Genomic DNA, 144,179 nt, shown 5'->3' on the forward strand with positions numbered 1-144,179 from the left:
GTCTCTTTTAACTAGATCTATTTTTACTTTGGTTTTGTCAGATATCATGATGGTGAGTAACTCCTGCCTTCTTTTTCTCAGTTGATGCCCAATAGATTTTGCTCCAGCCTTTTACCTTTATCTTGTGTGTGTCTACTTGTTTCAAGTGTGTTTCTTATAGACAATGTTTGGTAGGATTTGGGTTTCTAATCCACGCTGCTACTTGCTTCTGTTTTATGGGTGAGTTCATCCCATTCACATTCAGAGTTATGATTACCACCTGTGTATTCCCCAACATTTTTATTTCCTCTCCTAATCCTACCCTTTCTACTTTCATTATTTCCTTCTATACCAGTGTTTTGTTTTTAATCAGTCCCCCTAATTCCTAACCTTAGTTTACTTCCCTTTCTCCCTGCTTCCTTCTTATTCCCCTCTCATTTTCTTTAGGGTCTTTTTAAACTACCTCACACACTCTCTTTCTCGTATTGTTTCCTTCTCCACCAGTCCATTTGTTACCATTCTACTTCTCTATAGGGCACAAATCAATTCTCTACCCCAGTGGATCTGATTGTTCTTTTCTCTTTGAGTCAATTTCAATGCCCATAAGAATTAAGTATTTCCTGTCTCCAATCTCTTTACCCTTCCAGTGTATTGAAGTTCTCCCCTGCTCCTGCCATGTGCTTCTTTATGAAATATAAATTTACCCCATTTTGTCTCTTTTTCCATTTCTCTTAGTATTAACCTCTTTTTAAATCTCTCTCTCTCTATATTTATGCATACATATATATGCATATATGTATCTTGACATTTTATCCTATACCAGTGATGGGCAAACTAAGGCCTGCGGGCCAGATGAGGTCCCCTGAAATGTTCTATCTGGCCATGTGACATTATTCCTAATCTGATGAATATAATGAGTAGGATACAATACAATGAAACTTCAAAAGAATTTCCTTAGAAAAAGACTGACAGATGAGCATTTCCTTTCCTTTGGCCCCCTTTTCAAAAAGTTTGCCCATCACTATCCTATACAGTTTGTCACTATTCCTTCTAAGTACAATTCTTTTAGCTACCCAGGTGATAATAACAATTTTTAAGAGTTACTAATATCATCTTTTCTTATAGGAATACAAATCATTTGAGTTTATCGGGTCCCTTAAAAAAGTTTTTTCCCCCTTTCTTAATTACCTTTTGGTGATTCCCTTGAGTTCTGTGTTTGGACATCAAAATTTCTGTTTAGGTCCGGTTTTTTCTTTATGAATGCTTGGAAGTCTTCTATTTTGTTAAATGACCATACTTTCCCCTGCAAGAATATAGTAAATTTTGCTGGGTAGCTGATTCTTGGTTGTAGAACCAGTTCCCTTGCTTTCTTGAATATTATATTCTATACTTTCCAGTCCTTCAGTGTTGATGTAGCCAGATCTTGTGTTTTCCTAAGTGTGGTTCCAAGGTATCTGAATGACTTCTTAGCAGCTTGTAATATTTTTAACTTGGTCTGGTAGTTCTTGAATTTGGCTATAACATTCCTGGGTGTTGTCAATTGGGAATTAAATACAGGAGGTGATCTGTGGATTCTTTCAATCTCCACTTTTCCTCTTGCTTGAGAATGTTGGGGCAGTTTTCTTGGATAATTTCCTGTAGAATGATGTCCAGGCTTTTTCTTTTGTCATGATCTTCCAATAGTCCAATAATTCTTAAATTGTCTCTCCTGGATCTGTTTTCAAGGTCTGACATTTTGTCAATGAGGTGTCTCATATTTTCCTCAATTTTTTCATTCTTTTGATTTTGTTTTATAGATTCTTGCTGCCTTGTGAAGTCATTTGCTTCTAGTTGTTGGATTCTAATTTTTAAAGATTGAATTTCATCCCTGGCTTTTTGGTCATCCTTCTCCTTCTGGTCTGATTTTCTTTGTTGATCATCTTTCATCTTCTTTGCCTCATTTTCAAGCTGGTTAATTTTGTCTTTCAAGACACTATTTTCTGTTTCCAGATGACTCATTTTGCTTTTTAAGTTCTTTTCCTCATTGTCTTCAGCCTCTCTTAATTGTTTTTTGAATTGTGTTTTGAATTCTTCCAAAACCTGTGTCCAATTCACTGGAGTTTCTGTGTTTTTTCTTGGTGTTCCTTGGTCCTTCTCTGTTCCATTTGCTCTTTGTTCTTTACCTAGATAGAAGCTGTCGATTGTAATTTCTTTTTTCTTTTTCTGTTGTTTACTCATATTTTTTCCTTCTCTCCCACCTTCCCCCCCAACATCATTGACTATAATCTTGCTCCTTTGATTATTTGTTGGCTCTGTGGGTTTGGGCTTTTCTGCCTGAAGGGGCTTCTTCACTGTTTTGCTGACTGACTAGGTTAGGCTGATGGTATTGATGAGCCCTGAGGTCAGATCTTCCCCAGATGGCAGCAGAAGCCTCCAGCCCTGTTACAAAATGGTTACAGCCTTTGTCCTGGGATCAGAATCAGTTGGATTCTTACAGCTACTCTCAGTGTAGTCTATGGGGGAGGGGTGTTGGAGTTTTGAGACCTAGAGTCTTGAAGGCTATCCAATGGATAGCTCTAGAGCAGTGGTTCCCAAACTTTTTGGCCTACTGCCCCCTTTCCAGAAAAAATGTTACTTAGCCCCCTGGAAATTAATTAAAAAAATTTTTAATAGCAATTAATAGGAAAGATAAATTCACCTGTGGCCATCACTGTCCCACTGGATCGCTGCAGCACCCACCAGGAGGCGGTAGCACCCACTTTGGGAATCACTGCTCTAGAAGGTCCTACAAGTTAGAAAGACTTCAAGTTGAAGATTGATGATGTATTGTGTGTCTATTATTCAAAGATCAATCTAATTCGGTAGATGGTCATTATTGGGTCTATCAGAGGGGATTAATGTTTTAGCCATAGCAACTGCTGAAGACTATCTCCCAAGGCACAGAAAAGTTGAAATCTGTATTATTCTAGGGCATGGGTAGGCAACGTATGGCTCTCGAGCCATATCTGGCTCTTTTGAGGGCCAGATATGGCTCTTTCTGCAGGTGCCATAAAATTAATTTTTTTTCAGGTGCTGTTACAGGAGCATGCACTGTGAACACTGTTCGGATCTCATGAAATTACATTTTAAAAAATGTGGCGTCTATGGCTCTCATGGCCAAAAAGGTTGCCGGCCCTTGTTCTAGGGTCTCCTAGAGCAAGTAAAAATCACATACCCTGAAGTAATTAAAATGTGTTATAAACAAAAGGGGCCTAAGGAGATATAGATATACAGTGATGTGAATGTGTCTATCTATATTTTTCCTAGCTGCAGATGATGGAGGAACACCAACCCCGATCACCCTTGATAGTTGTTATAATTTCCCCTTTTCTCTAACAGTTGCCCAGGGAGGACCCCTGAGAGGTTAGATGGATGGGTAACCTTTTCAGGTCCAACCCAGGGTTGGATAGATTAATATAGGGCTTTGATTTGCCTTGGATTACATTTGGTATCTGACTGTGTTGACTCCCTCCCCAAGGGTCATGATATAAAGACCACTCAGGAAGGTACTTGTTAAACTCTCTTTATCTACAATCAGGGAAAGGGTAAACAGAAGGAGGAATAGGGATTGGAGACCCTATCAATCTATTATCTATAACTAGTTGACAATCAGGACTGGAGGCTATTGATCAAGTGGAAGCTGGAGATTTATTCTTTCCACTACCTCTGGCCCAGCCTGGCCACAGCCAAGCCAGAGAATAGGGAATGCTATTGATGCAGCTGTGTTGGTGATCTTATTCTCTCAGCTTTCTCACTACCAGTGCTTGGTGATGCACTAGCTCTCACAGTCTTTCAGGAAATATTCAGATCTATTCCTACCCTCTTCTTCATAGACCTCCCTGCCTCCCTTCACCACCCACTCCGAGATTTCTCAGTCCAGAGACTCCTGTCCAGAGACCTCCAGAGCCCAGAGAGACCTCAAGGGATGCCCTCCAAGTTGCTGTCAGGGGTATTTATACTGTCAGGCCAACTGACATTTGCCCCTGGCTCACGGCACCTGGGAACATTCCGTGTCTTCCAACTGCCTTTCCTGTCATTCAAGGTGGCATCCATCACTTCCCAGATTATGAATATAACAAATACTAGGTAAGTAGTAGGCAGGCATCTGAGGATAAAGAGTTGTAGTTGGAATCAGGAAGACCTAGGTTTCAAATCCTACCTCTGATACATATTGACTTTGTTATCCTGGAAAGGTCATCTAAACTTTTAGTGCCCCAGGTAGACTAGAAATTTCAGAATGATTAGCATTGGTAGAGGAAGTTCCTTAGACCAAAGAAATTACAGGGCAGTCCAATTCTCATTTACTGGATGACAAAATTTGGTATTTAGAACATCATATAAATAGTTGATTTTATATAGTACTTAAAATTTTACCAAATGTTACATGAATATTTGTCTTATTTGATTCTCATAATAACTCTATATTACACCATATCATAAGCATCATTACTCCCACGGGGAGGTTCAGAGTCTTTGTCAGTGGTATAATAGTTGATAAACACTGGAGTCCAGATTCAAACTGACTTCTTTTGAGTCTAAGACCAGTTTTCTTTCCCCTGCATTGTAGCATCTTTTTGGATCCCTGTAGGGTCTTTAATCATAAGAGAAAGTCAATTATGTCCATTATACTCTACTTAATAAGGCAGGAAAATGGAAGAGTACATTTTATAAATGTTTTTTAACATGTGTTCAATTGATTGCACAAGCATTAAATGAATACGTACTATGTGCTGGCCTACTATAGTGGCAACAAAATGGAAAACTGAGACAGTCCCTGCCTTTAAGGAGTTTACAGGGAAACAACATATATGTAGACATCTAAGTAAATACAAAATATATCCAAAATAAATATGAAGAAATTTCAAGATGGTGAGGAGGGAACCATACTGGTCTGAGGTATCAAATAAGACCTCTTAGCACTTAAGTCTTAAAGGAGGAGAGGGATTCTAAGAGGTGGAAGTGAGGAGGGAATGCCCTGTAAGCATGAGTGGCAGCCTGGACAAAGGCATGGAAATAGAAAATGGAAAGTAATGTCTGAGGAAAAGTTAGAATATAAGATGCAAGAAAGAGGAGAAACGTACAAAATGGGCATAATAATAGCCGCTACATTCCACGGTTGTGAGAATCAATTGAGATATTTTTTTTAACAGTGCTTAGCACAGTGCTTGGCATATAGTAAGTGTTTAATAAATACTTATTTTCTTCTTCATGATAAAAAAAGAAAAGGAGGAAAATATGAAGAGTCTGGGAAGGTATTCTTGGAGTCAGATTGGGAGAGGGCTTTAAATGCTAAAATGAGGATTTTTTTTGTTTTATTGTAGAGGCAATAGGGAACCACTGAAGCTTTTTGAGTAGGGCAGGGATGTTGTTAAACCTATGCTTTGGAACTATTACTTTGACTAGGGTTTTCTAGGTAACTTTCAATAACCCAGAAGACTCAGTGAACCAGAACACTTCACTCCCTATGGGTCTTTATTATTATGACAAATATAAAAAAATACAATGCCTGTTACCCTTTGCTTTGAACAATGCTCATGTAACTTATAAGCATAAGTTCTAATTTCCCCCTCTTACAAAGCTAAATAGGAACAAATAGAAAAATTTACCTTGGCAATATTCTTAGTTCCACCCCAAAACTAATTTTAATGTTAAAATTGATCACAATCTAATGACTGAGGTAGATAGGTGTTGCAGTGGATAGTGTGTTGGATCTAGAGTCAGAAAGACCTGAATTTGAATCCTGCCCCAGGAATTTATCTGTGTGAACTTAGACATGTCTCTTAACCTCTGTCTACTTCAGGTTCCTCATCTGTAAAATGGGAATAATAATAGCATCTGCCTTCCAGGGTGACTGTGAAGATTAAATGTGATATATATCTATATGTGATATATGTAAAATGCTTTGCAGACCTTAAAGTGCAATATAAATACTATTTGATAATTTAGTTAATAGCTAAATGCTATTATTATTATATTACATTATATGATGTTAAATAATGTTATATGATATTATATTAATATTGCTAATTCTATTAATGGCTAAATGCTATTATTAGTTGTTCATAGGCTATTTTCCTTGTATATTTAGAAATGATTATGAAAATAGAAAAATACCAAAGAAAGAACATTTTAAGGAATGGAGAGAAAGTTATTAATAAACATAAAAGCTAAAGTCTTCTTCTGGACATGTGCCAACTTACCAATGTTCTTGCTAATATATAGCCTTCAAAATTGAATTTGGTACTCCAGATGTGATGTGACCTTGGTCGAAAACAGCAGAATTCTCACTTTCCCTTCTACATATATCATGCATCTGCTCATACCACCCAAGCTTAAATTAGTTTCTTTGGCTGCTAAATTACGCTGCTGACTCCCTATGGGTCTTTATTGTGTTTACAGTCCACTGATCTATGCTACCTCCCAAACTATCATAACCTCCAGGGATGCTTGTGATGATATTGCATTCAATGGAGATGGCAGGCTTCCTGGGGAAAGCTGAGAAACAGGACAGCTGTTATATTTGGAACTGGAGAAGGCAAAGTGACCTTTCAGGCTTCTAATAGTGACCTTGTTGTCAGAGAGGATGCCTGCTGTTGGTCAGAGGGAGGCAGGTGGTCTCTTGACTTAATAGATATGGGTAATTCTGGGAAACTCTTTCACAGGACGGGATGGTCACAAATGAAATCAGACTTCCGACCCCCATGATTATTACTCTCTACCAAAAGGTTTATGTTATGATTAGGCTCTGATTTGAGTTGAATTAATGGAGTAGGACCTATCAATTAGAAACAAAGAATATCACCTGAGCCATGGGCAAAGATATTTCAGAAGTAATGGGGAATGAAATTCAGAAATAGGAGTTCTTTAAGTATCCCAGAGAACAATCAAAGGACTTTTATATTTTATATTCTTCAAAATGAAAATAGAGATATTTGGGATTTATTTATAAAAGGATGGGAAGAATAAGGCAGTTTCCCCCTTCCTTCCTTCCTTCCTTCCTTCCTTCCTTCCCTCCTTCCTTCCTTCCCTCCTTCCTTCCTTCCTTCCTTCCTTCCTTCCTTCCTTCTTTCCTTCCTTCCTTCCTTCTTTCCTTCCTTCCTTCCTTCTTTCCTACTTCCCTCTCTCCCTTCTTCCTTCCTCCTTCCCTCCTTCCCTTCTTCCCTCCTTCTTTCCTTCATCCTTCCCTCCCTCCTTCCCTTCTTCCTGCCTTCCTGCCTTCCCTTTCCTCCCTTTCCTCCTTTCCTTATTCCTTCTCATCAGATGTATGCTGGATCCAGTTCATATTGGCTCACAAGAATCCATTGTTAAATTTTTAGTGTGAGCATTTATAACTCAGAAATTATGAAATGCTACAAATCAGGGTTTGATTTATTGTTTTGTTAATTGTCTAGCCATAGCAAAGAGATGGAGAAAATGTTTGTAATGCAGATTAATTTAAAAATGTGTCATGTATAAGTTTTCCACCTCTAGAAAGCCAGTTAAGTATTTACCAGCATACCCCTTTCTCTATTTAAGAAGATATGAGTACAACAAAGTACAAGTACATTGTTATATTATATTATGTCACATTATGTTATATGATGTTAAATCATATTATATCATAATATATTAATATTATTAATTACATTTAATAGCTAAATGGGATTATTATTTGTTCATGGGCAGTACTACAAAGTTGCAAGTACTGCTTGGAACTGCACTCATGCTCAATCAGAGATGGCCAATGGGCCCGACTCAGATTTTCTACATGGTTGTCTCAATACACATATAAGTGAGAATCAGAGGAGATGATGTATATGAAAGTGTTTTATAATTGAAAAAGCTGATGTATAGATCCTCAGGGACCAAGAGTCCTCACATTAATGATCAAATCTGTGATTATTGTCTGATTACCTTGGCCAAGGTACTTTATCTCTCTGTTTTTCAGTTTTCATATATATGTGAATATATATGTATTTGAATATATGCATATGTATATGTGCATATACATGTACCTATATAAACACATATGATAGAGTTATGCTAGATTACAGGTTCTTTTTTTTAAACCTTTCTTATCTTCTATTTTAGAAGTGGTACTGGATATTGATATCAAGGCAAAAGAGCAGTGATGGGCAAACTACAGCCAGTGGGCCAGATGTGGCCCCCTGAAATGTTCTATCCAGCCACGGGACATTATTCCTAATCTGATAAATACAATGAGTAGGATACAATACAATGAAACTTTGAAAGAGTTGCCTTAGAAACAGACTGACAAATGAGCATTTCCTTTCCTTTGGCCCCATCTTTAAAAAGTTTGCCCATCACTGGGCTAGGCAATGGGGGTTAAGTGACTTGCCCAGATTTATACAGTTAGGAAGTATTTGAGGCCAGATTTGAATCCAGGACCTTCCATCTCCAGGCCTGGCTTTCTATTTACTGAACCACTAGCTGTCCCTAGATTACAGGTTCTTAACCGTTGGTTTTTTTTTTTTTTTTTTTTTTTTTGTTTTGGTGGCATGGATGCTTTTGGCAGTCTGGTGAAGCCTATGGATCCCTTCTCAGAATAATGCATTTAAATGTAAAAAATAAAGTGTATACATTACAAAGGATTATATTGAAATACAATAATCAAAATATCAAAGAGAAGTTGACATTTACTAGATTAACAGATCTTGGATTAGATCATCTCTAAGATCCCTTTGAAGCCTCGATACACATTTATTAAGCACTTACTAGATGCCTGGTACTATGCTAGGTGTTGAAGATACAAAGATAAAAATGAAATAATCCCTGCTCTCAAGGAGCTTATGTTATTCTTTTCTGGGCAGAAACACACCCACAGATGTTTCTGCATAAACATAAAATAACTTTAGGTTGAAGAGCAAACACTCACAAAGGTGGAAATCAGTAAATAGAAATATATAACTCTGTGGAGGAGTAATCTGGCTCATTAAGTTTTGAGAACTGACAATAAAAATAATGGCAGAATACAGCTGCAAATCTTTGATTTGAGGTCTAGCAACCCAGGCTGAGTAGAGGACATGTCTGCACATTCTGAGTAGCTGCTTTGATGACTTACGGTGCCATGGGTTTTTATCATTGCACCTCTGGGATTGTGTGGATCTTGGTTTCCTCATCTGTAAAAATATAAATGGTACTTACTACTCAATACTTAGTAAGGGCTTTGAAATCTTTTGGTGAGAGGTCTTGGATACATTTCAAGATTCTATCTTTTAGTTCTTTTTCTTCCTCAAGAGAAAGTTACACTATGTAGGGACTCCTGAATATCTTGGAGCAAGATAGGAGGGGGATCCCTAAGGATTCCCCTAAATCCTCTACATAATAGTTTGCTAACCCTATTTTGTGCCTAATGTGTTTTGTTACTAGCTCCTTTTTCCCGGTGTGCATTTTAATGGCTCCTTTAGAGGCATTACTGTATATTTTGAGACTCCATAATGGACCATATTCCACTTTCAGCCATGCCTGAGCAATTCCCACTGGCTCTTAAGTAATGAGGGGCTAGGATTGAACTCATTAATAGTAGGATTATGGTAGGATATGTGGAACCCACTCTAGTGCATGCATCTAAAATACAGCCAAAAAGTGTTTACATTCCAGACTGTCTTCCAGTGTCTATTAGGAAGATCTGAAAGACTCTCTCAGGTTATTCTTTAAAAAACATTTTTAAAATTCTTATTGTCATGCAAAACACACTTCCATATTGGCCATTGTTGTAAGAGCACACTCATACAAAATCAAACCCCCAAAATAAAACTGTAAATACCCTTATGTGAAAGATAGTATGCTTTGATCTGCCTCCATCTGACTCAACAGTTCTTTCTCTAGAGGTGAATAGCATTCACCATCGTAAGCCTTTCAGAATTGTCCCAGCTCATTGCATTGTGCTCTTAGATTATTCTAAGGCAGTAGTTCCCAAACTTTTTTGGCCTGCCACCCCCTTTCCAGAAAAAAATCTTACTTAGCTCCCTGGAAATTAATTTAAAAAAATTTTAATAGCAATTAATAGGAAAGATAAATGCACCTGTGGCCATCACTGCCTCCCTGGATTGCTGCAGCACCCACCAGGTGGTGGTGGCACCCACTTTGGGAATCACTGTTCTAAAGGCATCAAAACATCTCATAGGTTGCTAGTTCCTAACCCACGAATAAGAGTTAGCACTTTCTTATGTGACTTAATACTCCCCTTTCTCTCCTCCTTTCCCAACCTCCCCTCCAAAAAAAAAAGAAAATATGAGGGCCATGATGATCTCCCAGGTATGTTCTAGCTCTAACATTTTATGATTCTTTGATTGCTACTAACAATACACAACAGAAAACTGCCACTGAAATCTGCTAAAAAGGCTACAGGCTGTCTGATGATGTACCTACTGCAAAAAAATGAAAACTGGTAAAACCAATACATTCTTTAGGAGGGTGATTGGTTGTGGGACCCACTTGACATGAAGCTTTAGGTCAAGCCTAAACCCTAGCATCTTCTCAGAGCCAGTACTCAGAGCTTATAGGAACAAGTTTATCAGCAGCATCTTTGACCTACGGACATGAAATAATAAGATAAAGTCAACAGAGGTAGGGTTTGGAGATTCTACAAGTTGGGAAGTTATAGTCAATGGACTACACACATACACATACCCACATGTTGTATTTAGAGACAAAGAGAAAGATGTCAGAGAAATGTATAAGGGTTTGTCTCAAAATAATTATAACTCTAATATTTATAAAATGATTTTCCATTATTATTTAAGTATTGAGTTAAAATAGGGCAATGACAACTGGGATGGGGGAGTGAGTTATATATGAATATTTCTTTAATAATGTTTTGAAACTGGGGAATCACTAAATAAAATGTGGTATCATATATGAATGTAGTGAAGTATTATTGTGCTGCAATTAGTGATAAAAATGAAGAATACAGAAAAAACAAGGGAAGACCTTTGAATGGATTCAGTGAGGTAAGCTGAACAATGAAAACAATATACACAGTGACTAAAATAATGCAAATGGAAACCACCCCAAACAACTGAATTCTGGGTAATAATAAGGATCAAATTTGGTTCCAAAGAAGAAAAGAAAATATACTCCACCTTTCTTTGCAGAGGTGGGAGTTAATGAATGTAAAACATTGCATATACTGTTAGGCTCAGGTGATTTGCTGCTTAGTAGTTTTTTTGAACTATTTCTTTCCCCTTCTTTCTTATTCTTTATTATAAGGAATGGCTTGCCAGCTAGGAGAATAGGCAAAATACATTTGAAAATATGTATCTGCATCAGCTCTAGATCATTGAGTGCCTTTGCCTTGTCACCCCTTAGCTCCAGAGACTTTCCAGAGATTTCTGTTTCAGCCACACATTTGTAGCCTCTGTCTTGCCCCAGATCCTTCTCCAGTGCTCTGGAGGTCTTTCTCAGATCAGATACACTCCCAATTGCTAGCTCTTGCTTCCTGTGGGGTATCCCCCAGGTCATATCATCACTAGCTCTTTCATGTTGTGTCTGGCCTTCAATGCCTCTCAGAACTCAACATCTCCACCTGCTATAAGGTTGGATCTTGAGAGATAATGGTTTTGAATAGACTAATCACTTGCTTCCCTCATTAGGACTTTATTCCATCCCCTAATATGCTGATTGAACTCCTTCCTTAATGGCAGTTAACATACTACCATCCTATTATACTGTCTCCATTACAATTATTCTAAAACCCAGGTTGCCATTCTACAAACTAAATTCCTCATCCCTTATTGCCTGTTTACTTACTCCCATCTGCCTCAGTCCTCTCCTTCCCACTAGTTTTCCCTCCCCAACTTTGCCTTCTTCTTCCACTGTGCTCTCTGGAATGACTTGCTCCATAGAGAACAAATTTACTTTTATCTTAATCCTTTTCTTTTCTATGCCCACCACTTCTGTCTCACACTAAGACCATCCAGGATATCTCAGTGATTTCAAGTGCCTCGTTACCAGTCTTCCTCTTCATCCCAACTCTTGCCCTCAAATTTGGAGACTTCAATATTCATACTAATACTTCTTCCAACACCGTAACTCCCCATTTCTTGGTATACTGAATTCCTTCTTCTTCTATTCCACTTTAGCTACATAGATAGATGGTCATACCATTGGTCTTGCCTAACCCATGGGTTCTGCTTCTATAGTTGTGACTTCTGAAATTTTTTTATCTGATCATAATCTTTTATCATTCCATCTTTCCTTTACAACTTTCTTGCTTTTTATCCACAAGATGACTTTTGATTCCTTCACTACTTTGTTGTTTCCCAGACCATCACCCCATATACTGGCCATACTCTTCTTTCTTCCCTGTCTTGACCCCATGTTGAACCAGTTTAACTCCTTTGGAGTCCCTTGACCCCTTATCCTTACACTGATAGTGCCTTTCTAAGCCCCCCCCAATAGATTATTCCCATTATCCCTTGAATTATGTTATAATCATATGCTGGTGAATGGAACTGGAAAAAATAATAAAACATAACTGGGTCCACTACAAATTTCCATTACGTAAAATTTAATCGGACTCTTCACTGTATATCAAAGCAATCTCTTTACATCTCCCTACTAGATGCAGTATCACAACAGAGACTATGCTAAACCTTTTTTCCCCTCCTCAAGTTTCTGATGGTATTCTCATTCCTACCTTCTATAAGAAGTACATGAATTTCTGGGCCATCATTCTGAGCTGAAGATCCAAACTTTAATTGTGGTAAACTAAAACTAGAGATCTTATTATGCCCATTCTGGGGCAAAGACTCCCTTTAGATGTTAAACAGTGTGCTTTGTAGGTTTTTGCTTGTTAATAAAGCAGAAGGTACATAGTATGTTAAGAAACATGCTATAGCGTTTGATAATAAGAATTTGGAACATCTGATGCAAAGTCATAAATTCCAGTACAAGGTTAAGATGGAGAAAATTTAATTAATCCTCTAGAACTATCATACTGTTTCTGGGAGGGGATAGGTCAAAGTAACCTTTCTTGGGCATAATACTCTATGGACTGTATAGTTGGCATGAATCTTTACAGGATCAAACAACACTTGGACATACCAAGGTTGTTTTCATATGATCTCAATGAGCACAGCCCCTTCTGCATGGGTTTCATGCAGATAACCACACAGACCTAAAATTTGTATTCCTCCAACAGAAGCTCTTAATCTTGCTGTAATATTCTAATATAATGAAATATATATTTTCTAATACTGGAGTTAATATTCTATTATAGTTAATATACAATTAGTGTGATAACTGGTCTAACTCTTTTTAAAAATCATACTTGCAGTTATCTACCTAAAGGATTATAAGTGATCATTTGGTTGATGATCGATAATATAGTAGCTATAAAAAACAAATTTCCTTTCACTTTTCAGTCTAAAACTATGCCGCATATTTTACTAAAAATTTCAGGACATCTGTGAGGGAGTAACTCTTTCTCCCATTTTTCTTATCTCACATTACTCAGTTGTCTTCTTCCATCTTCTCCATCATCCAGGTTTCACATGAAGAGACTAGCTTTCTCCTCTTTGTGGACCCTTGATCCCATTCCATCCCATTCCATCTTCTCCAGCAGATTGTCTGCTCTCTCATTTCCACTCTTAGTAATTTTCAAGATCACCTGATTTCTTGTATACATCCTCTTCTCTCCTCTCAGACAGCAGCTGGATTTCATCACCTCACACCTCTTCTATTGCAATAGCTTGATGGTTGATCTCATGCATCAAGTCTTTCCCCTTTCTGTCCCTTCTACTCTACTCAGCTGCCAACGTGATCTCACTACAGAGCAGATCTTACCATGTCATCCTCTGTCCTCTTCTATTCATTAAACACCACTGACTGTTATCTTGAGGATTAAATATAAAATCCTCTGTTTGGCCCTTCACCACCTGGCCTTTTCCTACATTTCCAGTATTAAAACCCCCCCCAAAAAACCTTACCTTCCATCTCAGAATCAATACTTTGCATTAGTTCTAAGGCAGAAGAGTTTAGGGCTAGGCAATAGGAGTTAAGTGACTTGACCAGTGTCACACAGTTAGGCAGGATCTGAGACCATATTTGAACCCAGGACCTCCTGTTTCTAGGCCTGGCTCTTGATCCACTGAGCCACCTAGCTTCCCCTCATTTCCAGTCTTCTTAAACTATTCTCCCCTCTTTATGCTCTATGATTTAGTGACAGTGAACCTCCTGATGTTCTTTGTACATGACACTCTATCTCCTGACTCCGTGCTTTTTATTTTTATTAAAAAAAACAACAACCTTACCTTCCATCTTAGAATCAATACTATATATTGGTTCTAAAGCAGAAGAATGGGAAAAACTAGGCAATGAGGGTTAAGTGCCTTTTGCTCAGACTATCTTCCATTCACATTGTCTATATCTTATATTTACATAGTTATATGTATGCCTACTTTCATTTGAATGTGAGATCCTTGAGAGTAAGGATTGTATTTTTTGCTTTTCTTTGTAATCCAATTCAATTAGAAAAATGTCAGGTACACTGTTAGGTACATAATAACTGTTGTTGAGTAGCTGAATATAATAAAAACTATGTAAAGATGAAAGATATTGACACATTAGATTTCTTCCCCTAAAGTATAGCTTCAAATACCGTGACGTAGCTATAGATTAATGGATGAAAAATAGTAGGTGTCAGGACAACTTGGAAATTGATCAGGAATAGAATGGTTCTTTCCCAGCAAAAACATTTAAAAAGACTTCAGGTTGAGAGGGCATGGGGCTATCAGCAATGTGAAACAGCAGATGCTCAAATATTCATAACAAAAAAATCCAGTGATACTTTTTATATGTTTACTAAAAAAAGTTTATATTTAATAAATCATTTTTTATAGTTAATGCAGGAGTGCATGGGGTGTGCAGGGAGAACTAGCACCTCTGGTGTAAGGACTTATTAAGCCTTTTCAGGGCTGTTCACCTACCTTTGTGGTTTATCTTTCACCCTCCTCTCACCTGTGGCTCCAAGAAGCTGTAGTGTGTGCAGTGGCCACAATCCAGTAAAACCGTCTCAGCAGATGAGCTCAATCAGGCTGAGAGTAACAGACAGATCTCAAATTTGTCAGTGTCTTAGGAGTGGATGTCTACCCCAAACTTGGGAAGACTTACCCTGGTGGAATGGGTGGATAAGAACAATTTGTTCCAAGGGCCATGGGGGCATCTGAAGCAGACACTATGGAGCACTTAGAGCTTGGTTAGACACTGAGGATGCCAAGGTCACCATTGCATCCTGGGTCCTCGCCAGTCGTCCTGACTTTTGTCTTGCTCCTGGACTTTTGATGACTCTGGAAGACAGTGAGGCTGACAATTTCGTGCAACTCTGCTTCACTTTAAATTCTTGAACAAGTTGAGACATCACCCTGTGATATCATTGGTCCTTTTCAAAAACAAAGGACAAACAATACAGTTACTGCCATATATTTCCAGGAAATGACCATCAGCAATAATCATTTTCAAATATGAAGGACCATGATATACACAGAGCATCTCTATCCCACATGTTATAGGCACAAGACTACATATGTGGCAGAATTTTTGGTAAATATTCCTGTGGTAGTCAGTGAAGAAGCATTTGTGGCACCAATCACAATCACATAGAGAAAGGTGTGTGTGTGTGTGTGTGTGTGTGTGTGTGTGTGTGTGTGTGTGTGTGTATTACAAGGTAGAATAATACCTTTCCTGTGCTTTTGAAAAAAAACATGTCAAATTTCTCCCCATCAGCATTCCACTTAGCTTGTAAGCTTATATTGGGTTGAAAGGTTATCAAGAAGTATGTTCTAATATTTCTTCATAAATGACTAACATGCAAAATCTAATTTATTAATTAGCTCTGAGCCACCCCTAAGCTAGGATTTAATTCCAGAGAAATCTCTTTTTCCCAAAGCTTTCTCTTCTCTATCAGTCTCAAACTCTGGTCTCATAAGTTCAGATAAACATTCATGTTTCTGTCTATATAATAGTAACTTATTAAAGATAACATAATGCAAAGATATAAATGAATATTTCACCAATACATCAGCCCTGAGAAGGGTCACCAACAGTCACCTTTTGAGGGATATGTTGGTAAATATTGAACAATCTAGTTCTCTGAAAAAAAAAGTTTGCATAAGGACTTTTAAGTTTAATCTGCTTTATTGGCATTTTTCCATTACTTTCTTAAGTCTAGAAATGAACAAAACAATAAAATAAGCCCTGATTTGTGGCATTTGGTAATTTCTAGGGAGTAAATGCTTATGCTGAAAAATTTAACAAATGATTTCAGTTGGCTCTAGTACACCCCTTTCTTTAAACATTGACTGTAGTTGTTGACTTCTCCATAACACAGGCACCACAGTCCAACAATAATTCTCTCAGGATGGCAGTTAAAAGTCTTATCAAGGATGCCTTCCCCATGATCTTTTCCTTAATAAGAGCTAAATTCAGTTCTCTAAACATGTCTGTTCAATATCTCTTAAAGATGAGTGCTAATTCTCAGGAAAGTTCTCTTAGTTTTCTAACAGTCTCATTCAAATCCTTTCTCTGTCAGTTAACTTACTTGATCTCTCACAGAGATCAGTTAATTGTATATCTTTGCACTCTCTCACACTTTTGTTAAACCAGTAGTCCTCAAAATTTTATTCCCTCTCTTTTAATGGTACAGTTGTAATATTCAAAGTCTTTATTAGGGGGCCTATTTAAACTGTAATTAAAGACATTCCTTGAGTGAGACTTTCAGAGTCTTCTGACTACTCTAGTTTATGCTTGGGTTAGGGTGTCCAACTGTTCTCAGCTGTGGGCATGTAGCCCACATGTAGATTAGGAATCCAAATATGTGTGGACTGCATGATTTATTTTGGCAGTTCCATGAAGTACTACATTAAAATTTGATATAGTTTATATTATTTTCATTTGTGAATATATCTCCATTTATTCTTCTACTCAACAAGCTATTCTTGCAAAAAAATTCTAAAAGGAGAAAAAAGGCAGTTCAGTAAAACCAATGAACACATTAACTGAGCATGATTGTGTATGAAGTATTTTGTACCTATTGTCCCTTACCTCTGCAAAGAAGAGAAGGAGGTACATTTTTATCAGTTCTACTCCAGGACTAAGATTCTTGGTTATTATAATTGCATGGTGTTCAGCTTTGGATTTTTTTTTTTTGTTATTTGCATTTACACTGGTGTGGTTGTGTATATTGTTTTCTTGGTTTTACCTATTTCATTATTGCGGTAGTTCATCTAATTATTTGATGCTTTTCTGAGTGCTTCATATTTTTATCTTTTATAGGACAGAGTTGTAGGAAAATCCCTGGTAATTTAGATTTGACACTGGAAAGAAAGGAGACCTTCATTGGTCATGTAAGTAAACCTGAGGAGCTTCATTTAGCTATTACAGGAGAAGGCTACTTGGCAAGGATATTGAGTGAGCAACATCTATTGATTCAGTCATATGCAGCTCTCTTGTCCCTGTGGTGCCCACCAAGGACCTCACTCCTTCCCACTTCTCCATCCTCAATGCATGAGAATGAAACTCATGCTCCTTTTGTCTTTTTGTATTCAAGTAACAGAAAGCCCAGTCCAAAACCTGAGCCTCAGTTCCTTGAATCAGTTGAATCTTGAGGACAATTTCATTAACTTTTTTTTTTAAACCCTTGTACTTCGGTGTATTGTCTCATAGGTGGAAGATTGGTAAGGGTGGGCAATGGGGGTCAAGTGACTTGCCCAGGGTCACACAACTGGGAAGTGGCTGAGGCCGGGTTTGAACCTAGGACCTCCCGTCTCTAGGCCTGACTCTCACTCCACTGAGCTACCCAGCTGCCCCCAATTTCATTAACTTTTAAGGAAAAAACTAGCCTAACCAGCATGGAGTGAAGTCTTAGGATATTGTACCCATCGCATAAATGTTTCTGTACATTCTTGTACCACAATTTGCTTATTTATTTCCTAATTGATGAACACGTGCTTTGTTTCCAGCAAAAACTTCCACAAATTGCTCCTTTGAATTTTCTGATCTATATGGAACTATTCTTTTTGTTTTTAATTTTAATTTTAATTGTAATACAGGCTTAGCAGTAATCAGAAGTATTGACATTTTAGCTACTTTCTTAGTGTAATTCTAAATTGCTTTCTAGTGGGCCTATTCATATTGGTGCTATCATCTTGTCATTATTGCCAAAATGCTTTGCCAAGAAAAAAGTAAATTTGCTGAATGTGAGGTAAAACCCTAGAGTTATCTTGATGTTCATTTTTCTTATTATTTCTAGTAACTTGGAACAATCTTTTATATAGTTTATCAATGGTGTGGAGTTATTATTTTGAGAACCGTTTGTTCATATCATTTGATAACTTATTGATTAGGGAAATGTTTTTGGCTTTATATATTTTTATCTTGTATATCATACCCATAGCAAATGTATTTGGTGAAAATACTTATTTTCCCCATCAATTCCTCTTCTTTTCCTATGTGCAGTGATTTTGTTTGTGTAAAACCTTTTAAATTTAATATGATCAAGAAATCTATTTTATCTTTTGTGATCTATCTGGAATCAGGAAGAAGCATGTGACTTCAAATCCAGCCTCAGACAATTACTAGTTGTGTGAGCAAGTCACTTAATTCCTGTATGCCTCACTTTCTTCATATATAAAATGGTGATAATACTTCAGGATTATACCTTAGATCAGTGATGGGCAAACTACAACTAGAGGGCTAGATACTGAATGTTCTGTCCGGCCCTGCAACGTTATTCCTAATCTGACGAATACAATGAGTAGGATACAGTACAATGAAACTTTGAAAGAGTTGCTTTAGAAACAGACTGACAGATGAGCATTTCCTTTCTTTTGGTCCCCTCTTTAAAAAGTTTGCCCATCACTGCCTTAGATAACACCTCATTTACTTCAGGAGTTATCTACATCATTTGAAGCTTGGGCCATTGTCTATTTTGATCAAAGAGTTTGGTCAATAATGTGGTTAAATTGGCCCCACTAGTGATAGTCTGCAGTAAAAACTGTGGGGTTCTTGACTTGTACCCAAAGTCACCTGTGATGCTATCTGTATACCATTCCAAAGCACTTTAGAGTTGCAAGGAAGTTCAGAGATCATCTTCATTTACCACCCAGAATTGAAGTGGTGATAAAATGAGATAATATTTGCAAAGTGTTACAAACCTTAAAACACTATAGAAATGTTAATTATTATTATTTTTTGGTTAAGAACTCTTCCCCAGTCATAGTGTTAAAAGTATGGTCCTAGTCTCTTAAATTTTTTAAAGAAAACACTGTGACCTTTTATATTAATATCACATCTGGATTTTGAGATCATTATGGTGTATGGTATAAGATGCTGGTGTAAATCTAGTTACTGAAAACTTCTTTCCAGTTTTCCCAGTGTTTATTTTAACAATAGAGCATGCTTTCTTCCAATTAATTTATTTTTTCAAGTTTATTGAGTATTCGATCATTGAGTTTGATGGTTTCTGATTCTTCCTTATTTATTTTTCTAATTTTTAGTCAAGACCAAATCTCTGTCATGATTATAGCTTTATAATATAACTTGAGATCTGGAACCCTTTTCATTTCACATCTTTTTTTATTATTTTTCCTAAGATTCTTGTTCTTATGTTATTATCTTTCTTGCCTGGCTCTTTAGAACACTCATTTCATAGTTTGACTGACATGATACTCTAAATCTGAAAATTATTTTAGGAAGTAGTAATTTTTATTATATTAGCATTACTAAACCATGAGCAATGAATAACCTTCAAATTATTTAGGAGAATTTGTTCAAGAGAATACATATTCATAAAGCCAACATTATTAAAGATATTTTGAATAGACAGAACTTTAGAGACATTGTGACATAGTGAATAGAGAAGATTGCCAGTCTTGGGATCAAAAATACCTGAGTTTGAATCTTGCCTTAAGTTCTTATTAGCTATGTTATTCTAAACTCCAAGCCTTGGTTTCCTTATTTATAAAATGGGGGCAATCATAACGATTGCATTTACCCTAGGAGCTATCTACCTCATTTGAAGTTTGGGCCATTGTCCATTTATGATCAAAGAGTTTATTCAGTAATTTGGTTAAATTGGCCCCATTAGTGATAGTCTGTAGCAAAAACTGTGGGGTTCTTGACTTGTACCCAAAGTCACCTGTGATGATATCTGTGCATCATTCCAAAGCACTTTAGCATTGCAAAGAAGCTCAGAGATCATCTTCATCTCAATCTCTACTTCTCCCTTGTTAGGCTCTTCTCTAGCATTCTCTTTAACTCTTTCATTAATGAACCAATAAAGTTTAATAAGTGTCTACTATGTGCTTTTGCTTTTCTTTTTCAGTCATTTTAGTTGTGTCTGACTCTTCATGGTCCCATTGGGGTTTTCTTTTCTTTTTTAAAAAGATATTTTATTTTCCCAATTATATGTAATAACAATTTGCCACATATCTTCCCTTCTTCCTTTCCTTCTTTTCTGACTCCTGGAAATATATTTGGAATTTTCTTGGTAGATATACTGGAGTAGTTTGCCATCTTCCTATTCAATCCACTCATATACTAGGGACTTGGCTAATCACTAGGGATACAAAAGGCAAAAGAAAGTTGTTGCCCTTGAGAAGCTCACAGCCTAAGGGGGAAGTCAACACACAAATAGAAGCTGAAAAATGGAGGTGAGCGGAAGAAGGGTGATTTTGGGACATGATGAAGTCTAGAGAAGAACATCAGAATGTAGCAGGGTGAAAGTGTGAGGGGAATAAAGAGATGGCTGCCTTATGGGCCCTTCTTAAATGGAGGATCTAGGAGGAGTTCTCTGGTGTTCCACCTAGTTCTTCATCCTCTAGCCTCTCCATTAGGGGGATGAAGGTGATGAAAGGTTAGAGGTTCAGGGAGTACAGAGAGATATGAGTTTCAGGGTTGACGTGATTTTATAGGATGATGAGATTCTGATGAAGTCCAGGAGGGCAGCCTAATGGGAAATTAAGAGGAACTTAACTGGGAATGCTCTACTTTTGGAGGAGTCTATTTCATGATCAGATAGTTCTAAAAAGCTAGAAAGTCCTTAATTAATTGACTTAACTTTTGTCTTCTTGTAAACTCCATTCATTCCTTGAAGATCTCTTTAGAACCATGTCGAATCCATCCTCTTCATAGCTGCCCATCATGTATTTAAATAGAATAAAATAATTCTATTTCCCCTAAATCTTTTCCCACTTATGAGTTGACTGTTTCTTAAACCATGTGACAAGGCTTCCAATCCCTTTTCCATCTGTGAGGGATCTGGCCCTAGGACTTAAGTTTTGTTGAATAATGGCCAATTCCCTGGGTCACTAGCTCCTTTCTTGAATGGCTTTCAGGAGACTTTACCCTTTTTCACTTTAACTAATTTAGACATTTTTCAAAAGCTTGATTAATCAAAATGTAGGTCAAACTTTCAGCCCTCACCTTCTTGGTCCTTGGGCCTGCTTCACTCTCTGGGTTCAAAAATATCTGCCAGGCACAAAGCCTTACCTCCCTCAGTTGCTGCCCCCATAGCTGAGTGTCTGAACCTAGCACTTGCTCCCTTTTCCTCCTTTACACCATATATGTTTGACCAAAAGAGCATTTACAAAGGAGAAAGGGAATATATACATTAAAATAATAGAATAAGATTGGTTGCTGTTCAGTTGTTTCTGACTCTTTGTAGCCCTGTGAATCATAACATACCAATACTGTCTATGGGATTTTCTTGGCAAAGATACTGGAATGATCTGCTATTTTCTTCTCCATTGGATTAAAGCTAACAGAAGTCTAGTGACTTATCAAGAGTCACAGAGCTAGTAATTTTCTGAGCCTGGATTTGAACTTAATTCTTCCTGACCCCAGGTCCAGCAAAAGCACTCTTATCTACTGTACTACCTAACTGCCTAGAATAGGGTTCAGAAGCAGTATAAATAGTTTACAGTTGGATTTGGAGTAAGGAAGTCCTAGGTTCAAATCCTGGCTCTGACACTTGCTCAGACCTCACTAAACCTCAGTTTCCTCATCTGTAAAATGAGGATAATACCTGTAGGAAAAAATGAGAGAAAAAGAATTTTCCAATGTTAAATTGCTATTTAAATGTTAGCAATTATTATTAAGATAATCAGAGATATATATGAAAGAAAACTACCTCATTCCAAGGCAAATAGTATCTTAGTTTGTCAATTTAATCTTTAACTGTCTTTTAATCTTTAACAGTTCTCCAGATGTAGCTTGGTCATGATTCCTCCTGAGATTCACATTTGGAGTTCTTCCCCCCTCCCTCAAACCCCAAAATAAGAATATTCACTCCTCTCACACCTTGATAGTCTAGACTCCAGCTTATTTGTTGGCTTATAATTTAGATTTCTATTTTAATCAATCAGGAAATTCTTCAGCCTTTGGATGATTCACTTACATCCTAATGAAATTACTAAATCAGTTGTGATTAAATAAGTGAAGACTTTCCCTCCAAATAAGCGAAGACCCTAAATGTCCATATAGGGAATTTCCAAATTGGAGAACAGTAAGAAGAAAATCTACCAACACAAATTTGTTTATTGCCCAGAAAACAGAATAATTCAAGTAGAATCTGAAGTCACGCTTCTAAGATAAAAAAACAAAACAACACCCCCCTCAAAAAAAGCCCCACTGACAACAATCTTTTTTCATTATTCAATCCTGGTTGCTCTGCTGATAAAGCTATAGTGTGCCACTGTAGCACTCAAAATGTGGCACCTCAAACTGGACCTAGTACTCTTGATGTAATTTGGCTAAGGTAGAAAATAAAATGAGGCTATCACCTCTTGTTTTGGACTCTATATTTTTAATCCACAATAGATACTTATCAGTTTGCTTATTTCCTAACAATTGGATTTTCATGGAGTAATAAAGTGTGTCAGCCCATACTCCTTTAAATAAACTATTAAATCTAAATTTATGTTCTACATCTTTCCATCTCTCCTGTGGTCTCTTATCAAGAGTATCTTTTACTACCATCCTCCAACTCATTAAATAGATTTTTCTATCTTTTTAATTGAGGAAAAACAGCAGTGAAAAAAGTCGGCGATGTTTTCACAGAGAAATGTTCAACACCCGTGCCTCCCCCTTTCCTTTTCTCGCTTTCTCTCTCCCTCTTCTTTCTCTCCTCCTTCTTCCTCGAAGTTAATCGCCAGCTGTATTATTTAACAGGTCTGGATGAGCTGAGGGCCTGGGCTCTGCGGGGATTCTGGTCCCTTCTTTATCACTTGAGAACAGGAGAGAGAATCCGGTTGCTTCCGACCTCAGTATGCCTTGCTTGACTCCTGCAGCCAAGGGGCGGGGGGAGGGGGGAATGCTGGGGTTTTTTCTTATGTAATAGGCTCTCGGCAATTTTCATTCAGATCTGGTTGGCTGCAAGCTGGCAGGCAGCCGGAGCTACGCCTCCAACTCAGATGAGCTCATCCATCCCCAGCTCCCAGTCTATTTATTTATTTATTTATTTTAGGAAATGGGAAACTGTGGGGTGGGGGTAGGGGTGGAAATAGAAAGAAGGGGGTGCTGAAAGGGGGAGGGAAACTACCGTAGCAAAAAAACATGTGGCTTTAACATTTAAGATCAGGCTGCCAACCCCTTTCCCTTCTTAACATTTCCCCTCGTTGAATGTAGAGACCCTTCCTGTCCTCCCCCGCTTTCTCTTTCCTTCCTTTCCTCCTCTTTTCACATCCCTTCTCCCCTTTTTCATTCCCTTTGAAGAAGACGGAGGGGGCGGGGGAAGCGGGAACAGGAAGAAATTTACCGCAATGGGTTTCACAGTTGATTCTCCTCTGGTTCAGATTTTAATTGCCAGTGGGTGTCACTGGTTAGGAATCGGCCAACGAGGGAACTCCCCTTCCCCCATCTCCCTCTCCAATTAGCAAAGGCATTCACTACCAGGCTCACTTAGCCCTGTGCCTCTGCCAGCCCCCGCCAGATACATCAGTCTAGAACCGGCTGCAAGTAATGCTCTGGCTACACGCCGAGGGGACTTTCATTCGGGATGATCTGATTCAGAAATAGAGCTACCTATACTCCTTCTCCCTGCCTTGCCTTGTCCTACCCTACAAGAGAAGGCAAGGTAACCATGCTTGACATCTGCCTCTCCTCCCAGCCCGTAAACAGCAGGAGGCAGGTGTAATTAAAGGAGCGCCAGTCCGGCTCAGAGCTTCGGAAGTCTGTCCAGCTGCTCCCTTCAGCACCTTGGAGAACTCCTGCATGTGGGAGCTCTAGAGGGCGCCTTAGCCCACAGAGCGGGTGGGAGCTACCAGTGAACCCGTCTCCCTCTCTACGGCTTGCCCAGAGGATGGACCCACCCGATCCCAGCCCTATAGGGTAGAGCAGATGGAATTGAAGCACTTTGGACGGATCTTCCCATTCTACTTGGACTGAAGCTGCGGCTTCAGACCCTGAGCCTTCTCTAGCTCATACAAGAGAGGCATGGAGGACGACGAAGAGAGAGACATAGACACATGCATTTTCTCCTTTCTGTCGGTCCAGGGTGACCTTTATCAATAGGAACAGATCAACTTCAATCTCCAGGACAGTTTCCTACTGGGCAGCTGTATGTAACCTGGGGAGAGGTGGCGATCGGCAAACTCTATCCTCATGGCTCAGAATGAAATCGTTCCTCCTGAAATGCGAGCTGCTTATTTGTTTAAGTTTATTCAAATACATTTTTCTGGCTTTTTAAAGGGAAAAGACAACTGCCTCGAAATCAGAAGCGATAGAAATTTTTTAGGTACCTATGAATAAGAGGCGCCTGCCTGCAGCAAGCTGGGACTTGAAACCCTTCTGAAGACTCTCAACTCCTGTCAGGGGAACTGGTCGCTGAGTGTAGAGCCCTTTAAACTGCTTTTCATGCATCATTTTAAATGTGTACTTTGCCTAGAGTATACTCCATTTTCTTCCTATTACCATTCCTGATAGAACCTTCTCTCCTCTCTTCTCCTCTCTCGCGCCTCCACCTCCCCCATCTTTCTCCTGGGTTCTGTGGACCTACGTAGCAGAGTTAGGGTTTGGAGCTCCCTGCAATTGCCTTGACTTTTGATTTTTTTTTTTTTTTACTTCTTCCTGGATTACAAGATTGGATGGTGCACCGTTAAGCCCAGAAACCCCGATGAGCCGCAGTGTTAGGAGGAATCCTGGTGTGAGTGTGTGTTTGTACTGTTGTGTGTGGGGGAGGGGGCAAGAAAAAAAAACAACTTTGGAGCCCCAAAGCCCCCCTTTCCTCCTCATGCAAGTTTCTTTGGAAGTCATACGATGAGGAATTCTTTTGCATATAGCTGAGGGCAAAGCCCAAACAGTACCTGGGGGAGGGGGGCAACGCTGCAACGGGAAGGGGAAATAAGATTTGCCCCCAGTATTCTCTACAATCAACGATGGCAAATGAACCGGTGATTTTGAATGTCTATGACATGGTGAGTATGAAACGGTAGGAGGTTGGGTGCATTGACAACATATATGCCCCTTGTGATTGGACACAGCCGGGCTAATAAGAGGAGCCCAGTGCAGAGTCCTGGAGAGACCAGCTGTCTGTCCGGACTGACAGACACATAGACATATTGACACGGTGCTTGGCTCCTGCTGCTCCCATCACATCTCCCAAGAATGGAAGGTAAAGCGCGCTGCTTTGACTAGTTGGTGCGCTCTTGGGGAGGGGGAGATATGATTGCCTTTCTTTGCAGGCAGCTCAGGCTTCCAAGAGATGCAGGCGTCTCTGGTTCTTCAAGCTGAGCCACTTTGCCCTTGAATTTCAAGAAGAGGTAGAGCCCAGGAGGCGAGGAGAACTCAAGTTCTTGTAAGGAAGAGCAATTATTTAGGAATCTTAAAAGGAGACTTCCAGTGTGGGGTGTACTTTGACTTTGGAATGTAGAATCAAGATCTCCAGAGTCAGTTAAAGGTGCCTGCAGTGTGTCATGAATTCTTCAACCAAATGCAAAATTCTGTAAAATTCACAACTCAGAGAAAAAGTTCAATTCTCCCTTAACCTCCAACTCCTGCTCCATTTTCTCTTGACATTCAATTATAAATCATTTAAAGGACTGAGGACACTTTGCTCTTTTGCTTCAACACCTTGTCCCTAAGAGAGACAGGCAAATTGCCTGGTTTATACTGCACATTGATCCCTTAAACACACAGAGTAGATTAAGTGTAAGAGGAGGTATAGTTATGAAACAGGGAGAGTAATTCTGGGACCAACTGTTATCCCTTTGCACCTTTATACTCTGTGTAGAGGGCTTCCATTATTCATTCTGCCATTCTAGTTGAGAGGAGGAGAAGGGATTCACAAATCCTGTAGCCTTAGCTTTTTTTGGGACGTCTTTAGGAAATTCACAAGAGACACACATTTTAAGATAATCTTACATGGGGGGAAATATAATGCTAATAGCCAAAGGTGGGCCAGTAATAGCAATCTTATGCTATCATGGAGGTAAAATTGGATTAAGGATGCCAGTCAAAAATAGGATTACCTAGGAAACATACAGAAATCACATGCTGTAAAAATAATAGGTGTGTTATAATGAATATAAATCTACATAGAACATGAGACTTGAAATATCTTGCCATCTACTCAGAGCATAGAACCCTTGTGTTTCTCCATATGAGTGATATTTTTTGGGGGGTAGAGGAAAACTGGGGGTGTGCCTTAAAATAGTGGTTGTGGAAAAAACTGCCACAGTGATAGGAGCTCTAACACCTACTCCTGCTTTGATAATTATTCCTAAAATTCACCTTGACTGTAAATGGTTTTAAATAATTCTCTTCAGATATCTATTTTCACAATTTGATCAGGCCTATGTGCATTTCTAGCATAAACAGGTTTGAATTTTTGTATAAAAGTCATTATATAGGATCACGATGAAATCATTTCCCCTAAATGGCCATTTTTGGTGAATGGTCACGTCGTGGTGGTCACAGAATCTCCAACTTTGCCTCCTTTCTTTGCTGGAGGGAGCTAAGTCTATTGCTTAAGAGCTGGTTTCTCCATTTGTTCAACAAGGAGAGCTTTTTTTTTAACTATTAGGTAATTTGGGGAAGCTGTTGTCTTTAGACAAATGGAACCTTTTTCATGTTGCCAAGAGGGGTCATGTTTGCTTGGAAGTTCTGAACTGAAAACCTAGATTGGTATGTTTGTAGATTCAGAGCTAGAAGGTACTATTTAGTCCAGTCATTTCCTTTTACTGAGTGTCTTCCAAACTTCCACAGAGTCTCAGAATTGAAAGACATCTCCAACTTCAATCCGTACCTGAACAGGAACTCACTCTTCAACATCCCTAACAAGTTAAAAATTCCAGAAGAGACTGGAGTACTACCTCCCTAGACAACATGTTCCACTTTGGGATAAATTATGATAGATATTCTTTACATCAAGCCTAAATCTACCCTTGTGGTTTCAACCTGTTGCTTCTTGTTTGTACTCTGCGATGGACAGCTTTTTAAATAGTCAATAAGCAACAAACATTTATTAAGCACTTACTGTGTCAGGCACTATACCAAGTGTTGGAGGCAAAAGATAGTCCTTGTCCTAAAAGAGCTCACAGTCTAATGGGGGAGACAACAAGCATGCAAATATTGTATCTACAAACAAGCTATATACAGGATAAATAGGAAATAATTAAGAGAGAAGGCACTAGAATTAAGAGAGTAGGAAAAGGTTTTCTGTGGGAGGACTTGAAAGAAACCAAGGAAGAGAGTAGGAAGAGATGAGGAAGGACAGCATTCCAAGCATTGTGACAATCAGAGAAAATTCTAGTAGTCTTTTAGTCTAGTAGTCTAGGAGTGTCTTTTCATGGAATAGCAAGAAGTCCAGTGTCCCAGGATTGAAGAATATATGATGGGGAATAAGGTATAAGAAGACTTGAAAGGTAGGAGGGGGCTAAGCTATGAGACTTTGAATGACAAATAGAGGATTTTATATTTGATCTTAGGGCCAATAAGAAGCCACTGGAATTTACTGAGTCGGTGGTGGGCTGACATGGTTGGACTTATGCTTAAGGGAAATCACTTTAGTGTCTGGATAGGGGAAGCCTTAGAGTGGAGAGAGACTAAAGGCAGGCAGAACCACTAGCAGGCTATTGCAATATCCCAGACATGAGGTGATGAGGACCTGCACCAGAGTTGTGACAGTGTTAGAGGAGAGAAAATTGAAGACAGCTATTACAGAGGCAGCATAGTTCAATAGAGAGGCACTACATTTGGAATCAAATTTGACTTGGAACAAATTACTTAACCTTTTTAGGTCTAAGTTTCCACATCAATAGAACGCTAAACTAGAAGGCCTTTGAGGTTCCTTTTAGCTCTCAATCTATGGTCCCTAGTCTTCTTTTCTCCTGGCTAAATTTCTGAATTTCTGTTAACTAATTTTTGTGTGGCCTGAACTCCTTTCCCCTTAACATTGTGATCTTCAACTTCTAGACATTCATCAATGAATTCCTTTCCCAAAACGTGATCCCCAGAGTATGACACATTACCCCAGATGATGTCTGTGCAGGGTATAATGTAGTGGGATTTTACCTTATTTTGAACATATCCCTCTCAATGCAGCCTAGAATCGAAGTAGCATTTTTTCTTTTTATCATTTCCATATATCACTGATCAATTTGAGCTTGAAGTCTTGATCCCTCAGATTTTTTTACATAAGCTGTTGTTATGATACTTTCCCTATTTTGTATTTGTGTAGTTGGCTTTTCAAAATAAAGCCTTTATACTCATCACTATTATCATACTAGATTTGACTCAAAGTTTTCACCTTTTGTTTATCTTTTTGGATCCCAAGCATCATCTATTATGCTAGTTATGCCTTCTACTTTGTCACCAGCAATTTTATAAGTATGCCATCTCCCATTGCTATAAATGTTAAAGAATATAAGACAAAGGACAGATCTTTGGAACACTCTACTTTCAGTTGATAAGAATCCATTAATGGCGACTTTTTGGGTCTAGTTTTCTTGCCACTTGGTTAGACAACTAGCTGTACCTCATTTAATCCAGGATGTTCCTTCTTGTCCATAAAGATAATCTGAGAGACTTTGCCACATACTTTTCTGAAGTCCAGGTAAACCATATACAGAACTGTCTCCTGATCTGCCAGTCTGGTAACCATCAAAAAAAGGAGCCCTTCATGACTTGTGATTTTCCTGTTTTTCCAGTGTTCTTACACTTTCCTCTTATCAACATACTCTCTGATCCAGCATCACTGACCTAATGGTTTATCACATATACTACCCCATCTTCTGATTCTATGTTTTTTTTTACTGGCTGCCCTGAATAACTCAAATGAATGTTCTCCTACATAACTCCATCTTCTGGATCCCTTGGCTTTCTTGCTTAGATATTTCTTTCTTTTTTGCTTTTTTTTCTTTCTTTCTCTTTGTCTCTCTCTCCTTTCTTTCTTCCCGTCCCTTCTTTTTTAAAATTGATACTAAGAATCGTTTTCAAGGCAGAAAAACAGTAAGGGTTAAGCAATTGGAGTTGAGTGACTTGTCTAAGGTCACACAGCTAGGAAGTGTCTAAGGGAAAATTTGAACTAAGCCATCTAGCTGTCCCTACCCTTGACTTACTTTTCAGTTAATATCTCACTTTCTACAGGAGGTTGTTTCTGGTCAAGCCTGCTTCTAAGATCTCATTATCTCATCTTATAAATACTCTAAGTATATAGTTATAATATATATATATATACGTATATATATATAGTTGTTTGTATGTTATCTCTTCCATTACATAATGGGCTTCTAAAGGGTAAAGATTTTTCTTTTCTTTTCTTTTCCTATTTTTAAAGCTTAGTCCAGTGCCTGGAGACTTAGAAAACAAGTAAATACATGATTAGTGACTGACCGAAGCCATGTTGATTCTTAAGGTTACCTTTTCAAAGTATTCATAAAGCATCTCTTAAATAATATGTTTTGTAATTTATTTATTTTTTTCCAGAAATTGACATCAGGTTCACCTAATTATAAATGAGAGAATATAAACCCTGTCATATTTTGAAAACTTGTGCAACCTTTGCCCATTTCCAATCTTGCAAAATCTTTCCTGTTCTCCATGATTTTTAAAAGATCACCAAGAGACGCTCAACAATTATATCTGCTAGTCTTTTAAAAAAATATCTTGAAATCTTGTTCATGTTGGCCTGGTTCTTGAACTCAATGAGGACAGTTAGGTACTCTTTTAGCATCTATTTCTGAGTTTAGTTTTTAAGTTTTAGTTTTTTTTTTACTGTCCAAATGATCTTTTTTGAAGATCTCATTAGTTCCCAGGGATTTAATTATCATCTCAGTGTATATTATTGCCAAATCTATATATACAGTCCTCAGGTCCCTCCTGAATGTCCTATGTCTCCATCTGCCTGAAGGACATCACCACCATGGACATCCCAGTACCATCTCAAACTCAACATTTTCGAAATCAAACTCATTATCTTTTCTCTTAAATCCACACTTCTTTCTAATTTCTCTACTTCTGTAGAGTGCATCACAATTCTTTTAGTCACACTGGTTCTTAACTTCTAAAGTAATCTTCCACTATTCAATATTATTCATCTCCCATATCCAATCAATTGTTAATTTTAACCTCATCAGCAACTTTCAAATCCTCTCCTTCTCTCTACTAATACTGCAATCATCATGGCCCAATCTCTTGTCACCTTTTGCCTGGACTGTTGCATTAGTCTATGAGTTGGCATTCTTGGCTTCAACTTTTCCCCTTCCCAATTCATCTTCAACACAGTGGTCAAATTGATAATCCTTTAAAAATTTTAGATTATTTTATTCATTTTGTTAAATATTTCCCAATTACATGTAATTAAAAAAACCAAACATTTAAAAATTTTTGAGTTCCAGCTTTTTTTCCTCTTACCCTCTCCCCTTTCTTGAGAAGGCAAAGAATTTTATTTAGAACATACCTATGACACAAAATATATTTCCATATTCGCCATGTTACAAAAGAAAACAAATAAAATAAAAAACAACAATAAAGTATGTAAAATAGTACACTTCAGTCTGTGTTCAGAGTTAATTAGTTCTCTTTCTGGAAGTGGACAGCATTTTTCATCATGGGTCCACTGTCTTGGATCATTATCTTGATCAGAGTTGATCATCATTACAATATTACTGTTACTGTGTATAGTATTCCTTGGTTCTGCTTATTTTATATTAGTTCATAAATGTTTTCCAGGGTTTTTCAGGAAGCATCCTGCTTAGTTATTTATTTTAAAAAATATTTTATTTTTTCCAATTATATTTAAAATAATTTTTAACATTCACTTAAAATCGATTTCCAAATTCTCTCCCTTTTTCTTTCTCTTCCCCCTGCAAAGAGAAGGCAAGTCATTTGATATAGCTTCTATGTGTGTAAAAAGTAAAAAAAAATGCTTCAGTCTGCACATAGATTTTGCCAACCCTTTTTCAGGAGGTGGATAGCATTTTTCATCATAAGTCCTTTGGAATTGTCTTATATCATGATATAGCTACAAATAGCTGAGTAATTCACAGCTGATCATCCTTGCTTTATTGCTGTTACTATGTAAAATGTTCTTCTGGTTCTATTCACTTTACTTTGTATCTGTTCATGGAAGCATTTCCAGGTTTTCTTTTTTAAATCCATACCTTCCGTCTTGGAGTCAATACTGTGTATTAGCTCCAAGGCTGAAGAGTGGTAAGGGTAGGAAATGGTTGTCAAGTGACTAGCTCAGGGTCACACAGCTGGGAAGTGTATGAGGTCATATTTGAACCCAGGACCTCCTGTCTCTAGGCCTGACTCTCAATCCACTGAGCTACCCAGCTGCCCCTTTTAGGTTTTCTTGGAAGCATCCTGCTTGTCATTTCTTATAGCTAGATAGTATTCCATCACAGTCATATACTGAAATTTGCTCAGTCATTCCCCAATCAATAGGCATCCCTTTGATTTCTAATTCTTTGACACCAGAAAAAGAACTGCTAAAAATATTTTTGTGCAAATAGGTTCTTTTCCTTTTTTTGATCTCTTTGGAATATAGATCAAGTAGTGGTATTCCTGGATCAGACTATACACAGTTTCATAATTCTTTTAAGTATAATTGTTCTCTGGAATGGTTGGATCAATTCATAACTCCGGCAACAGAGCATCATTGTCCCAATTTTCACACATTCCCTCTAACATTTCTCATTTTCCTTTTCTGTCATGTTAGCCAATCTGATAGGTGTAAGGTGGTATTTCAGAGTTGTTTTAATTTGCATTTCTCTAATCAGTAGTAATTTACAACATTTTTTTCATGTAACTATTGGTAGTTTTGATTTCTTCTTCTGAAAACTGTGTATTCATATCTTTGGCCACTTATCATTTGGGGATCCTTTTTATTTTTATAAATTGGACTTCATTTCCTATATATTTGAGAACTGAGGCCTTTTTTTAGAGATACTCACTACAACATTTTTTTCTAGTTTCCTGTTTTCCTCCTAATTTTGGCTGTATTAGTTTTCTTTATGCAAACCTTTTTAATTTCATGTAATTGAAAGTGTCTATTTAGCTTCCCATAATCACCTCTATCTCTTATTTGGTCATAAACTCTTCTCTTAATCATAGACTTGACAGGCACATTTTCCCATGCTTCCCTAATTTACCTCTGATATAACTCTTTATGTCTAAATCACCCATCCATTTTGATCTTATCTTGGTTTATAGTGTGAGATGCTGGTCTATTCCTAGTTTCTGCCAAATTGCTTTCCAGTTTTCCAGCAACTTTTGTCAAATAGTGAGTTCTTTCCCCAAAAGCTTGGATCTTTGGGTTTATTAAGCACTAGGTTACTATTGTAATTTACTGCTTTGTACTGTGACTATAATCTATTCTACTGATCCATAATTATTTCTTAGTACAAGATTATTTGATGATTACCCTTTTGTAATACAATATGAAATCTGGAACTGCTAAGCCTCTTTTACTAACATTTTGTGCATTGATTCTGTTGATATTCTTGACCTTTTCTTCTTCCAGAAGAATTTTGTTACTACTATATTTTTCATGGTTTTATAAAATAATTCTTTGATAGAATGATTGTTATGGCACTGAATAAGTAAATTAACTTAGTTAGAATTATTATTTTTATCATATTGACTTGACCAATCCACAAACAATTGCTATTTCTCCAATTGTTTAGTGCTGTCTTTATTTGTGTGAAAAATATTTTATGATTGTGTTCACTCTGTTTGTTTTTTGATTTGAGGCATAATAAATTTTGCTCTAATCCCTCATTTTAAATCTGTGTGAAGCTTCATGTTTTAAGTGTTTTTTTTTTGGTTAAATAATTATTGGATTCTGCTTTCAAATCCATTATGCTACCCTCCTCCATTTTATGGGTAAGTTTATCCCATTCATATTCATAGTTATTGTTGTTAATTATATACTTCCTTACATCATATCTTTTCATTTTTCCTTCTTTTTATGCCCTCTCCCCCTCTTCACAAAAAAGATGGACCTAACCCAGACCTTAAACTCTGTTTCTTACATTTTGTCATACTTAAATTTTTTTTTTCTTTCTGATCTACTTTCTGAAATTGGAGTTTGGTTTTCTTGTATGGCATGGGTAATACCCAGAGGATTTGCCTCCTGAATGCTAGGCTAATTTTTCCTTAAAAGATACTGAGTGGGGCACTAGGCAGCTCAGTAGATTGAGAGCCAGGCCAAAGATGGGAGGTCCTAGGTTCAAATATGGCCTCAGACACTTCCTAGTTGTGTGACCCTGGGCAAGTCACTTAACTCCCATTGCCTAGCCCTTACAACTCTTCTGCCTTAGAACCAATACACAGTATTGATTCTAAGGTGGAAAGTAAGGGTTTAAAAAAAAAAAAAAGATATTGAGCTTGCCCCAAGGCCTTAATTGGCTCAGAGGAAACCTTAGGACATTCATGTAGCTTCCTGATAGTCTAGGTTCCAAAAAACCAGGGCAAATAGAGTCATCACAAAACCACCCTGAGCCTTCTATGGATGGATAACAGAGATAAGGAAGCTATATTCAGCAGAATCAATGATATATCATTGCTGAATATCTTCTCTTCCCTTTCCATTCTGTCGTACTTTGGCTACATTAACCTTCTTTTGTTAGCTGCAAGATGTCCTTTGAGTGTCTAATTTGTAATTTCGAACCTCAACTACTCATCTGAAAAAAGCCTGGCCTATCACATTTGGCATGGTAGAAGCAATATTGGCTCCATTGAAGTGGTGGAGGGGTGACATGGAGGAAGGTAAGTCCCCTTAGCCTCTGTCCTCTTACTAGTCCTTCTGATCTCTTGTGCCCTCCCCAGGCTGATTAGAGAGTACATGGTCTCTATGCAGTTAGCAAGCAGAGAGAGAAGTGAGTGTGCTCTGCATCACTATGAACTATGCCCAGAAGATGATAAATGTTGTAAATTGCTGTTGGTTGATAATTTTTGTACTTGGGTGGGGTGGGGTGGTGATGGAGATTTCCAGGCCACCTAATATGGTAGGATTTGTCCTTTTCTAAAGACTAGAACTTTTAGATAATCTAAAGGTGCTGAAGGAACTGCTTGGAAATTTTTAAATGGCATCTGGGAGGCCATTTTGTATATGGGTAAATGTGATGAATGGATTTGCAGAAGGCAGGGAGGATTGGATCAGTTTTAAAAGTTTAAAGGTAAAGACAGATTCCATTCTTGAACTAGAAAATTTCTCCGTCTATGTCTCTGTCTCTCTCCCAGTAAGACAGAAGAGAGAGATGGGTCTGTCATCTCAAAGCTCAAGCCCGTAAATGCCACATAGTAAAAACAGCCAATAGTTCATCATCTCCAGTTTGCTTATATGGTGAGCTAGCACACATGGTTGGGTAGAATCAAGAAGTATAGCTTTGGGGGCAGCTGGGTGGCTCAGTGGATTGAGAGCCAGGCCTAGAGATGGGAGGTCCTAGGTTCAAGTCTGGTCTCAGACACTTCCTGACTGGGTGACCCTGGGCAAGTCACTCATCCCCCATTGCCCAGCCCTTACCACTCTTCTGTCTTGGAGCCAATATACAGTATTGGCTCTAAGACAGAAGGTAAGAGTTTAAATAAATAAATTTAAAAAAAAAGAAATATAGTTTTGTGCATGCCCATAGTTACATTAGAAAGAGGGAATGATTGATGGCATGAAGTTCTTAGGATCTGGAACAGGATGGAATAAAAAGCACTACTAGAAGGATATCTTGTCTTTGCATCTCCAGCACCAAGTACAATTCTTTGTATAAGGGTGAGGATTGATTAAATCAATCAATCAATCAAATACTTCATCCTCACTTAAGGTAACTAAAATGATCTATACTTTGATACCTATATTAGACAATCAATCAAAAGCATTAAACTAATTGCAAACAATCTAATCAAGTTGCTTTAAGACATTGGATGAAATGAAATGATCATAGGAAGTGTACTGGGATTGGTCAGGATTTCATCCATGCTTATAGGACTTGGATAAAAGAGCCAATTTAGAACCCCGGATTCAAACCAGTAGTGTTTGGCCAGCAAAACAATTTTAATCAAGCCACTGAAAATTGTTGGGGATGAGGAGGAGTGCAATTGTATTTCTTCTCTCCACCTTGACATGAGGAGGAGCTTGTGAACTTCAGAATGCTGGAAGATTATGAATTTCCCATGAGTATCCTAGCAGTGACCCTGGAATAGCATGTGCTGATGGTGGTCTCTGTGTTGGGAGCCAAGGAAAAACTAGGTATAGCAAAGAAAGGCAGCTTCAGGACTCTATAAGGGTCCTAACAGAAAATTATGACGTGCTTAAGGGGAACACCACAAAGGGGAGAAAAACTCTCCAACCGTAGAATCTGTAAACATATTTTTTTGCTAAATTATCTTTCTAAGCTTCATCCTAATTTCCCCTGTACTTTGTATGTATTTGTGGGAGAGTGTGCCTCCAGTTTGTAGGGAATGATTTTGTACCAATTGTTCTTATTATACTTCCTGAGTAACAAGCCATTTTAAAAGCAAATTAAGTCTGGCAGGCTAGATGAAATCAAATGTTTATTAATAGAGGAACACATTGGTGGGGGCTCATAAACTATAATATAGTCTGTTTTGCTATGATACTTATTTTTAACATGTGAATTTGTCCCAACTCAATTGCTATATTAGAAAAAAATTTGTAAATAATGTGAATTTCAAGTTTTCTTATGCTTGATTTCATTCACAAGAAACAGTGCGAATGTAGAATACTACACTGCCTCAAAATAACTCATAAGGAGAAACCCTTCCACAAGCAAAATTCAAGTATTTTTCAAGTTAAAGGTATATTTATTGTATATTTTGTAGTACAGTAGAAGCTGTGGGTGGAGGAAAACTGGTTTTCCATTTTATCCTCACTCCACTTTTCCCCCATTGCTCAGATCCCTAATCTGGCCCTCTCACTTGTAGCTTTAAACTTTGTCAGCTTAGCCCCATAGAAGTTAGTATGCAAGCTAAGCAGTTGTGGATGCTGCCACTATTTATTGTAGCATTTATGGTTTTAAAAACCATTTAAAATGCTAGGCTGGTAGGTGGCACACCTAGGACAGAGTCCTGGGTCTTGAGTCTGGAAGATGATTTCAAATCTTGTCCCAGATACTTACTAGCTGTGTGGCCTTGGACAAATTGCTTAACTCTGCCTTAGTTTCCTCATCTATAGGATGATATGGAGAAGGAAAGGCAAACTACTCCAGTATCTTTGCCAAGAAAAAAAAGCCCAAAATGGCATCATGAAGAGTTAGTTGGACACAACTGAAATGAATGAATCACAAAAACCATTTAATAGTATCAAACTGTGTAACACTTTTTATTGGGTTCCAATCATTAAAAAATGTCACTCATGAAGATTTTTTTTAAATTTTTAATCATTTATTAATATTCATTTTTAACATGGTTACATGATTCATGCTCCTACTTTCCCCTTCATCCCCCGCTCTCCCCCCCACCCATGGCTGATATGCATTTCCACTGGTTTTAACATGTGTCCTTGTTCAAGACCTATTTCCAAATTGTTGATAGTTGCATTGGTGTGGTCGTTTCAAGTCCACATCTCCAATCATGTCCTCCTCAGCCCATGCGTTCAAGCAGTTGTTTTTCTTATATGTTTCCTCTCCTGTAATCCTTCCTCTGAATGTGGGTAGCATCTTTAACATAAATCCCTCAGAGCTGTCCTGGGTCATTGCTTTCTGCTGGTACAGAAGCCCATTACATTCGATTTTACCACAGTATATCAGTCTCTGTGTACAATGTTCTTCTGGCTCTGCTCCTTTCACTCTGCATCAATTCCTGGAGGTCTTTCCAGTTCGCCTGGAACTCCTCCAGTTTATTATTCCTTTTAGCACAGTAGTATTCCATCACCAGCATATTCCATAGTTTGTTCAGCCATTCCCCAATTGAAGGACATGCCCTCTTTTTCCAGTTCTTTGCCACCACAAAAAGCTCAGCTATAAATATTTTCATACAAGTCTGTTTATCTATGATCTCTTTGGGGTACAAATCCAACAATGGTATGGCTGGATCAAAGAGCAGGCATTCTTTTATAGCCCTTTGAGCATAGTTCCAAATTGCCAGCCAGAATGGTTGGATCCGTTCACAACTCCACCAGTAATGCATTAATGTCCCAATTTTGCCACATCCCCTCCAGCATTCATTACTCTCCCCTTCTTTCATTTTAGCCAATCTGCTAGGTGTGAGGTGATACCTCAGAGTTGTTTTGATTACTCATGAAGATTTTGAATGTTGTACCCTGACCCCTTTTTTTCCCATGAGCCCTGTGGCTTTATTATGTAATTTTGCATAGCTCAGTGATCTTTAGGAATGCATATTCTGCATTATAACACAACTGATTCTACTAGAAAACTACCCACAACTCCTCAGGTTAACCCTTACAGTGAGGACACATCTAAAATTAGATAGCATAAATTCATAGTAAATGGACCCAGTCAGCACAGCTTTGTGACTTGCCAGTGACCCTTAGCAGACACCTAGGAAGTCACATGAATTGGATAATGAGAGTTTTCTACCATCAGAAATTGCAAAGTAGGAATTACCAAAGGTCAAAATAATTTTTATTTTGCTTTCTATGCAGAGAAACAGGATAATATGTATAGATTTTGACTGGGACACTTGGTCACCCTCGAATGGAACTTCATAGACAATAGTTATGTAGTTTTGGTCATGGCAAGAGAGATTTCATTCTAGCAATGGGTTATCAGAAATGATTCATTTTTTAAATGTAAATTTTGATTTCTTTTCTGGGTTATGGGTTACAAACTTGTAGTTGATCAAAATTCTGTGTAAGTAAGTGGTGACTTTGGAATGGAGCTGCCAAGCCATATGGCTAGGAAGTTGATGGTATGGAACAGTCACACTGGTGAAATATTCTTCCAGCAAACACATTGACTAGGAATGGGCTCTTCATATTAAGTATGTTCTACCGAGATCTTGGCAGATGAAGCTCCTCTATTGGTGTTGGGGATTTTCTTAATCACTTTAACATCTGTGTTGGAAGGTGGCTTTCATTAGTTAGGGATATGCTAATTAAAACATCTAAGAATAGTTAACATTTACATAGAGCTTTAATTTAGGCATTCTGGGGAAGGGGATCTACCCATTTCATCTTTCTCCTCCAACCCTGGTGTAGATCCTGGAACCTCAAGCTGAAGTGTGACTAAATGTGATGACAAATCATTCTTCTCTCCTGTAGCCCTGGTCATACTCTACAGACTAGACTTTCCCACTTCTCAGAAGATGGCATTTATATGAATCTAATGAGTGTCACCTTCATAAAAAAAATGGAGATAGCTAGGTACCATAGTGGGCAGAGCACCTCAGGAAGACCCAAGTTTAAATCTTGCCTCTGATACTTTTTAGAGATGTCTCCCTGGACAAGTCATCTAACCCCTCTCAGCCTTTGATTCCTTGTTTGTAAAATGATAATAGCACCTCCAGGGGCTGTTGTGAAGACCAAATGAGATGATGATATGTATTTGGATGTGTGTGTGTTTGTCAATATGTATATGTGCGCATGGGACATCTAGGTGGTGTGGTGGATAGATAGAGTGCTGGGCTTGGAGGCAGAAGGAACCTGAGTTCAAATCTAGTCTCAGAATCTTACTAGTCATGTGAATCTGGGCAAGGCACTTAACTCTGCTAGCCCAAGTGTCCTCATCTGTCAAATGAGCTGGAGAAGGAAATGGCAAACCACTTGGGTATCTTGGCCAAGAAAACTCAAATGTGATCACAAAGAGTTGGACACAACTGAAAATGACTAAACAACAACAAAAATATATGTGTATATATTGAACTATGTAGATACATATGTGCATATATATATATATTCATGCATAGATATAGTATTTATAAATATGTATATGTCTTTGCAAATCTTAAAGCCAGCTTAAATGCTAGCTATTCTTGTCTTCCAGGATACTCTTCTTGTTTTCTTGTTGCCTGATTCACTCCCCAACTCTTGCTCTCATACTTGTAGACTTTGGCATAAGTATAAATACATTCCCACAGTGAAACCTCCTGATCCCTTACTATACCCCCTTCCTACTATGTATTTCCATAGCACCTCTATGGCACAGTTGCACATTAGAGACTATTATTTTTTTCATCTTGCCATCACCCCCAGGGGCCCTACATATGTGTTCATGAACTCTGAAATTCTTTTAATGATCAGAATGTGTTGTCTTTTCACTTCTCCCTCTGCCTTGCAATTCTAAACTGTTCTTTCTCGCTACAACCTCTGATCTCTCTACTCCCTAGTTCTTTCCCACGCCATCACCCCAGCCCTGACTACATTCTCCTCTCTTTTACAGATGTATTTCATGTCAGCTCTTTTGATCTTTGTTTACCAAATGAAGAATTTCATTATAAAGAAGTGATGTCGTTTGGGTTCAGGTCCATGGTATAATTGGGATTAGAACCCCAGTCCTCTGGATTTATCAAAGGTGTTAAACAGGTGGCCTTCTGGTTGCTTTGCAACACTGCCAGGGCAGGTTAGAGACAATTTAAAAATGGAATTAAGAAATATTCAACAAAATTTCTAAAAATGAAATTTTCCTCATTTTAAAATATTTTTTCCATGTTTACATAATTCATTTTCTTTCCCTCCCTTCTGGATCCAATAAGCACTTCCACAGGGTTATTCAAATGTTATCACTTATACCTATTTGCTCTGTTTTTTTTTTTTTAAATTTTTTGCAATTTTTCTTGTTGAGCTATTTTCTTTGTGTCCAAATCTTTGTGATTCCATTAGGGATATTTCTTGGCAAAGATAGTGGCATGGTTTGGCGTTTCCTACTCCATCCCATTTTACAGATGAGGAAATTGAGGCAAAGACAATTAAATGACTTGTCCAGGGTCACACAGTTAGTAACTATCTATGGACAGATTTGAACTCAGGTCTTCCTGACTCCAGGTCCAGCACTCTATAAAGTTAATATTTAGTTTCTAATTCAATAATCAGCCAGCAGGGATTCTCACGTAAGGATTAGTGGTCTCTTTTTCATTTGAGTTTGAAGCCACTGGTAAAAAGAAAGATAAAAGGTGAATCACTATGATTTTGGGGTGCTGAAGTCAAGCTTCATGGCAGTGTATGAGGCTGCAACCCCAACTATTCTGTATGAATTTAATATAAATTATACCCTCTTTCCTTTCGAAAACTTGTTTTGGTCAGTATCAGCTCCACCCTTTGACTAGACGCACATGCATACTATAGGAGGATGCCAGAGGTTTCACGGCTCTTGTCCAGCATTCAGAAGGCTGACCACTGACCCAAACTGAGATCAAGTCTGTCTAACTGGAGATGCAGAAGGAGTGACTTCAATGGTTTTATAAGAGACCAGACTGAGGAAGCAAGAAGGTCTTTCTGGCTCATCAGCTCTTGGCTTGCTCTTGGTCTGGAGGCTTTTCCTGCCCTGGCAGCTTTTGGCTAGGAAATGGTGCAGCAAACTCCAATCACCCTTGGCAAGGTGTTCATGTAACTATACCTCTCTCTCTTACTGCCACCATTACTATCTAAAAATAATTATGAATTCATATACAGTTTCAAGAGAATTTTGCTCATAACACTTCTACTAACTTGGCTTTAGAGGTGAGAGGTACAATTTTCTTTACTCTATCCTAATTGTCTTATTATTTTGATCTTGTTTTTATTTTCATATAAAGTATCTGTGGCTCACCTGAACACGTATATTTCCTGGTGGACATTTTGAATATTGCTAGAGAGGGCAATTGGGGAAAAAGGCTCTAGTTGCCAGCAAGTATGTGAACAGGTAGTAATTTGAAATTAGTCTTGGAAAGATAGGCTAAAGCCAAATTGTGAAGGGCTCTAAAATAGCACTGAGGAGTTTGTATTTGTTCTTAAAGGCAATGGGGAGTCACTGAAGTTTCTTGAAGAAAAGAGTGATCGGGTTAAATGTGTGCTTTAAGAACATCAATATGATGGCTATTTCGAGGAGAGACCAATTAGGAGGCTATTGTAAAACAGCCCAAGTAAGCACTAATGAAGATTTGAACAAAGGTAATGGCCTTGTGAGTGGAGAGAAGGGGAAAGATGTATAAGCTGTTTTTTAGGAAGAATCAGCAAGATCAGATAAATGATTGGATAGGAGGGAGGAATGAGATCAATGAGTTGAGAGTGACTCTGAGATTGTAAATTTGAGTGACTGGAAAAGTGATGATGCCTTTGACAGTTGTGGGGAAGTTCAGAAAAGAGATGAATTTAGAGGAAAATGTTCATTAGTTCCATTTTGAATATATTGAATCTGAGATGCTTATGAAACATTTGTTTAGAAATGTCTAATAGATATATATGATGATGTGGGTCTGGTACTCAGAAAGACAGTCTGGCTCTCTAGATTTGAAAGTCACATTCATAGAGAAAAAAATGGATGTTTGGGAGTTTGTGAGATCACTGAAAGAGATCACTATAGATTGAGAAAAGAAAAGAAGTGTGCCTAGGACAGAGCTTTGGAAAACACCCAAAGTCAAGGATGAGATGTGGATGATGATCCCATAAAGGAGACCTCTTAGTTTTATTTCGTCATTTAAAAGTATTTTTATTACTTTGTTGTTTTCTAATTACATAGTAGTTTTTAAACATTCATTTAAAAATTTGATTTCCAGATTCTCCTCCTCTCTTTCACTCCCTCCTCCTTGAGAAGTCAAGCAATTTGATGTTGATTATGTGTGTAAAGTCCTAAAAATATATATTTCCATATTAGCCATGTTGCAAAAGAAAACACAGTCCCAAGGGTAAAAAGGTAAAAAGAAAGTATGTTTTAATCTGCATTCAGGGTTCATCAGTTCTTTCTCTGGCAATGGATAACATTTTTCATCAATGGTTCTTTGGAATTATCTTGGGTCATTGTTTTGGTTAGAAAAGGTAAGTCTTTCCACAGTTGATCATTGTTATAATATTGCTGCTATTGTGTAAAATGATCTCCTATTTCCATTTCCCTTTGCATCAGTTCATAAAAGTCTTCCCAGATTTTTCTGGAGCCATCCTGCTTATCATTTCTTACAGTATTCCATCACAATAATTTATCATAATTTGTTGTCATCCCCTTAATTTCCAGCTCTTTGCCACCACAAAAAGAGATGCTATAAATATTTTTGTAGAAACAGATTTTGCTTCCTTTTCTTTGGTTTCTCAGGGATGTAGATCTAGCAGTAGTATCACTGGGTAAAGGGTATACATGGTTTTATAGCCTGTGAGCATAATTCCAACTTGCTCTCCAGAATGTCCAGACTGATTCATAGATCCACCAATAGTGCATTAGTATCCCTTTTTTTCTATGTGTCCTGCAGCACTTGTCATTTTCCTTTTATGTCATGTTAGTCAATCTGGTAAATGTGAAGTGGTATCTTAGAGCTTTCTTAATTTGCATTTCTCTAATCAGTAGGGATTTAGAACATTTTTTTCATGACTATCCATAGTTTGATTTCTTCTTCTGAAAACTGCCTGTTCATATCCTTTGTCTATTTAATAATTAATGGACAGCTCTTATTTTTATAAATATGGCTCCATTCTCTAAATATTTGAGAAATGAGGCCTTTATTAGAGAAACTTGTTATAAATTTTTTCTCAGTTTCCTGTTTTCATTCTAATTTTGGCTATATTAGTTTTGTTTGTGAGCTTTGTTTCTTCTTAATTCCACTACTTTCATCTACTTCAGCCTCTACTCTCAAATCTTGTCTGCAAGTTAGCCCTCCCCAAGGACTACTAACATTGGAGTAGTTGGATAAATTATTAGGCCAAGAATCAGGAAGATCTGAGTTCAAATTCAGCCTTAAACACTTACTAGCTATGGGCTAGTCAATCACTCTCTTCCAATCTCAGTATCCTCTTGTGTAAAATGGTGATAATAATAGCATGTACTTCTTATGGTTGTTGGGAGGATCAAAAAGGATAACTTAACAAAGTGCCTGGCACATAGTAGGTACCTAATAATAGCTTATTTTCTTCCTTTTTTCTAACCCTTAAAAAAACTCTGTTAGGGTATGTTTTCAAAAGCCTTCCTTCTTTTTCTCTCTAGTTAGTTTTACGGGTTGCATCCTGGGACCCAGCACCGGATAATTGGTGTGAATTGGAACTACCCAAGCCTGTGCAGAATTAATTTAGGTATCCAGGGAAATGCCAGACAGAGACTTCTCTGAAGTGATCTTAAATTTCTTTTCTATAGAAAATGATCTTAAGTTGCTCATTGTGTTCATATGTGTCTCAGGCAGGTCAAAAGACCTATTCAGGAGAGAAGGAAAAAGGGGTGGTATGATAGGGAAAAAGAATAGAAATGAAATGAAATTTGTTATTGGAGAAAAGAAGATGAAAGGAAAAGGAAAGAAAGAGATAAAGGGAAAAAGAAATGTTCATCAAGGGCAGGAATAGAGACTGTCTATATAGTTATCTGAAGTGCCATTCAAGAATGCCCATATTATGGATCACTTATCTCTGCCTCTGTTATAAACAAAAGGGGTCCTAAGGAGATATAGATATACAGTGATGTGAATGTATCTATATATTCTCCCTAGTTGTAGAAGATGGAGGAACACCAACCCCGATCAGCCTTGATAGTTGTTATAATTTCCCCTTTTCTCTAACAGTTGCCCAGGGAGGACCCCTAAAGGTAAGGTGGATGGGTAACCCTTTCAGGTCCCACCTGACCTGGGCCTTTGATTCGTCTTGGATCATGTTTGGTATCTGACTGCGTTAGCTCCCTCCCCAAGGGTCGTGATATAAAGACCACTCAGGAAGGTACTTGTTAAACTCTCTTTATCTATAATCTATAATCAGGGAAAGGATAAACAGGATAAGAATTGGGGATTGGAGACCCAGTCAATCTAATATCTGTAACTAATTGACAATCAGGCCTGGAGGCTATCGATCTAGTAAAAGCTGGAGCTTTGTTCTCCACTACCCCTCTGGCCCAGCCTGGCCACAGCCAAGCCAGAGAATAGGAACTGCTGTTGATACAACTGTGTTGATGATGTTATTCTCTCAGCCTTTCACTATCAGTGTTTGGTGATGTACTAGCTCTCACAGTCTTCAGGAACTATTCAGATTTTTCCTACCCTCTTCTTCATAGACCTCCCAGCCTCCCTTCACCACCCAGAGCAGAGACCTAAAAAGCTAGGAAGATTCAGAGACCTAAAGATCTAAAGGACCAAAAACCCCAAAGACCAACGACCCCTCCAAATGGCTGTCAGGGTTATTTATACTGCCAGGCCAACCAACGTTTGTCCCTGGCTCATGGCATCTGGGAACATTCTATGCCTTCTAACTGCCTCCTCTGTCATTCAAAAGTGGCTTCCATAATTTCCCAGGATGTGAATATAATACCTTATGCCCTGGAGTTGGCCCTAACATGGACCTTTGTCATGACAAAAGCATTTCTTTGTTTTTAAAGAACCTTATTTTGTTCATAGAGTCTTGTTCTTCCCAAGTACATATGGGTATGTAGAAGGGGCAGGAAAAGGATATTTTGCAATTCATATTCATCCTAAGTGATGGACATCCCCACAGTTTCTAATCCCACAATCAAGCCTCTTGATATCAAATTATCACACCATCTCAAACATTTCAACTTCTAGGATTTCTACTTCTATTCCACTCTAGTTTCCTCACATGAAACTACTCTGGCTCCAGGATTCTCCCTGCTACCATTCTCTTATCTCCCCAACTCTCCTTGTCTTTTATTCATTCTATACCTATTTGCCTTTGTCATGACTATAACTTGTGGTCCAGAATTAACATTCTGGGTTTACATGGACTATGTTCAATTCTGGTAGTTTCTCAATAATCATACTCTCATTGTCATGTCTCATCTAATATTTTCTCAGGGAATATAAAAATTTGTCTTATGTCTAGGCCTGTACTAAAAAGATGAAAAAAAGCTCTCAATTTTCATGCAAGCACTCAGGCTGACAATGCATTAAATTCAAGACATGCCCATATCTCACACAAGTAAATCAAAGAACTGACACTCAAGTCCATGAACAATCAAAACAATTATCTTTCTTTCTTGGGTGATCTCTTTCTCTCCAAGCTTTCTTCTGTCACAGAATTATTGAACCCTAGGAGCTGGATGAGATCTTAGAGACAACCTAACCCAATCCATGTTTGTTTATATTAGAACTGCCTCTATGATATCCCCAACACATGATAAGGCTTCACTTGAAGACTTCTACTAAGCAGAAACCCATTACTTTCCAAAGAAACCCATTCCACTTTTGGAAAACTATAATTGTTAAGAAGTTTTTCCATACATCAAGCTTAAATTTGCCTTGTTGCAATTTCCAATCATTATGCCTAGGTTTTCCCTCTGAAACTGAGCAAGATAATATAATCTCTCTCCAGCATGAAAGCTCTTCAGACACTCAAAGATAAAAACATCTTTGGTTCCTTCAAATGATCTTTGTATGGCATTACTTCCAGTCCCCTCACAATTCCAGCTGTGTGACTCTTGATGCTCTCATTAGTCAATGTCTTTCCTAAAGTATGGCACCTAAACCTGAACCCAGCACTCTATTTGTTTCATCCAGTGCAGCATCTAGTTAGACACTATACTATTCAATGTAGAGTAAAGTAAAATTAGCTTTTTTTTTTTAGCTCAAAATCCATCCCCAGGTATTTTTATATTTTCTTTCAAAATATTTTATTGATTTTTATATCACTAAATTTTATTTATTCATTTTGTTTAAACTGTAGTTTCTTAATATATGCCTTCCTTTACTTCTTACCAGTGAGACTTTTCTTGTAAGAAAAAAAAATCTTAGGCAAAATCAATACCTTGACCTATGCAACATTCCATACTTATAATCCACTGTCACCTCTCCAATGAGAAGAGGGAGATGTGTAACACCTTTTTTACACTAATTAGCTAATTAAAGCCTAGGAGAAATGTAATGGCTGTTAAAGGCCATGCAGTTCCTTCCTCTTTGGCTTTAAGAAATTTATTTTAGAAGAATAGTTATGAATTCAGTTGTAATTGTTCTGAGCAGTTAGGAAAATTCCTAGCATTTAGTCTGCCTAATTTTGCATTTACATTTATTTCTAGTTAACCTCTGGCTTCTTTGTGGTTTAGAAAATATTCTGTTTACTGGAATCATTTGGGTAATAACATAATAGTATAGTTTCTAATGAAAGGTAGGTACTAGGAAGAGAAATTGGGGGAAAGATTCAACCTTTTCTTGGGAGACTTCCCTCAGCCCAAGTTTTCTGCTCTGAGATGCTAATGATCTTTCTTGATGATATTCCTTCTCCACCACACCTCACTGATACCTTTGCTCCTCCTGAGTGTGTCAGAATACTACACTTTGTTCAGCCTCTAAAGTGAATCTGGTTCTATCTAGCTTTATAATTTATAGATGACCTTAGGGTTGACTAAATTTACTATTTGATTGCAATTATTGTGCAACATCTCTACATTTTGAAGGACTTTTCCATATGTAGTTTAAGGCTTACAAAATTGACCAGACATCTTATTACTTAATTTAAGTAGGATAGAATAGAATAAAATCAACCATCCCATCTTTACAAATGTAATAAGGGGATAAGAGGAGATGGTAACGAGGGGGTCACCAAGGGCCTAGGAGCCAGTAATTAAACTAGCTGGAGGTTGGAGTTGATGTTATCAGAGGGGAGCAACCTCAACTGAGCTGCCCAGTGAATCTCCACTGCTAGCTGCAGGCTCCTTTAAGATGTTGGGTTGGTGGCCCCTCCCTGCTGAGGTAACTGACTCCCTTTTGGGTGAGAGCAGAGCCCAGCTGGAAACTGTGGCTCAGCTTCCTCCCAACAATGGAGGCTTAGCTTTCACTTCCACGGTAACCTCTACTTCTTCAAATTCTGTCCTCCCCTTAGTCTCTTTAGCCTTGAAGGTGTTAGAATAATCACAGGAATTCACAGATTAAGGCTAAGGGATTTATTTGAACAGGAAAGGGAAAACTAAGGTAAAAGGGCTTGGGTTTGCTAAGCTGTTGCTAGGGGCAACTGGCAGGTGCTGGCTAAGGACCTAAAGGGTCTTGACAGGCTGAGGGCAGCCCTCGGCCAGAGATAACTAGAGTCTGGCTTGGTGTTATTTGTTCATCTAGGTACTCCAATGATGTTGTTGAGTTCCTCTAGAGATGGCCTTAACCACTAGGCTACGCTATCTAAGTTCCTACCCCCAATCCACCTGAGTCAACACCCAGGGCCCAGGGGGAAAGGTCAGGGATAGCAAGTTGTCTGGGTGAGGTCAAGAGAAAACAGAACCCCCAAGGTTGGGTTTGCATGGCCTTATATAGTCATAGCCCAACTGCCGGTTAGCACCTGGCATCTGGCACATGCCACTCCAGAATTTCATTCTGATAACTGACAGGATTGCCTAAGGTAATATTGCAATGCAAGAAACCCTGTACTACACAAAGCAAGATTGGATATTATAATTCCTTAGCATTCAGTTTCATTTATTGTTATTTTTGTTGATACAATTGGATCATGTAAGTTTTCTCTTGTTTCATGGAACTCAATTTCTCTAGGTCTTTTTCACAAACTTTTTGACTTCCCTATCTTGAATCTGTGAAGTTAAGTTTTTTCTGCTGTAGTTTTAGGATTTTACATTTATCTTTATCTTTACATTTTATCAAGTTTCATCTTATTAGATTTGATCCATGGGCCTAGCCTACTGAAATCTTTTTGGATTGTGACTGTCATTCAATGGACTATCTCTTTCTCTCAGTAGTGTATCATCTGGCAATCCAATACTTCAGAGCTATACCTAAATCATTGATAAAAGTTTTCAAAAGTGCAGGGACAATGATGGCTCCATTAGATACTGCCTTCCATATTGACCTTGACCTTTGGGTCATGAAATTTTAATAATTTATCATCAATATAACTTCATAATCATTTTGCCCACATTTCTTCATCTTGTCTATAAAAATATCACAAAGACTCTCAAATGTATGAAAGGATTTTGTGGATGACTCTCTCCTCTCATGGCTTCATCAGTTAATTATTTATTTTTGTTGTTGTTTTTTAAATTTAAATTTAATTTTTAAAAATATTTTTTCATGTTTATATATGACTCATTTTCTTTCCCTCTCCTCCTCTTCCCTCCCACCCCCGAGCCAACAAATAATTCCACTGGGTTGTACAAATGTTATCACTTGATACCTATTTCCATATTATTCATTTTTACCATAGAACTGAAAACCCCAATCATATATCCATATAAACAAGTGTTCATCACTTAATTATGAGAGCAATAATATTTCACAAATGCCATCCTGTAATCTCCTCCATCCAAAGGTAAACCTGCATCCCCAGATCTCCTACACACAACAATCACAATCTCCTCTCTCTACACTGTTGCTTTTGATGATCATTTTAGTCACATTTCACCTATATAAAGATGTTATTGTGGTTACTTATGCTGTAATTTGTTTTATAACCTTTATTAGTACCCTTCAACCACCCTCCAGAGTCATAGGAGATGAATTTGAATCCTAATTCTACTTCTCTGGACTTAACCTTTTTAAACCTCAGGTTCCTTCTCTGCAAAATAAGGGAGTTGGTCTAAATGATGCCTAAGAGCTTTTTCAGTACTAAATCTATGAATCTATGATTCTTATGTCCATCATCAGAAAATGATAATGAGGAAATTGATGAATTAGAATTTTCTGACTTTTTTATTATGAAGGACATTTATTAGTTTAAGTAATACTTAAATTTATATATATGTATGCATATACATATATATATTTTAAACCTTTGTCTTCCATCCTAGAATCAATACTGTGTAGGCAGAAGAGTGGTAAGGGCTAGGCAATGGAATGGGGGTTAAGTGACTTGCACAGGATCACACAGCTAGGAAGTATCTGATGTCAGATTTGAACCCAGGACCTCCCGTCTGTCAGTCTGGCTCTCAATTCACTGAGTCACCTAGCTGCCCCCTTAAATTTTAATTATAGAAAACAAGATATAAGAGTAATATTGAAATTTTAGCATGTTCCTAATGATGTCATGTATATGAAATCATTTTGAATGGTACAAAAATAATACAAATGTTAGGCATATTGGTGAATTTCAAGTGGAATGTCATTGACTAAATATTGACTATAAGGTAGACTTTTTCAAATTGGTAATGGTTGGAATTAAAAAGAGATGTATAAACAGGACCATTCTAGTAAATAGTATACTTATTGATTTGTTGTTGTTGTTGTTTATAAGGCAGAATGAGCTGAGTCTTATTCATATGTTTTTTTTGCCATGCATATACATTAAGCATATACATTTAATAGCTTAAGATTGCACTCAGACACTTGGGACACTTACATGTCTTTACACATAAACACATCTTAACTATTTAAGTGATAGAAGGTACTAATGACAAGCATGACACAGCTTGTTTTACTCTTGCTTATTGTTTTGCTCTTATAATTTCCAATATTTGTATTTCTTGTATGCTAAAAGGTCTGGATGGTATTGATGGAGCCCATCCATCAGCCAAAGGAATGATGCTCAATAACAATTGCCTGGTAATACAGTGGTAGTACTTTTCATCATGAAAATGGTACTATTTTTGAAAAGAAAAATAATTTTATTCTAATTTTTAAAAGTCAAAGTCAATGTCTTTTGCCCTTTTAATAACAATAACAAGAACAAAAATCTCAACCCAAGATCTGGATCCTTGTCCACTTGGAATAGGGAAATGCTGAAAAATGAGGTTTTTTTACTTCTGCCTATCTTGTCTTTAGTCCATCTGTCCTTACCGTCTCTGAATACACTGGAGAACAGAGCATCTGGCATTGGACATTTGGAGATGCATAATTGACAATATGACCTTATGTCCTATGCCAGTACGATACTAATGACCATATAACAAGAGACATCATCCCTTAGGAATTTTCTTCTTTGTCAAGTATTTCTTTTCCTTGACATCAGGGAGAAAACAGTCTCTTTGCTTTTCTCATTAAGAAAACTCAGAATATTCAAGTGGAATACATCTTGGAAGTCTCTTGGTCCAGCTGATATCTGAGCAAGGATTCTACTTTACAATATTCCAGGCGAATGAAATCTAGCCCTTGTTTGAAGACTTCCAGTAATAGGGAACTCTCTACCCAATATAGACCATTTTCTCTTGAATAACTCTAATAGGAAGTTTTCCCTTACATAAAGCTTAATTAAGTCTCTTTCTCTGCAATTTTCTTTCTTTTTTTTTAAACCCTTAACTTCTGTGTATTGTCTCATAGGTGGAAGAGTTGTAAGAGTGAGCAATGGGGGTCAAGTGACTTGCCCAGGGTCACACAGCTGGGAAGTGTCTGAGGCCGGCTTTGAACCTAGGACCTCTCGTCTCTAGGCCTGACTCTCAATCCACTGAGCCACCCAGTTGCCCCTTTCTCTGCAATTTCCACCATTGGTCCTAGTTCTATTTTCTGGGACCAGTCAGAAAAAAATTTAGTTTTTTTCCCCTCTATGACAGCTCTTCAAGACTGCTAATCTCTCCTAAACATTCTATTTTCCAACATAAAAAAAATCTGTTTTTTTAACTGAACAACATATGTCATGGTCTTTAGTCCTTTCACCATCCTGGTTGCCCTTTTCTGCTTCCTTTTCTAAACACTTGTAAGCTGTCCCTTTGATAGATCATTCTAGAAATTGGTTATGAATTGGAGTAAAGTTTATAGACTGATATTTCTTTTCTTTAAAAAAAACCTTTACCGTCTGTCTTAGTATCAGTTCTCAGATGAAAGAGTGTCAAGGGGTAGGCAATTGGGATTAAGTGACTTGCCCAGGATCAACTAGGAAGTGACTGAGAGCAGATTTGAACCCAGGTCCTCCATACTCCAGGCCTGGTGCTCTATTCACTGTTACTTATCTAACCTCTAGACTGATATTTCAAAGAATCTAACTTTTTTCTCTTTAAAAAATTGAGATGGAGGCAGCTAAGTGGTTCCATGGATTGAGAGCCAGTCCCAGAGATGGGAGGTCCTGGGTTCAATCTGGCCTCAAACATTTCCTAGTTGTGTGACCCTGGGCAAGTCACTTGACCCCCCATTGCCTAGTCTGGTGATGGCAAACCTACGACACACGTGTCAGCACTGACACAGGTAGCCATTTTCGATACAGCCGCATACAGAGAAGTATGGGGCCGCATGCAGAGGATGAAACATTTGCTGTAGAATAGTGTAGATACTGTGCACTATAGATGACAATTCTACCTATATTAATTTACCTATTTTGGTTTATTAAATACAGTTATATATTACAATTATACATTTTTGTTATTTAAACTATAAATATCATGAAATAATGTGTTTTTTCTCGAAGTGACACACCACCTGAATTATGCTCAGTTTTTGGGCAAATTTTGATACACCAAGCTCAAAAGATTGCCCATCACTGGCCTAGCCCTTACCGCTCTTCTGCCTTGGAACCAATATACAGTATTGATTCCAAGATGGAAGGTAAGGGTTTGAAAAAAAAATTTGAGACATGAGGGCAGTTGGGTAGCTCAGTGAATTGAGAACAGACCTAGAGACGGGAGGTCCTGGGTTCAAATCTGGCCTCAGACACTTCCCAGCTATGTGACCCTGGGCAAGTCACTTAACCCCCGTTGCCTAGTCCTTACCACTCTTCTGCCTTGGAACCACTACACTTCTAAGGTGGAAGGTAAGGGTTAAAAAACCAAAAAACCCCAAAAAACCCCAAAATTGAGACATTTGCTCATTTTCATTAGTGGGGTTGGGACTTGGAGACAGGTCTTTCCAGTTGCAAAGAATGTCTTTCCTGACATATCGCTGTTTCCTCTGTAGGTACACTCTCCTTTGAGTTATGGAATTCAATTCAATTCAACAAAGCCTTACTAAGCATACTTGCTACCAAGGTACTGTAGGTGTTGGGAAAACAAATATGAAAAAACAATGTTAATATGTTTTCCATGATTTCCAATGTATTCCTTGCCTTCTTGGGAGGTGGGGGAGGGAGAGAATTTGGAACACAAAATAAAAAAAATAATGGTAAAGATAAATAATAAATTTTAAAAGAACAAGAGAAAGAAAGGAAGGAAGAAAGAAAGAAAGAAAGAAAGAAAGAAAGAAAGAAAGAAAGAAAGAAAGAAAGAAAGAAAGAAAAAATATGTAACCCTTGTCCTTGAGAAGTTTACAAAGGGGGATATTACATATATGTGTAAGGGAGAATAAGATTTAGTTTTTGTCCTCCTCCCTCAGATTCAGCTGTTATGTTAATTACAAATAGTGACATGTATTAACAAATTGCTAATACCCAGTGATCCCTTTGGGAAATATGAACACCTCTCTTTCTCTGATTGTCATGTCATTAAATGAGCTCCCCTCACCCTTCCATGGTTATGTCCTTGCAGGGCTTTATTATTTCCCTTGACATTCTTGATCTTTTGTTCTTCCAAATGAACTTTGTTACAGTTTTTTCTATTTTTTTTTCCAATTTTTTCTAATTCAGTAAAAATTCAGTAAAAAAAAATAAGTAAATTAATTTGGGTAGGATTGCCATCCTTGCAGGGCTTTAAATAACTAAGCCTTGGAGACAGTTTTCAGTTAGAGTTAGCCTGGGAGAGTCAAGGCTTGAGGCAGTAATTGGGAAAGAGCCAAACTTTTCATCTTTTTAGGAGGAGGAGAAAGGGATTTTCTCTCTTCAGCACCCCCCTCAATGGTCATAGCAGCAGAGTTAGTCACCCAGAGGTAGATACCCCATCCAGAAATTAGAGTCAATTCAAAACAGTTTGAGGGAGGGAGGGAGAGAGAGAGACAGACAGACAGACAGAGAAACAGAGTCAGAGACACAGAGACAGACAGACAGACAGACAGACAGACAGACACACACACACCTAGAGACACAGAGACAGAGAGATGCAGTGAGGCAGTCTCCTGAAGCTGAAAGCAACTTCTGGAAAAGCCTCTGGCAGAAGGAAAGAGGAGGTGGTTATATATTCAAGAGAGAGAGAGAGAGAGAGCCCCAGAAATTGAGAGGAGAGCAACAAGTCAACTTCACAAAGAGAGAAAGGACCTTAAAAGCCTTGCCATGCTGGAGTTGCAAGTTGTCCTTACTACATATGTTCCCTATGTGTGTGTGTCTCACTGCCATTGTATTTTGAGTGTCCAATACCAAAGGATACTATGTGCATTTAGAGAGTATGTCCAAGATTTCAAAGTGGCATATGTTTTGTAGTTACTATTTTTACTATATTACTTTAGTAAATGCTTTTTCCAAAAAACTAGTTGTAACAATTGGCTGATTGTTAATAGAAGCACAGTAGTTAGGGTTTATGAACTATAGTGTTGAGAGTGGGACTCAAAGCCTGGAGAGATTCTCCGTCCAGAACTCTTCCTCTTGGATATCCTAGTTTATAGGGATACACTGAAGAAAAATGAGCATTTTTCCCCTGTTATTAGTAGTCTTATTCATGTTACTACTACATTATTTTGTTCTAACAATTGTATATATTTGTTTGTATGAATGTGCATGTACTATTATGACATGTGCATAATATATCCCCTCATATAATCTAGAACTGTAGTGTTATCTACATAGAGTTATGTAGAGAGTTATATAAGATTTGGAATTGTCGACAGATATTCTCCAAAGTACTCTGGTTGATTTTCTGAGAACAACAAATGTTTAACTGAGGGGGAGGATGAAAGGTTGAATCTTTTCATATTTGATCAGATCATTTTATATCTTGTAAAGGATGTAAAATTTTCAGTTACACTAAATTCATGCTCCTTTATATAAGCAAATAAACATGAAACAAGGTAGAGATAAAGATAAGGTACTTTCAGAAAATCTGAAGAAGCAGAGAACATTTTTATATTAGGGAAAGCTCATTGGAAGAATTGATACCTGAACTTAAACTTGAAGGAAGATGAATAACAATACCAACAACAATAAACTGTATTTAATAGTGTTTCAAGGTTCACAAAACATTCTACACATATTATTGCATTCAACATTCCCAAATAATTTTTATGAGATTGGTACTCAACATGCCCATTTTATAGATGAGGAAACTGAGATTCAAAGAAGTTAAGTAACTTGGCAATAATAGTTAATAATTATAATGATAGCTAGCTTTATATAATGCTTTTAAGTTTGCAAAGCTAGTAACTGAGGGAGAATTTGAACCCAGCTCTTCTTGACTCCAAGAATGGTATTCTATTCACTGTTTCAAATTGCCTAAGGAGGAATCTTCCTTCCTTCCTTCTTTCCTTCCTTGCGTGCCATTTAAAATTTTTGTAAACCCTGGGAGACTACATCTCTCAGGACTCTCTGTTACTACTTCCTCCAACACCTCCCACTTCCTTTGTGGGAAGTGTTGGAGAAAGTATAAAAGAGAAAGTTTGGTGCCTTTTCAGGTCAGCTCTCTGCTCTCTCAAGCCTGGAGACTGGCTGACTGCTATCTACCCTGATCTCTCTCTCGGTGTCTTTTCCCCTTACTATCTACCTCCTAGTTTTTCCTAGACATTCCCCTTTCTAATTAAAATTAAAACTAGCTATTCTAAACCCTAATTTTGTTCTCTGATCTTTTATTTGAGCCCCGAAGGGCTTTGGTCAATATCCCCCTGCTGGGGCTGGGGACAGCTACCTTCCACTTTCCTTTCCTCTACTTTCCTCTCTCCTTTCTCTTATATATCCTTCCTTCTACCTTCCTCATTTTTACCTCATCCATCCTTCCTTCCTTCCTTCCTTCCTTCCTTCCTTCCTTCCTTCCTTCCTTCCTTCCTTCCTTCCTTCCTTCCTTCCTTCCTTCCTTCCCTCCTAATTTGGCTAAAGTATATCAATTTTTAGTATAGTAAAATAAAATCCAGAGAAAGAAAAATCCCAACAAAGTACATTTTTAGTGGATGTTTATTGTTTCCTAGGTACTGTTTCTATTATTCAAGTAATTGTAATTAAGTGAATGGTTATAGCTACAGTAAGTTATAGTTGAGTAGACCAACAAAGCAGATTTTTCCTAGCAATGGATTTCTGAATTAAAATACATTTATCATATTTCCACTAATCTAGATATTGGGCTAAACCTATTTTACAGCAACCTACCTTTTGATTTTCTTAGTGGTTCTTGTTAAAAAAAAAAAAAAGGAGTTTCTTCCCCAGTAGTTTGTATTCTTGGATTTGTTGAATACTGGGCTATAGTTATCTGCTGCTAGATCTTGTTAGCTAGTCTATCCTATTGATCTACTCTTGTATTTTATTTTTCAGTAATAAATACATTTTTGGTATTTATTAATTTATATTATAATCTGAGATCTAATAATGATAATATTTCATTTTTCTACTTTCTAAAAATAATTTATATACTTAAATATTTATTATCTTTCCCTCCTTGCATTTATTAACAAAAATAGAAAAGGAAAACCCTCAAAAATATGTATGCTAGGGGGCAGCTAGGTAGCTCAGTAGATTGAGAGCCAGGCCTAGAGACCAGAGGCCCTAGGTTCAAATCTGGCCTCAGACACTTTCCAGCTGTGTGACACTGGGCAAGTCACTTGACCCCCATTGCCTACCCTTACCACTCTTCTGCCTTGGAGCCAATACACAGTATTGACTCCAAGATGGAAGGTAAGGATTTAAAAAAATATATATGTATGCTCACATCTGACAAATTCTCTCATTGGCTGTGTCCAAAAAATATGTCTCATTCTGCATTGCTTTTCTAGCAGGAAGTGGGTGGCATGTTTCATTTTCTAAGAACAATTTTGGGCAGGAAGGTGACACAGTAGATAAAGTGTCAGTCTTGGAGTGAGGAAGTCCTGTGTTCAAATCCAGCCATTGACACTTACTGGCTATGTGACCCTGGGTAAGTAATTTAATCCTCTTTGCCTCAGTTTCCCCTTCTGTAAAATGAGCTGGTGGAGGAAATCATTTCAGTATCTTTGTCAAGAAAACTCCAAATAGAGTCACAAAGAGTTGGACGCCATTGACAAAGACTAAACAATAACAACAAAACAACAAGAAGGATTTTAGTGGATAGATATAAGAAGGCAACACATTCAGGCATGGGACTGGGCTGCATGAATATAAGGAGGCAGGAGACAATAATAGTGAATATTTACATGGCATTTTAAGGTTTGCAAAATGCTTTATGTATATTACCTCTGGACTAGATCATATTGCTAGTAGACCAGTGTGGATGGAGCATGAAGTGTATGCAGAAGAGTGGAATGAAGTATGTTTGGAAAGGGAGACAAATTGTAGAAGACCTAAAATGTCAAGCTGACTTTTGATGCCCGTGTGACCATGGGATGACTGATGACAATGATAACTAAATTGGACATATTTTAAAGGCGATAATGGAGCCCAATTTGTGGTATGTATGGGTAGGGGGAAAGAACTTGGGACCAAGAATTGGAAGACATAACTTTGCTCAGGCGTCTGCTGGAGCCCTAGCTTGTAGGAGCAGATTGTTAAAATTTTCATGTGAGCGTTTACACCTTAGAAATTGAGAAATGCTGCAAAAAGTGGAGAAAATAATAATTATATGAACTAAGTAGAAACAGCTGTAGACTTAGCAAAAATTAGTTTATCATAGATGATAGGATTAGAAAGAATCTCAAGGGATTATGTGGTCCAACCCCTTGCCTTTGTGCAAGTGAGGTTTTATAATCCTTCTAATAAAGATGAGGTAATGTAGGTTCGAAAAGTTCTCAGACCTGACCCCTGAACCTCTTGGATATGGATCCCTGCAATGGGACTTTACCCTTCCCCCAATCCCCATTAAAATTTCTCTCATGAGTCTCTCTCTGCAGGGAGCATCTTTCAGCTAGCTGTCACTTAGGATTTAAGAGGCAGTGAGCTGTATGGAAAGGACATCATACCCTTCTCCCTTTTCCACAGTAGAGTAACTGTGCAATCTTGGACAAACGACCCTGCTGGACCTCCTTTTCAGCTTTAAGATCTTGATGTATAAGTTCATGCTAAGAGAACAATACTTGAATTGCCCTTTCACTTTGGATCATAGATCATAGAATTATAGATCTAGACTTGTGAAGGACATTAGAAGGCACCTAATCCAACAGTCCCATTTAACAGAGGGTGAAACTGAGACATAGGGAGCTTAAATGACTTGCCTCGAGGTTACAAAGGTAGGTATCAGAGGCAAGATTTTAATACAGGTCTAACATCAGATTCATTCTTCTTTTGGCTGAATTGCTCTATGATCCTATGATTTTGAGAGTGATATGAAACTGGTAATATTAGCATCTGAATTTTAAATAAAAATTGGGTGATTGTATTCAGAGCTGTCTCCTCTTTTTAAGCCTTTCTTCTAAATTAGGGTTCATTTTTGCCTGTTCTCTAATCAGTAGATGATCTGATATTACACAGACAGCTATTTCTGAAATGACTGCTGTGTCAATAACCTGTCTGTGACGATTCAGCTAACTTTATTATTGTTATTTCTTTGTGCTGTCTGTTGTAGTGAGATCAAATGAGATATTTTTAAAGTGCTTAGCACAGTGCTTGGCACACAGTGCAGTGGGCACTATAAAAAATGCTTAATCCTTTCCCCATCCCCAAACCCTGCAAATGCAATACCCTGCCCTCTGATCCTTCTGGAAGAAAAAGTTTGTTATCTATCTGTGTGGCTTCCTATTAATCCACAAGCCTTTGAACTGTCATTTGTTCCTGCCACAGCATAATTCTGTGACATCTTTTTGCTGTTCTTCCCTGTGACCAATTTTGTAATGAGGCCACCAGATATCAAGGCATGTGTGAATCGGTTTCAAGGATCATGTCAAGTTCTTCATAGAATTTCTCCATCTCTTCATTCTCTGCAACAGATTTTGACACTTAAGTGACCATGAGGTAATTGACCAGAGTGATACCCAGATTGAACATATTTTAAAGGAGTTTAAACGAGTTCAATTTGTGATAGGAATGGATGGAGGGACAGGGGAGGAGAGCTAGGTGGTGCAGTGAAGAGAGTGCCAGACCTGGAGTCAGGAGCGCTCATCTTCCTGAGGTCAAACCTGATCTCAGACACTTATTAGCTGTGAGATCCTGGGCAAACGACTTAATCCTGCTTGCCTCAGTTTCCTCATCTGTAAAATGATATGGAGAAGGAAATGCAAACCATTTCAATATCTTTGCCAAGAAAATTCCAAATGGGATCACGAAGAGTTGGACACAATTGAAACAACTGAATAACAAAGAGAGTCAGGACTCAAGGCCAGGAATGGTGTTACTTAGGGATTTTCTAGTTCCTGCTCAAATGGGTTTGGAAGAGCAGATTGGTAAATTTCTAGCTTTAACATTTATACACCTTGGAAATTGGCAAATGCCACAAAAAGTGATGGAGAGGGAGCAGCTGAGTAGCTCAGGGGATTGAGAGCCAGACCTAGAGATGGGAGGTTCTAGGTTCAAATCTGGTATCAGATACTTCCTAGCTGTGTGACCTTGGGCAAGTCACTTAACCCCCATTGCATAGCCCTTACCACTCTTCTACCTTAGACCCAATACACATAGTATCAATTCTAAGGTGGAAGGTAAAGATTTTTTAAAAATTATGGAGAAAATAATAATTCAGTTTAAACTTAAAAATGTGTCCTGAGTACATTTTATTTTGGAAAGCCTCCTCATACCATGCATTCTTTAAAGAAATTATTATGAACTTGACAAATTCACAAAACAAGAACATTTCCATATGCAAATAAAAACAGAGAATTGCAGGTGAAAGTGAATTTTATTGTGTGTAGATGGTTTTTTAAAAGTTTATATTCAATTTAATATGGTACTACATGGATTTATAATGATGCTTTTAAAGATCTAAAAAAATATAAGTGAGTATTGCATTTCATCAAAAGTTACCCCTGTGTATATAAAAATAACTGCATGATTTTTATTGTTTTTTTGTTATTAATGTGGTCCATTGTGTTTAGAGTTTTCTTCATATTGAACCAAATTTGCATTCCTAGTATAACTCTAACCTGTTAATAAATGATAGTATTGTGCTTTGACTTCATTGTTATAGCTTCTTTGCTAATATTTTATTCAATATTTTTTTAAACCCTTGTACTTCGATGTATTGTCTCATAGGTGGAAGATTGGTAAGGGTGGGCAATGGGGGTCAAGTGACTTGCCCAGGGTCACACAGCTGGGAAGTGTCTGAGGCCGGGTTTGAACCTAGGACCTCCCATCTCTAGGCCTGGCTCTCACTCCACTGAGCTACCCAGCTGCCCCCTTTTATTCAATATTTTTGCATTGACATTCACTAGAGATATTGATCTATCATTTCCTACTTTTTCTCAGGACCATATTTGTCTTATAGAGGTATTTAGTAGGATATCTATCTTTTCAACTTATATAATTTTTAAACAAATAATTTAATTAATTGTTCTTTGGATGATAGAATTAATTTATTTTAATTTTTAAAATAATTCTTACCTTCCATCTTAAAATCAATATAATTAGATTGTGTACTGGTTCCAAAGCAGAAGAACAGTAAGGACTAGGTAATGGTGGTTAAGTGACTTGCCCTTTACCCCATACAGCAAAGAAATATTGGAGCCCAGGTTTGAACCCAGGACCTTCTGTCCCTATGCCTGGCTCTCAGTTCACTGACCCATCTAGTTGCCCATGATAGAATTCACTTAAAATTCATCTTTCACTGATTTTTTTCCCCAATCGAGGGATATCCCCTCATTTTCCAATTTTTTGCCACCACAATTTTGATGTTTTCAAGTTCAGATGTTCTCTGTCCCTTCCTCAACCCCAAGGCAGTGAATAGTCTGATATAGATTATACTCCTACTTTCATATAATCCATATTTCCATATTGCTTATGTCATGATAGAAGACACATATATAGAAATCTCATGAAGGAAATATAGTGGAAGATGGCCTTCTTTGATCTGCACTCAGATTCTAATAGTTCCTTCTTTCGCTCTGGATAGCATTTTCATCATATATCCCTTGTGGTTATCTTGGAGACTTGCTTTGCTGTAATGGTTTAGTCCTTCACAGTTGATTATTGCGTAATATTTCTGTTATTGAATACATCGTATTCCTGGTTCTGCTCACTTCACTTTGTATTACGTATAAGTTTTTCCAGGTTTTTCTGAATTCTTCCTATTTGTCATTCCTTATGGCACAATAGTATCCTATTACAACCGTATACCACAACTTGTTCATCCATTATATCCAAGTGATGGACAACTCTTCAGCTTCCAATTCTTTGTGCCTAAAAAAGAGCTGCTAAAATATTTTCATACACATAGGTCCTTTCCTCTTCTCTCTTGTCTTTTTGGGACAGACCCAGTAGCTGAGTCAAAGGGTGTGCAAAGTTTTGTGGCCTGGTTCCATATTGCTTTACAGAATGGTTATATCCGTTCACAGTTCTGCCGGCAGTGTATTAGTGTCCTAATTTTTCTACATCTCGTCCAACATTTATCATTTTCCTTTTTGATCATGTTAGCCAATCTGATAGGTGTGAGGTAGTATCTCAGAGTTGTTTTAATTTGCATTTCTCTTATCAATAGGGATTTGGAGCATTTTTTCATATGACTATGGATAGTTTTAATTTCTTCCTTTAAGAACCACCTATTCATATCCTTTGACCATTTTTCAATTGGGTAATGCTTTATATTCTTATACATTTGACTCAATTCTTTTTCTATTGGAGAAATGAGGCATTTGCTATAAATTCTGCCCACCCCCCCATTTGTTGTTTCCCTTCTAATTTTGGTTGCATTGGCATTATCTGTACAACCCCTTTTAAATTTGATCCAATCAAAAGCATGTACTTAATTTTTTGTAATGTTCTCTATATCTTGTTTGGTCACAAATTTAAAACCATCTTTCCTAAAGGAGCTTACAGCCCAATGGGGATGAGAATATGCAGACAATTATGAATAAACAAACTTTCCATGCCTGAAGAACAGTCTGTGAAAGATGCCCAGAAATGCAAAAGTAGATGGTGTGCCTTGTGAAGAACAATAATTTGTGGTCAGTGTTCCTGGATTGCGGAGTACAAGGGAAGTGGGTTAAAGATGTGTAAGGTACAAGAGGGGAAAGGTGGTGGTGAATATGATGGGCTTTGAACAACAGATGATTGCATTTTTGATCCTGCATCATTCCCCATCATCTAAATCTGGGCATTTTTCACTGGCTGTCCTCCATATCTCCAACTTTCTCCCTCCTCATCCTTTCCCCTTGGCTTCTTTCAAGCCAATTACCAAGTCCTCAGCATGGCCCTAAGGAACATGGATAATACAAGGATGAGAAAAAAATATTGAATTTACCACATGAGACAAGAAAACAATTTAAGGTACTGCAGGAATAATTACATGATAGTGTATCTGAGAGATTAGATTGGAGTAGTAAGGGTAGACCTGTGCCTTAGCCTCTTTTGGTAACACATATGTTCTGACTGTCTCCCTTGTCTGGAATTTTTCCCTCCTTATCTTCATTTTTGGAATCTCTGGCTTCCTTCAAGTTCCAGCTAAAATCCTACTTACTATATAGGAAGCCTTTCCCTATCCCTCTTAATTCTAGTGCCTTCTCTCTCTTGATTATTTCCAGTTTATCCTGTATGTAGCTAGTTTGTATGTAGTTTTTTACATGTTGTCTACCTCATTAGAATGTGAGCCCTTTGAGAGCAGGGACTTCCTTTGGCCTTTCTTTATATTCCCAGAGTTTAGCACAATGACTAGCACTTAGAGCAGTGATTCCCAAAGTGGGCGCTACCGCCCCCTGGTGGGTACTGCAGCGATCCAGGACTGCAGTGCAGGTGCATTTATCTTTCCTATTAATTGCTATTAAAATAAAAAAAAAATTAATTTCCAAGGGGCTAAGCAATATTTTTTTCTGGAAAGGGGGCGGTAGGCCAAAAAAGTTTGGGAATCAAGAGGAAGCTTGATAATTGCTACTTGATTTGACTTGACTCTCCCTTTGGGCCCTTATGACCTGGTGGGACCCTTGGAAGTCCTTGCCCATAGAGACCAGACTAGAACCATTGGCAATCATCAAGAGGTGGTCAGACCAAAAGACCATTGGGCTTCTGGAGCTGCGAGGTCCCCAAAGAAGCCACTTGTTATAACACTTAGAAAGCGTTTGCTTGTCTATTATTAAACCCTAGTTGGTACTGAAAGAGTAACACCTGGTGACCCTTCATCCAGAGTTGCATATTTTGAGTTAGGTGATATCAGATGGTCCCTGCAAATGAGATGAGTAGGACACAGGAGGTCTCTATTATTAAGTGGAAATGCTCCTTTTAAGACTTCAGTCCCCCAGGACTCAGTACTAGTGCCCAAAGCAAACAGATTGTGACTCAGTCAGAGTCAGGCATCTCTGGTCCCAGCACTCTGCCTTCCCTGTGGCTAGTTAGGGTCCTATGTATGAGAAATTGCTTCCCTTGGCTGCTCTTTTGCCTGCTTCACCAATTCTACCATTAGAACACACAGACTTTGGTGGCAATGTGAGATGCCTTGAATGATGGGGGTCTTGGCAATTCTCTCAGAGGGCTGAGCAGAGGACCTAGTGGCTAGCATATCAGAGAAAAGATCTTTATCGAGACCCATTACTAGCAGCTAGAGGGAACAGTACTGGAATATCAAAGACTCTTTGCTTTGGAGTCAAGACCAATAGAAGAATTTTGCTGATACCTTCCATTACAGATAATTGCTTGTGGACCATGCCAATATGCATCAGAGATATCATGTGCCTTCTGCTGAGCTAAACAACCAGACTGATATTCTTATGAGAAAAACTGTGTCTTGAGACTAATATTCAAGCCTCATCAAGATGTAGACAGTTTTTTTTTGCTGCAAGCTGCTAATTAGCTATTTTAGATTTCCACCTGCACTGAGTACAGTCCAATCAAGCACCAAGCAAGATCTCCCTTCTGATATTCTCTGTCCCCCTCTTTCTTCCTCCCTCCATCTTCTTCTCTCCCTCCCACCTCCTCTCCAATGCCTGCTTTTCTCCAGCCCACTCCTCCCGTCGTTGCCACAAATGCCAACTGTTCCTTGCATTATCCAGGGATGTGAACCTATTGAGATTTTTGGTGAACACACACACAATTTAACTAGTTAGCAATCAACTGATCAATCAACAAGCATCTATTGGACACCTATTTTCCAGGCACCATCCTATATGCTGGGGACACAAAGATAAAATTTAAACAATCCCTGCCCTCTTTTCTATTGAATGAAACAATATGCATATACTTAAGTTTATACAAAATAAATACGAGGTAATTTTGGGGAGGAGGTACTTAGTTTCATGGATGAAGTAGAATTGGGGTTTATCTTCCAATGAAATTAGGGATTCTAAGAGACAAATGGAAGGTGTATGTAGGGTGCATCCCAGGTATAGAGGACAGCTTGGGCAAAGGCACAGGAGATGAAATTTCCGAGGAATATCAAGAAGGCCTGGGTCAAAGATTGTGTGAGGATGAATAATATTACTGTCGGGAAAGGTAAGTTGAGGCAAAATTGTGGAGAGAGAAAGAGGAAGGAGGGAAGAAGGAAAGGGAATTGAGTTCAGTGAGGAACAAAATATGGCAATGGCTGACATTTTGGGAGACAGGTCAGGATGGAAGGACTTTTTCACATCATCTTAATTTAGAGAGAGGGTGGCACTCATGAGCTGATCATGGTAGCAGGTCCCTGGACTACTTTATGAGAAATTGGCCTACATGTATTATTAGGTCAGTAGAGCTTAACCACTTGCCTACTGCTACTGTATAATTTACTGCCCCCAGGTAAGGCAGTAAATCTGGAAGGCTAGGATCAATTAATAATTGCAACAGTGGCTAAATATAATTTAACAATACAATTAAACTCATGCAGTCTGCACCTATTGATTTCTGATCCTGTTTCTCCCTGTGCCTCAGGTCTCTTGTGTTACCTTTGCCAGGAATATTTGCATTTTAATGGAGGGAAAAAAGGAATGAAAATGTGCAATTTTATGTATCAGCAGGCTGTATTGGGCTCACATAGGAGTGTAGGGAAGAACAGGAACTTTGGGGGTGTTCTCCATTCCAAAATCTCATGAGGAATTCCTGAATTCTATTATACATGGTCAGCTCATGGGCCCCATCCTTCCACTTAATTAAGACAAATAGATAGTTATGTTCTTTCCAACCTACATTCTCTCCCCTTCACATATGTCAATTATTGACACATTTTGTTTCACGTAAAAGAGGTATCTGGGTGGCCCAGTGGACATAGAGTTAGACCTGAAAGTCAGGTAAGATTCCTGACTTTAAATCCTGCTTCAGACACTTATTTAGCTTTGTGACCTTGGTCAAGTCATTTAACCCTTCTCAGCTTCTTGTTCCTCCTATGTAAAATAATAATATTAATAGCACCTATTTCACAGTGTTGTTGTGAGGATTGAATCATTTAACATACATATGTAAAGCACTTTACAAACCTTAAAAGTGTTATATAAATGCTAATGAGCTATATTTTCATTGAACCCAGTTCCCTTTCCCTTATCCTTGCTATTCTTTTCCTTTCTTTCTTTAACTAGCTCTCACTCTTCTCTCAAGGAGATTTTTAAAAATTTGCTTATGCAAGAATGTCTGGATTGGTCATTCCCTTCAAAGTGGTCTTCACCAGAAGAAAAGCCCTAAGGATCTTAGCACCTAAGGTTATAAAAACTGCAAGCAGGGCAAGTTGTAGAAAATAAGCTTTTGGAGGCAGCTGAGTAGCTCAGTGGATTGAGAGTCAGGCCTAGAGATGGAAGGTCCTAGGTTCAAAGCTGGCCTCAGACACTTCCCAGCTGTGTGACCCTGGGCAAGTCACTTGACCCCCATTGCCCACCCTTACCACTCTTCCACCTAAGAGCCAATACACAGAAGTTAAGAGTTTAAAAAAAAAAAAAGAAAAGAAGCTTTTGAAGCAACTTTTAAGCCTGAATACCAGTTCTCTTGATTGGAAGTTGCTCCTGCTATAAAATGGGCACTTAGGTGGTACAGTGGATAATGTTCCAGGCCTTGAATTAAGAAGAGACCTTAGTTCAAATCCAGACTCTGACACTAGCTATGTGACCCTGGGCAAGTTACTTAACCTTGTTTGCCTCAGTTTCTTCATCTGTAAAATGAACTGGAGAAGAGAACTCCAGTATCTCTGACAAGAAAACTCCAAATGGCGTAACAGAGTTATGAAGGAAGCCAGGAATTCTAAAATGTAGAGGTAAGGAGGAAGAATGTTCCAGACATGGGGGATAGCTACCACAAAGGCATGGAAATAGAAGGTAGGTGATATTAATGTGTGAGAAATAGCAAACAGGCCAATATAATTCAATTAATGAATGTACTGGGAAGAAGAGTTTAAAAAGAATGAAAAGCTGGCCAGGTTGGGAACTTTCACATTGACTGTGTTAGCTTTTCCCAAGTTCCTACTTCCATTAGAGGTTAAGTTCTTTGAGGGAAGAAACTGTCTTTTGCATTTTTTTATCCCCAATGCTTAGAACAGGGCTTGGCTTGTTGTTTTTCAGTTATTTTCAATCATATTGGAATCTTTGTGATCCTGTTTAGAGTTTTTTGGGGGCAGAGATCAATGAGAAGGTTATGGCAATAGTTGAAGTCAGGACAGATGAAGGCCTTAACTAGGGTGGTAGCTGTGTGAGCAGAAATACAGGGAAGTAGAGAAGAGATGTGTGAGCAGATGTACACAAGAAATGTTATGAAGGTTGAAGCAACAAGATTTGGAAACTAATTGGACATTGTGGGGTAGAACCTTGGTAACTAGGAGGCTGATGTACCCTTGACACAGGAAAGCTTAGAACTTAGGTACTGTTTAGCAAATTTTGGACATATTGAGTTTGAGATGTCTTTTTGAAATGGCCATTAGGCAGCTGGTGATGTGGGAATGGAGCAGAGGAAAGAGACTAAGGCTGAGAATAATTTGCATTATCTATCTCCTTGTCTCCCTAATTTGGTGCTTAAGAATAAATGAGATTTACTGACCCTCTCTTCTTTTCCCCAATATGACATATCTGAAATCTGATCCCTTTCTTATTACTGCTTGGTGAGTTCCCTAAGATTTATGACAGAGGGATAGAGCTGGGGAGATTCTTTTGCTCTCTGGTTTTTGGTGCCTCTCTAGGCTTTCTCTTTTATTTCAGCATTTCCTCTGTCTGGCTCCAGTTGGATGCCAAAACAGGAAATATACAACCATGCCAAGTACAGAGAAAGAAATTTGCCCCAACTGTTTCAAACAATTTTTTTCCTCCCTAAAAAAATCAGAATAGTATTTGATATTCTGCAAGAACCTACACATTTTAAACAGTTTAATTTTGGTCAGTCCATTTCCAATATAATTAGTTGTAGAACTGTAGAGATTTGCTGATAGCTGCTTGTCTATTCATGAGAGGAAAATAAAGCAGATTTTGGTTTTTGGTGGAGGTAGTATAATAAAAGGAGGCAACTAGGTGGCTCAGTGGATAGAGTACTAGGCCTGGAGTCAGGAGGACCTGAACTAAAATCTAGCCTCAGACATTTATTAGCTATATAACCCCATGTAAGCCACTTGACCCTGCTTGCCTCCATTTATCCATTTGTAATATTGTAAGGGCCGGAAATGTAAGGGGTAAAAATAAAAGGGTTGGATTAAATTTATCAGAATGTGGTTGCCAGGAATTACTTAATTCCAAATGATTTTCTAGCAATTTATTTATAAAATAGAGGGAAAGAGTGAAAGTAGAGAAATGAGAAAGAGGGCAGAGTAAGAGATCTAGCTTAATGAGCTAGACTATATGTGCTCAAGCCCTGGCTTACACCAGCAGGGATCCAGTAGTCTCAACCAAAGGGCCCAAGGGTCAGTGAATAAGGGTTTTAACCACCAGGCCTCCTCCTAAATGAGGGGCCTCTTCAGAGGCTAGTTCTTCCAGAACAAGCCAAGGAAGGGAGTCAGCCTTTTTTTACTCAACCATGTGGTAGTTCTAAGGGGAAATAGAAAGCAGTCCAAGGTCCTCAGCCAGAGCTCCTCCAGGATCCAGTTTAAAGGTGAAAGACCCTCCCTCACAGGAAGTTCTTGCCACTTATAAAAAACATTCCTTTCATCACTTCCTGTGCCTTCCTCCCACTTTACATGTACCAATCACAGCTAAAGCTTTACTTAGGACTTCCCAGGGGGCAGTCAGTCAATTCTGATTCATCACCCACTATTGTACAAGTGGATCATAGACCTTCCCCACTTAAGGATAAGTGGAGTGTTTACACTTCTGGTGATTAAATCTAAAAATGGGCAGGGTAGAGTTAATCCCATCTTCACAATATGAACTGGAGAAGGAAATGGAAACCAGTTTAGTATCTGCCAAGAAAACTCCAAATGAGATCACAAAGAGTCAGACACTACTGAAATGATTGAACAACAAAAAGTTGAATAGGATGTTGGTTCCATGAATTTAGGAACTGCATCCTGTTGCAAAGCAAATAGGATAGGCCCACACATTTTGGATTCCTGTGCACTATGCTTTGGATTTATTTTGTTCCTTAGTGTATCCTTGGATGTTTTTTTCTATCTCTATGGCATTATCTTCTTTCCTTCTCAGTCCTTGTTTACTTATGCACTTTTTTGACTTTGTACATTTAAAATGTATTCAGTTTTCATGCATTAAGCAGATATAAACCTTTGTTATATTTGTGGGATGCTTGGGACTCTTGAGGCTGTGGAAGTAGTGCAAGTAGCTCATATGCTGCCTTCCTTTGGCTTACTTAAAGACAGTATATTGCTATATTAATTATCCAAAGAGGGAGTGGGATACCTAGATTGTACATCACATTGTGTATTTAAGTCATCTGCTTAGAAGGCTGATCAGAGTTGTCTTGGACTTGTGACTGTGTAAAATAGACATCTTAAAAAGCTTTGGCATTCCCACTGAACCCAAAGTAGTGTTTCACTTGTAAATGCTTTAACTATTGTCCCTCTTGAGGAACTTCTCAGAGAAGCACAGGTTAAGTTCTAAAGTAGGCTAGGAGAAAATGAATTGTAGTTCAGAATTATTTTTTAAAAATAGATAATTCCATAATTCTTTGCACTCTACATATGGATTCTTCTCTATCATCAAATAACTGTCCATACATAGAACACGATTATTCAATTTATTGTGCCCAATGTTGAAACACATAGCATTAAGACTTCAGTTATGTTATGAAATATTAGGAAATAATATTTTAGTGATGTCCTAGTTTAAAGTTCTGGGATCACTTGGATCAAAGATCTAATCAATCTTCCTTGATTTATCAATTTCAGGGTGGGGAACTTGATTCCCTGAAACTTAATTTTTTTCATGACTAAACTAAGAAAGGACATTTCTTCTTGTTTAATCTAATTAAATGAGTTATCTCTTTGTTCACTCTCACCAAATTAGAAGAGAATAGTTAAAAAGAGAGTGAATGATTGATTGGTTTTTAGGACACTGTTTCTCCTTGAGTACAATGATACTCACATTACTATTTTTCTATCTGAGCAAACCAAAGATCCAAAATCTAAACTAAGTACTCTTAATTTTATGGTAGATTGGAATTTGTCTTGTGTTTCATGATTATAATAAAATATAGATGGGAATTTGTTGGGGGAATTGTCCATTTGAATCTCTTTCTTAGTAGAAATGTTCATATATGAATAAATTTTCTTGGACAAACAGCTAAAATGCAGAGTACAGTTATCTTCCTCATCAGTTAACTATCTACTTCTAGACAAAGAAAAAAGTAGAAAAGAAATAGAGTAGACCAAGTACTACTGCTTGGAACATTGTCCAACTATCTCCCCAAATTCTGCCCACCAAGAGTCATGGAAAAGAGAAGAAAGGGGTATGTTTGTTTGGGATTCAGCCTTCAGTCAAGGCTATATCAAGAGAAAACAAGAGAATACAAATCGAAGGAAGAATATTATCCTTTGCTAAGATTAAGATCTTACCAAACAATGGAGTTTTTAATGCTGCCATTGGTTTAACCTTGCTTTTCTTACTTTTTGGGCCAAGCTTATCTCCAAGCACTAGAATGAGGGTTCTGGTGAGCAGATTCATATCTCCAATCTCACATCATAGGAGCATATTCTCATTTATTGAGTAGAATGGTGGATAGTTTCCTCCAGGTTACTATCTCCTCCTTCTCCCCCCTCTTTCTCCCATACACTTGAATATTGGTAAATAAAATGCATGAATGATGTGACTTCACAGTAATAAAACTATCCCTAATCCCATGATCCTGCTACTCAGTGAACTCTTTTTCCAAGCTCTTAATTCTGGGGGAAAAGTTTTTTAAAGGACTTTATTAATGCACAAACATCTAGCATGCTGCCTTATTTAAAAATAGTATAATGTGACTAGATCAGATCATATTAGGACTATTTTACTAAGTTTGGGACATACAGAAAGGAGGTCATTTACAAAGTAGAATGCATAGAGAAGATCACAGCTATAATTTTGATGTAATTAGAATCTATGTATTATACAAGAAACATTTGAAGGAACTGGAGAGGTGGAGGAAACTTATGGAAGAGATGTTAGGTATCTTCAAATATATTAAGTACTGACATGTGGAATAGGAATCAGACTTATCTTGCTTAGCCTCAGAGGACAGAACAAGAACAAATGGATGGAGGTGGCAGAGAAGAAAACTTAGATTCTATGAAAGAAAAGGAAAAAAAACAGATGTGGTGATGCATGTCCATCACCCTGGAAGGCTGTAGCTGGTGGACCACTTGAATTGCATAGATACATAAACAAACATGCCCACAAAATCTTCAATATTGGAGATCTTCCAGGAGTGAGGTTGCAGGACTTCTCACTAGAGATGTAGAAGAATTTATTTTCAGGACTTAGTTGAAGTAGATGGCCCTTGAGGTCCCTATCAACCCTGAGATTCTATGATTCAGAGAGACTTGACCTCCCTGGCCTCCTTATCCTCCACAGTGATTTTTTTTTGAGTGATTTAATTTCCAGAGCATTGTCTTTAGAGTCAAGGTACCTGAGTCTAAATTCCAACTCTGCTATTTACTCTGTGACTTCAGGTAAGTCATTTAACCTTTGTGGGTCTCAGTTTCAATCTGTAAAATGAAAAGAATAGAGTAAGTGGTTGTTATGGCCTCTTTTGCTCAAAATTCTACAATCCTTCAGGATTGCTTCCATTTAAGGAGAGAGAGCTCAGCTCAAACATCTTTTTTTCTGGCTTTATCTACTTTCGGACTTCACTAACTGACTTAACCATACCCCCGGATCAGGTTTTTTTCTCTGGCACCAATAACTACCACCCTCTCCCCTTTCAGCTTTTTTTTTTTTATTTTGTCTTCCTTTATTAGATTGTTAAGTTTCTTGAAGGCAGGGACTAATTTCTTTTTCATTTTTGTATTTCCAGTACTTAGCACAGTGGCTGGCACATAGTAGGCACTCAATAAATATTTTTGATTTATTTATCGAATTGAGACATTTGATTTAACAATATATCATTAATATGAATGTGCTAGGGGGAGAAAGGACCTACAGGATGGTTAGCCAGAAAGCTGCAGCTACCCGACCCTCCATAAAGTATGGTCCTAAATGGCACTTCATTTGTTTTAGTTTGCATTTGGGTTTCAATTTCAATGACGGTTGTTTGAATAAAAATGAATTTTTGTCATAAAGTTCCTCTTGATCTGTTATCACCTCCTTGCAAGCTTCTTGAGGACAGGGACTATCTTTTGTGTCTTTTTATATCCCTTTAACTTAGCACAGTGCCTGGTGTGTTTTGTTGTTTTTCAGTCATGTCTGACTTTTCATGACACCATTTTGGGGTTTTCTTGGCAAAGGCACTAGAGTGGTATGCCATTTCCTTCTCCAGCTCATTTTACAGATGAAGAAACTGAAGCAAACAGGCTTGAAGTGACTTGCCAAGGGTCACACAGCTAGTAAGTGTCTGAAGCCAGATTTGAACTCAAGAAGATGAGTCTTCCTGACTCCAGGTCTGGCTCTCTATCTATTGTGCTACCTAGCTGCTCTGCCTGGGACATAGTAGGCACTTGATAAGTGTTTATTGATTGATTGTGAAGTTTGATACTCTTCTTTATACGTCAACATTTACATTATCTTCTTTCCCAGGGGTTTCCTATCCCTCTTTCTTTGGTAGAGGGAGAGAAAGAGAGAAAGGACAAAAAGAGAAAAGAACGGACTGGTCACAGCATAAAGCTTCAGTTTTCTGTCCAAGAGCATAGCCTGGTCAGTTTTTTTATTGAATGGTTCCAGTGGCAGTATAGAAAACGATGGGGACATTTTGTAGCTTGTATGGGCAAAAGGACAAGGACTCTGATAGGCAGACTTCAATAAATTAGGCAGACATATTATCATCTTGGTACACTAATAGGTAATTTCCAGAGATACCAGGTCACTGACCATAGTGGACCATATGAAAAAGCAAATGATTTTGAGGTTTGATTCCAACCTAGCTAAGCAGGTCCTCCGATAGTGGACACCATCCATCACTTACACCTTTCCAGAGCTCCCATAACCTTAGAGAACCTACTCTGCTATGATAAAGCATTGGCACCGGACCAAGTGGAACAAAATGATTTTAGGGTAATATCTCCTCTGGGAAAATGACATCCTTTTCTTCCCCCCAAAGGTGTTCACTGAAATAGTAAAATAAGAGAAATAGTCACAAAACACTTCCTCTATAAACCTGAAGAACTCTCTTACAAATATATTCAATGTCAGTGGACTGAATGGGGTTACCATAGAGTCTACCAATAAAGAAGCCCACATCTAGGGAACACACAGGGCCAGTGAACATATATCTGGCACTGGAGGTCTCCTATGCCCTTTTTTCTCTTCTCAGAATACCTTCTCACTGTTCTTCCTGGGTTCAGTATCTCTATTGGGCTGACTGAGTCTATTCTTCTCCACAGCTCAGATAAAAGGAGCTTGGAGTGTGATTCTTTCTCAAGACCTGAGTTCTTTCTTCCTCAAGGTATAGCTGATTTTCTTCTCAAGTGCTAAGGATGACTTCTTAGAGAATGTATGTAATTAAAAAATTGTGACATCTTTATTAACAAAAATAAATCCAAAAACAATATTCACAAATGGCAACTGCCTTTTTCCAAGTGTTGTCAGAGGGAGAGGTGTGGACTCTTCATTCCAGAATATGCCAGGGCTCTCATCTCAGATCTGACCAGAAACTAAGGCCAGATGTCTTAGTCTGATACCTCAGAGTGTTATGTGAAGGGTAGTGATGTCTATTTCTTTTTACACGTCTAGGCAATGTCCTGAGAGGCACAGGGAGAAGACTGTCTCTGTCAACCTTTGCCATCATTCCAGTGGTCACTTGACAGATAGTTTCTTTTCCATAGAGATCACTCACATAGACAAAGGTGTTATTGAAGGAAGCAAAGCTATAGCAGATACCACAGACATTTTCTCCCTTAGCAGCCTGAGCTCTAAGGCTGATGATCCTCTCTCTTCCTTCTTTCTTTTCCTTATTCTTGAGAAGTGCCATTTTTATTCATTCACTTGGGCTACTAGGGCCACCAACACCTGAAAGCTGACTAGCTTGCTTTTTTTTTTTTAAACCCTTAACTTCTGTGTATTGGCTCCTAGGCAGAAGAGTGGTAAGGGTAGGCAATGGGGGTCAAGTGACTTGCCCAGGGTCACACAGCTGGGAAGTGTCTGAGGCCAGCTTTGAACCTAGGACCTCCCATCTCTAGGCCTGACTCTCAATCCACTGAGCTACCCAGCTGCCCCCACTAGCTTGCTTTTTAAAGGACACTTTAGCTAGGTTTGATTCTGTAGCCAGCTTATAATTCCATTATAATTCTGTTTTTTATAGCTCCTAAAAGGGAAAGGAAGCATGAGCACTTCTTTCCATTTTCTTTGTAAATTAAGAATTGGCCATTGCCAGTTTCATACTCTTTTCTGTATCTATGAATAGAAAGAACACTTAGCTTGTGAGCCACTTAAGATCTCACACTTTTTGCTGGTACAAATCTGATTACTCCAAAGTTTAAAGGAACAGAACTTCGCTGTCACAATTACCTTTCTCTTCTAGTCTATAATTTCATCAAGTGGCCTGGGAAGATTCCATTGATGAGTGGTCCCCAATCAACCTCTTCCCTTGTCTTCATGTACCTTTAGTCTAAAAAAAATTCATCTGTGTTAAGTAGAGTTGAGAAATTCCAGAAAAAAACCTGATGATGTCTATTCATACATTGTTGTTATTGTACAGTTGTGCCTGACTTTTCAAGACCCCATTTGGGGTTTTCTTGGCAAAGATACTGGAGTGGTTTGTCATTTCCTTCTCCAGCTCATTTTATATATGAGGAAACTGAGGCAAACAAAATTAAGTGATTTGCCCAGGGTCTAAGGCCAGATTTGAACTCAGGAAGTTGAGTCTTCCTGACTCCAGACTGAGCATTGGAACTACTTCACCACCTAGCAGCCCCAACTCATAGCATATTATAGTCCATTCCTTTTAGATATCTTTCAAGGGTCTTTTTCACTTCTTTCCTTTTTGGATTGTAGGTACTACTTGTCCTGACTCCAGACTGGCACTCTATACCACCTAGCTTTCTTGCCTTGTACATAGTAGGTGCTTAATAAATGTTTATTGATTGATTGTGAGGTTTCATACTTTGTATGTCCCCAGGTACTTATTCTTCTTTCCTATGGGGTGCAAATTTAGGGTTTTTTAGAAGAGGGAAAGAAGGAGGGAAAGGACAAAAGGTTCTAATCAGACTTGAGAAAAGAGCTGATTGGTCACGGCATAAAGTTTCAATTTTCTGTCTAAAAGCATACCTTAGTCAGTTTTTTATTTAATGTTTCTGGTGACATTATAGAAAATGATGGAGTCATTTTGTGGTTTATCTGGGCAAAGAATCAGAACACTGATTGGAAGACCTCCATAAGGTAGGCAATGGCTTAGGAAGTACCAAACCTCAGACTCAGTTCTGAGTCTTGCCACCACACCATTATAGATCTTATCTTTTTATAGCACGAGGGGAGTAGATGTCTCATTTTGTGGGGTTATTTATTTTTCCAGGTATACCTCTGTACTGTGGTTTAAAAATTTAACCCACCTCACAGAGACCCAGGGCTTCTCACATTATAGGGATATAGTTAAGTAGATAAGATTTGAAGTGCCACATTCCACATCTCCAGGGGATGTTGTGATTTTTGAGTAGAGGGAGAAGAAAGCTGTGACTAGATACTCATTCCTCCACACTCCAGTTTCCAAGAGATGGGTGGGAGCCCGTCTTGGTTGACTCATCTATCATCATGAAGGGTTAATACTAGAGGATCTCTAAGAGTTCCTTTAAATTGTACAATCTATGGGTCTGTCTGTTAGTCTTCATAAAAATACATTCTTCTCAATCCTTGTTAGATGCATCAATTCCTAACCAAGTGCCCATATTTTCTGGATCTGAAACCTTGGTCAAGAAATATTAATCTCAATTTTTAGTGACAACTTATTAACTAGGTATTTATCTCCTACATCTACTTTTTTCTTCTTGTATCCAGATCATCACTCAATATCAGTGATAGTGGGCTAGCATTCCATTGTAGCAGTGGTCTAGAATTATATCTTTCTATTACATAAAAGTTACTTGAAGTCTTTTGTTGTTTTTGTTCATTTGTTTCAGCAATGTCCAACTTTTTGTGACCCTGTTTGGAGTTTTCTTAGCAAAGATAGCAGACTCGTTTGCCATTTCTTTCTCCAACTCATTTTGTAGATGAAGAACTGAAGCAAACAGCGTTAAGTGACTTGCCCAGATTCATAAAGCTAGTAAGTATCTGAGATCACTATGATGAGTCTTTCTGACTTCAGGCTGAATACTCTATCCACTGTGCCACCCCACTAGACTAGTCTAGAGGTACAATACTCTTTTTAGGTGTCATGGATTTAAAAAAAAAAACAACCAAACCCCAACATACCACAATTTTTTCCTGCTTGATCTTGGCGAGAAGTAGTTCCAGGCCAGGAAGATAATACAGTAAGCTTACTATTGGTCATCTTAACTCCTTCCTACCAAATACTTTTTATATAGAAAACCTGAGCAAACATTTATTTAAGTGAACATTAAAATGAATGAGAGAAGTTGTACAAGATTAATTTTTCAATTGTGTCCAACTCTTTATGATCCCTTTTAGGATTGTCTTGTCAAAGATACTGGAATGGTTTGACATTCTTTCTCCAGCATTTTTTTACAGATGAGGGAACTGAGGCAAATGGAATTAGATGACTTGCCTAGAGTCAAACAGTAAGTGTCTGGGGCCAGTTTTGAACTCAGGAACATGAGTTTTTCTGGCTCTGGACCCAGCACAATGCTCTGCATCATCTAGCTGCCTATATAAAATTAAAGTAAACTATATGATATGCAAGAGTAAATTGACTCTTTGATTTAGGAACATGATAAAGTCAGATCACTAAGGAGACAACAATCTTAGCAAAGACATCGGATCCTAGTAGTTTTTGGGGCTGTGTAGGTCTTGGGAATCAAGGGTGTTATGGGAGAAATATATCCTCTCTGGGTTCATGTGATGGATGGCAGCTGCCAAATATGTATATTCATCCCAACACAGAAATGATAGAGGTAAAATTCTAGGTTTTATTATTATGCTCAAACATTGGTTCAAGCCTCAGAGAAAACCTGACCCCTGATTAGGAATTTAATTAACAAGTAAAATTACATCAGTGACAGAGAAATGATTCTTTTACATATTCCAATCTTGTATATTCCTCTTAGGTCATAGAAGTTAAAGACAACCTGGATTTATATGATTAGCTTGAATTGGTTCCAGACTCTTCCTCTTGCTCCCATGATCCACCTGTCCATAGAACAAATTTAGTTAAACGGAGTCTTAATCTCATCCATCAAGCAAACCTCATGAAGCAATATAAAACAATAAACTAAAAGAGGTTACGGATTAAATTACACTTAGAGAATTCACAGATAGGCTGATGGAAGAGAAAGATTTATATGCGGCCAAGGAGTTAGGAAAAGTTGAAATGCTTTCTCTGACTTCTTATCTAAAAAATGGTTGGGAGATTTTTAAGTAAATTTTTGCATCCCAGGGGACAGGTTTTGGTTAGTTAATGTTAATATTAAGGCAGACTTTTAGTTAACCAAAGTTTGCAGGAGAAATGGCCCTGCTTCCCAAAATAATTAGAGGAAATGAAAAATTCTCATTACAAGGGTCATTTTGGGGGACAATTTTCCTCATGTGCCAATGGCTCTGGGGATTGCTGTTAGCCCTTCCTTGTTTTGTGCCTTCTCTCTCACTTCATGCAATAAACTGCATTTATATGCTGTATATAGTGTAACTCAAAGATCTCTCAGCCAGTGAGTCAGTCCCTCCTTGTACACAGGAGTAATGAAGTGCCCATATACTTAATATTGATTCCAAGGAACTGCACAATCCACCTGGAATGTAGAAGACATAGAAAGAAAGGTGTTAAGTTTATGGTCCTTGATGCCACGGACAGTTTGTTTCATCACTACTGTAGCCTTAGAGGATTATGAATTGATTCCTTCCTCTTGCTTACTAAAACAACAAGAACAACAACACTGATTCATCAGTCTGTAATCAGAAATAAAGCCAGGTAGGTGGTGTGGTGGATAAGAGTTCTGGGTCTGGATTCAGGAAGACTCATCTTTCTGAGTTCAAATCTGGCCTCAAACACTAGCTATGTGACCTTGGGGAAGTCACTTAACATTGTTTGCCTCAGTTTCCTCATCTGTAAAATGAGCTGGAGAAAGAAATGACACACTGCCCCAGTATCTTTGCCAAGAAAACCCAAAATGGGGGTTACAAAGAGTCGGATGTGATTAAAATGACTGAACAACAAAATAAGAGATATTCTGCTTTCCATATATATATATATATATACATATATATGTATACATACATATATATGTAAGACAATCTGCCCTGATATCAGGATTAGTGTCTCTGATTTTAGGGCAATACTGGAAACTCACATAGAAGCAAGTAGGGGAAAAAACCAACATAGGGTGCTGAGAAGAAAAAGATCCCCAGGGACCATGGCTCTCAGTGACTCTAAAGTGTACTGAATATACAACTATCATGGAAAAATACTCCCCTGGTGTGGCAAAGAAAGGATCCATATAATAAAGATAATGACCTACTCAGATTTCAAACTGGACTAGCTCTTGTATGGCTTGGCCTGTAATTGCTGTCTATGAGAGAGAGAAAAAAAGTCATCTCAGCTGTGCTGGTTCAGAAACATGCTGCCTATGTACAGCTCTCACTGTTTTTTGTTTTTGTTTTTGTTTTGACATGTGATCCTGCTGAAATTCTAAAACTGACAATGAATGGCTAGAAAGAAAACCAATGATCACTAGGATATATTAAGAATAAGTCATCAATAAATACCATTGCCAGGAATAAGCTAATAAGTATTTCTAGGTATTACGGAGTCTTTGGGGAAGAAACTGAAGACATTAATTAGTGGCATAGGTTGTTTTTTTTAATCGCTCCTGTTGATTAAAGATGGAGACTCTGGAAGGAAAGGGTGGATATAAGAAGAAAACCTCTACTTAAGAAGTTGGCACTGGTGCCTTGGAACCAATACTTAAGAGAAAAGATGTTGGCAGTGAAGAATGGGATTTGCATTTCTTGACCAAAGCTTCAGATCCAGAAACAATGGGCTCTTGGGTAGGAATGAATGCATCTAACAAGGGATTGAGAAGAATGTATTTTTTCTGGAAACTAATAGTCAGATTTATAGATTGCTACAATTGAAAGGAACTCTTGGAGATCTAGTTCAAATCCTTCTTAGAGAAAATGATAAATATTGGAAAGGATATGTGAAAATTGGGATACTAATGCATTCTTGGTGATGTTGTGAATTGGTCCAACCATTCTGGAGAGTGCCAAAAGGGCTATCAAACTGCATATCCTTTAATTCAGCAATACCACTAAAGAGATTTACAAAAAGGAAAACAACCTATTTGTACAAAAATATAGCTGCTCTTTTTGTGTGGACAAAGAATTATTCAGGCATTCCCCAGTCGATGATGGACATCATGTCCATCAAGTGGGGAATGGCTGAACAAATTGTGGCATGTCATTATAATGGAATACTATTGTACTATAAGAAATGAGGAGCAGGATGATTTTGGAAAAATCTGGAAAGACTTATATGAACTGATGCAAAGCAAAGTGATCAGAATCAGGAGAATACTGTACATGGTAAAAGCAATAGCAATACTGTACAATGATCAACTGTAAATGACTTAGCTATTCTCAGTAATACAATGATTCAAGATAATTCTGAAGGACTTATGATAAAATATGCTATCTACTTTCTGAAAAAGAAGTGATGGAGTCTGAATGCAAATTGAAGCATACTATTTTTTACTTTGTTTTCTTTGTAGGTGTTTTTTTTTAGTTGATATGTGTCTTCTTCCACAATATGACAAATATGGAAATATGTTTTGCATATTATCAAGTGTGTAACTCATGTAAAATTGATTACCACTTTAGGAAGAATAGCGGATAAGGAGGGAAGTAGGAAGGGACTCAAAAATTTTAGAAAACTAATGTTAAAATTGTTTTTATATGTAATTGAGAAAAATAAAATATCTAAATATTAAAAAAACAAAGATGAAGCAAATAAAGTCCCAGAGAGTATAAAGAGGGCTTTAAATTGAAAATGGAGGGAAAGGAAAAAATTCCAACCTATGTGGAGAATATTGCCATGTTAGACACCATAAAGCATAGGAGAAAGGAGGTCATTAGAGGGAACCAATTATTTACAAGACACAGTATTTAAGAAGAGATAGCAATACACTTACAATCTCAGATGTCTATACACAAACATGCAAATATTGAGTTTTAATGGGAAATAAAGATGTAAATACCAAATGGAAAACTCATTTTGATGGGTTATAACCAGAGATATGTTGCTTGCTCAATATTTAACAATTGGGTCTCTGAGAAAAGAAAAGTAGACATGGCAAACTTTTAAGTTTAATCTGCATTATTAATATTTTCTCTATAACTTTATCAAGTCTAGGTAATCAACAAAACCAGAAATCAAGCCTGATTTGTAAAATTTGCCAATTTCTGAGGTATAAATACTTAGATTAAAAATTTAACAATTGGTTCTTATAAACTGTTTCAGTCTAGCTCTAGTACATCCCTGGATGCAACTCATGATTGGAAAATACAATGCAAAAAGTATTCCTGTTTAGCAGAATAGTATTATGTATTAGGAAAATCCTGCGAAGGGATCCATGTCCATCTCTGCCTAAATGACAGTTTGTGTGAAAGAGATCTGGGTATTTTAGTGCATTGAAAGTTTAATATGACTTGACTTAGCAGTCATACAAACTAATGTAATCTCAGGTTACTTAAAAAGTTCTGACTGAGCTCTTGTGATAGAATAGAATCCAGAATAAAGTAAATAATGATCATATCCCATCTAGTTATGTTCAGTTTAAATGTAGTATTTTAGAAAAAAATATGGGGTGTGCCTAGATGACAACAACCAGGATAGTGAAAGAATTAGAAACTGCAAGAGAATTAGATGGATACTAGGGATATTTAGCTTGGAATAGAGAAAGTTGGGTACATGTCTTCAAGGATTGGAAGAGCTATTAAGTATAAGAAGTATTGGACTTGCTGTTTTTGATTCCAAAGGGCTGTACTAGGAGCAAAAGGAAGATGTATTTTAACCTGATATAAGGGGGAAAAGGACTCATCTTCCTGAGTTCAAATCTGGTCTTTGACACTTACTGGCTATGTGACCCTGGGCAAATCACTTAACCATGTTTGCCTCAAGTTCCTCATCTGTAAAATAAGTTGGAGAAGGAAATGGCAAACAACTCCAGTATTTTGGCAAGAAAATCCCCAAATCTCCTGAAGAGTTAGACACTACTGAAAAATGACTGAACAAAAACAAAGAGGAAAAATTGTCTTAACCATTTTAGCATAGGTATGGTCAAATCCATTATCTCCCCAAACTGCTTATTCCATTTTTGGATAGCTATGCCTCAAAATGAAATGAGCAGTCTTGGGAAATAGTGGATTTCATTATTAGGGACTTTGAATGGGAAGCTGGATCACTATTCCTCCTGGATGTATTAAAGGGATTTATGTTTCAGGTATGAGTTGGATTATATAAGGGGAGTGAAAGGGAATAAATATTTATTAAAGATCTCATATATGCCAGGCACTGTGCTAAGTGCTTTACAAATATCATATTGTTTGATATGACCTCTGAAGTCTCTTTCAAATCTAGAATTCAGTGATTGTCATATTTTTATATTACTGACAGATAAACAGAAAGCCAAAAATATTGACTTGCCCCAAGGAAGGTCATGTGATTAACTAGTTAGTAGGGCAGCAAACATTCTGTCAGAAAGAAAATGATAAAAATGGCCTTAGGCATCATTTTATGCACTGTACTCTCATTGTACTTATGAGGATGCAGGATTATGAAAATAAATTGACTTGATAAAAGTTATATAATGAGTTAGAGGCAGCGCTAGAATTAGGATTGGACTCAAAGTTTGACAGGATTCTTTCTGCTTCTAAGTCTTAAAAGTCCTAGACACTTGTTCTTTTTTTCTAACCATTTATTAATATTCATTTTTAACATGGTTACATGATTCATGCTCCTACTTCCCCTTCACCCCCCCGCACTCCCCCCATCCATGGCCGATGCACATTTCCACTGGTTTTAATATGTGTCATTGATCAAGACCTATTTCCAAATTGTTGTTAGTTGCATTTGTGTGGTAGTTTCGAGTCTACATCCCCAATCATGTCCACCTCAACCCATGTGTTCAAGCAGTTGTTTTTCTTATATGTTTCCTCTCCTGCAGTCCTTCCTCTGAATGTGGGTAGCGTTCTTTACCATAAGTCCCTCAGAACTGTCCTGTGTCATTGCATTGCTGCTGGTACAGAAGTCCATTACATTCGATTTTACCATAGTATATCAGTCTCTGTGTGCAATGTTCTTTTGGCTCTGCTCCTTTTGCTCTGCATCAATTCCTGGAGGTCTTTCCAGTTCACATGGAATTCCTCCAGTTTATTATTCCTTTTAGCACAATAGTATTCCATCACCAGCATATGCCACAGTTTGTTCAGCCATTCCCCAATTGAAGGACATACCCTCCTTTTCCAGTTTTTTGCCACCACAAAAAGAACAGCTATAAATATTTTCATACAAGTCTGTTTATCTATGATCTCTTTGGGATACAAACCCAACAATGGGTATGGCTGGATCAAAGGGCAGGCATTCTTTTATAGCCCTTTGAGCATAGCTCCAAATTGCCAGCCAGAATGGTTGGATCAGTTCACAACTCCACCAGCAATGCATTTTTTTTTTGCCACATCCCCTCCAGCATTCATTACTCTCCCCTTCTTTCATTTTAGCCAATCTGCTAGGTGTGAGGTGATACCTCAGAGTTGTTTTGATTTGCATTTCTCTAATTATTAGAGATATAGAACACTTTCTCATGTGCTTACTGATACTTTTGATTTCACTTGTTCTTTTTAAAAAAAACCAAATAGGTTTATTAAACCTTTTTTGATTTTTATATGACAGTCATCCTAATATGCTATCTTTTCCTGCATTGGTCCTTTCCTTGAAACAAAATGTAGATGAGCTTGTCCTGGGCATACTCAGATCACCTAGTTCTATCCCCTACCAAGGGGATGTGGAGCAGCCTCTTTTGGTTGACTGGAGAGTCAGAAAGGCTGAGTCTAAAATTGGATAGAGTAAGACAAAGGTGAAGATCCCAGTTCACCAAACAATGCAAAGTGTCTTTGTGCTAGGAGACCTGGATATACCCAGGACAATTGCCCCTACAAAAGAAAAACAGTTAAAACCAATTGACAAAGTGATATCATCTGATAGTGTATGCAATTTTCCCTCTCTGCTAAGAAGTGGAAGGTATGTTTCCTCAGCTGATCTTCTGCTTCAAGAGTTGTCATTGTAATTAATCTCAGTCAGCTACCTTTTGGTATTCTTTTCATTTACATTTTTATAATCACATTGTTCTTCAGGCTTTGCTTTCCTTCCTCTGCATCAGCTGATTCCAGGGTCAAGATATTTCTCAGAATTCTTCATATTCTCTTTCTTATGGCATAATAGTATTCCATTCCATTCATATCCCATAATTTATTCAACCATTCCCCATCCACAGGAACCTTCTTTGTTCTCCTTTTCTGTTTCTACTACCATATGCTGTATGGTAGGTGATTTCTTTTCTGCTTTGTATCTAATTGGCCCCTTCCCCCTTTCTTCTCTTTCTCCCCCTACCCTCTTCTTTTCAATACTGATATTCCAAATCCTCCCAGTAGACTGTGGACCCAGCTGTCTCATTTGAGTCACATTTCCTTCCTTGGGGGCAACTGCTCTGTCCTTCCTTTGTTGGGCCACTGGTGTATTTGGGTGCTTGGACTAAGCCCCATAGCATTTTCTGACCTTTTATATTGACATGAACCATGTCTTAAGATCTGGGAAGCAATAATTTACATGATGGGCAACCCAGCCCAGGGTGTTTGAGCTGCTTTTGTATTTGGTGAAGTTAAAAGCTCTTTTGAAAATCAAATTGAGGCTGACACAGAGCCAGCTGCTAGGTCCAAGGGAAACTCCCTGCTAATGGAAGGAATGGGGGCCGGGGTTAACCACTTCATCTGTGGTCAGAAGCCAGCAAAAACTTAGAAACAAAAGGAAGGAGCAGGTGTGGCTCCCCAGAAAGCTTCTTTGATGGCAAATCAGAGATAAAGCCCATTCAAAGAATGTCTGATAAAATGAAAAGAGAGTCGGGAGGGGAAGGGGGGAGGAAAGATTACAATATTCTGCTGCAGTCCTAGCCTTTCCTACCTTCCTAGGAATGAAATCCTTTAGGGCTCATGACAGATGGTGGGAAAATGAGTTATAAAAAGAGCACTCTGTATGTTTATAAGTGCTTGTTCTTTTTCTACCCAAAGTAGCTCAAAACCAATTTTTGTGTCATTCATCTTCTCTCTCTCTCTCTCTCTCTCTCTCTCTCTCTCTCTCTCTCTCTCTCTCTCTCTCTCTCTCTCTCTCTCTTTCATTCTCATGGTCCCTGTTTCTTCCCTGTGTGGGTTAAGATGTGCTCTGGCCCAGTGAACACATATTTATGGAATCTCTGAGATAAGGTATCTTTCATATTATTCTTTATTCCGCCACATATATCTCATCCATTACAGAAGTTTCCTGGTCTAATTTTAACTAGCATTTACTGAAGAACAATTCCAGAAAAGGTAAGTTACTTAATGTCTGCTGCAGATAGGTATATAAGTGTTTAGTGCCTCCGTTTTGGCACCAATTGCTTTGAAACCAGACAGTTATTTGTGACACCATAATTGACCTGACAAAATGATGCATTGTTCTGGTGATTTCTTTTTTCAAAGCCACCTCTAAAATGCTACATGATTTTGTAAAATAATAATCGACATTTATGTAATTCTTTAAAATTTGTCAAGTATTTTACATATGTTGGGAGGAAGAGAGTTGACTCTTTCTTCTTTCCCTCTTTCCCTCCCATCATCCTTCTCCCAGCTCAGTTGATATAGTTAATAAGATATACTCACAGATTGGCTTTAATATATTAACAGCCTTTTCACAAAGTCTGAACTTCAGCTGAATCAGAAGGCTACTCCCTTTCTAGGACTTTAAAAAGCTAAACCCTACAATCAAAATCTAATAGTAGGAGGTGTTTGGAGAGTTCTGGTACATCCAGGTGAGTCCCAGGTGGGAGTCAGCAATCAAATAAGAACCCAGCTTTTTTTATGAGAGAAAGAGGATTTTCTTTCTTAATTTCCCCAAACCCCATTGGCTAGTACTTATAACAAACATATTTTCTCCAGACTGATAGATAGGTATTACTATGTAGATATCACATGTAGGTATTACGGAAGGACATTTTACTGAAGAACTTTATTTTTCTCTTCCTTTAGGGAAGTGGGTGGAACTGATTCTTCTGGATTATCCCAGTCTCCTCTAATTTCCTACTGGGAACAACTCAGGACATGACATTCCCTGCTTTTACTTTCCCTTGCTTTTTTCCTGGTATTATCCACCCTACCAGAGAGCCTGAAATTCCCCTTCTTTAAAGGCAGCTATCAGCTGGAAGATAAAGAGATAGTTTTGGAAAGTTTAGTTTGGAGCAAGCATTCTGGTTTCATGTGGATTTTTTCTCTGCAAAGTTAGAAAGCTTAAAAATGCAGATTATTAATAATATCCATAAAAAATCTAACCCCCGCAGTAATTTCTTTGATCATCAGAAAGAAAACATGGCTTTAAATGTGGTTAAATTAGGTGCAGCTAATTATTTCCTTTCTCCCGCTTTGCATATGTTCTATATTGCAATGACACAAATGTCAGATGCAATAAAATTCTTCCTTTGTCTAGAAGACCATCAATTGGGAAAATCAGATCTAAATGAGCAAAGAAACACTTAGTGACTAATAATGTATAGGCAAAAAGGTGGGAAACATGGAGATAGGTGATTTATCATCAGTGGCTTCTCTAATTAGGCAGGATTCTTTTTTTTTTTTTTTTTTTAAACTCTTACCTTTTGTCTTGGAGCCAATACTTCCTTTTGGCTCCAAGGCAGAAGAGAGGTAAGGGCTAGGCAATGGGGGTCAAGTGACTTGCCCAGGGTCACACAGCTGGGAAGTGTCTGAGGCAGATTTGAACTTAGAACCTCCTGTCTGTAGGCCTGACTCTCAATCCATTGAGCTACCCAGCTGCCCCCTAGGCAGTGTTCTTTCATTCTCTGCTGCTGAGTGGTGAGACAGGAGAAAGAAGAGGCTATGGGTATCATAAAGTTTAGATTGTTTCCTGGAATCATTCTCTATTTTCTGCTGCTGTTCAGCCACAGCTCTCTTCTCTCTTCCCTGTCTCTCTCACAGAGAGCATTTTAAAAACGGCTGTCAGTTTGTTCTCTTGTTTCTTTACCAAGTTAGCCTTTTCAGACTGGGAGGTTTTACAACTCCCAGATCTTTAGAATCTTAGCTAAGCCCCAGATTAATCAGTATAAATATTGTCTGAATGATGATTGCACATAGATACAGAGTTCTCCATGGCCAGAAGCAGCTTCAAGGATCACGGTCTCTGGCAACAAAGAAGGGAAGTAGCCCTGTTAGTGAAGAGCAGAGCTGTGGAGAAAAGCAGACCCTAGAAGCCTGGGTAAGCACTCAAGGGGAGCTTTGGGAGTATTCTACAGCAGGAAAAAGACTTTGAGATTGACTACAACAGAAGAGTGAGTAGTCTTGGCCACATTGTGCATTCTTCACAATTGTGCCTATTACTGTACTTTGTGCCCACTCTTGTCATGGACAATGTATATATTCTTGAGATATTGCACCCTATATTTCAGAGGTAGGGATGTTTTTTAGCTACTTTTTCCTACTATGACAACTTAATAAATGCCTTTCTTAAGCGTTAATTGTGTGTGTCTACTTGTCCCAGTTGGTCTGACTCTTTGGGATTCCATTTGCATTCCAGATACTGAACTGGTTTGCCATTTTCTCCTTTTTTCTTTTTTAAACCCTTACCTTCTGTTTTAGAATCCATGCTGTGGATTGGTTCCAAGGCAGAAGAGCTACTGTAAGGGCTAGGCAATGGGGGTTAAGAGATTTGCCCAACGTCACATAGCTAGGAAGTATCTGAAGTCAAATTTGGATCCAGGCCTTCCTTCTCTAGATCTGGTTCTCAATCCACAGAGCTACGTAGCTGCCCCTACCATTTTTTTTCTCTTGCTCATTGTATGAGGAAACAGAGTTAAGTGACTTGTCCAGTGCCATTTGGCAGCTTCTAGGTAGCTACCAAATGCTACCCTGGTAAGCTCTTGATATTAAATGAAATTAGGAAGGAATCCATGTGTTGGGATGGATTCTCTTAGACTGCTTTAAGGAAAGACATAAATGAAACCCCTTAGAATGAAGAAGGATGTGTGTGTGTGTGTGTGTGTGTGTGTGTGTGTGTGTGTGTGATATGACCCAGTAAAGTGATATACAAATACCTGGTATCTGTACACATGAGATCCTAGACTCAGCTAAGTACTTAATCTTGGTTCTATTACTTCCTGTGTGACCTTGAGAAAGTCACAACTCTTTCCACTTTAGCTTCCTATAAAATGAGGAAATTGGGCTAGATGACTTCTCTAGCCCTTTTAGTTTTGAATCCTGTGATCTAAGCATGGAAAATTTTTCACAGAAAGAGAAAATATAATTTGCATGAATGTAAAAGAATATTTCCACTATAGAAATAATAGATCTTTCAAAATTAGTGAATTAAGTAAAATATCTTACATTTTATGGCTACAAAGTACCTTGTTTTTTGTTGTTCAGTAGTTTTAGTTGTGGACCCAATTCTTTGTGATTCCATTTAGGATTTTCTTGTCAAAGATACTGGAGCAGTTGCCATTTTCTTCTGTAGCTCATTTTATAGATGAAGAAACTGAGACAAACAAGGTTAAGTGATTTGCCCAAGATCACATAGCTAGTAAGTATCCAAGGCTAGATTCCTGACTCCTTAACAGGTATTTCTATCCACTGTGCCAACTTAGCTATCCTAAAATACCTTATATTAAATCATTTCATCCTTATAAACAATCCTATGAGATAGGTAATATGAGTAATAAAAAGTTCCATTGTACCTCTGAAAATAGACATTTACAAAAGCAACTCAGGCTACAAAAATTAAGAGCTTGCCCAATTCAGAGCTGACACTTATAAAGCCTTTGCAAATTTTTATTGATACCTTTCATTTTTGCATCACCTTAATTTCCAAATATATTCCTTCCCCTTCCCTCTGCAGGGATTCATATCTTATAACAACAACAATAACAACAAAATTTGAGCTCATGAAACTAGTTCTCATCAAAGCTCAGATACAGTAAGTGACCTGCCCATGGTCACACAGTTAAGTAACAAAAGCTAACCCACATTTTGGGCTGGACCTTAAGGTTTCTGATATCCTGGCTAAGGGGTGTGTGTGTGTGTGTGTGTGTGTGTGTGTGTGTGTGTGTGTGTGTGTGTGTGTGTAAACAATACTACGCCTGCCATATTGATTGGCAGGGCATTGGTATTCCAGCTTCCCTACAATTGCTGTGTGGTGCCTCCCTCAACGTCATTATTACATTCATTCTAGTTATAGACGTTGATCTATGTTCAGTGCCAAGGAAGTCAGCCATCTGGTCATAAGGTCAGCAAGGGCCTGTCTCCAAGCAAGATTTGGTGGGAAGAGAGAGAATGGGGCTTGTACTGTATTATTCATGGCTCTAAATGAAGTAACTGTTGGAAAGATTTCCTGGCTTACCTTCAACATTCTTTAATCTTCTGGCCCTTTTCTTTGATCTTCTGCCCCCCCCCCCTCCTTTTTTTTTTTTAATCTTATGGCCCTTTTATTTCCTTCTTTACTAGAATAAAAGCCATATATCTAGATGTGGGGTGGGATAGCAGGAGGCGAAGGGAATGAGCAGTTAGTAAATACCTACAATAGGGTGGTCACTGTGTTAAGCCCTTAAAAATATTATCTCATTTAACCTTAGTAATTATCTAGGCCAAAACCCTTTACTTTACACATTCAGATTCAGGTCCAGAGAAGATAACTTATTTCTCCACAAGAAGTTAGTGGTAGGATGCAAACCTAGATCTTCAGCTCCTGATTAATATTCTTCACTATCCCTTTGAACTTGCCCTTTATTATATGTAGGTTGAGAAAGAGAGTCAATGTCCTGTCATGGAGAGAAAGATGGCCTTGGAGTCAAGAAATCTGAGGATTAAGTCCAGAGTTTGGTATATACTGGTTTTGTGTAACTGTAGGTAAGTTAAGGAGCCTCCCTTGGTCTCAGGCATTTCTAAAGGATGTTATTCTTTCATTCAACAGGCATAAAAAAAACCCTACTTTCCATCTTGGAATCAATACTGTGCATTGGTTACAAGGCAGAAAAGTGGCAGGGGCTAGGCAATAGGGGTTAAGTGACTTGCCCAGGGACACACAAATAGAAAAGGTCTGAGGCGAGGTTTGAGCCAGGTCCTCTTGACTCTAGGCTTGGCATTTTATCCACTGTGCCACCTAACTGCCCCTATGTTCTTTTTTAATTTTTAATTTTTATTTTTACTCTCTTAATATGTTTATTTTTTCATTTAAAATTTTTATTTTTAAAAAACATTTTTCTGTGTTTACATGATTCATTTTCTTTCCCTTCCCTCTTCCTTCCTCCCCCTCCCCCCTGAGACAACAAGCAATTCCACTGGGTTGTACAAATGTTTTCACTTGTTACCTATTTCCATATTATTCATTTTTTTTAAATAGAGTGACTTTTTAAAGCCTAAAACCCCAAATCGTATACCCATATAAACAAAGAATAAGTCATATGTTTTTCTTCTGAGTTTCTGCTTTCACAGTTCATTCTCTTAATGTGGATAGCATTCTTTCTCATAAGTTCCCCAGAATTGTCCTAGATTACTGCATTGCTGCTAGTAGTAAAGTCCATTACATTGGATAGTTCCACACTGCTTCACTTTCAGTGTACATAATGTTCTCCTGGTTCTGATCATTTCACTCTGCCTCAGTTCATTGAGGTTCTCCCAGTTCATATAGAAATCCTCCAGATCATCATTCCTTACAGCACAATAGTATTCCATCACTATCAGATACCAGGATTTGTTCAGCCATTCCCCAATCTGGGATGTCCCCTCATTTTCCAATTTTTTTTTTGCCACCACAAGGAGCGTGGCTATTCATAAAAACATTTTTCATTATTATCTCTTTGGGGTACAGTAGTCTGCCCTTATATTCTTAAAACAATTTTCTCAAGATTATTTAGATAATTGAATACATCCTCTTGATGGAGGTAGCACCTGATCAGACTTTAAAGAAGACTATGAAGTGGAGGTGAGGAGTGGTTGGCATGCCTGGGTGATCACCTTTGTATGAGTATGAGGAACAGCAAGCAGGACAGTTGGACTGGAACATATTTATCTGAGAAAGACTAATATGCAGAAAGTCTAGAAAAATAGGGCTGGAGCCAGACTGGAAAGGACTTTAAATGCTAAATAGGGGCATTTATATTTGATCCCAGATACCACTGAGAATCATTAGAGTGTCTTGAGAAGGGTAGGGGCATGGCCAGGCTTAGGCTTTAGAAATATCATTATAGTAGCTATGTGAAAGATGGTTTGGAGAGAGAGAGAGAGACTAGAGGCTAGGAGGCCATTGTAGCCAACTAGGTGATAAATGAAGAGGCTCTGAACTGGGATGTATGAAAAGAGAAAAGGGAGAGGATATGAGTTATGCTATGGCAGTAGAATCAATAAAAAATTGCGTTTCAGTTAAAATAAGATAAATTGAGGAAAAAAGTTTCAAACACAATCAAATTATCAGCAAAGCATGAATTTACCAATAATTAGGATCTTAGCTTCCTCAGCAAAACTAAGATCTCAAATGAGAGGGACTCTTTTTATAGTTTTGAGAAAGGACTTCATAGGCAGGAAATAAGTTCTGATTGGTTACAAGAGCTTGATATCATGAATGGCAAAATTAGTTTGATTGGCTACATAAGGCATGGGGGACAATGTGATTAGTTGGACAGTGGGCACAAAAGGTTAACAATGACCCCCTTTTTCTCTTCAGGGACTAAGGAATGCTCATTATTTGATTCCTCCTGTAAGATTTGAGGTAGTGGGCCAGACTTCTTTGAATAACAAACCAGACATCCTCAAAGAGTAGCTTGGCAGTGTACCAGACTCCCTGGTGTCCACTTGTATTTCTCAAAGATCACAAATTTGAGCCAAGACTAGAACAGCGATTAGCAAGAAAACTGAGTTTCTAAACTTAACTCACTAAGACCAGCTGAGTTTCTGAAACAAAGAATCATGATTTAGGCCAGTGATTCCCAAAGTGGGCGCTACCGCCCTCTGGTGGGTGCTGCAGCAATCCAGGAGAGCAGTGATGGCCACAGGTACATTTATCTTTCCTATTAATTACTAATAAAAAAAATTAATTTTCAGGGGGCTAAGTAATATTTTTTCTGGGAAGGGGGCAGAAGGCCAAAAAAGTTTGGGAACCACTGATTAGGCCATTATAGGACAAAATCTGTTAATTGTATGTAGAATCAATGAAAAAAAGGATACAGAATCAATCTGATCAACTAATTAGCAACTAATTAGATGTTAGAGTGGAGTGAGGGATAGTCAAGAGTTGGAAATGACCCTGAGATTGTGAATCTGGGTGTCTGTGAGAATGGTGGCATTCTTAATGCAAATGGAAAAAGTGGGTTTAAGGGGAAAGATAATGAGTTTTGTTTCAGTTGTATGTTTACCATGTCTATGGGATGTTTATATGTTTTAAAATGTCTATGTCAGATGGAACTATCCAAGAGACAACTAGTGGTGTCCAAGAGGACTGGATCTCAGGAGAGAAATTAGGAATAGTAGATATATTAATGCAGTTAAGCTTTCTTTCTTGGGTACAAATCAGATCCTTAGAACTGTTTTATTTTCTAATATGTCAATCTAGTGGCTGTTTGCTAACAAGTATTCTTGTTGATGTGATCTCTAGACTTCACATAACTTCAGATTTGGACTACCAAACAAATGTTGATTTTTGTCTCTTCCAATGGAATGTAAGCTCCTTGAACACATAACTTCAGATTTGGACTACCAAACAAATGTTGATTTTTGTCTCTTCCAATGGAATGTAAGCTCCTTGAAGGTTATGACTGTGACACTTTTGTCTCTATTATGCCTGGCACATGCAAGACATTTTTTTAATTTGAAAAACTTTAATTAATTAATTAATTAAGAACATTTTTCCATGGTTACATGATCCATGTTCTTTCCCTCCTCTTATTCAACCCCCCCTCCCATAGCCAACGCTCAATTCCACTGGGTTTTACATGTGTCATTGATGAAGACCTATTTCCATATTATTAATATTTGCACTAGAGTGGTCGTTTAGAGTCTACATCCCCAGTCATATCCCCATCAACCCATGATCAAGCAGTTATTTTTCTCCTATGTTTCTGCTCCCACGGTTCTTTCTCTGGATGTGAATAGTGTTCTTTTTCACAAGCACCTCAGAATTGTCCTGGACATGATAGGCTTTTTTTAAATTTAATTTTTATTTTTTTTAAACCCATAACTTCTGTGTATTGGCTCATAGGTGGAAAAGTAGTAAGGGTGGGCAATGGGGGGTCGAGCGACTTGCCCAGGGTCACACAGTTGGAAAGTGTCTGAGGCCAAATTTGAACTTAGAACCTCCCATCTCTAGGCCTGACTCTCAATCCACTGAGCTACCCAGCTGCCCCCGCATGATAGGCTTTTAATAAATGCTTATTGGTTGATTAATTGATAGGATCTGTGTGTGTAGTTTGCATCAGTAGATGAAGTTTTCATACTGGAAGTTCATGAAACCAGTGAAATCACAGACCCCTAAAGGTTAACGATTATGGTATATGGGCGATAAGCACAGATTTGTGTTGTACTCTGATTTTGCAGGCGTGTTGGTATGGGGAACATGTTCACAGGTCTACCTTCCTAAGAGCGAGACTATATAGGAACATCATCATAGGATTTAGAGTTGCAACAACCTATAGAGATCTAATCAATTCCCTTGTTTATAGAGGAAGTAAAGAGGTAAATGATCTTGCTGGTGGTTACATTATTTAGGAAACACAGAATTAGGAGTCAAACCCAGAGTCCTCAGACTACAAATCCTAGATCTTTCTTCTTGTAACAACAACAGTAATAATAGTTAGCAATTACATAATGCTTTAAAGTTTTCAAAGTGCTTAATAAACATTATTTATTTTATTCTCACAACAACTCTGAGAGGCAAATACTATGATTATTCCTATTTTACAAATGAGGAAACTGAGACAGATAGAGGCTGAAATGATTTTATCTGAGGCTGGATTTTAATTCAGATCTTCCTTATTTCAGGTTCCAGTACTCTATCCACTGCAACACCTATTTGTACTCAACAAATATTTTTTAAATTAAATAATCAGAATAACAATATAGTTTGCATGCATATCATTATTTTACCATATGAAGAGTAGCATAAAAAGCACTAATAAGCACATGTATGATTAGAAAAGGAGCAGACATGGCTATATCTCAAAAGTCAGATATACCATTTTGCTCCCCTTTTTAGGGAGTCTGGGTGGCTCCATACAAACCTTTACTATTGCCTGAAAAATAACTTGGCACAGCAAGTCTGTTTCATAATCTATGCATATACATATAGATCATATTTTAGCCAATAAATCTGAATAATTCAGATAAAACTACCAGCAGACTCATTTTGCATTCTGCATTCCCCACTGGTATAGACCTGACCTCTCTGATCCATCCTAAGCTTGACAGAATTAATTTGTCAAGATCTCTACTGACACATGCTGTCGAAATGCCAACTCTTGCTTGATTAACAAAGCTGATTATTCATTTTCTTTATGCCCATTCCCTTTTATTCCCATCATCTTTATCTCCATGCCCAGCTCTACCCACTGATCTAGAGAGGCACCTGTCACCCCAATTCTGTGTTTATGTTATTCTCACTCCAAAGACATCTGTCCAGGGACCACTAGGTTGGAATGATTTGGGAAATTTGCCTGGGCAGGGACCAGGCAATAGTTGGACTGCTAACCCTTCATCTGGCATGATTTTAACCACCTGGTTGAAAACCCCTTCTCTCCTTCTGGAGGACCAGAAGGAACCTTCTGTCATTTGCATACAGAACTATAACCTGTTTTCCACCTGTGGACATATACTCTGTAGGTCTCTTTGTGGGATAATCCTAGCATCTTTGTCCTGGCTTCAACATGGGGTGGGATTTCACTTATGACTTCTCTCTAGATACAATTGACTGAGCTAATAGCTGTCTAGTTATAGTGGGCTGGATAATACTGGGAAGAAAATAAAGAGTCTTTTCTTCTAGATCAAAGATTTCCAGTTCTGCTTACTAGGAAGTGTAGTTTTTGCTGACTTTCTGTCATCCCTATGATTTTAATAAACAATTATAATAAACAAATTTTCAATTGCATTGAAAAATCCTTGACATATATTTGCTGATCTGAGTCAAACAACAAACACTGTGAGGGAGTTATTATAAGTATCCTCATTTTATAGATAAAGAAACTAAATCTCAGAGAGAATGAGGAGAGTTTGACATTACCATCTGTGACAAAATTGGGCTGGATGGGCAGAGGTTGTTTCGTGGCAATCGTGAGGGTTTCTGTCCAGTTTTTGTTTTTGTTTTGCTTAACCTACATGAATTGAACCCATTCATCATTTTCTCCTTGTCTTTTAATATACTGAGGCCTCAGGTTTTCTGACTTTAGGGATATCTGGCAAGGATGGATTCCAGGTCCCATCCTTAAAGCATCATGGACCATTGTTTCTTCTTTTTAACCAAACCTCTAGAAAGAGAAGAAGATGACCAAGATAACAAGGGGACTGAAAATCATGTTATATGAGGATTTCAGAATCATAGCATCTGATTTTCCTTCTACATGATTCAACCTCTACTTGTGCCAAAAATTAAAAATCCTCTCAACTTGAATTGGGCATGTATAGCTTGAAAAGACTTAGGGAATTATAAGAGCAATAATCAAGGATTTGAAAGTCTTTCATATGGAAGAATTAGATTTACTCTGCTTTCCCTCAGATGGGAAGAATGAAGAGTAATAAGTAGAAATGACAGAAAGGTGATTTTCAGCTTCATATAAGGGAAGTTAGAGCTGTCCAGAAATGAGATGAACTGTCTTGTAGAGGTAATGAACTCCCCATCACTAGAGGTCTTCAAAGAGAGATGGCTATTTTTTGGGGTTGTTGTAAAAGGGGATTCCCATTCTGGTACTGGTTATACTAGGTTGTATTTGAGGTCACTTTCAATTCTGAGTTTCTTTGAGCCCAGGTATATTGTCACTGGGGGGAGACAAAGTTCATTCACATTATATGCTAAAGTCTTAGAAACTTTTGAAGGGACATAATTTCCATTCATTCCTTTTGTCCATTTTATTCTGAAATCGATGCGACTTGGGTTACAACCTGCTTTCCACTACCTGGCTTCCTGGATCTGTAGACTCTGGCAGTGAAAGCTTTCTCTGGAATGAATCTTTGTGTCATCAGGGGATTTCTTTAGTGCTTTTGGATCATGACTCAATAGTTTCTGTTACCCTACTGTCTCTCTCTCCTTCTCCTTCTCTTTCTCCTTCTTCTATCCTCTTCTCTTCTCTTCTCTTCTCTTCTCTTCTCTTCTCTTCTCTTCTCTTCTCTTCTCTTCTCTTCTCTTCTCTTTTCTCTCTCTCTCTCTCTTTCTCTCTCTCTCTTTCCCTTCCTCCCTCTCTCCCTCTCTTCTTTCTGTCCCTTTCTTCTTTTTCCCATTTCTCCTTCCCTCTCTCCCTCTCTTCTTCTTTCTGTCCCTTTCTTCTTTTTCCCATCTCTCCCTTCCTCTCTCCCTTTCTCCCTCTCATTCCCAGGGTGCATGGGTGCATCTCTAGAGGGGATGGTGTCTCTCAAGTGTACCTGGCTATTTTCAACATCAGAGGAGATTAGGGAGTGAATGGAAGGAGCTGGAGAGTTGCACAAGGTAGTAAGCCAAGTCCTCGTGGTTTTTCTAAACAGGTTGGATTAAAGTAGTCTTTTGTAAAGAAATTATGCCTCTTAAATGCTAGCACAGTTTGCTGGTCTTGGTATCAGGAAACTCATGCTCAAAATGCTTATTAGGCATTTCGGTGTTGTGGTCAATAGAATATTAAATTTCGACTCAGGAAGAGGGTTCCATTTCAGGGTATTCCTAGCTGTGTGACCTTGGGCAAATCACTCAATCTCTCTCAGCCTCAGTTTCCTCTTCTACAAAATGGAGATGGTAATAACACCTACCCTTAGAGGGTTATTGTGAGGTTAAATGAGATAATATATGTAAAGCACTTGGCAACAAATGTACTAAATAAACATTCGCTATTATTAGTAATGCCTAAGTGTCATCTGTCAAATGGAGCAAGAGTACTTGAACTAAAACTCCCAAATTTGTTGTGGTTGTATTTCTTTTTATTTGGCATTTTTCTAGCTAAACCTTTACTGCATTATTTCACTTAACTCATCTTCATGTACTCTATGAGGGCCTGGGGACAAGATATGTGATCTTGTCAGTATATGGAGCTCTTAGTGAAGAAGTCCCTAGTTAAAATAAGTTGGTGCTTTCTCTGCAATTTTTAGCCTTTGAGAGATCACCAGAGTACTAAGAGAGTCTTACCTAGAAGGACACAACTAGTACAGATAAGGAATAAGACTTGACCCCAGGTCTTCCTGGTTCCAATGGAACCTATTCTCTATCCATTAAGTCATGTTGGCTCTCACTCCAGCACTCTGTGCCCCAACCAAACCTTACTATTTTATTATTCCCAATTGTTTGGAGGAACCAAAAGATGTGAGTTGTCATTGTATCTCTGTGTGACCTTAGGTAAGTTCTTTGGGCCTCAATTTCTTCCACGGTAAAGAGTGATGGCTTATCAGAGGCATCAAATACAGTTTCATCTTAAAATTTCCAAGAGCCCCAACCAGATTATAATATACTTGAGAAATCTTTAACAAAATAAATAAAAATACCATACAATATAGACAATATAAATTTGTGGTGTTTTAAGTCAATATGTGGCTCACAAATACATTTCTTTTCTTTTTTAAAGGCAATGGAGGCCAAGTGACTTGTCTAGGGTCACACAGCTAGGAAGTGTCAGAGACCAGATTTGAACCCAGGACCTCTCAAATCTGGGCCTGACTCTCAATTCACTGAGTCACCTAGCTGCTCCACCATTCTGTTTTAGTATTAATTGTAAGACAGAAAAATGGCAAGGGTAGACAACTGGTGTTAAATGACTTGCCTAGAGTCACACAGCTAGGAAGTGTCTGAGGCCAGATTTGAATCCTTGTTCTACCTACTCCAGGTTGGATATTTAATCCACTATGTTACCTAGCTATCTCAGGATCCATTTCTTTTTGAGTTCCATACCACTGAATTAGGCGCTCTCCAAGGTCTCTCTATTCCAGTTCAGAGGGAACATAAGATTTAGAGTAGCACCTAAAAAGTCATCTAGTCCAAGCTTCCATTTTGCAGTTGAGGAAACTGAGGCTCCAAACAGAAAAGTGACTTGCTTGAGGTCACACAGCTAGTCAGCAACCATGATCTTTGGGCTCCCAGAACAATTTTCTTTTGACTCTACCAAGCTGCCTCCCTCTATGTAGCATCCGGCTTCAGCAGAATCCTCAGAGCCCACTCCGGATTTCTCCTCTCTTTGCCCTCAGCTCTAGGTGGCCAGAGAGAGAGCTCCATCCTAGCAGGGTTGGCATTTTCAGGTGACTGCTGCAGCCTTGTGCTTATTTTTTCCTTTCAGAGCTATGGGTGAGCCACCTTCCCTCCTCCATCATTCGAGTGTTCCCTTCGCCTCGCTTTGATGCTGTTGCCTGGGGACTATCAGAACAGGGAGGGGGAGTGAGCCTAGGCTCACACCTGCCTGGCTTCCAGACTCCCTGCCCAGGACCTCCTTCAGTCTTCTGAATCTGCCAGCTGGCACGACCCCTTGGCACTCCCTGGGCTTCTCTTCTGTTACAAGCTTCCCCTGTGGAAAGCCTGCTTTTGGGTCAGTGTTAGAGCAAATGAACACCTTGAAGCTCTGTGGGGGAACTGGTCCATCTGTCACACTCCTCTCCCCCCTTCATCTCCATTTATCCCTTGATGAGGCAGGATTTGCTACTTTTAATTGAACTTGGTGAATCAGTACACTACTTGTAGGCACCTTGGCCAGTTTAATTCAGATAATGATTGCTCCTTTTTTTTCTCTTCCCATCTCAGCCCACTTTCCTGAACTGTGGAACCTGGGTTTGTAACCTTCTTGCCAATCCAAGTCTAGTGAGATCCCCCAGTAACCTTTAAAGTTGGCCCTTCTTCAGTCTCCAAAATCTTCCTCTATGTCACTCTCCAGTCTTCACCTTCTCTTTTAGATACTTTCTAGGAGTAAACTCAGAACATTTAGGGATGATCCTGGGAAAGTCATTTTAGTTTCCTTGTCCATAATAATGGAGACAATGATATTTTCAATCCTACCTTCCAAGAGAAAAATACTTTCTTTATAAACCTTAAGGCATTTGATGATAATACCGGCATGTGAGCCTTAGTCTGGGGCTTTGATTTCATCTCTCCATGGAGGATATGGAGAATTCTCCTTTGACAACTTCACTGAGAGGTTTAAACTTCTCCAGGGCTTTGGGAATGACTTGGTGGATTTGTATTATTACAAATTATTCCCCTCTCTCCCCTTTCTTCCTGCCTTTAGGCTTGGCCTGTGTTGACTCTTAAAGACCCCAGTTGGAGGTTTTTTTTTTCTTTCCGCAAAATTACTGGGTGATTTGCAATTTCCTTCTCCAGATAATTTTACAGATGAGGAAATTGAGGCAAACAGGGCTAAGTGACTTGCCCAGGGTCACACAAGACAAGTCTTCCTAACTCCAGGCCCAGTACCATCCATTGGTTTACATTTTATACAGGATAGGGAAGGCAGTAGAATTAAGGACAAATGGGGAAAGGATTCCTTTCGTTCTGGAATGAAGGAGGTAGATTTTACCTGGGACTTAAAGGGAACTAGGGGAGCCAGGGGATAGCAGCAAGAAAGGAGAGTATTCTAGGTATAGTAAATACTTAAATAAATGCTTGTTGTTTGATTCCTTGATCCATTCATGGAGAGATATCAGCAAGGACCCTTTGTAGCTATACCTTCTCTTAACCCCATGGCCTTAGGAGAGAGGAACCTCATTCCCCAGGATTGAAAAGGAAGTTATTTCTTGAACAATGTCAAGTTCCTGGAGAGTTTAGGGACCCAGGCTTCTAAAGACAGGGAAGGATAAACCAGTAAGAGATTATTGAACCATTGGGTTCCTGATGTATCTTGGAACAAAGAACTTGGACTGAGGTTGCCAATTGTATTCTCCCTTTCAAGGTCTGAGGTATGTTACAAAAGATCAACTCTTACCAATTTTCCCTCTTTGTGTCTGTCCAATAGCATTGTGTTATATACTTTTATCTTCTTATCTAAGCTATTTCTTTTATCCAGATTTTGCTTCATATTAAAAAATAAAATCCAAACAACTCACCGACATCAATGCTTGTATTGCATGTCTGCGTACTTAATCTATGCCAAGAAAGTGGGAATGCTTCTCTTTTTATTGGGCAGAACTATTGGCGATCTAGGTAAAAAAGGTGTTCTTTAGGACCCAGGCATCATTGAGCTAGTTAGGGAGGCTAGGCAGCAGACCTGGGCTGGGTTTGGAGGTCTCAACTTGTTGTAGTAGAGTCCAAATATGTTTGTGAAGGGCACTAATAGGTGAGGGACTTAAACAAGCATGGCCTTCAATGGACTTTTTCCATTTAAAATGTAGACCTCTTGAGCTTTACCCATCTTGTTAGATGTACCCACCTTACATACTCTAACTCACAATAGGAAACTCTAGTGGAAGAGTGGTTTTATGACCTTTTATTATCTACTCCTAATAACTGACTTGGTTGCGAGGGTCTAATAACAAATTAAAAACTTCTTCTAAATTGGCATACTAAGTTATCTCTATAGGGAGCTTGTGTTCCAGAAACTAGTCATTATCTGAACTAATCACTTGTTGGTGTCAGCGAAAAGCTCCATTCAGTTTCCTCCTTATGGATAGAAAGAGTCAAAAATATCAGCATTAGGGAGTCATGAGGATCAAGGAGGAGAGTGATGGACAGCCAGTTTTCATTTTTCCAGGGTTCTGGCCAGTCCTGGACTCTACCTGAAAGAAGCAGACTTGTGGATGACTCAGTAAATTGGAGTCACTATCCCAATTTGGGGTCTTTATCCAGGTAAAGCCAAGGAGTCCAATTGCTCATTGACTTTTGTAATGGATTGTGGTGAACTAAGCATTTGTAGTTTGTTCCAGGTCATGGTTGGAATAATTTGATTTCGCCTCATTCACAGTACTTCTCTATATGAATAGGTGATGGACCCTGTATTTTCTTTAAGATGATCTCCTACCCCTTCCCTCTCAATGTAGGCTACTTTCCAATCTAAAGGTCTCTGCTGCCATGGCCTTATCCAGTTTGGCCAAAAGAATGCCATTAGTGTTGTGGCGAATATCAGTGTCCTTAGGGAGAGAGACCTCTTTCAGGTTTTTGCTCAACAGACCATAGTACTACAAGGTAGAAATCATGTATCCCCAAAAGATGGTGATGGTTTGTTTATTGAACTCTTTGAGTTTATTGAACTCTTTCACAGGTGAATGCAAATTCCTCTTGACTACTCTTAGGCAGAGGAATAGAGAAAAAGGCATAAATCCACACCACTCATCCAGGGCCTGGGCTACCTGTTCTACCACATATGTGAGGTTAGGAATGGTCACAGTAATTGGTATGATGATTCTGTTCAGCATCTTGTAGTTGTAAGTTGCTAGATGCATTCCACCTTCCTCATTGGCCACACAGGGTTATTGTAAGGGGAGATGTGGTGGCCAAGTACTTGAGCATCCTTTATCTTTGTGACTAGGGAAGAAATAGATTTCATATCTCCTGGGACTTTGTGTTTAGTGCAAATTATGTAGGATTAATTAGACAACTTCAAGGGTTTTCATTTAGCCTAATGCACAATAACAGGCATATCAGTTGCTAACAGTGCTTATATAGCTACTGACTCTGAAGAGTGCATGATGTACTTGGGTGACTTGGGACTGCCAACCCAAAATTTCTTATAGGAAGAGGTGTTGTCACCTTCTACGCATCTACTAGGGTAGAAGATATTGTACTTTATTCTGCTATCCCCAGGGTGCTCCAAGTCCCTTTTTGCATGAACAGTTGCTGTATTGATTTATTCAAATTTTAGTAGTTGGAGTGTGTGTGCACATGTGAGTGCAAGTGTACAGGCATGTATCTAATTGCTTCTGATACAGATGGATCATTGGACCTAGGGGACCATGGTAGAGTAATATAGAGTCAGTCCACTAAGTCCATCTTTTTTTTTAAACCCTTAAACTTCTGTCTTGGAACCAACCAATACTATGTATTGGTTCCAAGGTAGAAGAACAGTAAGGGCTAGGCAATGGGGGTCAAGTGATTTGCCCAGGGTCACACAGCTAGGAAGCATCTGTGGCCAAATTTGAACTTACGACCTACCATCTCTAGTCCTGATTCTCAGTCCACTGAGCCACCCAGCTGCCCGCTAAGTCCATCTTCTTTAGGAATTTCACCTCTTGTCTTGACAATGCCCCAATGGAAAACTATTGCAAAGGGAACTCACATTTGCTAGGCAGATATGTGCAACTCCTGATGTTAGCTATCTAAAAATGGAGAGAGTCCAGTTCCCATTTGAACTGATTTAACTGATTTTGCAAATGTAAATCCTCTGTGAGATTCCCCAAACTAATGGAACCTGGCAGCTGAGAGGAACTATACATCGCCCCAAAAGGTACTATGACCTTACCAACCATCATTCTAGTGGCTTGTCTGGACATATCTTACAGCCTTCACAACTCCTTGTTAGTCAAAGCCCACATACCTCTCTCACTCTCGAATTGGAAGTAACTTCTCTAGGGGTGATGATAGAATCTACTCAAGATTTTCTCACTACTGGGGAAAATTTCCTATTTTTCTCCTCATTTTTCTCTTATTATCTTCCCCTATAGTCCTGATTTCAGCAGTACTATTGCATTTTTTTTAATGAGACCTCCAGGTGGAAGACGATTCTTGATGCCCATAGGTAGTTAGTATCTGTACCCATCAGTATTACAACTTTTATTTGTGTTATTACTAAGTTCGTAAATTGTTCCTCCAGCTTTAAGGCATAATCATTAAAGGCCAAATGCACATGCACATCCATTCCCAACTACTGAATATACACTGACAATCTATTTTTGGTTTCCTTGGACTGGCAATCCAGTTTTTCTAGGATCATTAACAACAGGCAGGGAATGAGTACCAAAGGATATCTTTATCCTCCCTGTCAACTTTCTTGAAACCTCAGAGGATTAATCCAGCTGTGCCAATGAAGGCGCTTTCCTGATCCCACTGAGAGGATTTGCCAAGTGTGACTAAAAGTATCAGTCTCCTATATCAGGCCACCCAATCACCTGAAGCTCCTTTCTTTTTGTATCACCCTTTCCCTATTTTAGTCAAAAAACTATTTCATATCAATCTTGTGGTTTCTAAAAAAATATTTAAGGCCAGGTAAATCAGACTAGGGATTAGAATGACATGAGACACTTATAAATCACATAACATTTAATGAAATCAGTTTATTCAGCAGTAGCATGGAAAAGATACTCAGCAAGGATACAGTGTTGATTCCTTTGAATGCAAGTCAACTCAATCTCACTCCCCTAATTCCTTACCATGTCATACCTTGTCAGAAGCACATCCTTACCCCTCTTCTACATAATTAAAAACAATTATTTTAGTTAATGCAGAAGACACTTCAATCATGTAAAGGTGGGAGCTTCTTCCTTAAAAAACAAAATACAATGTTCTCTAGTGTGGCCAGCTGTTTTGAAAATAAAAGCTTTGAGCAATCATACCTGCCAAAACAAGGTATTTTTATTCTACAGTGGATTATATAGAATTGAAAAGATTTTTAAAAAAATCAGTGTAGTTAGAATTAGAAGAGAAACAGTCAACTAAAAAAAATCCTTGCAGCAAATTTATTTGATAGACGTTTGCTTTGCAATGTATATAGAGAATTGATATAAGTATATAAGAACAAGAGCCATTGCCCAATAGATAAATGATCAAAGGACATGAAAAATTAGTTCTCCAAAGAAAATAGGTGAACTATAGAAAACTATATAAATTTATCTAAATTACTAATATCAATGGAAATTCAAATAAAAATAACTCTGAGTTTCCATCTTAAATCCAGCAGATGGACAAAGATGATAAAAATGGAAAATAACAATAATGTATGTGAGGAAAGGCATTCTTAGGCATGGAACTTTGAATTAATCAAACCATTCTGGAAAACAATTTCAAACTATACACAAAAAATTACTAAACTGGGCATAACTTTTGACCCAGAGATACCACTACTAGATCTATATACCCTAAAGAAATAAAAGAAAACAGGAAAAGAACCAACTGTTTAAAAAGATATCTATGACCGCTAGTTTTGCTGTAGCAAAGAATTAGAAACTAAGTGGATTCCCACTAATTGGGGAATGACTAAGCAAATTACAGTATGTGAATGAAATGGAATGTTGTTGTGCCATCAGAAATGATAAAAAGGATGGATTCAGAGAAACCTGGGAAAGTTTCTAATGCAGAGTGTAGTGAGCAGAATGAAGAGAGTAATTTATATAGTTACTATAGTAATGTAAAAGAAAATAACTTTGAAAGATTAAGAATTCTGGCCAATGCAATGACTAATGACACCTACATAAGGATGATAACGATTCATTCTTCCTACCTCATGGCAGAGAGTAAGGGGTTAGAGACATTTTCTTAAAAATATATGTATATTTTTAGAACCCTTACCTCTGCCTTAGAATTGATATTGGTTTCAAGGCAGAAGAATGCTAAAAGCTTGACCTTTGGAGTTAAGTGACTTGCCCAGGGTTACACAGCCAGGAAGTGACTAAGGCCAGATTTGAACCCAAGACCTTCCATCTTTAGGCCTGATTCTTTACCCAACTGAGCCACCTAAATACACCCAGACAAGCATTTTCAGACAGAACCAATATGTATCTTTATTTTGCTTGGTTATACTTATTTATTATAAAGTAGGACTTTTATTTTGGGATGAGGGAGAGAATATTGGGAGGGAATTGGTGGAATAGTGATAGTGAAGCAAAAAGGAAAGAAAAGAGCATTATTAAAACAAGAAATATACTCCAAAGAGAGCATAGGGCTATTCAGAAGGAGACATAGACAAGCAGGGTAGTATTGGTACTATTGTGTTCTAAGTGTCATATATACTTTAACAAAAGAAGTTGTATGTATTAGTGATTTACAGTTTTCATATACAATCCTCTTTTTCTGTTCTTTGTAAATATCATGTTTGTTAAGTTCATAATAAACATATTTTAAATAAAAGAATTTATATAGCAGAGTAGTTTCCGGGATTTAAGAATTGAAAGAGACTTCTGATATAGTTCAATTGCCTCATTTTACAAACTGGTATGATGTGGACTTAGAAGGTAGAATGACTTGGACAAATTCATGCATCTAAATAGTAGCTGAGGTCTAAGGAACCAAATTTCCCAACTTGTAACTCAGTGTTCTTTTCTTTATGCTGGCAAATGATTTATATTCTGAACTGAGATTTGATTTTTGAACTGAGATTAATATATTGATTATTAGGTGTCAATTATAGCATGATGATTGGAGTAGCTAGATGGCTCAGTGGATAAAATCACCAGATTTAGAGAGGGGAGTTTCCTGGGTTCAAATCTGGTCTCATACTTCCTAGCTGTGTGTCCCTGGGCAAATCACAGCCCCAATTGCTTAGTCCTTGTTGTTCTTCTGCTTTGGACTTATATACCTAATATCCATTCTATTCAGAAGGTAAGTTTTTTTCTTAAAAGAATTATAGCATGATGGATTCGATAATTTCCTAAACATTTTAGGTCTCTTCAGTTACTTTAATCTGATTTTGGATATGGTGGTGTGCCCTTGGCCTAGAGGTCCCTCTTATGACTTTGGCTATCTATGGGCTAGGTTTTTCTGGAATGGGCTCATGAACTATGGAACAAGAGCTTTCTTGGGATTGTGACTGCCTTTCTAATGACCTTTTCTTCTCCCTACAGTACTGGATCAATGAGTACACCTCTACGCTGGGCATTGGTGTGTTCCATTCAGGCATCGAGATTTACGGCCGAGGTAGAACCTCCTATACGGTTATCTGGGGGGTGCTGATTTAATGTGGGGCTTTTCCATGTGGGATTTTGTGTTTAATCCTATGAGGAGAAGGTACGACAAAAAATCGGTGAGTAAACACACAGGTTATTGGGAAATGCTAAGGATAAGGGCCAAAAGAAATTATAGGTCTGTTTTCTGTGACACTTTGGGCAATTTTTATCCTATGAAGTGAAGCTGATATACAGGGAGTCAGCATGGGGGAAATTTTAATAGGGGTTCATTTTTGTAGGCTCTGACCAGGTCAGACACAAGGGCATCTCTTTGACAGATTGAGACAGTTGTCCCAAAGTCTGGGAAAATTTCGATGATGCAAAACTACTAGGCTGATTAAACAGTGAGTCAGACCATCATGCCCTCTGGAAAAGTGATCAAAGGGCAGGTCCCTTAGAGACCACTAGGCAGATGATAGGATCATAGATTTAGAAGTAGTAGAGACTTTTAGTGGTAATTTTGTACAGCTCCAGCTCCCTCATTTTGCCCATCTTCCTGTAAAACCCTCCAATACAATTTTTGTTTAGAAATTATTATGGTACTTTGAACAGAGAAGAAATAAAAACTTTATTAAAAAAAAAGTCATGATAGTCTCAAGAACTCAAGCTCTTAAGTAGCTGGGGCAATATTAAAGTCTGACCATATAATGAGTTGAAAATTAAGAGATCCTACTAAAAAGAATGATTGCAAGAAGATTTGGTTATGTCATGTGTATAGTTAAGTGTATAACTGTGTTATTTTGGATTTAAATAAAAGTTTCTTTTGTAAAGAAGGAAATAAAATTTAGTAAAGTTATATATTGTATTGATGTGAAAATCTTTAAAGAAGGACTAGCTATGGTTTGTTAAAAGGAGGTTAAAAGAATAAGCTGCGTATCGAAACTCTGATATGTAGCATCTCAAATTTATAAGAGCACTACCCATTTGAGATGAAGAAATGCTCATATAAATCACATCTCAAGGTGTTCCATTTCCAATGTAGTGTCATTTCCAATGAGATTAAGAGAGTTTAAGTGACATACATGAAGTCTTATAAAAATAAGTGGCAGAGTTGGGAAACCAGGTGGCACTTTGAGCGAGTCTCCCTCTGCCCTCTTGTCCTTCCTTATACTTTCAGGTGAAGAGAGATGGGTAGGGAGAAGTTCATGAGGGACTTTTGCCATGTTAGGGGAGAACTTTGAGTTAGATGCAAGTTTTAGATTCAGAATTATTCATGGATTAGGCTATTTCTGGTGAGAGAGAAGTGGTTATATGTGAGTGTACTGGGCAGGAAAATTCCTGTGGGAGAGTAGAGTCTGCCTATAGGAAGCTCCAAGTAATTAGAATTATCCTAATAGTATAGAATGGATCCTAGCCTCCTCCTGAGAATGATACAAATCTCTGTAAGCAAAGGTTTCATATCTCTTCCCCACTGATAATGTCCATTGTCTTTGCTGGATTGGATATATAGTAGGGTTGTGGGTTTTACTATGACTGAACAAGAGTGCAAGGGAAAACTCCGGGAGAGAGGAAAATAGGAACTGGTGCCCTATGGTTAGGCAGGAATATGATAGAGGCTGGGTTCAACTTTGGGTACTGCCCAATCATAGCAGCTATTGGGATTAAGAAGAACATTGATGGAGAGCAGGAAGCTTATGATGAGAGAGTCAGGAAGGTTGTGAAGGATGTGGGATGATTGGGGAGAGAAAGACATAAGAATAATAATAAGAAAATTCAAAAGGCAAAGGCACAGACTGCTGTCAAGATGATATGAGATGAGAGGAACCTAGTGATGGTTATATCTCTGAGGCATCTTCCCTGATTTACCTGACCTTCATGATCTCTTCCTCCCTTGTCTAGAATTTGCCTATGGGGGACATCCTTATCCTTTCAGTGGGATCTTTGAGATTACACCTGGAAGTGCAGTGGAGCTCGGAGAAACTTTTAAATTCAAGTAAGGAACATTCTTCCCTCATCTGTTCCTGAAACTCCTTTCCTAGACATCCTTTCAAGGAAGTTCATTCTTACTGGGATTGTGAGTCCCCTTCTTCAATTAGCTTAAGCTTAACAGTCTATCCCAAGGGGCTTCTTCAATGAGAAGGATATAAATATGATTCAGAGATGCTGAGGTGGCAAGCTAGAGACATGAGGGTATTGGGAGGAGATGTGCAATAACATATACTTAGTGTAGGAAAAGAAGGGAAAGAAGGAATCAGTCTTGATCCATGTCTTCAAATTATATAGTTTATATATGTATATGTGTGTATATACATATATATATATATATACTTATATATATATTTGATGTCACCCAATATCCCAAGTCATTTGGTATCTTCAAGATATTCTTCTGAAATAGAAACTAGGAGGAACTCATTTGTCCAAAATTCGAATATGTTGTACTGAAAAGAATCTGCTTTTATGGCCCTTCATTATTGTTGACTCAATAATGGTATGTCTTGGGAGATTATATGAGGAAACAGGTCAAAGCACCAGCGCCCACTTTCCTGCACTTCTCAGGACAAATATAAGGGTTCCTCAAATTTTATTGCACTTTTGCTCCAGTCACTCACTCTTCCCTCACAAGTCCCAAATATATTACTGTAGCTCTCAAGTTCTGCCTTTATATTTGCCAGTATTGATTCTCACTCTCTATCCTCACAAGAACATATTTCTAGAATTCTCTCACTCCAAAAAGAATTCTTTCTAAGTTTCCATATTCTCAGCACACAAAACCATAAACTATGGCTTTAAGTTTCATAGCATTTTATAATTTAAAAAGCCATTTCACAAATATGGTCTCATTTAATCCTCATAACCACATAAGGCTATGTTGTTATATATATACAACCACATAAGTTGTACATATATTATTATTGTTTCTATTTTAAAAAGAAAGAAAATAAGGCTTAGAGAGGTCATGCCCACCCAAGTTTCTATGGATAGTGAATGAAATTAAGACTCTAATGGGCACTACCCAATATTCACCACCCTGGAACTATTTGTTTGTGCTTTTAGGAGGCTCTTAATAAATACTTGTTAATTGATTTTAAATACTCTATTCATCTTTCTCCCAAATGCAAATACTTGTTTATTCCTCTTAGACATTCTCATAAAATTGGAGAAGAGGAGAATTCTTTTGTTCTCTCTTGGATGCAATGTCTAGGACTTTGAGTGTGTGTGTGTGTGTGTGTGTGTGTGTGTGTGTGTGTGTGTGTGTGTGTGTATGTGTTTCTGAATTTATTGGAGGATCCATGACCTTCCAAGTTGGGACATATAAATGTAAAGTTTTAGAAGTTGGCTTGCTGTATAAACAGAATGAACATTTTCTACCACACTAGAGGAACTCTTTTGGTGAACGAAACTCCATTCTTCCCTCTTGCTTTTCAAGACTCTTGGTCAAAAGGTTTTTCCTATTGTCCACAAAAATTGGTTGTACACAGCTTAGAGACCTTCTCTCACCTTAGTATTTCCTGCCACAGAGAAGCCATAGCCCTGGGCACCACCGATTTCACAGAAGAGGATGTGGACAAGATTTTGGAGGAGTTGGGAAAGGAGTACAAAGGCAATGCCTACCACCTCATGCACAAGAACTGCAATCACTTCTCAGATGCCCTGGCAGAGGTGAGCATCAGCATGGACTTTGTGTTCATTCATTCATTTCATTCTTGGCCTAGGAGGGGAGTCAGAAGACCAGCTCTGCCACTAACTGTGTGACTACATTTGAGTCACTGCTCCTCCCTGGGTCTCATTTATAAAATTGCAATGGGGTTTTGGTACATGCCTGGACACCCTAAGATGGCATCATTATCCTTAGGTGATTTACACCTTTATTGGTCCTCCATTATAAAAATAAAGGGGGTAGACTATATGAGTCAGATTCAGCATGGCATAGAGAAAGAGTTCTTAACCTGGGGTCCATGAACCTATTAAACATTTTTTTGAGGATAACTTTATTTAAATATAATTGGTTTCCTTTGTAATCTTTTTTTAATGTTATGTATTTAGACATTATTCTGAGAAGAGATCTTCAGGCTTCACTGGACTGCCAAAGAGAGCCAGGAAACATGAAAGACTAAGAACCCCTGGCAAGGATAATGGACTCAACTCACCAATCTTTGCATTAGGAAGCTTTGGGTTCAATTCTGAACTCTGAAATATACTAGTTGTATGACTTTGGTCAAGTCACTTACCCTCTCAGTGACTTTGGGAACCTTCTAAGTTGCAGATTAATTGTTGATCTTCATTGATAGATGGAGTTTCCACATACAAAATTTCTATACATCAATAATTTTCAAACTGTGGTCTGGGGACCCTTGGGAGTCTCCCAGATCCTTTTAGGAGAGTGAGAGCAAAACTATAAGGAAAACATTGATAAATCCCCCATAAATAAAAGTGTATGGATGAGGGTCCTCAATAATTTTAAGAGTATAGAGGGTCTTGAGACCAAAAAAATTGAGAATTGCTTCTTTAGATTAGTAAAATGATAGATCAAGGTGGGAAAAATCTAAATGATCAATTGCAGCTATAATATTAGATTACTGAGCAGTTACCATGTTCAGGCACAGTAGAAGGTTAGAGCCTGACTTCAGATCTCTAGGCATTGTCCTAGGTACCATGGGGACTAATTCATTTTCAATTATTCAATTCAACCAATTCAATTCAGTTAGTACCAAGACCATGGTACTCATTCAAAGGAAGAGAAACAATTAAAATACACAGGGAACACACGAAGCAATTAAAGAAAAACTTAATGCACTGTAGAAACAGATGAACAGTAATGTATTGGAGACTGGATTGGTTTCTAGGGATGGGCCTATGACCCACTTCCAGTGGCACATGTATTTCCGCTGTTCCCCAAGCTGGGAGTTCTCTCTCTCCTTATTTTCACTGCCTATTTTCTCCGGCATAAAGGAAATATACGATTATTACAGGTAAAGGGAATAACACAAGCTTTTTAATGCTAAAGCTAGGAAGTTTGAAAGGACAGGGTCTGGCAGGAGCCAGAGGAGTAATCTTTTGAACTCTTTCTTGGCAGTAGTTTCCCTCTTGTCACAGTTCCACAGCACATATAAAATTAAACCCTGTCCTTAGTGAGCTTAGTAACCACATTGCTCCTCTGGGTTTGCATCTTGGTTCATCTAAGGCAGCTGTTCTCAAGGGTGCTGTCCTTAACATCTGCTGGTTCATGGTACTCCCCTGTGGATCCCACAGGCCAATCCAAAATGCAAACCATTGGAAAATGTACTGCGGATGCTATTTTTAAGCCCATTTTTTTCATTGATTATTTGACTCTATAATGTAAAATGCATTGATGTAAAGAGTTAGAGTTTGTGGGAAAAAGAGACTGACCTTTCTCTTTAGATGTCAGGGTCCTTATAGAACTGATCTTAGTCTGATGTTGAATGATGAGGTTACAGGCCATGGCAGAGAGTAGCCCTTTAGTGGAGTAGAAGAGGAAGAATGAACTCAACTCTCTGGGACTAGAATTAGTTTTTATTGTTGTATTTTAGGTCCTCATTCAGAAACAGAAGACCTCATTCCAATCAGCTTTGAGTATTTGATCTCTTTTTAGAAGCTGCTCATGTTTGAGGTTTATCTGAGGTTTTTTTCTTAAATAATTGTCTACTTGTCCTATTGAGTTATGAACTCTATTTGGACTATTTTGTGCTTAATGGATCCATTAGGGTGTCCTATTTTTTCCAGGGACCTAATGGGGAAATTTGGGGGGCCCTTTGTGTTGCAGGGACCCAGAGTAATAGTCATTCAGTATGGTTTTGGTCTCTTACCTGAGAGTGAGACTTCTGGTTAACCCCAAGTCCCTAGTCCCCAAGGGGAGAATTAACATATTCTGGGAACTCATTAGAGATAAGAGTTTTCTCTGACAGAGGAGACTCAGTTTTTCCTTTTCCTTTCCTGTATTTTCCACAAATGTTAGTTTGTTTTATTCTGGTTTTCAATTTTTTTTGTTTTTGTTTTTTGTTACTAGGGATGGGACAAGCCATTATAATGGTGATGGGGAACCTTTTAGAGACAGAGTGCCAGGCCCTGCTCCCACCCAACTCCCCCCACCTTACTTCTCGGCTCCCATCTTTACCTCAGATAGGGTTAGGAAGAGCTCCCACTGGGCTGCTGGGCAGAAGGGTGGGTGATGTGAAAAAAATATCAACAGGTATGGTGGACAGGAGGAAGGGAGCAGTGCTGCCTGAGTCCTTCTGCTTTTCTAGTAACAAACTCAGAGGGGTGATGTTTGCCCACAGAGAGCACTCTGGGTGCCATATTTGGCATCCATGCCATAGGTTCACCATCACTGCTTTATAGGTATTAGGTATATTATAATAAATGAGAAGCTTTGTAAAATGCCACTTGTTGAATTTGGGAAACTTTGTATTTGGAAGTGATTTTGCAAAAGATCATTAATTTTGAAAATGTCTAACAACTGTGCTGAATAGACTATTTAGGAACTTTTATATGTCATTAAGGGGACCACTAAGAACTTGGCCTACTAGAGTTTTTTGGGACTTTTTAGGGCAAGGCACAGGAGGAAGCACTTCAAAGAACAACACTTGATTTTCCTTCTCCCCTACCACTTCTCAGTTTTCAGAAAACTTTTGAGAAGTAAAGATGTGGACAAATATTCCAATTGCACCCCAGTGCCTCCATGTTCTTTTCTGTCCTTCATTTCTTAATGCTTGTAATATAGCTTCCAACCTCATCAGCTGAGTGAAATTGCTCTCTCACTTTCAAGTTAACAATGATCTCTTAATTGCCAACTGAATGGCTTCTTGTTTAGTCTTCAACCTTTTTGATCTCTCTGCAACATTTGGTTATTTTCCTGCTTATTACCTTCTCCTCCTAGATTTTCTCTCCTCTTTAACTTTCGTGAAACTGCTTTCTCACAATTTTCTTCCTACCTATTCCTTCTCAGCCTCCTTCTTGGATCTCTAATCAAGTCATTCCTATTAAATATGGTTGTCATGCAAGGCCCTCTCTTAGCCTCTATTCTCTTTTCTTTCTATACTTTTTCCTCAGTTCCCCTGGGTGCAATGATCATTTCTATGTAGATGATTCCCAGATCTATATAGCTAGACCAGATCTCTCTCCTGAAATCCAGTCCTGCATCACCAACTGTAATTGAACATTTCAAACTGGATTCTCCATATGTATTTTAAACTGAACAGAACTCATTATCTCCCCCACCCCCACCTCCACTCCCAACCCATCTCTATTCCAAACTTCCTTATTATTGCCTTGAACATCACCATCTTTCCATTCAGGTTTCCCACTTTGGTGATAATTATCTTTGACTCTTCACTCAGTCGCCTCAAATATCAGCCCACTGACAACTCTTTTCTTCCTTCACAGCAACTCTTGTATGGGTCTCCTTTTCTCCACTCACATTGCCACAACTCTAGTTCATGCCCTCTTTGCACATCAGTTAGACTATTGCAATAATCTTCATTTCCCTGCCTCAAGACCTTCCCTGAAGAGTCATCCTACCAAAGTAATTTTCCTAAAGCACAAATGGCTCACTTTAGGCTTCCCACATTTCCCTCCTAGAAGTGTAAATATGATCATATCCCCACTCTTCCCTTCCTCCCCATTCAATAAACTCAGCTGGTTTCCTCTTACCTCCAGAATCAAATATAAAGTTCTTTAGCATTCAAAGACCTTTAACCTATCCTCTTCTTATACCTCTTCCCCAGCCTTCTTACTCTTTATCCCTCCAGCCTACTTGCTGCATCTTGCAACAAAACTTAATCTCCCATCCCTGGGTCTTCTCATTGGTTGTTCTTTATGCCCGAATTTCTTTCCCAACTCACTTTGCCTCACAGGATCTCTGGCTCCTTTGATTTCTCCAATGCCTTTAGGAAGCCTTTTTCAGCCCTCTTAGACAGTCTTCCCCTCTAAGGTTACCTTCCATCTGTTCTCTCTATATCTTATATGTATCTATTTATTTATGCTGTCTCCTGTGAGACTGAGTTACCTTGCTTTTTTTTTGAATCTCCAACACTCCAGGAAATCTCCAACACTCCAGGATCTACCACATAGAAGTGTTTAATAATTGTTTACTGACTGACTAAAGAAAAATTGCTGCTATTTCAGTTTATGTAAAGGTATTATTACTTAGCCAGAAATAGGTTTGCAAACAATAAAAGAGCTTCTTGAAAATGCTTATTTATATTTTCTTTTCTGGGGAGGAAGTATTACTCATATTCCATTGTATTTTGAAATGGCCAAGGAATTTTTTATACAGTTTCCTATGGCTTTCTGAAGCCATTTGAAATGGAAAAAGTATTGCATTTGCTTTTTTTGGCTGCCATATCATACTCCTGATTTATATATTTCTCTATATCTTATCAGATGAATTGCTCTAGCCACTTCCTCTTCATATTGTATTTGTTTTTTGAACCCAGTTATAAAAGTTTACATCTCATTTAAGCCCCAAATTCTTGTCGATAAGTATCTTTTTTGTATCCTCACTTTGGTGTCCAACTTGTTAGCTCTCCCTCCCAGTTTTTTGACATCTGAAAATTTGATTAGCTTGACAATTATGCCTTTAGCAAGGTAATTTCATAAAATGTTAAACATCCTAGAGGTAAACACAAATCCCTGGAGTGCTCAACTGGAGGCCTCCATTGAAGCTGACATTAAGTTTTTTGTTCTGACTATTCAATCACTTCTTAAACTACTAAAACATGTTCTTGTCCAACTCTCCTCTTTTCACAAGGACCACATGAAATATTTTGTCAAATGATTTGCTTAAAATTTAGGTAGGCTGAAGTATAGAGGAACAATTATCAGTTGTTTCTATAACTTGGGGTGTCATTTATTTGGGCTTTGTAACTAGAACTCATCAAGTGCATTCTCACTTTCTCTTTTCTTATTTTGGACTTCAACTTTATACTAATAATAGCTAGCAATTTATGTTGTGCTTTAATATTTGTAAGACACTTTGCATTTGATAAAATCTCATTTTATCCTCACAGCAACCTCTCACAACAAATGGGAGGTAAGTGCTATTATTTATCTCATTTTATAGTTGAAGAAACCAAGGCAGACAAATATTAAATGAATTGCCCAGGATCATATAGTTGGTAAATATTTGAGGTTAAATTTGAACTCAAGTCTTTCTGACTTCAGGTCTCTCCCTCTATCCATTATACTACCTGCCTTTAGCCATTTTTGACCTTCCACTTTCACTCCAAATATCACTCTCTTTGACATAGAAAATGGAAACAAAATAAGAATTGAACATCTCTGTCTTCTCTGTCATCAGGTATGATTGTCCAATCCATCTTGAACAACAACCCTGTCCCTTTTTTGAGCCTATTCTTTTCCTCAATATAGCTAAAAAAGAAAAATTGTTCTTTTTGTTGTCCTTAGCTTCCATTATCATCTTTTTCTGATCCCATTACTCCCTTAGGCTACTCTTTTATTTATTTTTATTTAAAGAAATTATTTATTTGTTTGTTATATTAAAGTTCCAAGGTATCTTCTCCTGCCTCTTCTCTCCCTGCGATAGAGAAGATAAAAAGACATATGTATATAAAACTCTGCTTTACTTGTTTCTATCTGTCAGTTCTTACTCTGGAGGTGGACACACATAAGTCATTCTTCAAACATCAGTCAATGTCCCATCTACCTTGAGCAACAGTCCTATCATTTCTTTGAATTTACCCTTTTCCTCAATAAAGCCAAAAAAATTAAAATCCGTCCTTTTTGTTGTCTTTAGCTTCCCTCTTCAGTTGTCTGAGCCTTAGCATCCTTGAAATTTTCCTTATGACTCTACCATGGTTTTATAGTCATCCCTTCATTACCTGCCCTTGCTTTCACCTTAAATTTAAGTTGTCAGATAAGTAGTTTGTTCATTTATATGGCTCACATTAGACAGGACCTCTTTCCTTTTTTTTCATTCACAGGAGCTTTCCATCCTTCCTGGACTGACTTCCTCAGTAGAACTGTAGGTCATGGCATTATACTTAGGTTTTCCCTGAATCCTTTGAAATCCACCTGTTAGCCTATGCCCAGCTTTCTACTTTTTTTCTCTATTAGCAATCTTAAAATGGATTAGTTATTTCTCTCAAGATTCCCATCCCGTCTACAACAAATTTCTCTTTTTTTTTTGGTGAGAAAAAGAAAAACAGTTCCCTTTGTTCGTTCTTCCATCTTTTGAAAGGTGAGAATATTGAATCAATCCAAGAAGATATTATCCATCTGGCTTTTTGCAGAGAAGAACTCCAGCAAAGTTACTGACAATGAGAGTTTTCCATCCATACTATTCCATACCTCTGTTCTAGGCTTTTGATCTGTTACCTGAACTTAATCTATTTCCTTGTTCTCTACATTAGTCTGTGGTATATTCTAATGGCAATAGGCAATTGCATCTGTTTTTACTTTCATTGACCTTTTCCTAAATTCTTTTTCCATGGTGTTTTTCCACTCTAGTTACTGGGACCTTCACATAAACATATCTCCTTACTGTTACTATTTCCATTCACTTGCTACCCTGTTTCCTTTTCCATTTGAACACTTTTTTTTTCATTCTAGAGCCATATTCCAGGATCTTTTCCTACTAAATTTCATTGATATGCTCAAGGTCACCTATGCTTAGGAGATTTGGAACTCCCAAAAGAAGAGATTCAATATTAATCATAACAGTATGGCAGTTTTTAGTGATTTGGGACTATACTTGTGACTTCATTAATATAATAAACTGGTAAGGAAATATCCTCTACCAATGAGACTGGCACCTAATCTGCAATCTATAGTGTTAAAGAGTTGTCTGGGGCACTGAGAAGTTAAATGATTTGGTCCTTGTCACATAGCCATTATGCTTCAAAGGAAAACTTGCACTCAGGTCTTAATGGCTCTGAAGCCCATTATATAGCACTTAAAGTTTGCAAAGTGCAAAATGATTATCTTCCTTGAAACTTGAACTCTTCCAAAAGAAAGGAGCACTTTTTTTCTCCTTGATAATCTAATGGAGTGACATTCCTTGAAAGGATACCAGCCTGACCTTTGAATATGGATTATAGTCACTTGGGCTTTGGTATACTTGCAGATTCTAGGAAGGTCACTGCAAAATTTTCTCTGCTCTTCATCCTTGATAGAAGTGAGATTCCCCAGACATTGTCTTTATTGCTAATTGCTCCCCAGGAGAACTGCTAGGCAAGCAGCCTGTGGGGGTTGCCATCCTTTTTCTCATTTTGTTAACATCTTGACAAGCACATCCAGCTTCCTTTTTCCTTGTTTCACTAGTTGCTTAATTTTCCTTACCAGCTTGTCTTACTTACTTCTCTCATCAGCTTTTCCTTTCCATGGAATGTTCTTCCTCTTTCATGAAAGGCATCATCAAATCTCTTGCTGAAATTTGGATGAATGATATCTTTCACTAGTGCAGTCATCTATCAAAATGGGAAATTATTCCTTCTGTGATTGACTTTTCTTCATGTCCCCATATTGACTTCTGGACAGATTATGATAAACTTGTGTGGTTACTTGGTAAGAATTAAGAGAAGCCTGAAGCTTTAGAAATGAATCCCAAAGAGGCATCTAGGTAGCACAGTGAATGGAGCACTAGGTCTGCAGTCAAACCCAGGAGGACCTGGGTTCAAATTAGACCTCAGATACTTCCTAGCTATATGACCCCGGGCAAGTCACTTGCCTAGTCTTTGCCACTTCCTGTCTTAGAACTCATACTAAGACAGAAGGTAAGAGTTAAAAAAAAAGAAATGAATCTCAAATTGTAGACTGTTGGGTATCAGCAAGCCAGGGTTAAGAGATATTTTTAGGCAGGACACTATACTTGACAACTGAAGTCATAGTTTCTTGCTCAATAAGGCTGATTCTGAATTAGGGTGGAATGACCTGACTTGAAGAAGTAAAGGGAACCTTTCCCTTACCTCTAGCACCATTGACCTAACCCAGGATGTGATTGATGAGCTGTTGCCCAAAGCTCCCTAAGTACTGTTTTTACCTCATTCCCATCTCAATAAATGGTCCTTCCAAGCCACACACAGAAGTGAATCAGGGAAAAGCCAGTAATATTTCTGGGCTAAATGCCAGAAAACAGTAAAACCCCAAACAGCTGCTGCCCCTGCTGCTTCCTAATCTGTACAACTTCTCCAGACCTGAAATTCCAGAGCAAGCTGCTTGTCTGGCAACTTATTCCTCTCTCTCTCTCTGTCTCCTGTCTTCCCTCCTCTTCAAGGTCCATTGAGCATCCAATCTTCTCTGAAGCACTGACTCTCACAGAAGCCTTGAATGTATTGGCAGAAAGGCACTCTGAGAGATCCTGTAGTCCAGTTCTCATCTCTCCTTAATTTTTCATTTATAAAATGAAGGCTTTGAACTAGATGACCTCTAATGTTCCTTTGAATGTCAAATTAAATGATCCCATGATCGTTAGGCTCATATTCAAAGTTTTTCCTTGGTGGGACTCTCAAGAGGCCTGGGAGTTACAGAAGTGACTTGCCCAAGATCCAATTTTATTATATTGGCTTGTCTTTTAAAAAAAAATAAACTTACCTTCCATCTTACAATCAGTACTATGTATTGCTTCCAAGGCAGAAGAGTGAGAAGGGTTAGGCAATGGGGGGGGGTGTTAAAGGACTTGTCCAGGGTCACACAAAGGTAGGATGTATCTGAGGCCAGATTTGAATCCAGGACCTTCCATCTCTAGGTCTGGCTCACAATCCACTGAGCAACCCAGCTGTCCCCTTGATCTTGTCTTTCAGTAAAATTGGAAGGTCCTAGGCTGCCTCTTCAGAATCACTGTTTTCTGCACTTTCTCATATTTTAGTTTAATGAGATTATAACCAAATCTCAAAATCCTAGCTTGTTATAGAATAAGTCTTCCATTTGATTTGCTAGACTGGTCTAGATTATTATCATTATTATTGCAATTATAATGATATATTTCAATGCCTCAAGACTCCATGATTTCTTATCAGTGTGAATTCTCTCTCCAACATAAGCCATTTGTGCCTTAATAGAGAGTTTCTATGGCCCCCAAATCATTCCATTACCTGGTGACTTTCTTTCTGGTGATGACCTCCCAATTTAGCTAGGTCAGTCCTTAGACAACAAATACACCGGGCCTTAATTTTTCTATAAAATGGGAGTTTGTTCTAGATGATCTCTAAAGTCCCTCTGAATGCCAGATTAAATGATTCTATAATCACTGGACTCATACTCAAAGTTTTCCTTTGGTAGAACCCACCAGAGCTTTTTCTTTGCAGCCATAAATCTCCAAGAACCCAGAGTCACTTCCATGCCATGATGAAGCACTGAAGGAATATATAGTGAGGGAATAATAGCTTGAACATTTGTAGTTCTTTTAAATTTTCAGAGGACCTTTATATCTGTTATCTCCTTTGTAAAAAAAAGACTATAGTATATTTTAGTGCCAAGCACAATACCTTGCATATTCGTGTTGTTGTTTTTTGTCACCATGGTACAGTTATATCTGACTTTTCGTGACTTCATTTTGGGGTTTTCTTGGCAGAGATACTGGAGTTCTTTGCCATTTCCTTCTCCAGCTCATTTAAAGGGGAGGACACTGAGGGAAATAGGGTTAAATGATTTGCCCAGAGTCATCCAGCTAGTAAGTGATTAAGGCTGGATTTGAACTCAAGTTTTCTTAATTCCAGGCCCTGTGCTCATTTGGAAATATTTTAATTCTCAGTGAAATATCTAATGGTGATGTTTCTAGGTAGAAGATGATCCAATAAAGGAGTTAATTAAAGACTACCTTGCTTATTCCTTCCTCTTAGCAGCTGGAAAAGTCTATATGATCATATTGAGATCAACTGGTCCTAGAGTCCTTCCTAATCTGGCTCTGAGATTTAGAGTTCCTATTATTCTCTTTGATCCTTTGACAATGGTAAATAAACCTGCTTTCAAGCTGGTTCTTCTTTGCAGAAACAGTTGTCTAATGGAGAAGCCACTATGCATTAAGAAGAATTGTAGATTAGCACAACCACGCAGACTTTGGCATTGAAGGAACAGAAGTTTCTGGCTGGACAGTTTGTTCCCACCTTTCACTAAAATGCTGAAGGCAGAGAGGCTGGGAAGTAGAAGGCTTCCAGAGTTTTGACCCAAATAATTTTTAAAATATTTTTATTTTTATTTTGAATATTTTTCCATAGTTACATGTTTCATGTTCTTTCCCTCTCCCCCAAGCCCCCCTAACCCCCCCTTAGCACAATTCCACTGGGTTTTACATGTATCATTGATTAAGACCTAATTCCATATTATTGATAGTTGGACTAGAGTTATCGCTTAGTGTCTACATTCCCAATAATATCCCCATCAGCCCATGCGTTTAAGCAGTTGTTTTTCCTCTGTGTTTCTCCTCCCACAGTTCTTCCTCTGAATGTGGCTAGTTTTCTTTCTCATAAGTCCCTCAGCCTTGCTTTGGATCCTTGAATTGCTGCTAGTAGAGAAGTCCGTTATGTTCCATTTTACCACAGTGTATCAGTCTCTGTGTATAATGTTCTCCTGGTTCTGCTCCTTTCACTCTGCATTAGTTCCTGGAAGTCATTCTAGTTCACATGGAATTCCTCCAGTTCTTTATTCCTTTGAGTGCAATAGTATTCCATCACCAACAGATACCATAATTTGTTCAGCCATTCCCCAATCGAAGGACATTCTTTCATTTTCCAATTTTTTGCAACCACAAAGAGCACAGCTATATTTTTGTACAAGTCTTTTTCCTTATTATCTCTTTGGGGTATAAACCAAGTAGTGCTATGGCTGGATAGAAAGGCAGATAGTCTTTTAAAGCCCTTCGGGCATAGTTGCAAATTACCATCCAGAATGGTTGGATCAGTTCACAACTCCACCAGCAATGTATTAATTTGACCCAAATAATTTGTCCTGACCCCGGTAGCCATCTAGACATATCCTAGCCTCTGTTTGGCAGGGGATACCGCAACAATGGGGGAAGGAGGCGAGGGGACAAGAAAACCTTCTAGCCCTATTAAGACTCCAGGCCACCTCTGCTCAGATACTTCCCAGGAACTTCATTTTTTTGTTTTTGTTTTTGTTTTTGTTTTTGTTTTTGTTTTTGTTTTTGGAGGGGGGTATTCACAATGGCTGAAAGCTGTGACTAGAGGCTTTCTTGGTGGAAACACAATAAGACTGTTAGATTTAGAGTTAAAGGACCTGTGTTTGAATTCTGGCTCTTCCACATATTATTTGTATAAGACCCAAGTATCTTCATCTCTTAAATGAAGGAACTGGGCTACATGATTTCCAACTTTTTTTCATCTTTATATTTATGATTCTATGATCCTTTAATTTCAGAAGCACAGGGAGCAACTAGGGATTTGTCCTGATGGTGGTGGTGGGGTATCTGAAAGTCCTTTATTAGATCCCTTTTTATCACTGCCATAAAACCTGTCTTTTTCCTTTCCTAGATCCTGTGTGGCCGGGAGATACCTCGTTGGGTGAACCGCCTGGCCTACTTTAGCTCATGCATCCCTTTTCTACAGAGCTGTCTCCCTAAGGAATGGCTAACCCCCGCAGCATTGCAGACCCATATTGGCCTTGGTCTACGCAAAGAAGACTCAGGAAGTGCAGCAGATGAGGAGGTCCCCTCTACGTCAGGGGCGACGAGGACCTGCAAACACACCCGTGTCTGAGCTGGGCCCTGCCAATCCCCTTCTCCTTTTAGCCACCTGCCTCACTCTTCTACCTTTGACTTCTTCTCTCCCCACTCAATCTCCTTTTCCTTTTCCCGTTCTCCTCCAAGGAGGCTGGGGTGTTGCTAGCCCCTAAGTGCTCCTCTTGATGAGAAACTGAACCACTTCATTGTTTCTTTGGGCCACTGAAACCTCTACGACAGCAGTGCAGCTCTAAAATCACATGTGGATGAATGGGGAAAGCCTCCTTCCAAACACTGTGTGATGGGAGTTTGGGGGAGTTAGGAATCTTTGAGCTCTCCCCATCTCGCTTACTCTTGTAGTGTCCCTGAACAATCCACCGTACCCCCTCCTTGACCCAACTTTACTGTGCCCATCGGCCCCTTGCTATCAAAGGAGGGGAGAGGAGCTTAAATTAGGGACAATGTTTCCATCAGACCAGCAGCAACAGCTCCTTCTCTCAGACATTCTCCCATTTGGGGGGAAGCAAGGATTTTCTGAGGCATTTGGAAAACAGGGTGACATTCTCCAGATTTTCCACTGGAAGATGTATGTATGTGTGTGTATGATTTGGATGGTATTTTATATTCAAAAATCACAGGATTCCACTAACAAAGACAGAGTGAAGTTTATTTTTAGGGTGGGGGAGTAGAATTAGTTTGGGGAAGGAAGAGGGTTAAGTATATACGTGAAACTCGTAGAGAGACCTTTTAAAAACAAGACAAAATAATTTCTGGGTTGTCTCTCCTCGAGTCCTTGTTGTGGCTAGTAAAGGTAGCACCCTTTCTCCCAATAGCCAACTTCCTCCAATGCCTGATCCCAACAGGAAAAAGGACAGTCAGGGCTTGCCTCTTTAGCTCTCCTTTTGCTTTCATTTGTCACCAAGTTTCACCCTCTCCTTGACAAAGGAGACATCCCAAGAGCTCTGCGTGAGTTCTGAAGTACGAGAGCCTGGAGGATATTATTCTGAGAGGAACGCAGGGCCAGAAAGATCTGCTTCCAAGGGCCAGGCTGGTCCTCTGGTCTTTCCAGAGGCCTCTTTGCTCTGCTGATTGGCCTCCTACTTCTCATAAGCCTGATGGGAGCCGGGGCTCCTCTGAGGGGTCCAAAGATGACGTGGTCCCTGAATGCCACGATTGGACGAGAACTTAGAGAGAATGTAGCCCAACCATTAGATTTTATAGATGAAATAGTAGCCGCCCTGGTGAAATGAAATGACCTGTTCTTAGGCCAGTGACTAATAATGACAAAACTAGAACCCAGGTTACTTCACTCTCCATCTGAAATGACCCCTGCATTCACCATGGGTTTAGAAGGTAAGATAGGAAGGAGTTTTTTTTTTTCCCTGAAGCTGATATCCTCTGGTGGTGAGTGTGTGTGTGTGTGTGTGTGTGTGTGTGTGTGTATGTGTGTGTGCAAAGAAGAGTAGGTGAATGGTCATATGACCAATGCATGGATCAAGAGCAAAATAAAGTGTCATGAATATGTGAACAGGAGTGGTTGTGAGCATGTGTAGCCTAGGGGGACATTTAGAGGAGTATCTGTGTCCACAGGCAGTATTTTAGGAGGATAATGACCCGTGACTCCCTTCAGAGGAAGCATCTGTTACCCTAGGGATTGCTCTGGTCAGTGCTCCTTCTCCTTTCTCAGAGGAAGCAAACGGAGGCCTCAGGTTGCCTGTGACACCATATCATGCTACTGTTGAAAATGAAAAGTGGTGGGGGCAGCTGGGTAGCTCAGTGGATTGAGAGCCAGGCCTAGAGACGGGGGTCTTGGGTTCAAATCTGATCTAAAACACTTCCCAGCTGTGTGACCCTGGGCAAGTCACTTGACCCCCATTGCCTAGTCCTTTCCCCTCTTCTGCCTTGGAGCCAATACACAGTACTGACTCCAAGACAGAAGGTAAGGGTTTTATTTAAAAAAAAAAAAAAGGAAAATGAAAAAACGGTGCTTGGAAGATGTGAAGAGATAAGATTCGAGTCAATCACCATTGGACATGAGACAGCTGGTCTCTAAATGGCTTTTAGGTGGGCTAAAACCAATGACAAAACCTTATATTCTCTACATTCTGGGTAAAGCTTATGTGCTACAGATAATTCATTCACCTCTTCTAAGGAGTTTCATTACTTAGGAGAACCAGAGACTAATTGGCTTTAGTTTAAGGGCTGTGCGTGCATGTGTGCTTGCGTGTGTGTTGTGTGCGTGTTTAAAGTAAATTTCCTGCTTCTGCCATTCATTTCTCTCACTCCACAATATTTCACCTGTGTGAATACACATTTTCTTTTTAGTATTGGTTCATCTGGTAGATAACAGAAAAAAAATAATAAGAAATACTGGATCCACTTTTCTGATTCTTGACAAGACAAATAGACCGGTATGGCATCTGGATGGCTCTTTCTGTGGACTCTGCCAGACTGACTTGTTTTCAGGATAGAAGCCATGGGTTTCGGTTCCAAGAAAAGTTGAATGATCACAATGAGGAGAAATGCCATGGCTGAGCCAGGCTTTTTATTGTTTTCTCTAGAAATGGGGGTTAACCCAAACATAATTCAGACATTCGTAAAATAAATAAAAAAACAAAACAAAAATGAATTGGAAAGGCAGACTTTGTGGCTCACCATCATTTGCAGTGGGATTGCACGCATCATCCAGCATCACTATATTTGCCTTTTTCAACCTCTTCTCAATTTCCTATCTGATCGATCCTTCTTATAGCCAGAGGTAGCATTCACACACCAGGCAGCTAGCTTCCTGGCTCTAAAAGAGCTAATGGTGTATTGTGCTGACATGAATCAGACACATCCACAGAATCAGATCAAAACATTTGCTCAACTTGAGTAGTTTTATAGATAATTCAACTCATATTTTTTTCCACATGAAATTCTTTCTGAACCCTGCCCTACCCTCCCATCCTATACATAGAGTTTTCTCAAGCCCTTATCTTCTTTCTTAGAATCAATACTAAGTATTGATCCCAAGGCAGAAGAGTGGTAAGGGCTTGGCAGTTGGGGTTAAGTGGCCTGCCCAGGGTCACACAGCTAGGAAGCTGAGGCCAGATTTGAACCCAGGACCTGCCATTTTCAAGCCAGACTCTCTGTCCATTGAGCAACCCAGCTTCCCCTCTAAACTAAATGTAGGTATTTATATCTATTCCTATTAATGTTCATTTTGTCAGTTGGGACATATCGTTTCTACCTATTAAGATGCCCAGAAAACACATTCGTTGTAGAAGGGCTTATGTAGTTAGGATTATCACAGCCAATCACAGTAGTGAAGTTATGAAAGATTAAAAAACAACCCTTACCTTCCATCTTAGAATCAATATAATATATTGGTTCAAAAATAAGGGCTAGGCAATGGGGGTTAAGTGACTCATTCAGGGTCACACAGGTAGGAAGTGTGTGAAATCACATTTGAATCTAGGACCTCCTGTTTCTAGGCGTGGCTCTCAATTCACTGAGCCACCTAGCTGCCCCCTATGAAAGGTTTTTATGAAGCAGATACTGACTAGTTTTCTGTGTCTGTGGATGACCAAATAATAGGAAATGGGCCCAAGTTATGACCAAAAAAGATATTTTGATCCTAAAGAGATGACAGAATCACAAACAATTTACTTTTTGAAGGGACATTGGAAATCATACAGTCATGGAATCACAGAGTTGAGTGATACTTGAGAGGTAATTTAGTCCAACTAGAATCTAAATATCTTTCTGCAATGTCCTGAATAAGTAGACATTTAGGTTTATTTTTAATATCTTCCATTGGAGAGGAATCTGCTACAGTCTGATATGGTCCATTTTACTTTTGGATAATGTTAGAATTTCTTTCCTGACATTGATAAATTTGCCTTTTTGGGACTCTGCAGAAGAGGCTTAACCCCCTTTCTACATGACAACCTTTCAGGTATTAGAACATAGCCATCAGGTCTGCCCCCCAACATTTTATATCTTCCAGGCCATACCTTCCTTGCTTCCTTATCTGAATCTTATATAGCAAAGACTCTAGTCCTTTACCATCAAGGTCACCTTTTTCTGGAGGTATTTCGGTTTATTAAAGTTCTTTTGAAAATGTAAAATCTATACCAAGATACAAAATTTGAGATATGGTGTGACTAGGGTTGATTATATAGTGGGACTATCAATCGAGTATTTTGTTCAGTCATTTTTCAGTTGTGTCCAGCTCTTCATGACCTTATTATTATTTTTTGCTAAGACACTGGAATGGTTTGCCATTTCCTTCTCCAGCTCATTTCACATATGAGGAAACTGAGGCAAATACAGTTAAGTGACTTGCCCAGGATCACACAGCCAGTAAGTATTTGAGGCTGAATTTGAACTCTGTTCTTCCCGACTCTAGGCCTGGCACTCCATATACTGTGCCACCTAGCTGCCAGCCAATGAGCATTTATAAAGTGCTGGGTATTAGGGATAAAGGCAAAAATTAAATTGTTCCTACCCTCAAGGAGTTGATTAATCAGTCCATACTGTTGATGCATACATATGGAAAAATATACAAACAAATATTAGTAGCTATGGTGGGGTGAGAAGGCATTAGTAGCCACAGGAAAAGGGATATTATCAAAGGCTTCAAGTAGAAGATGCACATGAGCTGAACTTTGAAGGAAGCCAGGTTTTCTAGTAGGCAGAGGTGAGCATTTCAGACATGGCAGAAGCCAGTGTGAAGGAAGGAAACAAGCGTTTATGTAGCTCTTACTGTATTCCAGGCATTTTGCTAAGTGCTTTACAAATATTATTTGATCTTCACAACAGCCTTAGAGGATGCTGCTTTTATTACCTTATTTTACAACTGAAGAAACTGAGGCAGACAGGGTCACACAGCTAGTGCCTGACTTCAAGTCTGGTACTCCAACCCTTGCACCACCTAATTGCCTAGGTGAAGGCCTGGAAACAAAGACTGGAGAGGCATGAGAAGGATACACCAAGATATCCAGTTTGGCTGGACCAAAGAGTGTGTTAAAAGGAGTAATATATACTAACAAGGCTGGAAAGGTAGGTTGAAGCCAGGTTGTGAAGTGCTTTAAATATTTCAGAAATGGTGATTTTTTTTTTAATGTATCAACTCTGTGGCAGGTTTTTTGGTTGCTATACCACACTGTTGATGTGTAGTCCCCTAGAAACCTGGGATCCTTTTCAAAAGTCCCTATCCTCAAAGAGTTTACATTTTACTGAGAGAACACAACATATACATTAAGTAAATAAAAAATATACAAAGGAATACAAAGTGATTTGGAGAGGGAGAGAGCATTAAATACCGAGTTTCAGGAAAGGTCTTGTGAAGGAGGTGACACATGGGTTTTGTCTTCAAGAAAACTAGGGATGTCAAGAAGGTGATATAAGGAGGGAAAGCATTTTTGGCATAGGGGTCAGTTTATGTAGAGGCATGAATATGTGGAATGGAAAGTTATGGGGAATAGTTAGAAGGCTAATTTGACAGGAATGAGGAGGGTCTCATACAATAAAACTGGAAAGGTACATTGGAGCCAGATTGTGGTGGCTTAAATACCAGGTGGAGTATTTATTTTATCTTAGAGACAATAGGGAATCACTGAAGATTTTTGAGTCGAGGGTTGGTTGGATTTGTGTTTTAGCAACATTAGTCTGATATGTGTTGAGGATGGGTTAAAAAAGAGAAATTTTTAAGCAGGTAGATTGATTATGATAAAGAAGTGAAGAGGGTATTATGATAAAGAAGTGAATGAGAGTAAAGGCTGTAATAATGGAGAGAAAAAGATAAATTCAAGAGATGCCACAGAGGTAGAATTGACAAAAGTGGCAACTGATTAAATATGGAATTGAATATTGCGGCAAGGGGAGAGTCAAGTATGACGTATGGTGTGTATCTAGGTGAGTGAAGAATAGTACCCTTAATAGAAAAGGGAAGTGTGGAGGAGGTATGGATGATAGAGTCATCAATTTAGAGGTTTAAGTAACCTTAGAGGTTATCATATTGCACTTCTTCATTTTATATTGATGAGGAAACTAAGAATTAAAAAGTATCAGAGGTAAGATTTGAACCTAGATCTTCCTTATTCAAGGTTCTGCACGCTATTCATTACAACATGCTGCCTTTCCATAGTTTGGGATTTGGACAAAGAGATCAGAAGGCATGTAGCAATGCCAGGAGATGGAATAGATAAAAGCCAGGAAGAGAAAGAAACATTTACATGAGACAGTTGGAGGAATTTGTTCTATTAAAAGAAACAAACAACAGACAAAACGATGAAGATATATTTATGAAGAGTGAAGTTTTTGATGGGAATTTCAAAAACATTTCTCTATAGTGCTGAAAAATAAGCATTTTCAAGAGTGGCAATTTCTATATTCTAAGTTTCTAGTGCTGGACCACAGGAATTATGGCCCTTGTCAAATTCTAGAGATTTGAATCAAATGTGATAGTTGAGTTCATTTAGCATAAAGAGAGCTCCCTCTAGTGGATGCTTGAGAGTTGTAAGGTCCTTGCTTAAAATTAGTTTCTGACTTGAACTTTTTGCAGGTGCAGAGTCAGTCCAAAATAGTGCTGCTTCAAGAAGAATGATGATCATAGGAATCAGTTCATTTATCACAGATTGAGTTTACTAATTGAGTTAGTAGAGAGCATGACTTTTACATAATTAGAGGCGGAAAATTTTTTGATTGAGGAGGAAGGAAAAGGAGGTGGGAAAGGTCTACTGCATGAGATTCTTCTATGCAGAAATTGAGTTGGACATGGTAATGTAGTGCTCTGGAATATGAGCTCTTTGAGAGCAGTGACTATCTTAATTTTCAAATTGTATCCCTGGTACTTAGTACTTTGCACCTAGGAATACTTAATAAATGCTTGCTTGCTTCATTTGTTTTGTGGGCTCCAGACACCTGGAGAAAAGGAAATAGTTTATTGTTGAGAGGTTATTCATCCTTCCTGACCTGACTTTTCTTGTAGCTTAAATTTATTTATTTATTTAGAATTTTTTTTCCCCCATGTTTCCATGATTCATGATTTTTTCCACTCCCCAGCTGACAAGCAATTCCACTGGGTTATATACGTAGCATTGTTCAAAACCTGTTTCCAAAGTATTCATATTTGCAATAGAATGATCTTTTAATGGCCAAACCCCAATCATATGCCCATTGAACCATGTGATAGATCATATATTTTTCTTCTGCTTTTCTACTCCCAGTTTTCTCTGGATAACTGTGGATAACATTCTTTCTCTTAAGTTCCTATGGATTGTCCTGGATCACTGCTGCTAGTAGAAAAGTCTATTACATTCTATTGTGCCATACTGTATTGGTTGCTGTATACAATGCTCTCCTGGTTCTGCTCATTTCTCTCTGCATCAATTCCTGGAGGTCTTTCCAGTTCATTAATTCCTTTCAGCACAATAGTATTCCATTATCATCAGATACCACGATTTATTTAGCCATTTCCCAATCGATGAACACCCTGCTGTTTTCAATTTTTTTGCCACCACAATGAGCTATAAATATCTTTATATAAGTATTTTTACTTATTATCTCTTTGAGGTACAAACCCAGCTGTGGTATGGCTGGATTAAAGGGCAGGCATTCTTTTAAAGTCCTTGGGGCATAATTCCAAATTGCCCTCCAGAATGGTTGGATTAATTCACAACTCCACCAGCAGTGTATTAATGTTCCAATTTTGCCACATCCTCTCCAATATTTATCACTTTCCTTTGCTGCCATATTGGCCAATCTGCTAGGTGTAAGGTTGTACCTCAGAGTTGTGTTTATTTGCATTTCTCTAATCAGGAGGGATAGAATTTTAGAAGATTCCCCCTTGCCCCCAACTGAACAGTTGAAATCTGTTCTTCCCAAATGATCTTGGGTAACATGCCCAGCAACCTAAGGTTTACTTTAGATACTGATCCTATCTTCTTCATGAAACTAACATATATGGTAGATGCCACATTCTATTTGTACTGTCATTCTATTCCTGGCGTTTCTTTTCCTGATTACAAACTCAAAGAGGAAGTGATCATCTTCACCTCAACAACCAATTTTCCCCTGTTGAAAAGAATCAGACACAGCCTAGAATTTTCCCTTGTTTCTACCATTTTTTAAAAGATGAAATTATCCAGTATACAAAGAAAACTTGTATAGACAAGATAGGTCACATGATGGGTCTATAATGAGGCAGGATTCATTATCATTACCATCACTAAGGAGTTGCATATGGAGAAGTAATTTGATAGTGTCTATTGTATTCTGTATTAAAAGTAACAAATTGTATTCTGTATTAAAAGTAACAAATGGAAAATAAATCTCATAAATACATGTACATACACATATCAGTTTTTACTATAACAGTGTACTTAGAAGTAGGAAGATCTAAGTTGAAATCCTACCTTATACACAGTATCTATGTGATTAAGGGCAAGTAACCTAACTTCTCTGCAGGAATTGCTATATAAGTGCTAGCTATTCCTATTTATCAAACACATAATCACACAGAGAAGCAGCATGGCATAGTAGATAGAAAGCCAACCTGGGTTCAAGTCCAGCCTTTGACATATATTGGTTGTGGTGCCTTTGGGCAAATCAATTTTAGCTCTCTATGCTCTTGGCAATTTCTCAAAAGATCATAAATTACAGAGAAAGTGCTGGCCTGCATCAGTAAAATGTCGCTCCTCACCAGGGAGTTCTCATTTGAAGTCACAGATCTAGTCCCTATGCCGCCTAACTATATAGAAGGTGCTGTAGCAGTTATGTGGACTATAATCTTTATGAGGGCAGGAATCGGTCATCTCTGGTGTCCACCACATGTTACTTTCATTTACTTCATAGGATCAGCACCTAAAGTAAACCCTCGGTTGCTGGGTACCCAGGATCATAGAAGAGACCGTGGCAACCACCAGGTTTAACTTCCCCATTTCAAAAAAGAGGAAACTATGGTACTCGAGAAAGCAGTTAAGTGCCTATGGTAGAGTTTTCCTGATGCCGGGTCCAGCCACCTATCTACTATAACAGTTCGTTGCTTTCTAGGAACCAAAGTAGAGAGCCCCGGTGTTTCTCCGAACCTTTATTTCGGACTGACGCAGCCCCTCCCACGGAGTTTTACAGTAACCAGAATTGAGAGGCGTCATCTCCGGAACATATAAGTCGTTCCCGATCTTTTCCGTCGGAAAGAATTTCAGACGGATCTAGCTCCCTACCGGAAGTCCCGCGGGAATGCGAGAGCAAGGACTCCTTTGTTTTATGTCCAACATTTGAACAGCTAGGTCGGGCGGGGAGCAGCTAGCCAGGGGAGAAGAAGAAGCTATGTTCGTGCTGTCAGTGAAGCGCGCTTTGAAAAAAAGCAAGACGCTCCGGTACGGGGTGCCCATGATGGTGAGTGCACACGAAGGGGAACTAGGACGAGAAAACGCAGGGCTCTGCTTTGAGGAAGAAGGCGGGGCTTCCGGAGAGGGCGAGGGTGGGGTTTCCGGAGAATAGGAGGAAGGAGGCAGGTCTTCCGGAGAGAACTAGGGCAGGGGCGGGGCTTTCAGAGAAGGGGAGGACCGGGAGGGTAGGGCTTCCGGGGAGGCGTGAGCCACGAGGCTGGGGCGGGGTAGAGATTGTTGACTGGCAGAGGAAGGAGGGATTCCTGAAAGAGGGGGATTGGTTGGTGGCTGTGGCTTTCGTAGGTGGGGAGAATACCGGGGACACCCTGCGGGAAAGGATGGACGTTAGCGAATGGAGTTGCGGTGGCGGAGGCTTCTGAAGCTTCCTTTGATGGCGGCCCTTTCTTTTGTTACCGGCTCTCCCTTAGTGGTATAGTGAAGTCTGGAATACATGATTTCAAATCCAGCCTCAGACATTTAGCAGCCATGTGACTCCAAGCAAGTCATTTCATTTCAGGGTCAGTTTCCTCAACTGTAAAATGGGGATAATTATGCACCTCTTAGGGTGGTTGCTAGGATCAAGTAAGATATTTAAAGTCAGGACCAAGCACATAGTATACGCTCATTTAATGTTTCTTGGATTTGCAAAGTGCTAAGCGATTTGGCACGAAATGTACATAATACTTTTAAAAATGCTTGTTTCTTTAACCCCCTTTCTGGGGATGACTGAATTTAGTCAGCCAGTATTTATTAATTACCTATATTGCCTAGCACCGTACTAAGCTCTGGGGAAACAAAAAGGCAAAAATAGCCCCTTCTTTTCAGCCTAGAATCCAGTGGGGAATAATTAGAGAAGCAGCAATAGTGCCCTGGAAAGATTGATGCCCAGATTTGGAATCAGTAGACCTGAATTGCACGTTGACTTTTCCGAGGCTTAGTTTTCCTATCAGCAAAATGAGAATGGCAGTACTTGTACTACTTATCTCCCAAAATTATTTCGAGGAAAGTGCTTCAGACTAAATTTTTAGGGGCTGCTGCAGCCTATAGAGCTATTGTGATGGTTGCAGTGGAAAGATAGTTGGATTTGGAAGCCCAAAATATCTAGTTTCAAATTCTGGCTCTGTTAACTCCCTGTGTAACCTTGATCAAGGTGTTTCCTCTCTTCATCTATTATAATGGTCCACATTTACCGAAAGATTTAAGATTTACAAAATAATTTACATTATCTCATTTTATCTTGGATTTTGCTCCCCATGGAACCTTTCTTGCCATTTATTGGATTTATAGTTTAGAAGTGATACTAATAATACTATTTAAAAATAGGAAATAGTTGAATGAATGTCTGTTGAATGCCTATTACATTCAAGGTATTGTATTAGGTCCTAGGGATGCAAAGATGAAAATGAAACAGCTCATGCCTTCAGGATGTGTATATTCTATTAGAAAAATACAAGATATGTGCTTATGTTAATATAGGATAATTTGAGGAGGGAAAAAAATTTACAAATGGGGAAATTACTGAAGATTTCACATAAAGTGGCACCAGAACAGGACCATGAAGCTAGGGATTCTTTAGAAAAAGTGAAGAGGGAGTACATTTCAGGCTTTATAGTCTGTAGTGAAGACATGGAGACAAGATGGTATGTTGAGATGTCCATCAGTCAATTGGTGAGATTAAGGATTATATATACATATACATTTATATATAAAAATTTGAGAGTACATGGGAGCTGGTTGAATCAGAAAAGGGTGGAGCCATGTAGGAGTCATCCTCAGCTCTTCAGGAGTAAGTCAGCAAGCTTTTATTAAGTATCTACTGTGTGTCAGGTACTTTACTATGACCTAGGGAAAAAAGAGCAAATTATTTTCTAATTTATATTTTTGATCCATGATTCCAATCTCCTATATTACTTAACTGAATATATTGCAGGCTCCACATCTTATCCCAGGGGTTCATAATTTTTTTTTTTAAACCCTTGTACTTCGGTGTATTGTCTCATAGGTGGAAGAGTGGTAAGGGTGGGCAAGTGACTTGCCCAGGGTCACACAGCTGGGAAGTGGCTGAGGCCGGGTTTGAACCTAGGACCTCCCGTCTCTAGGCCCGACTCTCACTCCACTGAGCTACCCAGCTGCCCCGGTTCATAATTTTAAAAATGTTTTTGTGAACTCCTTAGCAGTCTGATGGCACTTATGGTCTCTTCCCAATGTGTGTTTTTAAATATATAAAATACATAAAACTTTACTGAAATATAATTGTCAGCATTTTAGATTAAAAAACAGACTCATGGATCCCAGGTTAAGAACCCCTGCTTTATTCATAACTGTGACCCTCACAGTATCCTAAACATAGTAGCTTCATTATAAATATTTGTTGACTAAGTATCTGGCCTAATAATGATGAAAGAAAAGAACCTTGGTTTTTGTGGTAATAGAGTGAATCTAATCTAAAGTAAGATACTTTGAATTTCTTGTTATAAGATTCAAGGACAATTAGAGCATTTTAAGTTTCATAGACTCCTCCCTCTGGGTAAAATCTTGTAGGTTAAGGAGAACTCTTCTCTTCTTAGGCAGGATCATTCCTTGTTTATTTTTGTTATCTCTTAGGACCTAGCACTGTTCTCTAAACATACTAAACACTTAAATGCTTGCTGAAAAGATGTAATTAGTGAATGTCTCTATTCCTGTGTCTGGAACACATTCTCATTATTCTACCTACTCCTGCCATCCATCAAACCAGTTGTTTCTATTACTATATCTTAATAGAGAAATTCCCCTCCCCCCTTTTTTTAGTTCTAGATTTTCAAACTGAAGGAAAAAAGTGGTTGTTAGGGAGCATTTCATTTCAATTTTTACACAAAATTGTTTAATGAAGCTGATGAAAATGTGTGACAGATTGGGCCCTTATGTCACAGTTGGTATTTCATTTTGCTTTGCATCCCATAGCCTTCTCTGCATGTCTAATTAATTACATTAGCTCTGTTCTATTTATCTGCATATCCACAGAAATAAACAAAAAAAAAACTGATTGATTCATCTCAAGACGTAGTCAGATGTTTTGAAGTGAAGGTGCCATGGGCATAAGAAGTCTAGTGAAGGAAACACATACATCTGGCACTTTTACAATTCTTTTGGGATCACAGAAGGGTACGGTATGTGATTGCAGTGGTTCTCAGGTTTCTATAAGACATCTCTCTGGGTTCCTTGGAAAGTCAGGTAATTTTGGTCATGCCACATGTGATTTTGCCTGTGTCCCAGCACTGACATCTTGGGGATGCTGGGAATGAAAAACAGAAAGGAGAAGCATGCTAGCCTTAAAACATTTTTGGTCAAATGGTGTGTTTGAAAGGCAAATGAACATTTTTCTGTCAGTATTACATATGATACAATTGAGTTTTTCTCCTTTTCCAATTTCTTCAGAAATTTGGAAATGCATTTGCTGCATCTGGAGGACAAAGTCTTGGTTGATGATGTAATCAAGATGATCTTGAAGACACAAAACCAATGATTGTTGTTGAATCTTAGAACATGTGACTTCAGTGAATATGGAAAAGTAGAGATTTGAAATTTGAGTTTAAACAGAAAACTCTGTGTAACCTAAAATAAGTTAGTTGCAGAAGAGAGTTGAGAAAATCAAATTGATTCTGGTTCCATTTTGTAATAGATTCTATTCTATATCACCCCCAACATGTCATAAAATTGCTTTGTGGTCTTTTGACTGATGGAAGAGTGGATAGATTCCATTTATTGGTAATAGCTAGCCTTACTAATAAATTAAATGTGCTGGGAACTTTGTGCCTCAGTTTACCTTGATTTTATTTTTTAAAAAATTAAAATTTTTTTGTATTTTAAATTTTTTCTAGATTACATGTAGATCCAATTTTAATAATCATTTTCTGACACTTTATGATCCATGTTCTCTCTTTTCCACTCTTCCCTTCCACCTCCCAGAGATGCAAGTAATATGTTATAGGTTGTGCATGTGTTATCATGCAGTACATATTTCTGGGTTCATCATGTTGTGAAAGAAGACAAATATTACTTATACTCGAGAAAAAATCATGAAGGAAATAAAATGAAGTATAGTATGTTGCAATTTGCATTCAGATTCCCCATCAATTTCTTTTATGGTGGTGGATAGCCTTTTTTTGTCATGAGTCCCTTGGAGGTGTCTTACATCTTTGAATCACTGATAATAGTTGTTTTTAACAGTTGATCATTATATGTTATTGCTGCTACTATGTACAATCAATGTTCTCCTAGTTCTGCTTACTTCACTTTGTATCACTTTGTATTAGTCTTTCTACATTTTTTTGTGATTGTATTTTTGTTATTTTTTATGGCACAGTAGTATCCATTATAATTGTATACCACAGGGGCAAGTATTTTGCTCGATAGAGTCCTAGAGATGAGATGCCCTGGGTTCAAACACTTCCTAGCTTTATGTATCTGGGAAAGGCACAACCCTGATTGCCTAGCCTTTACCACTCTTCTGCCTTGGAACCAATATTTAGAATTGATTCTAAGACAGAAGATAAGGATTTAAAAAAATCACTTACTACAACTTGTTCTGATATTCCCTTCAGTTTCCAATTCTTTGCTATCTGCTATAAATATTTTTGTACAAGTGTTTCCTCCTTTCCCCCTATCTTTGATCTCTTTGGGATACAGACCTGGTAGTGATATTGCTGGGCATTTACAGTTTTATAGCCCTTTAGGTAGAGTTCCAAATAATTCTACAGAATAGTTGTATTAGTTCCTAGCTCCATCAGCAGTGTAGTACTGACCCAGTTTTCTGGCTTCCCCTCCAAAATGGATCATTTTCCTTTTTTGACATATTCTATTCCATTGATCCACTATTCCAGTAATGGGCAAACTACAGCCCCGGGGCCAGATGCAGCCCCCTGAAATGTTCTATCCATCCCCGCAACATTATTCCTAATGAAACTTTGAAAGAGTTGCTTTAGAAACAGACTGGCAGATAAGCATTTCCTTTCCTTTGGCCTCTTTAAAAAGTTTGCCCATCACTGCACTATTCTATTTCTTAGCCACACCAGATTGTTTTGATGGTTTGAAATCTGTTTAAATCTGGTACAGCTAGCTAAGCTACCTTCCTTCATTTTTTTTTCATTAGATATTCTTGGCTTTTTGCTCTTCCAGATGAATTTTATTATTTTTCTAGCTCTGTGAAATAATTTTGGGTAGTTGGATTGATATGGCATTGAGTAGGTAAATTAATTTAGGTATACTTTCATTTTTATTATATTAGCTTACCTAGCCCATGAGTAATTACTGTTTTTCCCAGTTGTTTAGATCTGACTTTATTTGTGTGAAAAGTGTTTTATAGTTATGTTCATACAGTTTCTGGGTTTGTTTTGTCAGGTCAGCTTCCAGGTGTTTTATATTTTCTAGAATTATTTTAAATGGAATTTCTGTTTCTATCTTTTGCTGTTGGACTTTATTGGTAGGATAAAGAAATGCTGATGATTTATGTGGGTTTATTTTATATCCAGCAACTTTGCTATAATTGTTAGTTGTTTTGATTAATTTTTTTGGTTGATGTTCTAGGATTCTCTAAGTATGCCATTATATCATTTGCAAAAGAGTGATAGTTCCATTTCCTCATTACCTATTCTAATTCCTTCAGTTTTTTTTTCTTTTCTTATTGCTATAGCTAACATTTCTAGTACAGTATTGAATAGTAGTGGTGATAATGGGTATTCTTGCTTCACTCCTGATATTATTGAGAAGGCTTCTAACTTATCCTCATTAGATAATGCTTATTAATGGTTTTAGAGAAATGCTATTTATCATTTTAAAGAGTGTTTCATTTATTTCAATGTTTTCTAGTGTTTTTTTTTTTTTGTTTTGTTTTTAAAATCCTTACCTTTTGTTTTAGAATCAATACTGTCAATACTGTGTGTTGGTTCTAAGGCAGAAAAACAGTAAGAGCTAGGCAATGGAGGTTAAGTGACTTGCCCAGGGTCACACAGCTAGGAAGAGTCTGAGGTCACATTTGAAACTAGGACTTACTGTCTCTAGGCCTGGCTCTCAATCCACTGAGCCCCCTAGCTGCCCCCCTTCTCTAGTTTTTTTTTTTTTTTTTTTTTTAACTCTTACCTTCCATCTTGGAAACAGACAATGGGGGTTAAGTTCTCTAGTGTTTTTAATAGCAGTGAGTGTTGTATTTTGTTAAAAGCTTTTTCTGCATCTCTTGAGATAATCATGTGGTTTCTGTTGGTTTTGTTATTGATACGTTAAGTTATGCTGATAGTTTTTCTAATATTGAACCATCCCTGCTTTCTTGATGTAAAACCCATCCACTCATACTATATGATTCTTATGATATATTGTTGTAATCTCCTTTGCTAGTATTTTTGAAAAATTTTTTGCATCAGTTTTTATTAGGGAGGTTGGTCTATAGTTTTCTTTCTCAATGTTTTTCTCTTCCTGATTTAGATATCAACACCATATTTGTGTCATGAAAGAAATTTGGTAGAATTCCTTCTTCATCAATTTTTCCAAATAGCTCATGCAGTATTGGAATTTTAATTGTTCTTTAAATATTAGGTAGAATTTACTTGTGAATCCAGTTGGCCTTGGAGCTTTTTTCTTAGGGAATTCATTGATAGCTTATTCGACTTTTGATATGGGATTGTTTAAATATTCTATTTCCTCCTGTTATTCTGACCAATTTATATTTCTTTAAATATTCATCTATTTCACCAAGATTATCAGATTTATTGGCATATAATTGGGCAAAGTTTACCCTTATTTTTCAAAAGTAACAGTCTACAGACAAGCAATGCTAAAACTTCTGTGTTAAATTTAAAATAAAGGTGTAAGTTGGTGCCTCTTTTTGATTTGGAAAGTTCTATTAATAGAAGAAGAAAGGATAGTTGTGAGGAAACACTGAGAAACAGCCCACACAAAAAAGACATCAAATCAGAATAAAGATAGCTGGAATGTACTGTTTCCCCAGCATCAAATTTGCATATGATTGTTATGAGGATTTCCAAATTTATAGCTGGTAAATCCTAATACCTAGACACTTTAAGTAACTGTGAGACATGTACCTAGTTGTGACTTGACTGGAAAAAATACAAATTGTGTTTTTTCATGTTGAGATAGAGGTGCCATTTCACACAGAAGACCCTGATTCAAAGCAGAAGATATGATCAAGAACAGTCCTCTAAGTCAGAACAGACCCAGAACTAGGACCAAGAAATGACCTCAAAGCTGGGCCATAAAGAAGACCTTAGAGCCTGCCTTGCCATTTGCTGCATGGTTGGAGCTGACTGGAGAAACAGGCTTTGTTTTGCCACCTGCTGGAGCTGTGTGGGGGAAGAAAAAGGTTCGCTAATTGCGACTTGGATCTGAGTTGAGCTTAGGGCTCAGAGAATACTTCCAGTTGGGTTTGGAGCTGGCATTGTGCCATCCTAAGTGGTAGAACCTTTCCAAGTCCAGTCAAAGGAGTCAGCCTGGGAAAACTCTATAGATCTCAGGTTTAGAGTTTCTGTTTTGTGGAAAAGCTTAACACTGCTTTGGCAGTCCAAAAGAACAATTAATAGATGAACAGCCTCACTCAGGAGAAGAGGATCAGCCCTCTCCAACAGTGAAATATTGTGTAGACTGCCCCTGAGGGAATCAAAGGGCAGCCAGACCTGAAAGCTAGACTTGTAAGTTGCCCCAGGTCTGAGCATGTTTCATCCTATAAGTTTCTCTCTCAAAGGCACCCCCACCCTGATCCTGTGTATCCTTGAGAGAACCTTTTATGGGTGGAATATTTTGTTATTCTTGCTTTGCCTACTGTTTAGTAAATGTTTCTGATTAAGAGTTAATGAGGGGGGCAGCTGGGTAGCTCAGTGGATTGAGAGCCAGGCCTAGAGACAGGAGGTCCTAGGTTCAAATCTGGCCTCAGACACTTCCCAGCCTTGTGACCCTGGGCAAGTCACTTGACCCCCATTGCCTACCCTTACCACTCTTCTGCCTTGGAGCCAATACACAGTATTGACTCCAAGAAGGAAGGTAGGGTTTAAAAAAAAAAAAAAGAGTTAATGAGATTGAGGCAGCTAGGTGGCCTGTGGAGATTGAGGCAGGCATGGAAAGGGAGGTCCTAGGTTCAGTCACAACTTCATTTGTATAGTCCTTACCTCTATTCTGCCTTAGAACTGAATATCTATTCTAAGACAGGAGATAAGGTTAAAAAAAAGTTAATGGAATCATTTTGGCTGATTTGTAAAATGGGAAGCATACCAATGAAGCCTCTGGGCTACTGTTGAGAATAGTAGAAATGCATTCAACTTGAGCCCCCCTTCCTCCCCTTCCTCCAACACTTTTTAAGTCATTGGAGCACGAGTGAGTTTTAGCAATATTGTCCATTTTCTCGTAGTCGCTAACCTTTTAGCATGAATGTAGGCTGGGTTAAAGAACCAGCTCAAAGATAGAAGAAAGGTTTTCACCAGACCTTGTGCTACATATAAAACAAAACAAAAATTCAAGCTGTGTATATTTAATGGAGATTCAAGGTTTCATATGTTGTTTCTTTTTTCTGTTCTTTGTAGAGGGAAATAGTCATACTTGTTGATGTTTGTTAAGTTCATGATAAGGAAATTTTAAAAAAAGCTAAAATGAGTAATTTTATTGCACTGCACCCTCCTTTCTCTAATGAGGAAATTGCAAAGACTAAAGAGATCATCATTCTGGAGCATTTATTCCTTAAAAAGAAAAGATACTCTGTAAATAAAGCCATTAGGACAAGTTTCAAATATTCTGCTATTCATAGAGGAAACATTACAGTGACTAGATTTCACCAATTAAGTGACAGAAGACTTGTATTTTGTCTAATCTTTCCTGTCATTTTGTAGGCCTACAATTTGAAAGGTCTCAGTTCTCTAATTGAAATTACAGGTTCCAATCTTCGACTATGCTCTTCATATCTCATAAAGTATGAGAACTAAGAATATCTATCAGCAAAGAATATCTTTCAGCAAAGATGGTGTTATAGAAGGTTCTAGCTGAGTCCAGCTCCTGTTAGAAATAGCCTAGCAAAAATTTAAAAGGGAGCCAGATGAAACAGTGGTCACAAAACAAAAGAGGGACACCAGTAGATTTCCGCATTTAGTGTCAAGATTGTACAAGATGATGGCTGGAAACCTGGAGGGTGTACCTAGTCTGAGAGTAGGGTGGGTAAAGCCTTTGGGATCTTCCTCTCAGCCTGTTGGCACCAGAGTAGGGGACAAAGTGAATTCATAGCTGGTAGCTGATCGAGCACAAGGAGGAGGAAGAGATTGAGAGGGCTGAGACTAGTACCCAAGTAATGTCAATAGGACACTTAGCAGAAAAGGATTGAGACAGAGAGGGGAATGGTCTAAGCTCTAAATCTAGCTTCCTCTTCCAGCCTCTTGCTGTGGAAGAGGCCTGGGATTGAAATGGGCTAGGCCACAGACAAATTTTGGCAGGGCAGTGATGTCCAGATTGCAGAGGAAACGGGTCTAGACAGAGATAAAAAAAAAAAAAAAAGCATTTGAAGGAAAAAGCTAACAGAGAACATACTGCTTATAACAGAAGGTGAAGAGCATAATTTGAATAAGTGAACTTGAAAAATAAGGTAGAGCAAACAGAACTCATTAATTCAATAAGACAAGAAGTTCTTGAACAAAGTCAAAAGGCTGAAATATTAGAAACACATGAGCCATCTACTCTCAGGAACAGCTGATGTAGGAAATAGAATGAAGAGGAAATTTAAAAATCATCAAATTCTGAAAAACATTTACCAAATAAAAATCCCAGATAGCATATTTCAATGAACTGTAGAAAAGAATATTGTTGCAGAACCATTAGAACCAGAGGGAAAAGTGAAAATAGAAAGAATCCAATGATTACTGCCTGAATGAAACCAATCTCAACTCTGAAAGGACTATCAATAGAGTATTAATATTTAGAGAAGTGAAAGAAAGTATAAAAAGAGGAGGGCAGATGATCAGAATCAAATCATTCTAATTATAATTATTGGTGACGGTCCTCTTTCTTAACCTATCTTAAGATTCTTTGTAAAGAGAGGGCAATGGGCAATGAGGAGAAAAAAGAGAGAATCTGATAGAATAAAAATAATAATAGTTAGCATTTATATAGCACCTTAAGGTTTTTAGAGCACTTTAAATATGCTTTATTTGATAACACAAAACAATTGCAGTGTGAATGGGATGAACTCAACCAGGTAATACAGGATAAGTGAATAGATTAGATGACAGAATCCTACAATGTATTGTTTCTAGGAAACATACTTAAATGTAAAGATTCATTATAGAGCTAAAATAACGGATTAGAGTAGGATTTGTTATGGTTTGTGTGAATCTCCAAAAGGCATGGTAGTCATGATTTTAAACAAGGTATCAGTTAAAAAATAGATGTGTTTATTTAGAAAATATCACAACTTTATATCCTATTAGTCATATACCACAACATTTTTTTTAGCTATTCTTTAACGGACATCTGTGGTTTTGAGTGTTGACCTGGCTTCAGAAGAGGGGAGTCAGGACCCCCAAGTCAGAATAAATAACTGGAGGAATTGAGATCCCTGACTCAGACCAGAGGAGCCTGGGTCCAATTAATTCTCTGACTCAGAATAAGCAAACTAGAGGAGTCAGTCTAGAAAATGCATCTTTAATTGGACAGGACCAGGTGACCACAGGTACTATTATACCAAAGTACCCAATGCCCATTATATCAAAGGGCCTTTAAATTACAAACTACAAAGGGGAAGGGAAAGAGGAGAACTCTGGGTAAATGACATCATGGGATCAAGTACAAAATGATTGGTTTACAGAATTGAGGCACAGGAATTAATAGACTGGTTAGAAATTTGATGACTGGGGGCCAGCAGCACATTTCCTATGGTAAACCACAGGACTTAAGAAAAACTCATCGTTGGAGTTCAGGTACAAGACAAGACTTTCGGACAGCAAACCAGACATCCTCAAAGGTTAAAAGGCCCAACAACTCTTCCTTTCACTCAAATTCTTCATTAGCAAATTAAGAAATTAGCAAAATTTCTTGAGGCAGGAGAGCTGGATCTCTAAGCTTAACTCATTACAGTTCTGCTGAACTCTGAACTAAGTTCAGAAATGCAGAGCTCTAATGAGTGATGATAGCAGGTAAAAAGCACGACAGGCAAGCCCTTAGTCTGTATCTGTGCTTGGTTAGCCTGAAGCCCCTTCTGCAAATAGGAGTTCAGATACAAGAGTGGAAGAATTAAATTCATTTGCAGTTTGAAGTTCATTTTCACATTCTTTTGATGTGAATTTAAACAATTTAACAGAATTTAAGCAGAATTTAACAAAGGCAAACTATGGTGATTCTCATAGCAAGATATTCTTTATTCACCAAACCCATTAGTGAAGGGGTCTTTTGGTCTGCCCTCATTTGTGTCAAAAGATCTAGAGTTAGGGCTTACAAGGTTTTTTAAAGGTAGCAGGTATGTCCTCCTGAGTGGCTTGACAGTACATCATTTGGACCTTCCCTGGCAAAAGCAGGGTAATCTTGATTGGTGGATGTTTTAATGAGGAGATAATGAGGAGGATAATAATTCTAAAGCTCCTCCTTATTCATTGGGGAGTGGTATGGACAGTACTAATCCTCAGGTTCTTTCTGAGTGGACTGGCTTTCATATGTGGCTGATCATGCCCCGGCTGAGACTCAAGGAAGACTAGCAGCCCCGTGGGACCCAGTTGCCCCTAGCAGTCTTGGCCAGAAAAACACAAGTCTTCTCAAACCGGTTTTCACTGATTTGGTCTCTTCTTTGTAGACCATGTCAGCCCCAATTTTGATTAGGAAGCAAAGATGCAAGAGTCATTCCCTGTGGGAGGTTTTAAGCTCAAGTTAGCTTCTGAAGCAAGGGTCTCTCTGCCCAGTTAGATGCCTTGGGATCTCAAAATGCTCTCCTTACTCAACCACGCCCTTCATTTATTTTTTTATTTTTATTTTTATTTTTTTTTTAATTTTTTAAACCCTTAACTTCTGTGTATTGACTTATAGGTGGAAGATTGGTAAGGGTAGGCAATGGGGGTCAAGTGACTTGCCCAGGGTCACACAGCTGGGAAGTGTCTGAGGCCGGATTTGAACCTAGGACCTCCCGTCTCTAGGCCTGGCTCTCAATCCACTGAGCTACCCAGCTGCCCCTCAACCACGCCCTTTAGAAACTGCTCACCCTTCAGGAGTAGGCTATGTCAAAATGAGGGAAAAGATGGATCATATAGAAATATTAGTTATTAAATAATATTCATTATCCTCATTACTTTGTTTCTAGGGTCTTTCCTTCCTTCCTTCCTTCCTTCCTTCCTTCCTTCCTTCCTTCCTTCCTTCCTTCCTTCCTTCCTTCCTTCCTTCCTTCCTTATCTCCACTACTTTGAATACCTAGTTCCCTTCAATGCACAGCTCAGGCATCATCTGAAAGTCAGGCATCATCTGAAGGATGACTTTCCTCGTCTCCTAGTTATTATTTCTTTCCTTTTTTAAATGCTTTGCAATATTTTGTATTTACTTGCCTGTTGATGTGGATGTGCATGCACACTGCACACACAACTCCAGTAGAATACGAGCACCCTGAAAGGCAGGAGTTTTTTCCTTTTTGTCTTTATATCCCTAGCACCTAGCACAGTGTCTTGCATATAACAGGCACTTAAAAATCAGTTTCTTGAATTTAATGAGTATGATATCAAGAACAAATAACTGAGAACAAATGAAAACAAATACAAAAGTAGCACAGTCTCAAAGAAGTGTCAGAAAATTCCAGCCTGAGCCAAGTCTTATAATAAATGCTAAAGACACCTTTCATAGTTGGGAGGGGATGACAGGAGGACAGCAAGTGCTCCACTGGTACCTTCAAAATGTCAGGAAAAAGCAAGAAAGACCTCTTGCACTAAATGGAGTTGTGACAAGTTTAAAGGATATGGACAAGAGTTGCAAAGGTTGAGCAGACATAAGTGGGCTGCGATCTGCATCCCTGGGGAGAGCTCTCCAATTGATAAAATCACAGACCTATTGAATTCCCTGGGAAAAATTAGTGAGGCAAGAAGATCAGGGAAAGGACATGTGGGAGGGACTGCAGAAAGACAGGCAAACTGGGGCACTCAGCTGGCACAGTGGATAGAGTGCCAGGCCTGAAGGTGGGAGGACCTGGGTTCAGTGGCCTCAGACACATCCTAGCTGTGTGACCCTGGCCAAGTCTCTTAACCCTGTTTGCCTATGGAAGGAAGGAAGAAAAGGTACTATTTTTGCCTTCATTTGTATCTCCGGTACATAGCACAATGTCTGGCATGGAATAAGCATTTAATAAATGTTTTTGAAGTTGTCAATTTAGATTAGTAAAGAGAGTTTCCTCATTTAGGAGTTTCCAATATGGATAAAATTAAAGGACACCCCTTATCCTTGCCTTAGTTAATAAAAGGATCAGGAAAACTGGACAGATTCTCATAAAAAGGATGTTATTATGTTGTTATTGAATGTTGAATTCATAATACCCCTTGGTTATTTTTCATTTGCTTTAGTTATAGGAAATTGGTTGATTCTTGTGTATTAATATGGGTTAAATACAGGTTTCTTGGGGAGGGGTAGAAGGGAGAGAAAAAAGAATGAGACAGATTTTTGGTTATAGGTAATGTGAGAATTGTTTCTCTTGGATAACTACATTATAATTTATTACATATTTATGACAAATCATGTGTATTATGTTGTTATAATACATATTATGTATTAAAAAATCTATCCTTAAAAAAGTATCACTTTCTGGAATAGTTTGTTGACCAAGTACAAAATAGTTTCCCATTGAGATCTTTACAGCATCTCTAATACTTCATTTGGTTTAGGATTGGCTCTATGCAATGGGCTATAATGGATAATAGCAATTATATCCTGGAAAACTAACTTAATTGAATTCCAGCTCATTAGCACTTTAACTAGTGAGGCAAACCCTAAGGTTATTAACATAACCATCATTAACTACCAAGAAAAAACCCTTCTTCATCTCTACTGGAATAGTTTAGTCTGGGTTGGTGGTATTTGTAAGCAAACCATGTAATCCTTATTAATTAATCTAACCTTAGTGTGGGTAGTGCTATTCTTTCCCAACTATTTGGCCTTCCTCCTTTAGCTAGACCAGTGAAGAGCAAAACTATAGTAAAATTGCTAGAGGCTAACCACCTCTGAGGATGGCATCCTCTTGCTTTCCCAGCCTTATTTCCTCTGGCCACTGTTTTAGCTCATTTTGCCCAGAGGAGAATTATGATATCCTGATTCAAGTGCTTGGTTATTCTGCCTTACTACTTTTAGTCACTAAGATCAGGAGCCCCAAGCTGAGGAGAACTTTCTGCCCTACAGTTAGGGCTTTGGTTCTCTCTATCTGTGCATATAACATGCCTTACTGTCTCTGTCTCTTTTTTGCAACTTCTTATTCACAGTAAATCAGTGAAACCAGAAACTGATAGATCAAAATTTTATCTAAGCTGGAGGCAAAACTAATTAAATAGAAAATGAAAAGAAATTTTAAAGAACAGAAGAAGAGGGGCAAGGAGAGATAGTCAGGTCACCACTATGTTTTATGAAATCTTCCTGAGGGAAAGTTCTACAATAATCAGTACACTGAGACACAAATAGGCTTTTAAATAGGGGCTACAACAGTGTAGGCCTATCTACAGCTCAATCTCAGCCACACTAATGCTGCCTTGTTCTTGATTCTTACAATATTTCTTTTCTAGGGTGGAGGTGGGGAAAGCAATAACTGGTTCCTTTAGAATTTTCTTAGTTCCCCTTTAGTTTATTGATTCTGACAAATTAAAGAATTCTATTCTGGCCATCAGAACGTTATTCCTTATATGCATTTCTCCATG

General features: G+C 38.3%; 2 protein-coding genes across 2 annotated transcripts in view; both read left to right on the plus strand.

The window, feature by feature from the left end:
• The first annotated feature begins 25,370 nt into the window (after positions 1-25,370).
• On the plus strand, positions 25,371-119,957 carry LOC123234000 (deubiquitinase DESI2-like). Its single transcript, XM_044659967.1, has 5 exons — positions 25,371-25,409; positions 104,227-104,299; positions 106,168-106,261; positions 107,790-107,931; positions 119,733-119,957. Exons 1-5 carry the CDS (start codon positions 25,371-25,373, stop codon positions 119,955-119,957), a joined length of 573 nt encoding a protein of 190 aa, XP_044515902.1.
• Positions 119,958-129,089: 9,132 nt separating this feature from the next.
• The window catches only part of LOC123237781 (cytochrome c oxidase assembly protein COX16 homolog, mitochondrial), a 153,467-nt gene continuing 138,377 nt past the window's right edge, over positions 129,090-144,179 (plus strand). Inside the window, 1 exon segment of the mRNA XM_044664912.1 lies at positions 129,090-129,304. Within this exon segment, the coding sequence (XP_044520847.1) occupies positions 129,236-129,304 (69 nt within the window). The 5' untranslated portion in view covers positions 129,090-129,235.

Source organism: Gracilinanus agilis, chromosome 2, assembly GCF_016433145.1.
Source record: "Gracilinanus agilis isolate LMUSP501 chromosome 2, AgileGrace, whole genome shotgun sequence".
In the NCBI taxonomy this organism is placed as follows: Eukaryota; Metazoa; Chordata; class Mammalia; order Didelphimorphia; family Didelphidae; genus Gracilinanus; species Gracilinanus agilis.

Bases quoted from the DNA above. Each gene is read 5' to 3' on its own strand.
- LOC123234000 (XM_044659967.1), top strand. From the start codon at position 25,371: ATGGCAAATGAACCGGTGATTTTGAATGTCTATGACATG. The intron at 25,410-104,226 runs GTGAGTATGAAA...TTCTCCCTACAG, and splicing joins TTTTGAATGTCTATGACATG to TACTGGATCAATGAGTACAC. The intron at 106,262-107,789 runs GTAAGGAACATT...TTCCTGCCACAG, and splicing joins GGAGAAACTTTTAAATTCAA to AGAAGCCATAGCCCTGGGCA.